Source organism: Watersipora subatra, chromosome 4, assembly GCF_963576615.1.
Source record: "Watersipora subatra chromosome 4, tzWatSuba1.1, whole genome shotgun sequence".
In the NCBI taxonomy this organism is placed as follows: domain Eukaryota; kingdom Metazoa; phylum Bryozoa; class Gymnolaemata; order Cheilostomatida; family Watersiporidae; genus Watersipora; species Watersipora subatra.
Genome location: NC_088711.1, coordinates 15215868 through 15360046, shown reverse-complemented (window position 1 = coordinate 15360046; position 144179 = coordinate 15215868). Strand labels below are relative to the sequence as shown.

Genomic DNA, 144179 nt, shown 5'->3' with positions numbered 1-144179 from the left:
CTTGCAAGAAGGACCATGACGGCTTGAGCGGTGCTAAGGAGAAAGAAGCAGCAAAGATCATCTGGCAGAGATCTACAACAGGGCCTTTACGATATACTGTTTTTCTTGGTGAAGGTGACAGTGCAGCGTATGATGCGGTGAGCAGTCTGAATGTGTATGGTGATGCCAGCATCAAAAAGGAAGAGTGTATAAATCATATTGTTAAACGTTTGACGACTCACTTAAAAAATCGCAGTCTCATATAGTAAGATGTCAACGCCTATTTCCGGTAAAGGCAAGCTTACAGAACCTTTGATGCAAAATTTGCAGTCCCATTATCGTAACGCCATCAAGCAGAATCAGGGCGACATTGATACAATAAAAAAAGCAATTTTGGCCGCGCCATATCACATCACGTCTGATGCCATGCACCCGCAGCATGATTATTGCCCTCGTGATAGCTGGGGCTGGTATAAGAATCCCAGCAAGTCGCCTTCGAAACCTGACTTACCGAATGCTATGTTGAGTATGATCTTGCCTGTGTACGAGAGATTGTCAGACCAGCGATTGTTGGAATGGGGTGCGAATGTGGGTACGCAGAATGCGAACGAATGCTTGAATGGGGAAATCTGGCGACGTTGCCCGAAGACCCAGTGGTATGGTAAGCGTGGAGTGAGTGCGACGATGGCTGTGATGGTCTTCAATAGTGGTAGGACTGAAGTATTTAGGGTACAAAAGTATTTTGGTTTGCTTGTAGACGAAAAGTCATTACTGCATGCAAAAGCCAAATATGAGCACAAATTGAAGAGAAAGATCATTGGTAGCAGCCAGAGGAAGTCGAAAGTATGTCGCAAAACTACTGAATAACAATGACAGCAACATAAAGAAAGGGTAGCCTATGCGGCCAGATGATTTGGTGCCCAATTCAGAGGTATGATGAAATGCAAGTTGGAACATTATACATAGTAGTATTCAATTGTAGTAAGATTGAAGTATTAAATTTTAGAGTGCAAACGTATTTTGGTTTGGTTGTAGGTAAGGAAAAATAGTTGCATGCAAGATGAGCAGAGGTTGAAGAGAAGGAGCATCAGTAAAGACAGAATAAGTCAACATCATGGTAAGGTTTACTTCCTCCTGTAGATCATTGGCTTTTTTCATTTGAAAGATTTGAGAAAAAGGCCAATTGTCTGTAGCAGTAAGTCAACAGCATGTCGCAGAACTACTGAGCAACAGAGACATAAAGAGCAGAAGTTGAAGAGGTAATCGGTAAGGTTTACTTTCTTCCGCAGTTGCTTGGTTTTATACTCTTGAAAAGATTGAATATAGAATTGACGGAACTGCTGAAGTAAGTCAACAGCATGTCGCACAACTACTGAGCAACAGAGACCGCGGCATAAAGAGCAGAAGTTGAAGAGAGAATCGGTAAGGTTTACTTTCTTTTGCAGTTGCTTGGTTTCATGCTCTTGAAAAGGTTGAGTAACAAATTGACCAACTGCTGAAGTATGTCAACAGCAATGACAAACAAGAGCAGCAGTTGAAGATAGGATTAGTAAGGTTGACTTTCTCTTGCAGTTGGTTGGGAACATTCTCTTGAAAAAGTTGAAAAACTTTCCAACCCTCTGCCGAAGTAGGTCAACAGCACGTCGCAGAATGACTGAGCAACGGAAATGGTAGCCAAAAAGAGCAGAAGTTGAAGAGAGAATCAGTAATGTTTTTTTTCGCAGTTGCTTGGTTGTATGCCTGATATCAGTACCTTTTTTGTTATTCTGTAATTCATTGGTCACAGTGTTGTCATACCGATCGGTATAATTTTTTTGCTCAAAAATTTGTTTTGTAATCGATATAAAATTCCGTTTCTACCACTTTTAGAAGCACATTCTGAGCTTCAATTTGACACCAAGAATATCAGGTATTTTAATTCAGTATCAGTTTAAACTATTTCAATTTTCAAAGATTTAAGTGGTAAAAGTTGAAAGATTATTGAAATTATCTATGGTGTGCATAATAAACTCAAATTTTTGATCCTCTATATGCTAAAGCAATAACATGGTTTATGTGTGGTTCATTCAAAATACAATTTCTCAGTTGAACAAAGAAACTACTAGATTATTGCTAGATGTCAGACGTATATGCTCTTTCTTTATATTAGATTTGTTATACATAGTCATTTTTATTTCAGATACTCAGTCGTTAGAGTGGGCAGCGAGATAGATAAGGCCTTCAGGTGGTCGGTTGACTACATAACAACAAACACTGAATAGTGGCCTATGAAGACGGAAGCTTGTCAGAAGTAGAGCGTAGATATAGCCAAACAGAACGTGAGACACTCGCTTTAGTATTTGCATGTGAGCACTTTTGACTTTACTTTCTGGGCCATGAATTTGAACTTGGAACAGACCACAAATCACTCGAAACAATTCTTAATAGATCAAACTCTAAAACTTTGCCTAGGCTAGAGAGGTGGACACTAAGATTGCAATAATTTAGGTTTAAGGTGTTGTACAAGTCTGGGAAGTGCAATATTGCTGACCCATTTTCTAGATTGTGTTCAAATTCTAAGAACTTGTTACCTGTAGACAGAGTTATGTCTGTAACGAAGGCCCATGTGGGATGTGTGGTTAAGGCAGCTGTGCCTGGAATTTTGCACATTTTTTTCGTAGTAAGTAAATAGCAATAAGGTAGTGAAACACTGTAAATTAACATTGGGCAGTTAATTAGGGTTTTTATGAAAACCAGTCAAGCTCCTACATTTTGGTCGTTCACTGGCTCGCTTAGCAGCACATAGATTGGTACCCGGTGATCGTTGTTGTTTTGTGGTATTTACTTTGGAACCTTTTTAAACTTGACATAGTGTTGTCACGCAGCGTTACTTAACAACCCACATCTACATGCCATCAAATTGGTAATAGATACCACAATGGGCAAGATCAAATGTAAACAAACTGAAAAGGCAATCAAGAATGCTACTGCAATTAGAAAACGGAATATCGAGTGCAATATTAGAAAGTTCAATAAACTCACTGGTGATCAACTCGTCACCTTAAACTCAGAAAAACAAGAATTGCCGACTAACATTTACTTGACCTAAAATACTTAAGCCTAACCCAACTTGGTGAACAAGTGAAACTTATGAACAATTATGCGAAATCTAACGAAGTTGAAAGTGAACATGTAAGCAACGACGAAAAATGTCTCACAGTCCAGCACCTTTGCAGAGTGAAGTACCTTTCATCAGCACGCGCTCTAAAAGCTCCGTTAAACTGGCTGCTGCCAAAATACAGGCTGCTGAAGTAAAAGCAGAAATAAAGGGCTTCATCGTTAATAAGAAGATGAATGCTCAAAGATCTCAAAAATAAACTACACGCTCAAAAGTTGCGCATAAAAAAGTGCTTGCAACAAAGAAACTAATCAAACAGAGAAGACAACTCCTCGAAGAACTTGACTTGAATGAGGGACAAGAGATGACCCATGCTCTCGAACACATTTCTATTGCTAGTAATACTCTTACATCTTTTCACTCAGCCATTACATGTGAACATAATGCACCAAAAAATGAAGCAAAAGTTTGCAATCATTTCAAATCCAACAGATTAATAGAACAAAAAAAAGTGATGTATCAGACGCACATACTTGCTGAATCAACTGCTAAAGCTATGCGCAGTAGCAGGTTACCAGTGCTGCACCCACCCATATTTAGAGGTGATTTATTACAATATGTAGACTGGGAAATCTCCTTTAGGACACTAAGCAATAGCTAAAAACCCGCTTCAAATCTGACTTTGCTGTAGCAGAAGCATTTTGCTCTAAACTGCAACATTGCTGAAACTTAGAGCCAAAGATCACATAGGCATCAAAAGTTTGCAGATTTTTTAGGTCAATGCCAAACAGCCATGCAACAAATAGAACTGGCAGTCTTAAATGACTCCCAGGAAAACATCATGATGATAATAAGCAAACTTCCAGACTGGCTAGCAAACAGGTGGAAGTGGCAAGTAGTGGTACACAAAAAAGAAGTCAACGGTAAATTTTCAAAGTTTGCAAAATTTGTGCAATTTCTTGGGGGTGAATCAGACATTGTAAATGACCCCAAGCTCATAAACTATCCTTTAAGAAAGCCAAAAAAACTAAAATAAAAGACCTGCTTATCAAGGAACAATATTGATGGTCAGCCATGCACATTTTGCAACATGTTTCTAACTACAGGGCTACAGAGTGTAAAAGGCTTACAAATAAAACACAGGATAAAAATAAAAGTTTTGTTCAAGAAAACAAGCTGTGCTAAACCTAAGCCACAGGTTGTCTCAATGTAGACACAAGGCTGAGTGTACACAATGTAGCGGGCCACATCCTACAGCACTTCACTTTGACAAACAAAGGGCAACTCAATCAGTCATATCTATAGAAAAAACAAGCAGTAAAACATAAGTGTAAACAACTCGGAACATAAACACAACTCATAATGCAACACAACCTCAAAATGTTTCATATTCTGTTCAACTGACTGGCAAAATATGCATCAGCCTCCAAAACTGCTGACACACTTGGAGTAGGCAAAAATGTGCCCGAAGAAAACAAGGAGAGTGGTAAACAAGGTCAAAAGCAACATGCAATAGAATAAAAGCCGCAACATGATTTAACTCAATGATAGTCTCAGTGTGGTCATCTAGTAGCAATCAACGTGATCATGAAGTACTGATATATGCCCTGCTAGATACAATGCCTGGTACAACATTTGTGACTAATCAAGTAGTAGCCAAGTTAAATACACTAGGTCAACAAATCACATTGAAATTAACAATGACATCTCAAAACAAATACAGTGAAACATGGATAACTCGCCCTCGGGTATAGCGAACACATGGTTAACTTGAATGGATTTGCTTGGTCCGTTCCCACGCAATGATAAATGGCTCTATATAACTCGAACTCAACACTGTTAATTCGAACTGTTTTTTTGCCCAACGGCTACCCAAACGGTTGCTATCGCTTTAGAAAATCACTTTATTCCAAGCCATAGAGGTAAACCTCAACTTTTCGTAATTCATAAGCGTCATTATTACCTCCATCGGCAAAATATTTTTGTCAACGACTTTTCTAAAGGTTTGGTGAAATTTGATTTATACTGCTATACGATGAATAGCACGGGCTAGCCGGGTCACGCGCGCAAGGATTTTCGCCACGCACATACAAAACGAAAACAGCATGTTGTTTTTGTTTTGTATTTGTGTGGCGAAAATCCTTGAGCCTTGATCCTTGACCCGGCTAACCCGTGATGAATAGTTTTTCGACGTTGATTCTGTGTTGAATCAATGTCGGAATGTTGAATGTTTAAAACGTCTTAAAAATTGTTGTAATTAAACGTATACGTTGTCTTAGCTAAAAAAACTATTCATCGTTTGACCTAAACACAAAATACGTGTGTACATTCAATAAGTATCCATTCAAAAAGCGTGAGTGATATACAATGTACCGTAAAACCTCGTAAAACTTTTAATTGAACTGCCTCGGAGTGTTGCTCTTAACGAATCCCAGGTAAAGTAAGGTAATCTTTGCATAAACTTCAAGAAAAATCTGCAAAATTGATCGTGGGTAAAACAAACGCTCAAAAGAAATAGATGTCTTTTCTTTTGAGCATTTCAGTAACGATCAAGTTTTGCCAATGTCAATCTAAAAAACGTCCTGGCAATAACATCACCTCAAACAACAAACCAATCTCAAGTGATAGAAAAATCTCTATACTTTTTGATAAAAACATTTTAAACTTTACATTAGAAGCATTTAATTTGAAACAAGCCATTTGTGCTTTTGATTTATATTATAGTTTGTATATGTACATGTATCTACTAATAATTAAATACATGGACTTGTGACAGTGCTCTGATAACTTGAACGCTCTGATAATTCAAACACTTTTGCTCGGTCCCTTGAAGTTTGAGTTATCCGAGTTTCACTGTACATGTAATGTTTGATGCACAACGACCTAACAAAACTGGTTCTAAAACTACTGACAAAATAAAAGTTCCATGTGCATACACAAGATTCTATGGGCCCATTTGAAAACGATAGTGTGTGAACTTGCACAGTTACACAATGTAGAGAGGTAGGCATGCTCATAGGCTATGATACATCTAGAGCTCTTATACTTCTGCAATCTATAACAGGTGACAACGTTTCTAATCCATATGCTGTGAAAACGCAATTAGAATGGAGTATAGTAGGCAAAACTGGAAAAGGTTAGGATAAATCGAGTTGTGTTAGTCATCTTGCAAGAACGCTTCAATATCCAGGTCATGTTGAACATGAGCCAATGTTTGTCTGTTTCGCATACAAAGTGAATCATAGATTTGCTGCAACAAGATTTCTCGGAGAACTCTGTTGCTCAATTTTTATGTCAAAGGAAGATCAGCAATTTGTCAGTACACTTACTAAACAGACAAAGCAAACTATGGAGGGCTTTTACTCAATACCCTTGAAATTCAAAGTTCGGCTAGAGATGCAAAACAACCTGTACATGACGAAAAAGCATGCTGAACTTTTACAAAACAACTAGCAAACAACACACAATATCGGAAAGATTACATTTCATTCATGAATTCTATCACAGAGTCTGGAGATGCTAAGTTGGTGCCCACAGAAAATAAGGCAAAACCAGGCAGGGTTTTGTATACCCTAGGACACTTATGTATTCGCGGCATCTAACTTTCGCGTTTTCGCGGTGTCATCCTCTCGCGAAAGTTTCATGTGCGAAACTAAACTATCATAACAAACGAGCGAAAAAGCGAAACTAAATAGCATTGAACATTGATACTGTAGAATGGAATTTTATAACGACATTTATTTTAACGTTTTTAACGACCACTATAGCATCGTTAAAATATAAACTAAAAAAAGTAATTTGACTGTCAAAATTTATTACGTTATTATTTTGCAATTAATTATGATTATTTTCCCATTAAGAATGATTTATAATGATAGGAATTTGATGTCAATGCACACGCGTTAGTAGCGTTTGCTGGGGACATCAATCAATGCAGTGAGCACCGTGTGTTGAAAGAAAATAAGACATGCACTGACACTAGCAGTACTACACAAGCAGCGTGGCTCTGGAAAGGTTTGGATTCACCACTGACACCTCTTCAATAACTTGTATTTTTTTGAGATTTGTTTTAAGTGATGTGACTCACGAGACGTTTTTAAATTAAAATAGGCAAAACATGATCGCAGTTAAAACGCTCAGAAAAAGACATCTTTTTCTTTTGAGGGTTTTAACAAAGATCAATTTTGCGGATTTTATTTTAAGTTCATTCGGAGGCTTTTACGCTTTCGATGGGACATGGCCAAGCGGGTGTTTGATAAAACCTTTATAAAAGTCGTTACCAAAAATATTTTGCCTCTGATGATGATAATAATGATGCCTAAGAACTACTAGAAGTTGATGTTCGTCTCTATGGCTTGGAATGAAGTGACATTCTACAGCGATAAAAACCGCGTCCATGGCCGTTGGGCAAATAACTTTTTGAATAAATGATGTTGAGGTCGAGTTATTTGAAGGAATTTATCATTGCGTTGGAACTGACAAAACAAATCCGTTTGAGTTGACCTTGTGTTTGAGATGAAATGTTACATTTTATCTGAGGGCGAGTTATCCGAGTTGGACTGTACTTACCGTAAAAAATTCCCAAAAAGTTGGGGCGGCTCAGCTGGCCAGCTGCCCCAGTGAAAACGGGCCTGTTGATAGTCCAAGAAACAAATGGCAGCAAGCGATCAAATTGCATTATCGACATTGCCCACACCATTCTACCTGCGGTTCACAATTACAAACTAGTCGCAAATTGAAATTTTTTTCATCGGTGAATTGAACCTGAGGAATCTAATTATGTTTGTTCCACTGCATTTATTTTCACATCACTATATTTTCGCACTCATCAGAGCTGCGAAATTAAATTGCTTCGAAATTTTACTCTGTGAGCTACTCACGAAACTAAATACTAGCGAAATATAAGTGTCCTACGGTATTCCTCATTTTGGAGTGTTCCATCCTAAAAAACTTGACAAGATTAGGGTGGTGTTTGACTGTAGTGCAAAGTTCTAAAATAAGTCTCTTAATTACCATTGGCTACAAGGCTCAGGACGTTTTGAACAGCCTCATAGGTGTGCTTCATAGTTTTAGAAAAGGCAAAACAGGTGTCATGTGTGACATAAAACAAACGTTTCACATGTTCAATGTCCATGAATCTGATTGAGACTATCTCATATTACTCCGGTTCAAAGATGGCAGCATGTCAGAGCTGGCAGTGTATAAGATGACTGTCCACGTTTTTGGAGCCACATCTTTTCAAGGATGTGCAACATTTGGCCTACGACGCTTATCTACCGACAAACATAATTCTAATGATCCATACAGTAATTCTAATGATCCATACGGTATACATGCAAAAGAGTTTTATGTTGCATGATTTCTATGTTGATGACGGACTCATTAGCTTGAACTCACAAGAACAAACAATAGCTGTAATAAATAGAGCTATTGACATATCGTGGACCGAGAGCAAAATTATTGCAACTTCCACATTTTCCAAAACGGTTATACCGAAGAAATATAGTTTAAAGAAGTGTATTTAATAGACAAAGCTTACAACTAACTGAATAGAATAATAGCTTTAGCCGTTTTTGAAATACATTTTGTCTTTCTTATTGTTAGAATGAGCGCAAATTTTTTGTAACTCTACATAAAACAATTTTGCGCTCATTGCAATGAGTATACAGTGCGTTTCGTTGGTCGGTCTTAATTTTGATTAAAAAAAGCGTGTCAAGTTTTAATGGCGATTTTAGGCCAAATTAATCTGTCTATTTATGTATAACCCGATCAGATGGGCTAGTTTTAAGATATTGTAGCAACTTTTCAAAGACTTGGTAACATATTTAAACAGGTTTATATGTATTTTGTATCATTATTATACTTAAACGACTCTACACAAAAATGATTAAATTTTTGATGGGATTTCGGTACAAGGGATTGGTAACGGCCATTGACGGATAATTTTTCGGGAGTTGTGTGCGCATATGCATTTATCATAAAGCTCCCAAACAATGCTTTGCTCGTGTTTGGTCATGAGATTAAAACAGTTGCGAGCAATGCATTGCAAGTAGAGAGAATTAAAAGTGCAAACTAAATGAAAATATTGCTAGTAGAACTGAATAAGTTTTTTCCAAATGCCTAAAATTAATATTTTGGTGCTTTTTATGTCATACTAAGTTGTTTGGTATATCCTGTTAAAATATTAAGATATTATAGAATTAGAGTTGTCAACGTTATACAAGTGTCCCGTAGAAAAGTTTAAATTTAGTAAAATACCAGTATTACGCCTCAAGTGCAAGTTTTATCAAGTATTTATATCCTACTGCAAGGGAAATCCAGGAAATTCATTAAAACTAAAGTGAAATGTACTTGTGTAAGTACTCAAGTTACTGGAGTACAATACCTACTAACTGAATACATATTTTTGGCACTGAAATTGTAGCTGCTAGTTACAATGAAGTAGATTGCTTAGACGAAGACTCAGATTTCTTAGATTCAGTAGTAGTGATTCAGCAGCAGTGATGAAGAAAGAACAGAAAAACATAAATCTGCACTGATAAGAAAGCCAGCAAAATGCTCAACCCCTACAGCAAACCCTGCTTGTACACTGACAGCTGACTCTATGCCTACAGGTCAACCGACTCGTTTACTTGTATCTGTCTCCACCAGTGCTAGTTCAATTACTAGAAACACCCATTTACCTACTGTTGCAACTTCCACGTCTGCACATTGAACTTCATGTTCCATTACACTTGCTGCAGCGTTTATAGCTGATGCTGAGCCTACTTCGTCTTTATCAGCAGTTGTTATTACCTCGCCTTTACCTGCTGCTTCTTCCATACCAATGCCTGTAGCTGCTAATGTTTTTGTATGCAGCACCTCTGAACCTTCAATTTCATCTACCGCAAGCAACAACGCTGTATAAAAATCAGAAAAAAGTTGAATGATGGAAAAGAGTAATAAAAGATAACCACAACTACAGCAAAAGAAATGTAAAGTGAAAGGGATTGACTTCAAAACGAGAGGTCGGAGACAGATGCAATCCGAGTGTAATACAGCCACTAACACGCAAATAAACACTATATTAGACGACTTGTGGAGTGACAAATCATCCAAACATGTTTGGCAAGGTTCTATCATAGCACATGCTGAACAAGTATCTAAAAAAGTCCGCAATAGCACCAAGTCGTCCACGAGGTGCCAATATAAAATATTTCATGACAGTAGAAAACAAGAGAATCAGCTACAGGTAAAATATATTTACCATCTTCCATTTTCTTCAACTAGTTCCTATTAAAATGGTTTATTTTATGTATTGCTTATTTTTTATGTGAACAGATGTTATCACCGATGCAATCAACACCATTGATAATATATCATGTATATCAGTAGAGCTGTCATCTTAAAACTTACTGTAGCAAATTCGCTCCCAGGTGATTAAAAGATATCGCAATCATTTAACTTTCGAATTGGATGTAGCACTGTGCAAAATCATCGAAAAGGTTTGACATGTTATATGAGAGGGTCTGCATTTGACATGCCTTTGCACTCTGTCACCAAAAATTTCAAAATTTTATAGCGAAACTATGCAATCCGTGAAGGCTGAAGTTAATCGTGATGTGGTTTTAAACAAAGCTCCCTACGAACTAACAACTAATTGTTGAACATCTGCTGTTGGCTCACCCGATTCCTACATAGGAGTAACTCTCGCCTACATTGTTGACTAGTGATTAAAAGCTAAAAAATTGCATTGCATGTACCTACTAGGCAAACATACCCATGATAATTTAGCAGATGCCATTCGACTTTGTTTACAAGAATGGGATTTGCCACATTCACAGCTTTCAGGTGTAGCGACAGATAATGGTGCCAACATTGTTAAAGCCTGTGCAACCATGGCATGTTTTTAATGACCTGCTTTGGACATTGCTTTAATGTAGCAGTAAAAAGAGGTCTAATGGATGACCGTATAGGGAGAGCTCTCAATAACTTGAGAAAAAATATGTGGACATTTCGCATGCAGTGCAATAAAAGGTCAACCGTTAAAAAGGGCTCAAATTCAATTGGAGGTGCCACAGAAGTGTCTGAAGAATGATTGCAAAACAAGGTAAGTTTATAGTAAATAATGTGTTGTCAGTCAGCTTTGTTAGCAAAAAGTATATCGTGTGGTGGGTATGAAAATAAACAAAGAAATATTTATTTATTCTAAATTATTCTAATAACCTGTATCTCACATATGATCATTGATTTATCCCTTTTGCTTGGTAGTTAATATTATTTCTAATTTTTAGATGGAATTCGACATTTTAAATGGTAGATCATGCTATTGAGCAAGAATGCTAATAATTTAGTTTTGCGAGATGATCGTAAAACCGAGCCATTAGCCATCAACTGGCAAACCGAAGATGTCCTAGCAGCAGTACTAAAAGCCTAGAAACCAGTTGCATCACTAACTGATGCTCTGTCAGGTAATTAATTAGTAGTAATGTGAGACAGTCACTGTTGCATTATTTACTTAGTTTGAGTTAGCCTTATTTCGTATCAATTATGCATAGACATCAATATTGTTTATGTGTATTGCCGCTTTTTATGCTGGAGATAACGTGAGAATTATGGGTAATAAAGCACTCTTCCGGTTTCTACTTGCTATTCTAAAACGTTAATATATTCAGTACTGATGACAGTCCGATAATAGCTTATGATTAAGGTCGCATCTAACGAATACAACAGTCACATGTAACGCAGTGACAAAGTTGTGTAGTTTTGGTAGACTCATGCATTAATTCAACTGTTTAGAGCTGTTATCAACGGCTATAATTAATAATTTAATAATTGCAATAAAAATTAACGCTCTATCCTTTTGTTGACAGGAGAAACCTGCGTGGACTGTGTGAAATATATTGCCCACTCTTGACTCGCTGTCGGAGCGCTTAAAAGAAGATGATGCTGATTCGGCCGTGACTAACAAACGGGCTTTCATTTTGTTAGTCACGGCCGAATCAGCATCATCTTCTTTTAAGCGCTCCGACAGCGAGTCAAAAGTGGGCAATATGCTTCACACAGTCACGCAGGTTTCTCCTGTCAACAAAAGGATAGAATGTTAATTTTTATTGCAAATATTAAATTATTAATAATAGCTGTTGATAACAGCTCTAAACAGTTGAATTTTAAATTACATGAGCTCTAAATTTGACACCAACAATCAGATTCAAGAGTCTGTACACTACAAACTACTTAGCAGTGTTTCTCAGGTTTTGATGCTGGCAACATTTCTTGATCCTCGTTACAAAGGCGCATATAGTGATGCTAATATGATGGAAGATTTGCTACATTTTTACCTTGTGAAACTTGCTGAATCATTCGAATGCTGTGATGAATCCAGCGGTGACCAACAAGTCATGCCATCAAAGAAATAAAAAAAAGCTCTGTAGGAGGTTTCATAATAGATAGAACTGATCTTACCAAATCAACTGCCAACCAGAGTCAAACTCTCAAACAGAAGTTAAATGCTGAAAAGAATATTTATGACTGTACCAGCTATCAAAGATGAAGATGAAAACTTTATACTACAATACTAGAAATCCAACTCCAATTCTCTACCACTATTCAGCAAGGTGGCAAGATACTGTTTTGTTATACCTGCAACAAGTGTTACAAGTGAGCGATTGTTTAACGTTAGTGGCTACATTGATAGCCAGCGCCGTGCATGCATGAAACCATCCACTCTTCAACGACTCTTCCTCACAACAAACTTGTCGTATTGGTAGAAAACTGCAGTTGGATTTCCAGTTTGTGGTAGTCATTTGTGTTTAGCTGTAGTTTGTTTTAGTGTAGAGCAGATTGTTTCTATTTTAAAATAGTTGTTTTCTAACATTTGATTTCATTATAATACATTCTTCATTTCACAGCGAAAACCTAACATCACTCATTAGTCTTTAGGATTGCAAATATCGTATCGAATATCGATGTCATAAATATTTACTGCATATCGTGCCAAAATGCAGAAAACCCACATCGCACAGCTATAAAAAGAGGTAAATGATAGCTGTGTCTACTGTGGCGGTTCTGGTTGATGCTGTTCAGCCATTTCACTCTGTATTAGCGACAAGCATCAAAATGTCCAGATGGTATTTAGACATCCAAAGTTATCTGCTATGTTCTTCTTCTGACTTGAGCCGGGCAACATATGCTTGATGATGTCGATGTTCCTGGACAGGAGTGCATCTCTATCAATATAGGAACAATTTTGATGCTGTTACAAATACACCTCATTAAAGTACCATGGGAGGCGTGTGGGAACCACACATTCACACAATTACATGTAGAAGTGTTCTAAATTTCATCCTCATGTATAGTTCCAACAGACTAAACACTAGCACACTCCGAACATTTATTTATGAAACTATGGCTATCGTCAACTGCAGACCTTTGACTGAGCATAATAGCGAAGATAAATTCACAACTGTGCTATTTTCTAACAAGTTACTCACAATGAAATCAAAATTTGTTTTGCCTTCACCCGATAAATTTGATGAAGCTGAAGCTTACTCCAGGAAACATTGGAGGTTTGTACAAAGCTTGTCCAACACATTTTGGTCACACTGACGCAAATAATACTTGCAAACACCTCAAGCAAAACAGAAATGGACAAAAGTTAGCCCAAACATTGAAGTTCATGACATGGTCGTCTTAAGACATGAATCTAAACACAAAAACCACTGGTCACCAGCCAGGATTTTTGCAACAATACAAAGACGGGTTAGACAAAATCAAACTAATGGCAGATAGCAACTTGAACAACAAAAGAAAACGTGTTTCATCACATTCTATCGTAAAGAGACCTATTCACAAATTAGTTTTTTTCTGCAAGCCTGTTAATTCATAAATGCATAAATTTAGTTTAGTATTCGCTGGTATCCGCTCGCTCTGACTTAATATATATTAATCATGTGTTATCTTATTGAGCTTCAAGTTTTTGAATTTGTTCCAATAGAAGATGGGCGAATTAAAGGGGGAGAGTAGCCGCGACCCTAGCGACGAGTACAGTACGTTGCTATTGTTTTACAGTGACCTACTGCTTTCAATCACATTCTACAGACAATTGACCATCGCATTCGGAGACAATATACTAACATGAGAAAAGCAATTGATCCTAGAGCAAGGTTGTATGTGACCCTTCATTACCTTGCCACAGGCACCAGTTATAATGGGATAGCCCCTCAATATGCACTGGGCAGATCAAGTCAGTGGAATTATCCAGGACACTTGCCCAGCTATCATCGATATAATGGGTCCCATTTATCTCAAACCACCTACATCTCATGTTGAAAGACGCAAAATCGCAGACAAGTGCAGTAGACTGTAAACAGAAGTTGTTGTTTCAAGTAGGTAACTTGGACCAATATAATATTGATCAAATCATTGTTTGGAAACTGGAACGATGAAGATTACAAGATTAAATATCTACAATTTCGCGCCCCTGTTGCATTACTGATATGGATTATCACAATTGTTATATCATCAGGAAACAAACACCAGAGGGGCACTGGAGCTGTTAATCTTGATTTGCTTTTATGTAATTCTAGGTTTTATGAATCATGGGATTTTCCCATCTGTGTTGGTGCCATCGATTGAAAGCATATTCAAATAAGATCACCTGATAAAAGTGGGTCTATGAATTTCAATTATAAAAATTTCTCAATAAATCTGATGGCAATAGCTGATGTTTCTTATAAGTGTCTGACTGTGGACATTGGACAACAGAAATCCGCTAGTGATGGAGGTTAGTCTAAAGTCTTATATTTTGTGCAAGCAAATGTCCTCTCCGCCTCATTTTAGAGAACTTATTAGACTATTGATGATAGTGTCGAAATATTCGGCACCATGGTGAAGAAACAGCACAGATTACTAGATGTTCATAATCATCAGCTTTTCCACATGAAAGGTCAAAAAGCTTACTTGAAGTAATGGAGTCAGCTTCCGCCTTACCTCAGATTATTTGATCTAACGAAAGTATTGACCAATACTCAGATGGCAGCACATTTAATCGTCTGTATTGCGAGTATTATTAAGTTTTGGTGCAATGGATATACTCACCATATTTAGTTAGGTTTGTTTTTGTACAAACTTTATTTTGTCTATACTGGTACACTGCACACCGAGTTCATGGTCAGTGGAACTTTACAAAGTTTATTAGTTCATTAAGTTTTACATCAAAAATTGTTGTCTTTTGGACACCGTTTAAGCAGTACTCACGATGTTTTGGTGAGAAAGTTATACTTGTCATAGATAAGTTCAGTAGTCGGTTATGATCAAATTTTATTTTGACAATTTTTGCCATATATTATTTTCAACCCAAAAAATAAATTTTATTTTCACAGAAAACGAAGTTGTTATGCTTTCAGTAGAAAACGTCAAAAACGTCTGTCAAATATCTAGTAACATCAGCCATATCAGTTTATTCTCAAAAGGAGTCGATCCTGCCACTCCCGAACACCTTGATTAGAAAACCATTCAACAAATCCTCAACCCGACACTCTCTTCATTCCTAGTCATGTTCATAGGGCGTACCCAATAATCTATTTGCCTGATGCTTATCTATGTCTAAAAAAAAGGTAGGTGTAAATTAGCAAGCAAGTAAATGCAAGAATAATATCTATATTTTCATCAATAAAATCCATTGTCAATTTCAGACATGGACAGGAAGTGAAGTGATTTCGGCTGCAGTGTGACATGTGAGCTGAGCCGAAACAGCCCGCGAACCGGAGTCGGTTCGGCACTTGTGTGACCACATCTTTATTGTGCAGTTGTAAACCCCTGTGGCAATAATTCCACCAAAAGATGTCATTTCTGCTATTGAACAATGCTTGTCTCTCATTTCAGGAACAACAGATGGAGACTGACAATGACGACATACCTTTAGTAAACTTTGCCACAACTTCAACATCAAGCAGCAACCAAAAATGATGAAAAAAAAAATTTACATCGCCCGATTCAGCTTTGCTAGGCGCTAGACAACAATCCCTACATATGCAAAAATCGACACCCTATGAATATTTTCGACGGTTTACTCCAGACAGTATGTTCAACAATATTAAGAGCAATACCAATCTATACAGCACACAAAAGTCTGGAAAACCAATCAACATTAGCAGCAAAGAACTTGAACAGGTAATTAGAATGTACTTTCATATGGGTCTAGTGAAGATGCATTCTGTTCGACAATATTGTCCGACGATTCAAAATTTAGGCACGAACTGATCCTAGCGGAATTTTGTATGACTTTGATGTATACCAAGGTGGCGCCGGAGTTAGGACAGAGCATGGTCAAGGCACCGATGTTGTTTTGAAGCTGACATCTTCACTTCCTGCCAATGCCAACTACAAGGTTTACGCAAATAATTTTTTTACCAGCATCTCACTACTGAAAAAGTTGAAGGAAATAGGTATGTTCTACGCTGGAATGGCTAGAAAAAAACTAGCTGGCTGCCAAATTCTTGAAGACAAAAAACTTGAAAGAAAGGTCGTGGTGCACTGGACTACAACGTCAAAGAAAACTCCTAAATTGCTGCAGTGAAATGGGAAAACAACAAATCAGTAACAATGCTGTCATCTCTCACAGGTGTCCACCCAGTTCTAGAAGTAGAGAGATGTGATAAACAAAAAAGTCATATGTCAAGATTCTCATGTCACTAGTAGTTGGATTATTTCAAGAAAATGGGTGGAGTAGACTTTTGGATTCATTTCTGGCACCATTCAGATTTAAAATGCGATCACACAGATAGTATCTCTACCTCTTCTGGCATTTCATGATGGCAGCCCTAATAAATAGTTGAAATGTCTACAGAAAAGATTTTCAGTGGTTGAAACTACCCAAAAAAGAGATGGTAAGTCACCGACGGTTTCAGGTAATGTACATGTAGAAGCTACATACACAATCAGCGCTGTTTAGCACTTTGTGCTACACAAAGTTTGTAATTTCTATACAAATTTATGTTTTTCAGCCAAATCTTGCCTTAACACTGATAAAAGTCAACGGTCAGCCAAAGAGAGGCGTCTCTCGAGTGCAAGTACCAGTTCAGCTTCACCTGCGCAACCGCAGAAAAAGAGACATGCTCCACCAGACGATGTACGAAAAGATCGTTTTGCTCATCGGCCATCCAAAATTGATAAGAGAGGCAGATGTCAACTTTGTGAGACAAGTTTCACAAACTCCATATACCCTAAATGTGGTGTGAGATTGTGCTTCAATGAAAGCCGAAAATACTTTATGGACCTTCATAAATAATTCCGGTGATATTCATAAAAAAACATTTTGTGAGTGCTTCTACATAATCATAAAACCATAAACATTTTAGTACTGTACCAGTCATTTATTATCTTTCTGTTTACTGCTATCATTTTTGTACTTGGAGCAATAAAAGTTTGGACAGATCTTATGCTCAATACATATACCGCGATGTGACCTAATGCCCAATGTTGCGTATATGCAAAATTATAAAAAATGAATCCAGGTTACTATGATGGCGAATTCTTATGTATAAGTGTTCAGTGCATGGTATAAAATGAAATGACGCAAAAAAAATACCACTGTAATTTACTCTTGTGGGTTTAAGAGGGTAAGTACGAACATTCAGACCAGATGAGGTCTAAATTACGCCCAAACTGCGTAAGTACATTATCTGGTTTAATATACTGTGACTGATGTTGAAATATGAATTGGAACTCCATCAAGACAACTTCAATTTACTTATCATATAGGAACTAAATGCAATATGTTTAGAGCGGTTTAGGGGTTCCAATGTTAAAATTTTGGCATATAGGCTTTGAAGAAATTAGTTTCTATTTTGCCGATTTTCACTTCCGGTAGAGGTGGCCAGTTTCTATTAACTATGAAAAGTGAGGGATTACTTGAGAGGGTCTATTAAAAGGTAGCAATCAGCGGTGTCTTTTTGTTGAAGTCAGTCAAAACTTACATAGCAGCTAAGCGAAAGCTAAAATGTTCCAAATCTGATTTTGCTGCAATGAAAACATTGTGCTCTAAGCTGCAATAACTCAAAAAAAAAAAACTGCAAAACTCAGGCCAATGATAACCCAGGCATTCAAAAGTTTACAGACTTCCTAGGTGAACATCATATAGCCATGCAAGTTATGCACACTAGGTCTACAAAACCACATTGAAACTAACAACAACGACTTCTAAAAATAAAGACAGCATGTATGAAGCATGATGACTTGACCATTCTCAGTTACAAAACTACCAGCTAAATAAAGGTTCTGCGTGCATATACAAAAGATTCTAAACCACTAGATAGAGATCACATACCCACAGCAGAGGTAGAAAACTCTTAGAGCCATTTGAAAATGATAGCATACAAAATTTCCGAGTTAAACTAAGTAGAAGTAGGCATGCTCATAAGATGTGATACATCTAGAGCTTTTACAATTCTGCACTCTATATCAGGTGACAATGATGCCGATCCATATTGTAGTGTTGTCGATAACACGAATACACACATGATGACACTGAATTACGCTAATTGCATACCTTCCCTATGGAAGTAAACCATTGGTTACTACAAGATGATATTACGTGCATGATGACGTATTCCTACTTATATATACTTCTTGTTACCATCAATATACGAGTGCTGCTCGGTGTTTGATCGAATATAATTACTTTTATCACCAGACAGACAAGCTATAATAGTAATTAATAATAGCTCTCTCAAGTTAAACAATTGGCAATGACGATAAGAATGGCAGCTCAGGATTAGAGTCAACCTCCAGTATTTGAAGGAAGGATAGTTATTACTGGATAGACTGGAGAGCTACTTATTGTTTAAAAAACAGCAGAAGATATGAAGGCTTATGTACTCAAAATTGGCTATGTGAACCAAAATGTGAGACGTTATTGGACCTCAGTTACCACGAGTATTGAACTGCCAACCATTAGTGGAAGTCTTGCAGCATCAGCACAAATAACAGAAGGGTAGAATGTGTAAAGATTAGAGAAATAATGTCTGGACAGGACTCCATGGAGAAGTTTAACAGTGGGACTAGAAGCTGCCAGTTTAGTGATCGCTTAGAAGAAAACTTGCTGGAAAAATTCAGACTTGGAGCGAATAGCAACCAAATTGAGACAGGATTGCTCAAATTCCAATTGAAGAGCAACAGAAGTTAAGGTCAGGGCTAGGGGCTGCTACACAAGTGAAGTTCAATGAGATATTGAAAGTTATCTCAGCAACAAGTAACCGGGTGCAGCACTACAAAAACTTCAAGCCCAATAATTGAGAAAAGCCTGTGACGAGTAAAAAACCACAGCAAAATGCCATATGCTACAGATGATCTCAGCCTGGTCATATTGCAAGTAGTCAGCAATGCCCAGCTAAAACGAAAGCATTTAACACTTGCCATAAAGTAAGACAACATGCCAAATCCAAGTTTATAAACAGGACCACAGGCTCAGCCCTGAACCAGCGATGATGAGTGAAATACGCCAACAATGATAACACAGCTAACAGCAACTCCGATGAAGATATATTTTGCACAGTAAACCAGATTAGCAAACAAAATGTGCCAAGATGTAAGGTGCTAATGGATAGTGAGACAGTTCCTTTTATCATTGACATTGGTGCTTGTCATAATATTATAGACACTGCTACCTACAATCAAATTACGGATAGAGTAAAGTGGACACAGGCTTATAAAGAACTGTTTACGTTTGGCAAAAGCTCTCCTCAATAAGATTTTCTAAACAAATTTGATGCCAGTATACACATACAAAGCATGAAGTAATGGCCCAAATTTTCGATGTCCCTGATCAACCTAAATGCCTTACGTGCTTTAACAATGCCATGTCGTTAGGTTTGTTATCTGTGAGTAATGATGTTTTGAATTTTGTTGTCACTGCATCAAACTTCATGTAGATATAAATGTAGAGCCAGTCTCCCACCCAGTGTGTTGATTACCATTTGGTTTCAGGGTGAAGTAAAAAGAAAGCTAGACGAGCTACTAGCGAACAATATCATTGAGCACTCGAAAGGGAGGGCACTTCCTGGGCGAGTCCTTTGGAAACTATTTTTACAGGATTCTGGACAGATTTGTCAAACATTTGATATGATACAGGCAAATACAGTCAGACTTCGCGAACTTCCCCAAATACCAACAATTAAAAAATGTTGGCAGGTTTAGAAGAGGGGCAAAGTTTTTGTAAGTTAGAATTACATTAAAACGGGGCATTTATCAAATTGTTCTAGATGAAAATTCAAGACATCAAAACTTTTGCGACAGCATACGGTTTGCACCGTTACAAGCAATTGAGCATGAAGGGTAAACTCTGCCCTTGAACAGTTTCAGTACGCTATCCAAAAAGTTTTGTCTGGGTTAGAAGAGGTACAAAACATTGCCGAAGACATACAGCAAGCACCAAATAGAGAAATTCATGACACTACGCTCAATTCTTCATTCAAATAGGTGGCAGCAAGTAGGATTGACATTAACCAAGAATGAATGCATTTACAATAAGTTCTGCTAAATTTCTAGGCTATCTAGTGTATGACAAGGGTATTTCTCGAGACCCAGAAAAAGTGAGGTCTATAGTTGAATTTAAGGCCGGAGTCTAAAATATATAGGAATTTTTTGTCAAATTTTCTATATTGCAGATTTATGAAGCACTGTAAGCAGTAGAATGTGCTCTTTCAACTGATATGCATTTTATTGACAGAAACTAAGGCAAAACTCTACAATAAGCTTGTTATTGACACCCTGTCATAATACAAACCGCAAAAATTCGACTCTTACGACCTCTTTATTTTCATAATAAATGGCACCTTATCGGCCGATATTAAATGTAATCCATATACCAAATGAGAGCTCAACACGCAGTCTCTCCAATGGTACTGTTTACATTCATGTTCAATCAACCAATAAAGAGATAGAGCCTTTTTGTTTCCGCCAAAAGGAATCACGTTGAAGCAAATCAAACCAGCTGGCTTGATTTGCATCGAGCTGCTTTTTTTATCAAATGAAATCGACGTATAATAAAGATTGGCCAATGAAATGCCGGTGACGTAGGTAGCGATTGTAAACATCTCGATGCCAGCGGTTAGTTCATTCCTTGTCTCTGACCGAGGTCCTAGCTACACACGTTTTACAAAGCTCTCACACACGTTCTACGTTTATATTTGGATTTACATTGAAGATATGGTGAAGTCATATTCAGCCATTGCGTTTGGGAAGAAGAAAAGAAAACGAGTCTTCCCGTCTAAAAAGACTGATGAAGAGGTTAGCATTATCGCTTTGCTATTTTTTATTAGTAATTTTTTTCGATTCAATTTTTAGTTACTACAACTAGTTTTAATTCGGTACTAGAAATCTTTTCAGCTACTATCCCATTTCATTAAGCTAACCAAACGATTCACATAGTATCCATAAATAAATATTGGTTATGTATCGATGATACCGAGTTGATGTTATGCTATTCGATACCAAACATACACGTTGAAGGTTTTCTATTAGGCCTTTCTATCAGTGGTAGAGTTAGCTGTGGTGCTTCAGTATGCTGTATACATCGCAGAATATGAACCCAAGATGAATATGACATCTCGGCAAAAAATAATTATCTGTAACTAATAATTTCTAAACATGTTTATTTGTAGAGAGTTGATGAGACCACAACACCGCCGAGCACATCTCTTCTCTCATCAGCACCATCCACATCTTGTGCTTCAGTTTGTGCTGATCCAGATTCTGCTGCTGCTTCAGATTCTGTCACTGCTTCAGATTCTTCTGCTGGCGCTCCAGTTTCTGCTGGCGCTCCAGTTTCTGCGTCCAAGCGCAAGCTGGAGACTTTCAGGAAGTATCCTGCTAGCTCTCCTATTTCTGCTGGTGCTGACACCGCTTCTGGTGATACCGCCGCAAGCAGTGTTAGGGCAAGCAGCTTTAGGGTGGTGAGTATGGAATTTTTATATAGCTTAGTTTCTCATATAATGTGTTCCGTCTGTTGTAGTACTAATGTAGGGTTAGTTGAGACTGATAGGGTATATGGTATGTCTAGTTTGTTTGAAGTAGTTTGTAATGATTGTAAGACCGTAGTTATGTCGCAGCACACATCCCCCAGCGTGGTAAATGGTAGGGCTTACGACATAAACGATAGGTTTGTTTATTCTTGTAAGAGTAACGGGGTAGGTTATGAGCAGGCAAGTAGCTTTGTTTCGGATTTAAATTTACCACTGCCTATCCAGCGTACTTCATACTTCGCTAAGTTAGGTAAGTTAGCTACTGCATGTTCTAGAGCTTTAGAGGATCATTTTAGAATCATTAGGAGTATATTGAAGGCAGCGTATCTAAAGCTTGAGGAACGGAGTACTGATGTAGATACTGTAGATATAGCTGTAAGTTACGACGGTACATGGCAGAAGCGTGGTCATACTTCACGCAATGGTGGGTTTGTCGCTATAGATGTTCTTACTGGATATGTTGTAGACTTTGAAGTGATGTCAAACTACTGCCGGGGATGTGAGAGAGGACCGAAGAAGGATGACAGTAATTACGACGAGTTTTGGACGAAAAACCAAGATGCTTGTACGAAGAACCATGACGGCTCGAGCGGTGCTATGGAGAGAGAAGCAGCAAAGATCATCTAGCAGAGATCTACAACAGGGCCTTTACGATATACTGTTTTTCTTGGTGATGGTGACCGTGCAGCGTATAATGCGGTTTGTAGTCTGAATGTGTATGGTAATGTCAGCGTCAAGAAGTAGGAGTGCATAAATCATGTTGCTAAACGTTTGACGACTCATTTGAAAAAACTCAGTTTCATATAGTAAATCGGCGACGCCTTTTTTCCGGGAAAGGCAAGCTTACAGAAACCTTGATAGCATCTTTGCAATCTTATTATCGCAACGCCATCAGTCGGAATCCGGGTGACATCGATGCAATGAAAAAAGAAATTTTGGCTGCGCCGTATCACATCACGTCTGATGCCTCGCACCCGCAGCATGATTATTGCCCTTCTGACAGCTGGTGTTGGTATAAGAATCCCAGCATGTCACCTAGGAGACCTGACTTACCGAATGCGATGTTGAGTATGATCCTGCCTGTGTATGAGAGATTGTCGGACGAGAGATTGTTGGAGCGGTGTGCGAATGTGGGTACGCAGAATATGAATGAGTGTTTGAATGGGGAGATCTGGCGACGTTGCCCGAAGACCCAGTGGCATGCTAAGCGTGCGGTGACAGTGAGTGCGACGATGGCTGTGATGGTCTTCAATAGTGGTAGGACGGAAGTATTTAGGGTACTAAAGTATTTTGGTTTGCTTGTAGGTGAGCAATCATTGCTGCATGCAAGAGCCAAAGATGATCACAGAATGAAGAGAAAGATGGTCAGTAGCAGCCAGAGGAAGTCCAAAGTACGTCGCAGAGTTACTGAGCAACAAAGACAGCGGCAAAAAGAAGGAGTAACCTATGCAGCCGGAAAATTTGGTGCCCAATTCAAAGGTATGGTGAAGTGCTAGTTAGAGTATTATACTTGGTAGTATTCACTAGTAGTTGACGGAAGTATTTAGAGTGCAAATGTATTTTAGTTTGGTTGTAGCTAAGAAGAAATAGTTGCATGCAAGATGAGCAGAGTTTGAAGAGAGGGAGCATCAGCAAAGACGGAATAAGTGAACATCATGGTAAATTTACTTCCTCCTGTAGGTCATTGGATTTTTTCTTTTGAAAGATTTGAGAAAAAGACCAATTGTCTGTAGCAGTAAGTCAACAGCACGTCGCAGAACTACTGAGCAACAGGGACAGCAGCATAAAGAGCAGAAGTTGAAGATAGCATCGGTAAGGTTTACTTTCTTTTGCAGTTGCTTAGTTTCATACTCCTGAAAAGGTTGAGTAGCGAGCTGGCCAACTGCTGAAGTAAGTCAACGGCACGTCGCACAACTACTGAGCAACAGAGACAACGGCATAAAAAAATTTTTCAAAGTCGTTTTTCTCAAATTTGTGCTTTTTCTGTGACTCCATCTGCTACGGGAGACTATAGAAAAGAGAAGACACGAGATATTGTCATGAGATTTTACTCGTATATTCAGATTTTTGTGTAGAGTCAGGTGATAGTAACAGATTTTGGCTAAAATCAGCACCTTCTTTGTTATTCAGTAAACTACAGGTCAGTCTTGTCATATCGATCGGCATAAATTTATTTGTTCAAAAAATTTTTTTGTAGTCGTTATTAAAATTCTGTTTCTATGGCTGCTAGGAGCACATTCTGAGCTTCAATTTGACACCAAGAACAAGCATTTTGGTGTAGCAGCTGATTCACAAAATCCGGCTGGATGACCGATTTTCAAAGTCGTTTTTCTCAAATGTGCTTTCTCTGTGACTCCATATGCAACCAGAGATTTTAGAAAGAAGATACGAGATATTGTCATGAGGTTTTACTTGTATATTCAGATTTTTGTGTAGAATCAGGTGATAGTAACAGATTTTGGCTAAAATCAACACCTTCTTTGTTATTCTGTAAATTATAGGTCACAGTCTTGTCATATCGATCAGCATAAATCTTTTGGCTTGAAATTTTTTTTTAAAGGTGCGTTTACACCAGGCGATTCGTCGTAGTTGTTTCTACTCCGACAAAATCGGCCTGGCGTAAAAGGCAAATCGGTTGTAAAAACTGCCTTGTCTCCGTCACCGACACACAATCGGTGAAATGCTACATACTATGTTGGTCCGATTTTGACGGCCGTCCTTGTCGGAGTGAAACAATAAATTTACCAATCATATCTCGTAATATTACAAAATTTTGCAATTGCGTGGGGAAATATAATCATCAAACATGGCTGTTTATTCCGTTGTACCTAAAGATCTGTTAAAATTAGCATTGAAATCACTGGGTTCTGAGCAGTTAATTGCAGAGTTACAACCACGGTTCTACATATGGAACCATACGCATCCGGAGAATTTTTCACGCGCTCAAGGACAGTATCTGGATTTAGCCAAGTCGCTGAACAGTACAGGTTAGTAGGTCTAGCAATATTGCGCAGTGCAGTGTTATTGTGTAAACAGCTGATCTAGCAAAGGTTGTAAACATTTAGTAACTAAACATGATTAATGGTTATGTTAATAGTTTGTTTATTACAACAAATTTAATAATAATCGCTTTTATTTGAACCCTCGACAAATTGCAACCTATTTTCATCAATGTTGATGGTTATATTAGAGCTCACTCACGTTTACCTACACAAGAATTCAATGTGTTAATTATTTATTTAGTTTTTCGTCTCATTTTAGTTCAAATTGTCAAAGCCAAATATCAAGGACTACGTACTTACTGGCTGAAAGAATATAAAAAAGTATTAAGTTCCCAGAGGTCAGGTGCAGGGGCTGGAGATGTGTAAGGTTCCCACAGACCATAATTCCCACGGATCCGAGTTCCCACGATCGAAACAGATTTCAACATGACATTCATCCTAACATCTATACAGCTTTACTCAACCAGAAGATACATCTTACACCAACAAACTGACATTTTAAAGACAATCTATTAACGATTCAAATGAACATAGAAATACTCCGCCTAGGATTGCATGACTATGTAAAATTTATCCAACCGAAGTAAATTAACTCTACCCATCTTGGCTCTCCGTTTTCCGAGTTTATGGTTGAAGCAACCATAAAGCTATTTCACATTGACCATCGTGATATATTTTTAATATTACTTATTTCTCAAACATTTTTAATCCTAACAAGGCGTGGCCTCACTCTTTCTATATATACGGCCCCTTCCTTGTTATCCACAGCTTGTTGAATTAACCTCTGGAGACACATATACTCTTATTTTATTCTACTTTTTGGACACTTGTATTATTCTACTACTCACGCTCTCTCGAAGCCAGGTAGTTACCTACTGTGTTTTAGTTTCATGTCTTATCAGCCATTGTCTCACTTTTTAATTAACTTTTAAACTTGCGCTTATTTCCTTGTGTAATTAATAAATTATTCTTGTTTTGGTTTCCTTATAAAATAACTTGCTGATTGATCCCTTTGCAAACTAATTATCAACCATCTCAAGAGAAGACAACCACCAAGAACCAGGTCCTACATAATAATACAAAGATTGCCTCTATTTTTGGGCAAATCTTCACAGATGCTTATCGACCATCTTGGCCATATTACACCAGCCTAATGTTCCTTTCATCGACGGTGCATGTCAATCAGACTGAGTCTAGTACTGAGATGCCTAGTGAAGGTACGTAGTTCATTTACAGAGTTTTACAAATTGTACATGGTACATTTAACAATACCCGCGCTCCTGTATGACAAATGGACAAACAACTCATACTCGTCATATTTTTCAGCAGACTCAGCCAGTTAAGCTGACATGGATAGATCAGATTCATTGGTGTTAGCTGTACCAATCGCCTCGCCTCCCAGTCTCGAGGAATTGAATGGTGAAAGTGCGCCCGAACCTGAAACTGCAGTTCAGGCGTCCCGGTCGCTGAAGCGCAAGAGGTCGGAGCCCGAAGAAACTAGAGCTAAAGCTTTAAAAGCTATAACAGACACTATGATGACAGTGCAAGAAAGTAGGAACACAAAATTAGATGTGTTTGACTATGCTGGCAAGATGATTGCTGAGCAGCTCAACCAAATTTCAAACAAACAAGTAACCTCGACCGCATTGTTGAAGATTCAACAAATTCTTCATGAGGCTTGGACTCAAGAGCAACCACCGGCACCTATATATGGTCAATCAACTGAAACAGACACTGATCCGAGCTATTTAATATTATAGTATCAGCAAGTTTTATATAATCATATTGTAAGCTTATATTTTCTGCATATATACCTCTTTTATGGGAATACTAAAATTTTCCTGTACAACATGGTTACCTACTGTGCATTTGGTCCATAACCATGTATTATATATTAAATGTATCTTTTTTTTTACCTTATTTCAAATATGCAAATATTTGAAATAAGGGCAAATTCGGGCTGAGGATGATGTGGTCTGGGAAAGATATTCCTATGCCAGCTATTGATGCTAATGCTACAGTTGACACATCACCGCCTGCTGTTTCTGCATCCTTTAATAGAGGTAGTCAACGTTCTACTCGTGGCAAGCTGCCACTGAGGTACAGGGACTATGACTTGTCAGCTTAAGCCTTTGAGTTGACAATTCTTGTATATAGTTAAATCATTACTCTCACTACTACTATCTTTGTACCCAAGTGGTACAAAGACTGACTTGGCTATTCAGACTTACACTACTTCCTCGGTGTCAGCAAAAAGGAAACAGCAACAATTATTGACAACTAGCAAGAAAAAGGCCAGTAATTTTTTTACTGTCGAACATACCTTTACCTGAATTAGTATTATATATGGATTGTTGTAAAGTCACTTAGAAGTAGAAGCTATTATATAGGATAAGGTAGCAACCTGGTCTTAGTTATTCAGTTACTGGTCATTAAGGCCAAGTACTAAATGAAGAATTGCTTTATCTGGTCATGGATACATCACAATACAAAAATTATTTCTTGGTTGTCACTATTATAGATTATAAACGTTTGCGAGTCATTCCTGAGGTGTATGGAATGAAAGTAGTTTTTTGCAAAGGAAGCAATAGTAATGCGCAAAAGGATCAACGATTTGGTCGATTTTCGCTGCATAGTAGCATATTTTTAGATTTTAGCAAATATCACTTTCTGTGCTGCAGAAAACCTAATAATTTATTAGTAATAAACAGTTGTGCACCTTCAAATATTTTGCCCATTTAGCCCACTTTGCATTCATGTCTTTGCAGAAATGTTGCGATTATGGAGCTTTGATAATGAATGAACAAGGGTTGGTGAAGTGGTCAGATTTTGAGTAAATATTGTTAAACTTGTAGTGGTTAGAGTTTTATATCTTCTAATTTACATAGAATAGTTAAACATTTTTGTGCAACAGAGATACGATGTGTTATCGCTAGAGATTTAAAGAAATACGGTAATGTATAGAGATACGAGCTTAATGCATTCCAAGACCGAGCCCATGTGTCAATTCACTCATAGCTCAAATTAACTTTTCCTATATAAGACAACTAATTACAAATTAATCCGTTCCCACCATCTAAAAACTCTATAATGAGCTATTACAATGGTAAATCATCATTTTAATAGTTGGAATTCACCATTTACGCTCACAATGTAACATTTTGTACACTACTGTATGGAGTTGTTACCTTTGAGAGAGACACCTGATGGCAACACTTGATACGCTAAACTTTTGTGACAGTACATAACATAAACTTTACAAGTGTCATCACGAAAGGCTAACATGTGACCCCTGAAAAAATCGTCCGGGTGCCTTTTTTCTGATATGATGAGAAGGAACTGTTAGAATCTGATGAGAATGTAAAGTTCCTAATGTGGCTGCATTAGGAACTGTCTCGCATCCTCGTATCTCCAATATGCCTGTGTCAGGGCGAAAATTTGCTCAGAATTTTCCACGCATCTCAGGTTATTCCCATATAGGAACTTTTATTAAGTCGCTTTGACATAGATGTATGTAACGCTTGATTGTTTTTTACATCGTTGACAATTTTCAAGTGGTTTGTTGCTTTCCCTAAGCACTTGTTCTGCTCTCCATACCGCGCTTCTTGCAATCACCTTCATTTTTCTTGTCTTCACCTCTCTTTTCAAACTCCTGTTATAAGTATACACCGTTAGAAGTTTTATGTAATTAAGCTGTTTAATCCTTTTGTAGTAACCTTACCTGGGAGCCAATAGGACATGTGAGGCACACGGATTTCTACAAATGTTTCTCCTTTGAAGATAATTAGTATTGTATTGAGATCTCATAGTATCTCAACGAGGCTTTTCTAATTTTTATGTAACCAGTTGTTTATTGATATATTTTTATAATGGCGAACTTTTGTACTAGTTGATACTAATGTCTGTACCAGAACGCATTCCTTTTACATGAATATTTACAGCATTTAATTATTGCTATCACTTATCTATTGGCCTTCCTTTTTACCTAAACAGCAACTGGAACAGTGTGGTTTATTTTATCATCTAATGGATTTTTGAACTGATCAATGTCACAATCAATACATTACATCTTACTCATTTGTCATTGCATTTGTTTTTGTTTAGTGTGTTTTCTGCATAACAGGTAGTTACTTAGTTTTAGTTACATTGGTTTCTTTCTTGTGGTCACATGATTGCTTAGTATCTAGTTGTCAATATGTGGCAATTTGCTGCTAAGATACACTGGTTTCTGCAGATCAGAGCTTATTTCAGCTCGTGTTCCACGCATTAGCTCTTTCTGTCCTACATAGAATTTTTTTTCTGTTTAGTTTATCCTAATTAGAGTAGGATAAACTAAACATGTTAGTTTAAATAGTGTTCATGTAAAACGTGGTAGTTTAAATATTTCTTAAAAGGGGGAGATGTCACATTATGGTCACGTAATTTTATGTAGTTTCCGGTTTAAGTTGAAACCGTGCTCAGACGACATCTTGGTAGCTCACGTGAAAGCTCACGTTTATCAGTCTCTTCGGGTAAATACTTTAACAAGATTTGTGTAGTAAGACCCCCAATTTTGTGATGAGTTGATTTATCCTCATGAATGGCTGTCGCATTTTTGTCTTGGTATAGCAACAGCGTGAAAAATTAATTAGTCGCAGCAGGACATTTGATGGATTAATAATATAATTAAAAAAAGGTTAATGCATATAAAAAATAATTAGTATAAATATTTATTGAGGTTAGCATGAGAATATAGAATTCTGTCGGCCTCACAGACTTTAGCGTATTTGACCGTATTTTTCTGTGGTAGATTCGACACATTTGGCTTTAAGGAGCTAGTCCTCTATAAATAATAGTCTGTAAAAATTATCACAGTTGTTTTTCTCAACTGTCAATTTATACCTTGTATTCGTATCTAAAATAATCTATTTATTTGAACATTAAAGCGAAAAAAGTATACCATTCACGAGAGCACCATCGGTTTGCAAAAAACTGCGCGGTAAAACGTAATCTCGCGCTTCTAGCCTTATTTTATACAGTGTCGTATAGGGACCTTACACGAGACTGATTTTACAGAACTCCAGCGCTCGCTGCTGTCCGGTCAAGGTCATAATAATATTGGGTAAACTCATAGAACTACATGTATAACTAATCCATAACTCTATGGATTAGTTCAACAATTCGATGTTATTAATAGTCAAAACTTAGGCTAGGAGTTAGCCGGCACATTTATTCTCCTTTCTTCATATAGTGTGGATTTCAGTAAACCTACCTAATATACATTACTATACGAAAGTTATAGTTGATTAAGTTTGTACAATATAATTATAGAAGTATAACTAACTATAACGGTTGCTTGAGCATTTAGCTATGTCACATGTTCTGTTTTGAGTATACATGGCTACTATATACGCTGTTAGGATGTGGAGAGAAAACAATTTTCAAGGGTTAATTAGGTAGTATAAATTTGCGTAACAGTGCTATTATTTCTTGTCCTTCTGGTTAATTGCATGTAGCATCGTTATCAGTACATCTGGTTATCTTTAAAACCTATTTCAACTCAAACATTTTTAGCATTAAAGTTGCTTCCCTAAAGCAATCAGGGACATGGGGAGAGTTGACAATTTTATGATGTTGTTTAGTTTTTTTATTTTTTTATTTTAATGGTTTTGCAGTTTAAACAATCTGCTTGTTGCCTGTTAGTATTTTGAAACTATTTTATTATCTTTTGTAGTATTATACAGCTGTATCTTATTCTGTCTTTGAGTATTACGTTTTACTCGAGAATGGCCCTTCTTTTCCATGGGACCGGGGCCTTAGGCTTCTCTCTAAGTCTATACCTAGTACGTAATATAATTTGACAAGTTGTTGCAATTTTTTGGAATAACTTGGAAACTGTGTTTTGGTGTCTAGTCGTTGCTGGCGAACGTAACATTTGTTGTAGCTTTTTTATGCGTTATAAATATGATACATTGGTTTGCAAATCTTATTGTTTTCTATCAAATCAGTACCTGTAGTATGTATCTTATAAGATTTAAATTTTTTTATTTATTAAACGTTACAACTTCAATTTGCCATGGAGTTTACTTGAAAAGTCGAAACTCAACCAATAATGTTTCTTTTTATTTTGCTACAAACACATCCATAGTCCAATACTTTGGAAATAATTATAGTAGTCATGGTTTCATGCCCCTTTATAGATCTCATTGTTTGCAGCTTTTGCTATCGTCATATCGAGTGCCCTTTTGTACATTGACTTGTCAGGACTTAACACTGTTTTATTCAAAGATTTTCGGAACTAATAAAATCATTTCTGTGGTATTGTTGGTAGGTGTTTCTGATAACGTAAGAGTTTAGTAATAGTAAGCGTGATGCGGTCCATGCGGTAGGTGACAGGAAACTGTTTATTGACAGGAAACACAAAGTGGGACAGACAAGGTATGCGAATATAATATTGATACAATAGTGGGAAAATAACTCTAAAGTACATAATACAACATCTCTCTTTCTCCGACAAACATGAACATTGAAAGCGTAGCATTTACCTAAAGACATATTGATTGAGAAATGATTGTCACATTAATATTAACAAAAGTGCAGTAACCTACAAAGGTTACAGAACCTTGAGTGCTAGAGTCTGAACCAGGGGGCTGACACCACGCTGTTGGATTCATAAGTCGAGCTTCACAGGCTGCCTAACCGTACGACCAAACCTCGATATATAGTGCCCCTTTGGACTGTTTGGTGGCGGTTTAACATTGTCAGCTATATTTTCGATCGGTCGTATGTCAATTCGGTTACGACGAATTGAAGTTCCACCTGAGTTTCGGAGAAGATAGGACCGAGGAGCATTTGGGACAGCTGCTGCTACTACAGCTTCACGGTTTAAATCTGGAACAAAGACCTGTTGTCCAGGGTCAAGCAGTGGCAGTTCTCTGGCGCGGTTTCGGTTGTCATAGGAGATCTTGCTTTTCTTTCTCTGGTCCTCCTCCTGAGCACGAATGCTTTGGAGGTTAGGGTTAGAGGTCTCCAGCGTGACGGGAAGTGCTGGGACAGTCGTTCGGAGTTGTCGGCCCATAAGCAACTCTGCAGGAGATAATCCATTCTCAATGGGTGATGAATGATATGCCAGCAATGCAAGATAAGGGTCGGTCTCTTTTTTCAGCATGGACTTTATGGTTTGAACGGCTCTCTCGGCTGCGCCGTTCGATTGCGGGTGCTTTGGCGAACTAGTGATGTGTTTAAAACCATAGCCGGTGACAAATTTTTGAAATTCTATCGAAGAGTACTGCGGCCCATTATCTGAAACCAGTAGCTCAGGAATTCCGTGACGTGCAAAGATGCTTTTCATGTGACCAATGGTCTCCAGGCTGTTGAGCTCTTTCAGCATAGCGACCTCGACATAACGAGAATAATAATCAACTAGCAATAGATACCAACAGTCTTTAAAATAAAATAAGTCACTACCAACACGCTCCCATGGGCGAGACGGGAACTCTGATCTCATCAGTGGCTCTGGAGGAACTCGGGCTAATTTTCGACACGATTCACATGAGCGTACCATTTCCGCAATTTGTTGCGACATCCCGGGCCACCAAATCGACTTCCTTGCTCGATCTCTGCACTTAGTAATGCCTAGGTGGCCTTGGTGAACTTTCTGTAGCACTTCGAGACGGTCAGCGAGCGGAATGATTATTCGATCGTCGAAAACGAGTACTCCATAAATTATGGTTATTCTAGAGCGATTCTCAAAGAAAGGACGTACTAATGAGTCATTAGACGTCATATACGCAGGCCACGACGTATTAACAAAGTGGTGAATTTTTGCCAATACCTCATCATTTTTCTGTGACTCTATGAGTTTGCTGAGTCTCTCATTGGAGGCGGAGTGAAGCAGAGTACTGCGAGCAGGATTTTCTACTTCCTCCAAGAATGCTATGTCCTCCACAGTAGGAACGGCCTTTGAACGGGAAAGTGCATCAGCAACAATATTTTGCTTCCCAGGAATGTGTTCCATCTGGTACCGGAAGCGTAACATGCGCATGCCAAATCGTTGAATGCGAGCAGGCATTTTGCTGAGTTCTGTGTCACTAAATAAAGAGACGAACGGTTTGTGATCGGTTTGAATACTAACAGTCATGCCTATAATGTAATTTCTGAACTTTTCGCATGCCCATACAATGGCGAGGGCTTCCTGTTCAATCGTGGCATATCGTTGCTCAGTGTCGGTGAGTGCTCGTGACGCAGCGTAAACTAAACGAAGCGTACCATCGGGTTGTACTTGTAGTAATGCAGCACCAATGCCATTCCTACATGCATCTGACTGGATGATAGTTTTGCGAGTTGGGTTGTACACCACCAACTCTACAGATTGGGACAGCTCATCTTTGATGTTGGTGAAGGCTTTAGCTTGCCGGTCTCCCCAGTACCACGGACAGTTTTTGCAGAGCAAGTCCCTGAGCGGTGTACTGAGATCACCTAGACGCATAGTGAACTTACTGAGTTGGTTGGCCATGCCAAGAAAACTTCGCACGTCACTCACATTTTTCGGTGTCCCAAAATCTCAGATGCCCTGGATGGCGTCGGGGTTAGGTTTAATGCCATTGGAGCTTATTACGTGGCCTAAAAATTTGATGCTCCGACAGGCAAACTGACATTTGGATTCATTTAGTGTCATACCGGCTCGTACCATTCGATCTAACACAGCACGGACTCTATTATCGTGTTCTTGTTGGTCGTTTCCCCATATACACACATCATCCATGTGGCAAATTACTCCCTCAAAGCCATACAGTACGCTTGAAATAATCTTTGAGTAAATCTCAGGGCTAAACGACAACCCAAACGGTAACCGGTTAAAAGCGAAACGGCCAAATGGAGTGAGGAATGTTGTCAGCATTCTGGCTTGAGGGGTCAATGGAATTTGGTAGAATCCTGAATTTGCATCTAGCTTGGTAAACAGTTTACCAGTGCCTAGCTTTGCCAGGCTCGATTCAACATGGGCCATTGGATAGATCTCCCTTTTGACATCTCTGTTTAGCTTAGTATAGTCAACACAAATACGGACACGGGAGTTTGGCTTCGGCACAACTACCATCGGAGAGCACCAGTCACTGGGTTTATCGACGGGGAAAATTACATTTTCCTTAACCATCGTATCGAGTTCTGACTTGACGTAGTCGAGCAACGGATAAGGTACAGTTCTTGGCGTGTTTATGGCGTACGGTTGACAACCTGCCCGCAGCGTGATATCAGCCTCCTGCTTCATACAGCCCAGACCCTGAAACAGCTTAGGAAATTCACATTTAAAATGGTTAATAGTATGCACATGATCGACATTACAACTGACTTTTACCAGACCTAACTCAATGCATGCATTTCTACTTAGCAACGCTTTTGTCTGGTTGACTACATATAGATGTTCATAGTGTTCAGCATTATTTACGCTCAATCTAGCTGAAAAATAACCTAGCACGGGTACTCTACTATTTCCAGGGCCTACTAAAATTTTGTCATTTGGTTTTAAACTTTGACCAGAACACAAGCTACTAGGTATAACAGAAACGTCAGCACCAGTGTCAAGTTTAAACTTCACGGACACAGGTTTCGACTCTGGCTCACCCATGTGCACATCAATACTTTTCATCCATGGGTTACTGTAATTTTGGTTATCCTGGACTTCACCTAGGAATACCCTCTCTATCTCTGCCTCTACCTCATCGACAGACGTACGGCTGTTGGAATCTGGCTTAGGCTTACCGGCTGACATCAAGCATACTTTCGAAAAATGTCCTATTTTCGAACATTTCCGGCAAACAGCACGCAAAGCAGGACAGCTTCCTCTCGAATGCTGGTAGTACCCACAGTTTTTACACGGTTGATGTTGCCCTTGGCGCTGATAGCCAGAGGCTGGGGGCAGGCGATGGCTATTGCGACTTGGCTCACGTCTCTGATGATTATCGCTATGGATAGCGTCGACAGAGGTGTTATCCTCACCGCGACTCAACAACTTCATCTGACGTTCAACTTGCTCAGCTTGCCTCGCCATGGCAACTGCCTTCTCCTCAGTAAGCTGGTCCAGCTCCATTTTTTGCATTTTCTGCTAACATCTTTGTCCGCAATTCCCACTACGATCCGATCTCTAATCTGCTCTGATCTACGATCTCCGAAGTCGCATCTATCCGCCATGTGGTTTATTGCACGAATAAATTCTTCAACAGACTCACCGGGAAGCTGGCCACGTCTGAAGAATGTTGCTCTTTCAAATATAACGTATTTCCTTGGAGAAAAGTATTTGTCGAAACCTTCTTTCACCTTTGTGTAAATTTGTTTGTCTTCTGTAGACAGTCCCAGGCAATTGAAAATTGTCTCACTTTTAGATCCCATTGTATACAGCAAACTATCGATCTGCAGCTGATTTTCTTGCTTATCTAGCTGTGACAGGCTACAAAATCTACCACACCTGGTGGACCACTCAGCCCACTTCTCCGGTACAAAGTCAAATTCTGCCGGTGGGTTAAACTTTGCCATATTTAGCATCGATTGAAAGAAGATCAGACCAAAAACTTTCTAGCAAAGAATTAACATAAATGTTCTCACGATGTAATATTAGTACTGGTCACCATGTGGTATTGTTGGTAGGTGTTTCTGATAACGTAAGAGTTTAGTAATAGTAAGCGTGATGCGGTCCATGCGGTAGGTGACAGGAAACTGTTTATTGACAGGAAACACAAAGTGGGACAGACAAGGTATGCGAATATAATATTGATACAATAGTGTGAAGATAACTCTAAAGTACATAATACAACAATTTCTAGCACAAATAATATTCTTTTGTAAATTGTAAAAAGGGAGATAACTCACAAATTATCACACTTGTTGCAGTACTATCAGTAAGTACAAAAGAATTGCCAAAACATTTATCATTGGTAGCCTCGAAAATGTTTTGTAGTATTTATGGTTCTCCCTACTCGAGTGATGTAAGCCTACTTATTGTTAGGTAATGAGCTAAGAACTATAACTGCCTTTTATCTCAAATGTACTGTTCTCAGTTGACTTTAATATTTATTGCCCTGCTACAGTCATTAGTTGGATTTGTTACAATGCCCTTTATTTTAATGTCTTTTCTGTAGACTATACATGAAGTTCATTGCTCAACTGGATTGGATTATTATTCTTGTTCATTTTTTCATTATTTTTTAAAAGCAAAAATATTAACCTTAAACCTTTCATGATCAGGCAAGTTGGGTAACAGATTGTCTGGGTAGGTAACAACAGTAGTTCAAAGTTTTCATTTCATCTGGAGTTCTGCAGGAGAGTTCTTGTATGGGATTGGAGCAGATCTATATAATAACATTGCAAAATAGGGATCAAGTTCATTTTTGAGCATTATCTTTATTTTTTGCACTGCCCTCTTAGCTGCTCTATTTTTTTGTGAATATAGGGGCTGCTGGTTAGGTGAGTGAAGCCATTTTTTTTTGATAACACCTTAAAGGTAGACATGCAACACAATTCACATTGTAGCTATTTGGTTTCAAAAGGTTTACCATGTCTTACTCTGCTGTGTTGCAGGTGTCAAATATGTGGAAATGTGATTACAAGCTCTTAAAATCTACCCAACTTGACTCATCATTCACGTTAGGTAGACTGACATTACAATGTAATAGACCATCTTCTAAGATATTGTTCTTTCCATTGATGTGCTTTATTATGTAGTCAAACGTTTTTATCATCAGCTTGAACCATTGGGTTCTCTATGAAAGTCTATCAAACAAAATCTTAAAAAAGCGTTGCTTATAGTGTGCTGTCTGTTTCAATAACATCACAATAATAACATAACTGTCTGCTTCATCTCTGACATACATCATGAGATTTTTTCCAAGCCCCCTACATACACCTAGAGCTTTTTTCTTCTATTGCCGCGTACCTTTGTTCAGTCTCATTGAGTGACTGTTAGCCGCAGCTACTAATCTTCTAGATCCGTCAGGCTGAATCTGGCTTAGTGTTGCACCCGGTCCTGTGTTACTCGCATCAGTTGAAATATTAGTTTCCTCGTTAAGGTTATAGACAATAGACAGTCAAAACGGCGGCTTGTTGAAAATGCTCTTTAAAGGCACTCCACTCCACTAAACTCCACTTTAAAGGCAATTTCCTGTCATTCCAAATCCATGACACCAAGTTCTTCAGCAAATCTCTCAGTGGTTTTGAAATTTCGGTTAACTGACTCGACAGTTTGGCAAATTGGTTCGGTAAGCCCGGAAAACTATGTGTTGCTGAAACAGAAGTTTAGTATAGGAAGTCAATACATTCTTGTTCTCTGTGTCCAGCAGGTACTCTGTCCTCATAAATTATTAGACGTTTATGATCTATTATATTACAATTATTACATGACAATTCGATCAATTATGATTATCCAAATGTCACTTTAACCTAGTCCATTTGACTTTTTTTTTGTTTAACGCAGTCCGAGCACTGCACAGTCTATCTAAAGCAGCAACCGGTTGTCTGTCATGTGTTTCTTGTCTCTATGTAGGTGATAACATTCTTCATAATCCCGATCATAATAATTCACTCTAATCCATTGACTTCCTATTTATGTCGGCCCGAAATATTTTGGATGCGCTATTTAACCCTTGTGGTAACCTCAAGAATCAAAACTGATTTATGTCTGTGGGAAATGTAGTTAGCTTGTTTGATTTTTCTGATGGGGAATATGCCAGAATCTGTTGGCCTTTATTTTGGAAAATTCTCTGTTCCCAAAAGAAGCCAAGCTATTTTCAACTGCAGCCCAGGATGCATCTCTCTGAGAACATATTTATTCAGCTCGGTATAATAAGTGCAGATTCCCACAGTATAGTGATTTGGTTTGGGGACTACTACCATATGTGCCACCCATGATGTGGGCTCTGTAATTGATGTTCCTACATTATCTTCAACCCTTTGAGCTGTAGCCTGATCAGTTCTGTCCCTAAAGTCCGGTGCTCATATATGCCGTAAGCATCGGCGACAGCACTGTAGGACTATCAGCGATGAAATGTAAACTTACACCCCGAGGACTGCTGGTAAGGCTCGGCAATCAACGCAAGAGTTCAACGCTGTTTAACTGTCGCGAAGAGCCGCAGGCAAAACTTTCCTGAAATACACTGTACAGGTAAAAGTCAGCATTTTTGAAATGGCATAGCAAGTGAATATTTTTTATGGGATTATTAGCGATGCAGTTTTATGTGAACAGAAGCCGCCAAGCCTAGCGTCGCAAATGTTTTATCTGTGCAAGATTACTGCCGGGGTCTCGCAGCCTATATAGGAACTAGACTTTACGACAGACGAAATCAGCCTCGGAACATAGATAACCAAAGGCTTACTAGATTCAGTCAGTTTGGTTGTGCGTGCTCATGTCAGCTTTTCTAGACCTTGAAACAGCTTGTCATCAGCATTTATCAAATTAATTTCACACCTTTATCTGTCTACTGTAATCTACTTTATCTCTCCACATGTTTTTCTGCTAACCAGTGGTGTGCACTGGTATTTAATGATGTAGATATCCTCCTTCATAGTCCGATTACCTGAGCTCACTTTGGATTTAATAAAAACAAGACAATTTAGCTTTGTTTGATCTGGACCATAGTTTCTTGCAAGTGGTGTAAAGACTATTTGTAAAATTTTGTGGTTCACAAACACCTATAGCTGCTCCTGTATCAAGCTAAAAGTGTATAGTCTGAATTATATTACTACTAGATGAGTGTCAATACAAAAAATCAACATTTATTTACCATCTAAATTTTGAATGAAAATGTTTGTTCATATCTGTGTGCTTTAAGTTTAATTAAGTTTATGCTATATCTATACATACGTATATTTATAGCATTTAGGGAAGTCTGGACACGTATTTTTCTTCCAGTAAATTATTTTTAGTAAATCTGTTCAAGCGTGAAATATGAGTAATTTTAACTATCGGCATTAAAAATTGACAGGTGCATAACTATGGGCACAATTATTCTATAGTATTGCCAGTTTGACGCGTAGTTTAATGGGTAGCATGCCTGTCTGCAAAACTGGCGGTTGAGAGATTAAATCCAGTACAACGTGAATTTTTTGTTTCTCAAACTTTATCGCTCCAACTGAACACACAAATCACAGACCGGCAAATGACAAACATTAAGATTTACCTATAGATTGTTGGTAACTTTCAAGTTTGCGGATCAAGACTTGATTTCCACTGTGTCCACTGGTGTATTTACCCAAAATATTCTTCATCCAACTGATCTTCCTTTAATTTATCGTGAGGTTGTAATTTATTTACATTTCATGTCAAGATTTTGGTGCAAACTCACACCCAGTGGTTTCTTCCTTTGCATTTATTGCACCTACTGCTTAGAGCTCTGCCAATAAGCTATGATGTGGTAGACTCACTCTACCGCATCTAGAGCATTTAATTATCTGTGCCTTTGAATCTTGGCGCCAACTACTATAGCAAATGCATGTAGCACCAACTTATAAAAAACTTAATATCAATAAAAGCTTAGACTGACTTTGTAGCCTTTTTTTACTCAAAGTGACTATGACATAGTCTAGTTTTAATTTGATATCAGCCTCACCCATTCATTTATCTCGTGTTTTCAAATAATTTATATCGAAGAAAGCAGATGTGTGAGTAGATTGTTTATAGTAAAATAAACTAAGAACATGAAAACACTATACTTGTATGAAACCATTTGCCGTTGCTCCATAACATTTCGTCAATGACGTAATGTGATTGGAGCATCAAAATCTCTGGTAACATATTTTCTACATTATTTGTAAACATCTGTTAAAAAAAATAACGTAACCAGCAAGTTCTTATTTTTTCTCACTTCATCTGTTTACCTATTCATAAAGTTTATCTCAAATCGAAGAGCCTCTCTGATATTCAAATTCGCGACCCACAGCCAGTCTTCTTAATTTCATCAAGTATTTTTCTCTAGGTTCTCCATTTTTATCAGATCATCAAATCATTTATCATCAAATCAGCTCACTATGATACCAGATCAGGGATTGCAGTAGTCATGGAACTTATTTAAAACATCCTCCAGGTTTCTTCCATCTTTGCCTTCAACAATCTCCATTGAGTCATCATCAATAAGTTCAATTTAGCTATAAACCTTTTAAACGCCTCACCTCCAACATGCCTAAACATAGCTAATTTACGATTCTCAACTGCAGTAGTGCTAATGGTCAAATCGATAGCCAGCAATTAATCATTGAATGCTCTAACCCATCTTCGCCATTCACTTGAGAAATCATTTGCTCTGAGATTTAATTGTTTGTTAGTAATATGCCCTCATACTTAATTTTACCCCTGCCAACATGTTACATTGACTTGACAGAGGTGAACAATGTTTCATTCAAATATTTTTTGGAACCAATAGAATCATACCTAGTACAAATAACATTGTTTTGTCAATATCAAAGAAGGGAGATAACTCACAAATTATTTCAAATACAGCAAACACCCTTACTATGTGTCTCTGTGAAATTAGCATTAGCTTAAAGTACATCTATCAATCTTGACAGAGAATTTACAAATTTTGATCTCACTACCGGCTGTACCAGAGTAACACTCCAGTTTAACACTTGGTAGATCACAAGGCTTTTTAGTTTATATTGCTGAAATTTAACGAAATGACATTTTTCTCTCACTCCAAAGGGGGAAATGGTTTTGCTTTTATGGTTGTATCGATATATGCAAACAATATTGTTCAGACAAGCTCTCTGCCTTTAGAAGAAGGAGATAAAATTGATCAGCAGATTTTGTAACGAAAATTCATACTGATCATTATTTTTTTGTCTGCACAGCTAACGTGCTAAAACAGCTCAAAACAAAATAAGGCAGTAGTATTCGCAGAATCACAATGAAGTTCACCAAATCATATAGGCTCTATATGATTGATCTGATTGATTTCTCGTTGATCTAAAACTGCAATCTGTACAATATAAATAAATATATCAAGGACAACTTTTATATTTAAGCAATAGATGACAGTTCCCTTAAGCTGATGTGTCGATTAATAAAAACACTGATTACTACAAACAGATTGATCATGTGTTATATCAGTTCAGGATAATGGTTTCTCCTTGACTTATAAATCTTTGCTTTTTCTTTTGTTTTAATGTTTGTTTCAACAATATTCTCATCGTTTTTAGTTCTGAGTCTTTGTTCAAATTATAGCTTATACATACCAGAAAATATTTTTTGTTTCTCCGTATTAAGGTTTATCTAGCGAACTCTTCTTTTTTTATTCTATTTCATTATACTCCATTGCAGATTCTTGGTTTAAATGGATATTCTGTTTGTTCATGACTGAATGTGGCCTATAAAGTAATTTATTTTTTTCAGAGGATCTGGTAAAGGTTACAGATCTGTCAGAACTGTTTTCAGAGTTCATTGTTTTCAAACTGCGTGTTGCTTAGCTTTCCTTTTCTGCCCGCTTTTTGTGTCTGCTGCCTTCTGGAGCTGTGATAAATTTTCTAATTTTTATCTTATGCAGTTATTCTTGTTCAACTACAAAAAATGAAATTTGCGTAATTACTTAGTTATCAAAATTATTTTAATATATATTCTTACTAGCGGAATGCCCGACGTTGCACTGGAATTAAAAATCAGCTTATGAGTAGTGATAGCGATGCCACACTTATAAACTCAGCTTATAAACATTGTCACTTGCTATTAGCCTGGCACATTGCCAATGACTAATTTAAGTAAACTAGGTATCTACCTACGGCTTTTACTAAAGCATAGAATGATATTGTGCCATAACGGAAAGCAGTGACGTATTTTTACCCACATATCGACATATGTCGACCATTGAATCCATCAATCTCGTGTGGCTCAGTGGTTTAGCATAGTGGCTGAGGGATGGGAGTGTCCGAGATCAAATCTTCTGCGATACGGATTTTTCATCCAAAGTTTTGATAGCTGTGACTAGGCAAATCTAACTACATAGTTAGAGATTTATGTAGCGTATATAGATGAGTAGCATTATTCAGGAGGGGTTTGGTATGCCAATTCTTTATACCAAATACTCTTTTTAGTTATGGAGAACATCAAGGAAGCTTCATACCAGCCCTAAAAGGTTTTATATACGGTTTAATATACTTTATATTTGGGAAATATATGGCCAAATGATGACACATAGCTCAGGTTCTAATAATGAACCAATATTTCCATTGGAATCAGATCAACTCGCTTTCAAAGGTGAGAATTATGTATCATCATATCACCACATAAAATGTGGCGGTAGTCACTGACTAATTATTTGCTTTGTAGAGTTGTTTGAATTATGTTACTAAGGCTACTTAACGGTTGCAATGTCACTTTATTCTCTGCTAGTTTTTGACCCATTTAGATACACGAGTTATTGCTCAGGTTAAAGTTATATTTAATTTCTGTGTCAACAGAACATGTTTGCCTCGTGTTGCAAGTTGGTGTATATAGATGTATTGTTTTGTTTATACCAACGGCAAATCCTTAAAAACAGCTCAGCTACTAACTGCCAAACCTTAATAAACCATCGAATTGTTAAAGTGATTGTATAACAATAGGTGTGAATGAAACACTTGTCAGTCTTATATCATCGGAAGAGAGAGAGAGGGAGAGAGAGAGCAGAGTTGTCTGTCCATGCACAAGTTTAATCTGATAAAATTAACACCAAAGGAACATAACCCTTATTTAGTAACAGTGATTCCAATTATTTAAAATCAAATATTTAATTTAATTCAATTCTAATCAGTAAGTGTCTGTCTCTTCTGTGAACATTGCTGCTCACCTTCCTTCTCCTTTTCTGAGTATTTTTATGACTATTGGCAGTTTAGTAAACGTCGAGAAACCTAATGTATCCATCTACTCTCAGAGGAGTGATTATTTTAGAAATCTGTCGATAATTGACTGATATAAAAACGAACCAATATTTACAACCAAATTAAATTGCCTCATTCCTTTCCAATGTAATGAGAAATGCCTCACTTTCTTGCTTTCATGACTTCTACCTCAAATCAATTCACTCTAATGTACATCATTGTTAATTAGCCTAAACTTTTCCCTTGCCAGGTTTGCAATTTTATTGACGTGTTAGCCTTATAATTGTTGTGAGTTCTATTTCATGTATTATCAGTAAGATAGCTTTGCAGTAATTATTTCAGTAATTATTTCTGTTGCTTACCTATAAAGAGTGTAATGAACTTCACTATTCCTTCAGTAGTTAGCTCATTTCAAAGTATTCATACATACCAACCGGCCAGTTGTAACATTTTGTAGGAAGGAATATGTATTTATGTAAAGTTTCCAAATTCTGACTTGATAAGTTGATATGATGTACCGTTACTATACAAGATACATATCTGGCATTTTTTCACTAATCGTTTTAGGTAATGAGGATTATCAACAGGTGCTTTCTTGTTTGGCCAAATTTGAAGCAATACGTAATCAATCTTTGCGTGATCTCGATAAGCTAATTGAGTTGAAAGAACAAGCGGCAAGAAATCCAGGAGAGTTTGTTCATAAACTGAAAAGTGATCCAAAGGTAACCTAAGTCTTCATGCAAAATTTTAAACACTTTAGTTAGTAGCTGTAGACGTTTAGTACACCTGGTGAATAAATGTTTTGTAGTCTTTAGGGATCCCAACCAGACCGTTTATACCCGAGGTGCCTACTATTGATTGGACAAAGTATTCGTATACAGGTGCTGATGAAGTTGGTGGAGGTCGGAGCTACCATGGCACTAGAGGCAAAAGAATTCATGTACCAGAGTGTAAGGCTTTATCTTGACTTAATTCTTACTGAATCCTATATCACACTCTTGACAGGTCTTTGAGCATAGCTATGGTTCGACATGGCTGGTATGATTATTAAGGCTGGTTCACACTATGTCGCAATATGGCTTTTTCCCTTCAGCGGTCATCGTCGATAATGTGAACCATAAATAGTTGGCATCGACAAAGCAACACGAATATTTGGGAAATTTTGTAGTTGTCAAACTTTCCCGATATTTCGCCAAGTATCGATGACTGCCTGTACAATGTGAGCCATATCGCTGACATTAATTTGCGGTCGCTGATAGCGTGATCTATTTATTTTCGTTTATGACAGTCACTGCGGGACGAGTATTTGATTTAAGCACACGAAAACAAAGAGATTTTGTGGCGTAAAATGAAAAAAATGAGAACACTACTTCACGGAGTATTCGCTGATGCAACTGCGGATGGGTTTGTGATACTGTGAACGTTGTTATTATAAACGATCACCGAAGTATTGTTTGTTTTAACACTGAGATGTAACGATGTAGTGTGAATAAGCCTTAATCTGGTATGATTTCCTCTTCATCTCCGGTGTGATTTACAGCGCTTATACAAAAGAAAGTTGGGAAACCATTGGATATGCAGGAAGAAGTGACAATCATCAGAGGTAGAGTGAAATCTGAGCAGAAACCCGAGACCTTTAATCAGCTCTGGACGTCAGAGGAGCAGCGTAAACTTGAGGAACTGCTTATCAAGTACCCACCTGAGCGTGTCGAAGCTCGAAGATACAGAAAAATCGCAGATGAGCTCAGCACTAAAACACTACAGCAGGTTTGTCCCATTTTACAGATTTACAAAATGCAGTTCAACTTTTTTTTTAAATTCTTAGCTCATAATCTAATATAGTTTCTACTTTAGTTTGCTGAATTTATAGTTGCCCTATCATGGAACTATGCTTTTAAGGAACTGCATAGCATGTTGAAACGTGAAATAGTTGAATTGCTAGTAGAAGAAGTTTCTTTGATCAGAAGGTAAGTATGCTATTACAGGTAGCAAGCCGTATACAGAAGTACTTCATCCGATTGGCCCAAAGTGGGCTGCCTGTTCCAGGGAGAGTTCCTAATCGCGCTAACATAAAAAGGAAATCCAGACATAAACACTACAAAAGCAGAGTGAGTGCTATTATATTATATATTGTATTATTATCCCACGGCCAAACGAGGGGAGCGAAGTGCGGGAGTTTTTATGATAAGTGCATGTGCACACAACTTACGAAAATTATTCATCAACATTGAGACGAACCCTTGTATAAAAATTTCATCAACAAATTTAACCATCGTTTTGTAGATTAGTTAAAGTATAATAACGATACAAAACACATATAGGCCCATTTAAATATGTTACCAAGTCTTTGTAAATTATTGAAATTTTCTAAAAACTTACCCATCTGATCGGATTATACACAAATAGGCAGATTAATTTGGACGAAAATTGCCACAAAACGCTTGAAAAGTTTGGTTTAATAAAAGTTAAGACCGGAAATTGAAACGGCGGTCGAAAAAGAATATAACGATCAAGTCGTGCGCGTTTCGTGAAAAAATAACGTGCACATTTCACCAGTCTATGGCATTGCTTACTTGTAATCGAATTTATTCGAAGGTTTCTGTAATAAACTTAGACCGTTTGAGGCGTTGACCGATTTATAGGTACAAAATTGTGGTACACAGTTTATCAGCTTATGTTTTTGTTTAATCACCGAAGGCTTCATTATTTAAAACGTTAGCCGAAATTCTTTACAACTTATGTGCAAGTTAGGGCTAAACTACAACGCCCCTTTATGACGAGAGCCTTTTTTATTTTGCTCCAGTTTGCAGAAAACTTTCAGACGCGTGAACGCTCATACTTGCTTTCTGTTAAAGATCGATGCAAAATTGTGCATTGGTTTTCTATTATTACTGTATTACTATTACTAAGTTTGGATATTCTTTTTGATACTTCTTGATATTGTTAGCTATGACGTTTTTAAATGTAAACAAAATTGTTCATTGGTTTTCTATTATTACTGTATTACTATATTAATAATATTGGTTATCCTAATAATATCAGTGCATTTTACTTCTAATATTGCATTTCTCCTATTGCAGCGGGAGAGATATAAACATATAATCTTTTCCTTTCATTATTGCAGTTTGTCATGACCAAACACTTTTTTAAATAGATTTTCTAAAAATCTATATAAATATCACTTCTTGATATTGTTAGCTATGACGTTTTGAAATGTAAACAAAATTGTGCATTGGGTTTATACTATTACTATATTAATAATATTGGTTATTCTAATAATGTCAGTGCATTTTACTTCTAATATTGGCTTACTAATATTGGCTGGCTAATACTTGCTTTCTGTTAAGAATCGCTATCAAAACCATTCTACATTCAACGCAACCAACTTTCAAACAGTGTATAGTACCCAGTAGCTTGCCATTTTTCTTCTACTTTTGCATTTTTGAGTTATAATAAACATATTTCCTTATCGTTGTTGGTAAAATACATACATTACAGTAGGTTAGGCCTACAGCTTAAATTAATTTTTTTTTTATCGTTGTAAAACAGGCTTGAGATAGTAGTAGATCAGGTGTAATTGTTTGTGTGATTAGGCGTGATTTATTATTGTATTAAACCAAGCTTTTCAAGCTATTTCTAGAACATTTATATTTCAAAAAGTCTCATTTACACTATACTCTGTCAATTCTTGCTGACAACTACTTTTTCAACAACCAACAGTACCCTTTCTTTTTTCCATTATCACTTTGGTCGTGGGCTGTATGACAGTGGAATTTCTAGTATATAGTTGATAATGTTTTCATGTAGCTCTGGTGATGTTTCCTTTTACAATATGAAGTGTGTAGAGGCACTGCAATTATCCTGTTATGTTAATCCTACTTGTTACCTAGAAATATTGGTACTGTCAGCATATGAAGAGCAGCTAGTTGTATCACTAAGATTAACTTAAGATTAAGTGGATTGTTTTAGTGCTAACAAACACTCCTTTTAAAAAAGAAACATATTTATAATCGGTCTACTTGTGATTTGTTTAATATTTGGGTACACTGCACTATGTTGTGTGTACATGAAGTCTCACACCCAGGTCTCCTCTCATTAAATCACTCACCTCACTCACAATCACTTCACACACTCCTCTCACAATCACTCGCAGTGGATTTGGAGAGGTCTGTATTAAAGGATATGCAACATGAAACTTTTGCCAACCCTGAGAGTAATGATTTGTCATATTTGGATTTTTGTAAGAAGTGTGAATAAAGTAGAGATGCCCCGAATCTAATTTCACCAGCCGATTCAGATACCGATTCGATATACCGATTCTTATTGAAAAATAATCCGATTCAGATACCGATTCAGATTCTTTTGTGTTGCATAGATTATTGGTAATTGTATTATGCAAATATAAATATAATGCGAACAATATAAATATTTATGTATTTATTTGTTTGTATTTATGAAAAAAGATATACATGTATATATATTCACATACTGACATACCGTGCATCTAATACCGTAACAAAACGGTCCATGTTTCTTGAAATATGTCATTAATAATGGTAATTACTGTTGGTAGTACAGCTTGCTCTGTGATAATGAAATCTCTCTTCTACTGCTGAACGAAATGCTGCGCCTGTACAAGTCTAGAGCAAATAAATGCGTCTTTTAATTACTGTTAGTGATTCAATTTTCTCAGTGAGACGCATTTATCTTCTATCACTATCGATGTAGCCAGTCGTACTGAAGAAGGACTCGCTTGCCATAGACTATGGAGGACAGGCTAAACACCGATAAGCCACTGAGGTTATTTTATGCGATACAAACGATACATTATATCGTCATGATCAAGAGGGAGAGATAACTTTATGCATCAATTGCTCAAATTACTTTCGCAATGCTAGTAAATAGAAACATTACACCGCATTCTTGTTTTTGATTATGGTTGTATTGTTCGTGATTGGCTGCAATAAATCACATCGCAGTAATTGGGAAATGCCGCACTTTGTGATTACGTCCTGACTAAAGCCAAAATATTGCGCAGCTGTTTTGATGTTTATTAGGCTATAGACATAAAATAGATTGTGTGACAGGTCCGGAATTCATTAGGTAAAAGCAAAGAACTTGCAGCTGATGGTTTTTTATTAAAGTAGCAGACTAAAATACAGGTTTCTGCTAAATAGCTGATATGTAAAAAGTATCTGAAGTTTCCGATTTTATAAGAAAAGATCGGCCGATACCGATTCAGATACTTAACACCCATATCGGCACCGATACCAATTCCGATATCAAAATCGGGGCAACTCTAGAATAAAGTTACTTCGTGCGGGCAGCTCTTGATATGATGGTGTGTTATCGACTACCCATTTATGCTGCTGCCAGCTGCTCAGCAAATGGGTGAAAAAAATATGTTGTATGTATATGTTTAGTTAAGTTAAAAATGAAAATGTAGAATCGCTATTTTTGTATTATTTGAACACATTTCATATAATTTTAAATCAAGTAGTAATGTGCTGATTCTCGCAATGTTACAGTTGCTTGTAATGATAGGCAGCAGCAAAAAACACTTTTATTCTTACCATTGCACACCTGATAAGTGAGGTTTGAATACGACTCACTCATAATTCTGTTAAATGAACAAGTTGTTGGGTTAAATATTTAGTTGTCATAAACAAGGTTCTCTGTGAGCTTCAGATTTTAAAATAGAGTCATAATATTGTGTTGCTTATAATATAACTATAATATAATGCTTCGCCGTTTGGTGGGTATATAGCCGGCCATGTAGCTGTTAGTTTATTGCTGACCTCCTTCACTCGTGCATACTGAATGGTTATAGACTTAGATGGTTAATGGTTATAACTCCCAATGAAATTAATTTGTTTGCCACGTAAAAAGTTTTGCAAAGCGTGTAGACATTGTCTTTGTTACATAACCTTTAATGACACCTAGATGTACTGATATTAATTGTGATCTTCATTGGTAGATAAACATTTTATGAGCTTTTCATGCAGTGATTTTTGTAGTGAATAGCTTTATAAACTGGTGAGAGTTTTAGAGAAATCATTAGGTCAAAGATACCTAAAGGAGGTATGACAGCCGAAATGCACATTCTGCATAAATTATTTTTAAGCAGAACTTTATTCTACTCAGAAATAATGTTCTTGTAGCACTTGTTATAATTGTCTCACATACTTCCTATAGTATGCCACGAATAATTTTATAATTGAATCTCTATGCTGCAACAGCCGCCCATACCTTCCACCTTCCTGCAAGCCTATGTCCCACCTATATTCATGGCTGAAGATGATGAAGTGAAAAGTTTTCAGTCGGTTCAAGGCAGCATCAGCAGCTCTTCAGACGACAGCGATAGTGACCTTGACATTCCTGACGAGCTTAAGGCTACAGATGAATATAAAGAGCTGATGTCGCTGAAGAAGCTGCGAACCTTAAAGCTGTCTACAGGGGATGTGAGGCACGAGGGCTATCAGGTGAGCACTGCTAACATGAGCTACAAGCTTGTCTCATTTTGAGTATAGGAGGCCCCCCTCCCCCCCCCCCCTATTACATGGCTGCTCGGAGAAGACACTCTGGCACTAGTTACTGAAAAAAATATTTTCAAGAGTACTTCTGAGGGAAGCCACCATTTGGTTTTGCCCCAACCACTAAATAGGTGCTCCGTGTAAAAAGGTCGTGTGTTGCGGCTCTTTAGTTTATAAGGCAGCATTGTCGATGGCCATATACCCTTTGTCTCGAAATCATGATCACAAATGGGTTTACTTTTAGCCAAAAGAAATAACAAAAATATCAATTCTATGGCGTTACAATAGGATAGAAGGAAAAGGGTAACAACATCAAGCATCAAAATACCGTTGTCTTTCCAATGACTCACTGAAAATAACTCTGTCTTCCCAATGGTTCACTGAAAATAACTCTATGTCCTCCCTATGGTTCACTGAAAATAACTCTATGTCCTTCCTATAGTTCACTAAAAATGACTCTATGTCCTCCCTATGGTTCACTGAAAATAACTCTATGTCCTCCCTATGGTTCACTGAAAATAACTCTATGTCCTCCCTATGGTTCACTAAAAATGATTCTATGTCCTCCCTATGGTTCACTGAAAATAACGCTATGTCCTCCCTATGGTTTACTGAAAATAACTCTATGTCCTCCCTATGGTTCAATGAAAATAACTCTGTCCTCCCTATGGTTCACTGAAAATAACTCTATGTCTTCCCTATGGTTCACTGAAAATAACTCTGTCTTCCCTATGGCTCACTGAAAATAACTCTATGTCCTCCCTATGGTTCACTGAAAATAACTCTATGTCCTCCCTGTGGTTCACTGAAATTGTATTAACAGCCGACAACTGAGGAGATTTTCTTGGGTAATATATCAGCCAGGTATCTCCTAGTTGGGGCAGCTCAGTATATTCTTTGTAAAAGATGGAATAATACTTTGGAGCCACTGATCTCTCTATCAACCATGTTTTATCATTTACCAATATAGCTAATACACTGTGCTGCAAGTCAAATATTAAACTTGTGAAAAAAAGAACTTGGCTTATCATTAATAAATAGTTGCTAAAAGTTTATAACAGATGTAAAACAAATATGAGTGGACAGAATGTGTAAATTGTGCTGCAATAACAAGTTTGAACAACCCTCTGGTATTAATATACGCTTGCAGCTCTGTTGCTATAGTTATAGTAGTTGTGTCCTCTGACACACATCTGTGGTCAGAGGACACAACTACTACACAAGTCACTGTATAATCACCAAATCTATTGGCATCGAGTTGCCACTCAGAAACTTGTTAAGCTTGTCATTTGGCTAAGTAAGATGATGTTTCTTCATGTCCATACTTTGCTCCTTTAGTGCGATGGATGTGGCCAAGAGCCTATCATGGGTGTCAGATATCACTGCCAAGATTGCCCTTCTCAACACAGCATAGACTTCTGCTCTCTGTGCAATGAGTATGGTTATTCATTACTCTTTGTTCTCTAACAACCTCTATATTATTCTGTTTGAATGCAGGAATAGAGACCGAGTTCTTACGTGAGAACTTGGTCTGCAAGTCTTGACATTGTGCTAGATTTTTGCAAGTCGAGTCTAAACTGACACATATCCAGACCTGTAGACCGCATATGTAGCGAGGTACCACAAGTATCAGTATAGCTCCAACTTAGTTTTATCTGATATATGAAAGCACACACTCGGGATATGAGAGGGAGATAAGGTCCAGGATATAATATGGCTTGGAGATAACAACTGGGATATGATAGGGTGATGAGACAAGACGGTTGTGATTATGCATGCAAAGCGCATGCTTCATTTTAACGTAGTATAATTGGTCTTTTGCGGCATCTTTCATAGTATACGACTGCTTTGAGTATGATGTCTGCTATAATGCTTTAGAAAGCATATTTTAGATGTCAATAGTTATCCATGAGCTGAATTACAATGTGTCACCATCTCTCCTACAATTCTGTTTGTGTTTCTAGACGGAGAATCACACTTGGCAGTCATCATCCTACACACTCTATGCAGGCTTTAAGTTGCCCTCAAACTGCTAAGCTGGAAGGCAGTCCATCACGAAGCAGCACTCACGATCTAGTCAATGACAAAGACTACATGCCTAGCAAGTTTAATATTCCTGGCAGTTACAACTACCTTGACCCCAATTATATGCCAAGTTCTGTACCATAATTGAGATTGGGGGTGAAGTTTTAGGAATGGATCCTCATGGATGGTTTATATGTATTCTTTTGTATAGGATGTCTATAGTAATCATTACTTCGTTTGACCTCATTGTTATCTTTTTTAGAGCGTTGAGCTATTTTGTATTAGTCATTACAAGTTTATTGATCTAATGGCATGGAAGATGCCTGGACTGCGCTCTTTTTACCGAGGATGTGAAATGTTTTATTTTGCCTACATATCTAGACTGTTCAGGTGTGAGTGTCTCGTGTTGCAATACATTTGAATGCTTTGATATTTTGTCATATGCAAACAACGATTTTATACTATTAACACGCGTAGACCTTTTTAAGAAAGGGTTGTTAGATCAAGTTTGAGCTTACACATGTACAGCTAGCACAAGTTGTTAGTCGTCTACTAAATAGTGTCTAGTCACAAGGTGTTATTCAGTTAACACATCTTACACTTTTTAGAAAACAGTCGTGGATTAGCGGTTTAGATACTTTGACTTGCAAGCAACAAATTAGTGTTCTATTTCCAGAAAAGTGGTGGTAACAAGAAGAGCATCGGACCTCAAAATCGGTCCTTCTGCCAAACCAACAATACCAATTAATTTGTGCTCTGACAGGTATAGACCTAACTGGGGCTAAGTAAGAAATATCTAGTTATATTAAACATTAGTCTCAATTGCAAAACACTTCTGCAAATATAACCTTTAATAATGTACTCAGCAATTCACAATTTGTATGGGATATTTGGGTACAGCGTTCATTTTTATTTCACAAACAACTTTATTTGATATGCTGCAACTTGCTCATCTATACCTACTAAAACTTTGGTAAATGTTTAACACCGACAGAATTGTAAAAAACTTACGAATATATAAAAACACACCAAATGCAATGGTTATTCGAGAATATAACAATCAACAGCAGGCTCATCATGTCAGAATCTGGTGAATTTGAGGTGGATTGGTCACATCACCATAATGTGAGTGCTCGGTGTAATTATATTATGGTGTATTACAGCTTCATAAAACGGTGTGACATATCGTGTACCAGAAACCGGGGCTTGGCTGCACATCTCTCACACAAGTCATAATCATCACAAACGCTACAATGTAATAAAACGGCTAAAAATAATATGTAAGGCAACATTGCAGGTGCAACTTTTCAAAACTGAAACATGGTCTTTGTACAAATTGATAATATTACTTGATAAATGTTTGTTTATTTTCTTGAACCACAAAGATTATTCTCTCACATCTGCTTTCATCATCAATGTGTTGATCAAAATGTTTTGAGTAGGTATGTAATACTGTAGTTTATAATTTAAGAAACATACCAACATTTGTAGCGAATTCCTTCAATGTCTCTTTCTGAGCACTCATCACACTGCACTCCACGATGAAATCTGCCGCTCGATTCAGAGGCTGCCAATAAAACTAGAAAGTTAGAAACTAGAATTTCTATGTTCATATTTAGTACTTATGCTTTTATCACTCCTAATTTAGTAGATTCAAGGTAGAAATGTTCATGCACTATCGCTACTTTAAACCTTCAACTCCACACCATAAAATCAGGGATAAGCGAACAATAGTTGATCTTACAACCTGACAGAAGCAAGCCTGCTAGCGCCTTCGCTGCCATCCCTGCTACTGCCTCTACAACCATCGCTGTTGCACTTGGCTCTTGTTCTTGCTCCCTTTCACTCATCCTTTGGAAACCTTAAATTAGTTCACAGACCACAACCTAAGAATAAACACCACTGGCAATTGCACATACCATTAAAACAAGTGTAATATAAGAACTATTTGGGAAGCTAAATCTAAAACAATAAATTTTTTTAAGTAAAAATGATTTAATATGTCGATTATTACCACTATGTTAAATAATTTTATTTAAAATCTTGTGAAAAGAGGCTTTCATTAATACATTACCATAAGGGTATAAAACCAGTTTGGAGGTAGAGGTAGTGATGGAGGCAAGTGGTGTGACTTACTCTAACTTTGTCAATGGGCTTTTATTGTTGATATTTATTTTTGACATTCAAGTTTTTTATTTTTTTGAGCCACATCCTATTTGCTTCTCAACTGCAATGTTTTAAAAAACTTTGAATGTCTCATGTGCGACATTAGCTTATTTTACATGTTATGTGCTGTGTTCAGACAAAAGGGATCAGTTGTGGTTCAGTTGTAAGAATACCGGCCCATGATAGGTAGGTCAGTGGCTCGCATCCTACAAATACTATTGGTAGTTGTAAGAATACCGGCGCATGATAGGTAGGTCAGTGGCTCGCATCCTACAAATACTATTGGTAGTTGTAAGAATACCGGCGCATGATAGGTCAGTGGCTCGCATCCTACAAATACTATTGGTAGTGCTAGGAAGGGCATCTAACCACAATTGTTCTTAATGTCCAACTATCATATTACTATTAACACCAGATCTGACCGGCATTAGTGACCTCACATGAAGTGGGAAAAGCTAGCAGAAGCAAAAAAAACCATTTGTCCTGAAAATCATAAGCAGAGGGTTGACTGTAATCGTAAACAGAAGTTTAACTGTAATCATAAGTAGAAGATGGACTAATCATATGCAGAGGTTTCACTGTAATCATAGGTAGATGTTAGACTTTAGTCATTAGTGACTATACTCATAAGTGGAGATTTGACTGTAATTATATGTAGAGGTTCAACTGTAACCGTAAGAAGAAGTTTGACTGTAAACATAGGTACGTAGATGCTTGACTGTGATCAAATACAGGATTTGCTGTAAAACAACTTATGTATTGAGTTTGGTTGTTCTTCTGGTGTCAGGACACCTTCGGCTGGCATAGAATTGTTTGAAGGTTGTGGGGCCCTAGCTGTTGAAATAATATTCATTTTACCACACATTTGACAAATAGAAGCCACAAGAACAGAAGGTTAGGAGTCAGCAAGAACTACATCCATACTTGATCAGCATTGCTTATATTTGTCAGCAGATTTTAATGATGATTGCTAATGTTTGTTCACTCGATCGTGAGCTATTTTAAAAAACCAACCCGGGTAGATCAGTTCACCTAAATCTGTCGCTACTCCCTGCAATAGAAAATTTATTAATGGCATTTTTGTTATAATACTTTACTGGCTCTGTCCATCGATTTAGTCTTTTGACAAGTGTAAGACAAAATCTAGCCATCTCATCACAATAACTGAGCTAATAGAAATACGATCATTGATCTTAGCTACACCAAGATGGCCACCGAGAATAGATGAATAAGCCTGTTTACCATTCGCTTTCTCAATGGCTCAGGCAAAACCAACTTTTTGAAAGTTCCACCTTATGGTTTGCAAAGGAAGTAATAAAACACATCATGCTTAAGTTGAAACCAGCCTTATGAGTCTACCCCAATCACACCTACTTTTTCAATGACTGCAGTGAGTTGTCTTCCCTTTGTGATCTGACACTATCCTCCCTATCTACATTTAGATCGGAGATTTTTTTTTTAAATAGAGACATAGACCTTTTATTAAAAACAACTTGGGCTTGTGTCATCAAAACCTCTACACTATTAGCTTGATAAACATATTTATTAAAGCGCTGGATTTCTCCTCTACTTCCATTTATCAACATTACCTTAGATTAATTACCTAAAAACTCTAAATTTTACAAGTTTTTCACTGACCGCTATTTTTCTACAGCATGTATCTATCAGAACTCTAACTTTCTGATCACTGACGTAGCTCTTGACAACTTCCAAATCTTCATCATCTACATTTAGATTCGAAAATGAGCTACCATATTTACCCTAATCTTACTCCTGCTTCGCTGATAGATCTCTTACTTGGCTCAGACTTGATAGCATATGATAGACAGAACTTGAATATATGACCTAGTTTTCACACTTGAGGCATTTTCATTTTAGAACGTTACAATTAGGAGACTTGTGTCCGAACTCTGAGCAGTTATGACATTGAATAAAAGGAGTTAAGGAGTTGGCCTTGAGTAATAAACTTTTTTTGTTGGGCATTACTTTTTAATTTTCAAAATGTTTTCTATTATGAACGCCTAAATATCTGTCGCAATTCTAGCTAATTTTTTAATTGAGTCAGGTTGTTGTTCTTTCAAATGAGCAAATAAATTTTAGAGATTTTATGGGTGGGAAACCTATGGCACCTGTTACATTCACCCACTTTTTTAAAGCAATTTGTTCAATCTGCCCACTAAAACCTGCTTTAAGGATTCAGTGCTATCAGGTCTCTTTTTTCTAAACCTTTTCCTATAACCTTCAGCGTCTAGATCATACCTATTAAGTAGCACTACCCTTAGGGCATAGTAATCACCTGCTTCAATATCAGATAATCAAGACTACACCTCAATTGCCTTGCCAGTTAACAAAGCACACAGAAAGGTAGCCCAAACATTTTATACCACTTATCAGTGGTTGCAAAATGCTCTAATCTCTGTAGATCACAATCGAAATCATTTTCACTATCAGAAAAGTGAGCAAACTATGGTAATTTTGGTATTTTGACCAATGGGCAACTACTGCCATGAACCTCTGACCTACCCATTCGAGCTTCTTCAAGTTCGAGTTTTTTCATTTCCAGTTCATGTTTTCTCTCCTCCTCTGCACGCCTCTCTTCTCTCTCCTTCATTGCACGCTTCTCTGCTCTTTCCTCTGCTGCACGTTTCTCTCTCTCCTCCGCAGCTCGTCTCTCCTCTTTCTCTTTATCCTTTGCTGCCACTGCCAGTTTGGCCTGCTCAATTTCCAGCTGTCTTTCCCGTTGGCGCTCTTCTCTCTCTTTTTCTTGCTGATCGTGAACAAACTTCTGTAAATTCTCACCCTCATAACCCATTTCTTTGCCAAGCTCTATAAGTTGCTTTAAATCAGACATTTTGTATAGTCACTATGTAATGGATGGTGATCAGTTATTTCAGCTGAACAGCAACAATCGGTTGTTGGAATATATGTAAGTACTTTGCTGGAAGACTATACATAAATATATTTAGTAACCTGATTGGATAGTTTCTCAACTAAGGTTGCTTTTTAGTGCATTGCGCTGCCTGAATAGACACGCCCATTTTACTTCAATTGCGCCATCATGACAAAAAAGTACCATGCATGAGTCACGTATAGAGCATATTTAAATAAACTACACAGTAATCGCAGCAAACCATCCTATATATCAACAACCAACACATCGTGCTAGTCACCTACAATAAGATTATCAAAAACCAAAGCAAAGTTGAGCAGTAATAAAACTAAATATTATGTACATGTACAGAATAAGTGACAGCAGACTACTAGGAACCTAAACTATATGAAACTAAACTGTATGACACATCTACATGTTTATATCCAATGTGCTTTTCATTCTAACTCATAACTATAGATAAAATACTGTCTTGCACAGGTTTTTTCTTTTAGACTTTGTCTCTATGTCTGCCATTTTCATGATAATTGCCATGTAAATGACAAGGTTTTACTAAAAAGTGATTTATCACAGAGAAATAACCCGCATGAAAATGTAAATTTATTATTAATGTAAATCTCTCAGGTTCAGTGTATCTTTACATTTGACAAAAACTCCAAACATGTCATTGATAGCACAAATGTAAACTATAACTATGCCCACATCAATACATAATTTCTATGGGATATTTAGACACGGTGCTCATTTCACAAACATCTTTATTTAGTATGCTGCAAGTTACTCATTAGTACCTAATAAACCTAAAGTAAATCATATTTCAAATTGACAAAGTTGTAGAAAAACTTTTATACAACGAGAAGAATAAAGATTACAACAGCAAATGATATTGCGTTGGAATCTGAAAAATTTGAAGTTGTTTGGTTACATCGCAGACAAGCTTCATGAATAAATATTTTACAAATGTGAGTGCTAGGTGTAATTATCATGAGCTGCATTATATTATTAGGGCATCACGTATCTCATGCTGTGAGCTTGTCGATCAGGTAGTAATCAGGTCTCATACCAGTAAGTTAGAAGTACTAGAAGTGAATCATGATATTATGGCGTGTCCGTAGCCTGCCATCAGCAAATTCTCAATGAGCATTGGTGTATAGGCAAAGAAATGTTTTAATGGCTTATACAGTCAAGGCTAGCAGAATAGGCACACTTACACAATAGACAATTATTTTGAATCACAAGTTTTGTACAAAAGAGATCGGCATCGTTTAGTTCTATTTACTGCAATGAAACTATATGTCATTCTTTGCAACAAATTTCATCTGTGAGTTAAATTGGAGTCATACATACTAAATACAGTTTGTTGATAATAGTTCATCTTTGCCGAATTTTTTTCTATCAACAACATTAGATATACTTAAAATTGTATCAAGTTAGACTCAACTTCATGTGAAAAAATGTGCTATCCAATTTATGTATGGATTTACTGCATTACAAGGTTTTTGTGTTTCTGCGGAAGGTCATTTATGTGAACTACAGTCAGTAGAAGGTCATTTGTGTGAACTGCAGTCAGCGGAAGGCCATTTGTGTGAACTACAGCCAGCAAAAGGTCATTTATGTAAACTACAGCCAGCGAAAGGTCATTTGTGTGAACTACAGTCAATGGAACGTCATTTGTGTGAACTGCAGTCAGCGGAAGGTCATTAGCTATGTTTTATTTAGTAAATTTCCTAGAAGAGGAAAATAACTAAAATGCATAGTTATCTGATTATATATAGTTAAGGGTCAGAATTTCACTGATGCTACCTCCGCCAGTTTCTGGCAGCTTGTATCATGAAAAAACAACTCCTTTGCTGATAAATTGTTTCCTAATTCTGTAGCTACTCTTGGCACTAGCCTCTTGAGATTATGCTCACCGTTTAATTGTTATTAAACAACATGACTAGCAAATTGGTAGTATACCATTACAATTTGCTTGCAGACACCTCAGCATTGAGGGTTTAAGAAAGCTTATAATTGTAATATGTTAGGCGATACAGACTATAGGGTTAGTCAGGAGTATCTGAATTGGTCAAAAACATTTTATCAGGTAATTTATGTAAATGTCTGCCAAGAGACATGTTTGAATTCAAAACTGGTACATAGGCACTTACTCGAGTATCTGCACTTACTCGAATGCTAGTGAATGGGTTAGAAGAGTCACTAGGTCAAAAGTACCTAAAGGCGGTATCATAAAGCATGAGTACTAAAAACAGTCTACGTATTGCGTGTAAATTATTTTTAGACAGAACTCCATTCTACCCGAAAATAGCTTTTTTACAGAACAATTTTTAATTGCTTGGCATGCCGGGTATTATCTACTTGGCTAGCTCAAAAACTTATTACTATAAGTGATGCATCATTATTGTACTGCCTTCCTTGGTCTGAGACTTAAGGAAAAGTTTGTTGAAGAAAAATAATATTTGCCAATATGTATATACTACAAATATGATGATGGGTACATTGGTCTAAAACCTATACACCATCTACAACCTATGCGTCGTCTAAAACCTATACACCGTCTAAAACCTATACACCTTCCTATACACCTTCCTATACACCTTCTTAAACCTATACACCCTCTAAAATCTATGCACTGTTTTCTAAAACCTGTATGGTGTCTAAAACTCTTATGGCATCTAAAACTTATACACCATCAACAACCTATATGCCATCTAGCATCTATGCGTCGTTTAAGACCTGTCTCTTTTGCAGTCAGTTGTTTCGACAATGATTGTCTTATGTTTTAGGCTCTATCACTGATTTCCATGCTGCTCTGTTTTTTGTCTTCTCTTGCCATCTGTTTGGGTCTAGTTCTCTCAACTACATGTAACGCTTAGCTACATCTTTGTATCTCAGTCTGAATCTGCCTGATTCCTCTTTTCTTTGTAGAGCTGTCACAGCTCAGTCGTCTTGGGATTCGCTCATTACCCATCATGTACTTGTGTCTCAGCTGTTTTAGGCCTTTTTGCTATCAGAATTTCTGCCGTGGGTGGAAGACCAGTCTATTTTAGGATTTCGGTGTTTTTAATCTTATCTTTTCAGGTGAGAATCTTTATGCTGCAATGAAATTTCATAATGACTGTGTGCATTCTCTTCACTCGTGTTTGATACACCTTACACTCAGCTTGAATAGTTACATGCTTTTTCATCAGCAAACGATTCTGATACTTTCCAAAGGAAATGCTGGCAGTTCCTATTCTGTGATCAAGTTCTTGCTCAATTTTGGCATTACTGGATGTGGTCGTACCAGGTATCTGAAATCTGTACCAAAAGTTAGCGGCTTGCTGTCTATCAGGATATCTATAGGATCTGGTGGTGGATGCAGAAGCTTTACAGGTTGATACAGGCATCATGTCTTTCTTATGCTTATCTTTAGTCTAAATTTCAATGGTGCTTTTACAAATCAATCTAACAGTTGTATGTTCTCAGCTGAATGGGCAACCAGAGCGGATGTTTGTCATTCGCAAACAACATCATCCTGCCAAAAACATGGTTGTGCATGATTTAGATTTGAACTGAGAGACTACGAAGAGATTGGTATTGTGTCTTGTTTGGATGTAGACTTCTTCACTGTTGTATTTAAAAGCAATTTCAAGCTTCGCACGAGATCATCATAGTGAGAAAAGAGCTGGTGCCTTGCCACAGCACTGTTTGACATCATGTTCTACAAAAAACGTTTTTGAAGCATGATGCCCCTAGAGTACTTGAGTTTGCATTCCATCAAGCAAGGATTTCATGAGGTTTATTATTTCGTAAGTGCAGCCTAACTCTTTCAAAACTATTCAGAGACCTTATCTTGAAATCGTATCAAAGGCCTTTTGTTCTAGACATTTGTCTTGTGTTTGACGCAAGTAGAACAACATATCTATTGTACTGTGTTCCCACATATCACTTCTTTAATCTGTTTGAATAGTGTCTTTTGTAGCCACTGGTGTATGATGGATTCGACATCAACAAGGTGTTCTATTTTCCTTGATTAAAGTGACTGTAGCGATGACTTCCATTTCGTCAGGTGGTTCAGTCTGACAGCTCATGATAGGTCTTTGCATAAGCCAATCTAAAGCACACTGTTCACGCAAGTGGAATGACTTTATTCAAGATAGAATAGTGAATATAAAGGCACAATATGGCTGGTTTGAATTTGCTGAAAAGGTTTTATTAGTTATGTAACCACACATATATTTGTATGAGGCAAACAACGTGCATACATCAAGTATGGATTGCATAGGTGTAAATTGATATAAGGCTGTGACGGACAAACAAGCAAGTGTCAATTGCATAAGTGCAAATCGACATCAGGTCAAAATTGATAGTACATATTTGCAAAATCATTCACTTTTCATAACTTCAAACTAGTTTGAAATACTTAGAAGTAAAGACTTGAAATCAAACTGTGGTTCGCTACAAGTCTCATTATATTTTGGTAGTTCTTTGTGCTTTCCGATATAGCATATACCAGTTCTTTTATTATTTGTATGTATTTGTCTGTTCAAGCTATAGTAAGTCACACACAGGATCTTTGAAGTTGTTCCAAAAGCAGAGGGGGATAAAATGGGTACTCTAAATTTATTTGCAGTACCCTTTGAAATGGATGGAAATGGATGAATAAAATTCATTTTATTTATCTTTTTAACAGCTAGTAGTTTTGCTTTGGACTAACCAAAATTATCATTTTGGCTTGGTTCAGGTGTATTTTATTTTTTTCTATAAACATGTTGTAACATCATATATACATCTACTATGTAACACACTGCTTATCAGGCTACACGAATGTGTAGTGGCTGTAGCACACAGGCATTATCAGCTACATTTTAAAACTTACACTTTACTCTAGTGATCTTTGGCAGTAGTAGTTGTCATGTATGCATATCTATATTTAGCTACTTATTATATCATTTTCTTTGTGTTATGAATAATGTCTTACCACAAATTATATAATTGATCGTGCTATCTTATGTAAAACTTGTTTGTTGTCGTAGGCCAACCATATAAAAGATTGGAACTTTTTTGAGATGGCACAGTTGCCCTTGGCTGCGATTGTGCCAGTTATATGCAAATATATACTAAAGCACTCTATTATCATGCATTATTATTTTCGAGCCTGAAAAAGTGGGATTAACTAGAGTGCCGTGGAAGACCGAGTAGGGTCTTTTACATTGGTGACAACGATAGGATCAAGTCGGATCCGAAAGCTACACTAGCAGTGATTCGGTTTGGCTTCGATGAATATTCTTTGCTTGCCTTTCAAAGTGGTGGTTGAGAGAAGATCGAAGTAAACGAAAAAAGACTAAAGCCTCGAACCAAGCTTCATGCTGGTTAGACATTCATGCAGTTTTTGAGAACCAATCAGTACCTAGTTGTTATACTGTGTTCTTCTTATGAAGGTTGAAAGCCAAGCAATTTCGCAGCTGCACCCTGAATTCATTGAGATCCTGTTAGATTAGAGACCGGCAAAGGTTGGTACCCAAGCTGGTAGTACCCTGCATTCACACATAGCCCCGCAATTTGAAGCAAGATGTACAGCGGGGCATGCAGAGCTGACCGTGGGACAGACCCGCTAGGAGACACCTTAAAAAAATTGTCGGCAGCACCACAGACACTTGCACCACAGTTCCGGGCTCTCTAGTACTCGGTACAAGAGACCCAGAGTATTTTATTGCTAGATTTCAGAAAGTTGCCATTGAACGCACAGAGGCCGCGGCTTCCTTACACCTGCGTGAAGCCTTGGAAGAGGAAACTGAAAGTTGCAAACAAGCGCAAAGAGTAGAGGACATCCTCGGTGCCATCTGAGCCCAGTTCTGGCTGTCTGCTTGACAAGCACAGGTCGAACTCAGCACTCTGAAGAAGGCTAGGTAAACGTTGTTGCAAGAGCATGCAGCAAAAGTTGAAAGACTGGAATGCATCGTATAATGGAGCTGCTAGAGCCATTTAGGAAAAACCTGGCTAAGGAGCACTTTACAAACTTCTTGAATGATGCAGCTCTCCAATGAAACGTACTGGCTGTGCCAACACTGACACTAGCCAATGCAGTGAGAGCCGGAAGAGAGTTTCTGCTAATAAAACCAGACAGGATCCCTGCAGCGCGACTACTTAAAGTGCTGCAGAAGCTAGAGGAAGAGGTGGTGGAGGTCAAGTCAGTCCAGATTCCAAAGTTAGGACAGCTGATGCTAGTCATGAAACAGCTAGCAGAGCAGGTCAAGGAGTTGGCTGGCTCCCAACAAATCTCTCTTGGTTTGTTGGGAGTGTGGAGGAAAGGGACACATTCGAAAACAGTGCCCCAGCGTTGAGAGACTCGTGCCAGAAAATAATCAAGGACTGCAGCAGCAAAATTTGCTACTGACCGCACTAATGCCTTGAATATGAATCGGTCAGAAGAAAGTCAGAAGTACCCTCTCTCGCAGAAAATCATCCAGAAGGAGATGATAGGAAACAAAGATAGGAACTTTGAAAGAAGCAAAGCGCTGCCCCAGATCTCCAGCACCACACGTAAAATGGTCGGCTCTCTGAGACCCTGTCCTGCCTTAAAAGTGGCAGACACAGTTGACTCAAGGCTGGATAGGGTCCCACTAGGATCCCGGCATTGAGCAGGTGATGAATCGAGGTATGCCAAGCTAGACTCCTCTTCCACGATGAAACTAAGCTGGGACCACCAGGACCACACAGGAAACGGTCAGCTCTCTGATACTTGGTTCTGCTTTAAAAGTGACAGACACGGTCAACTCGAGGCTGACCAAAGCCCCTCTGAAACCCCATTGACATTGAACAGGTGGCAGTCTAAAGTATGCCTGACCCAATTCCCCATATGCAAGGAAACTGGGCTGAAGTCGCCATACCACGCACAAGTCGGTCTGCCCTTTGATAGATGGTCCTGCTTTAGAAACAGCAGATACTGCCGACTTAAGGCCGGCCGAGGCCACCTTGAGACATAACTTATAGGAGTAGTCAGAAAGCCGAGCAATTTGGCACCATTGCAGACAGAAGCCACACTGAGTTCTCTTGGCATTAAGCAGGTGATGACCTAGAGTATGCTGGGCCAGGCTTCTCATCCGCAAGGAAACTGGGCTGAGGCTACCAGGACCATGCGCAAGACAGTCCGCTCTCTGAAACCAGGTCCAGCTTTAGAAATAGCGGAAACGGTCAACTCGAGGCCGGCTTAGGCCACCCAGAAATGTGAAGGGAAAGTCTAAAAGCCAAGCAACTAGACACGGCTGCAAGCTGAAGGATGAGGAGTGGTGGTTGTCTGTACCAGGTCACCCAGAATAGCTCACCAGCACCATATAAACAGAAAGTAGTGCAGGAAGCCTGGAGGAAGCTACATACAAATTAAGCTAATATACAAATTTGTGAAAGAACTCAAGAAGCTAAAATCCGTGATTGTATGATTTTACAAGGGCCATAGTGGTGAGACTTTATTACATAGTTTCCAATGTTTTAGTTTATCACTTTTTCATGTATATAACTCAACATAAACTGCCAATGGGACAGCAGCGTCACAAACTGCCTTAAAAATGGCAGCTCTACAAACAGCTAAGCACAGTAGAAACCTGCTTTAAAAATGCGGACACCTTACTTGCAATCTCCTCACAGATAAAATGGCCAACAGTTAGACCAGGAGCAGCAACCCAAGCACAGTCCAATTGGTGGAAGCCTTAGAACAAGTGTTATTGATGCGCAAACCTCAAAAGTCAGCATGAGACTTCAAAACTCCCCATTACATGAAGGCTGGAAATGTCGAGTACTTTATTACGCGTTTTCAGGAATTAGCTGACACCAATCGCTGAACAAAATGCATAACCCTGGTGCATTTAAGGGAAGTATTGAGCGTCCAGGCTAAGGATTGTGGGCGAGTCGGAGACCTTAACGCCTAGTACAATGACGCCAATTTATGACCTCAGTGCCTGATTTAGGCTATTTCCCTAGCAGGCCTAAAGTAAGCTCAGTACCATGTGACAATGAATGAACAACTTTTCAGGGACGTGCTATGGGGGTGATGAGACTGGTTAATATTGCCTACAGAGACCTGTCTAACCCACATCGCAAAAGCATGTCTATGGAGGCGTTTCGCAACTCACTTAGCAACCCTTCTCCGCAACTACATTTTTTGGCAGTGCCCACACCCATTCTGGATACCTACTATGCAGGCTGGTAACGACTATTTCCAGATAGGGGAGGAAGCGTGCCAGTCTGCCAGCCTTTCTTTCTGGTCTGAAAAAGAAGGGATTCTCGGCCAGGTGAAGTCTGCAAAAACTGAGGTCATTGATCGACTAGCCCAAATATTCCAAGCGCTCACCAAGAAACTGGAGTGACTCCAGAAGTGAGCCCACACCCAGAAGGAAGAGCTCTCCGGCCACATTGTGCTGGGAGTGTGGTAGAACAGGGCACATTTGCAAGGACTGTCCAAGCCAGAAAAAGCCGGCTTCAGGAAATGATTGAGGGCAACAGCAGTTGCACAGGCTACTGATTGTACCAAAGCCTTCAATCTTTGAAAAACAAACAAGACTGTTTGGGGCTCATGAGTGATTGACAGTTGGTTTCACTTGGCGAGGACCAGACAAAAGAAGTTCTGTGCACAAAACGCTTCTGTGGAAACACAAAAATAGTACCAGTCTTTGAATGAAGCTAGCCCCGACCCAGCCCTAGACACACACTCAACCTACACCCGCACATGTGAGCGAGATATCAGAGCGAGATTCTAGAGCAATATTCTGGCTACAGGATAAAGCCGAACATTTCTTGCATTATCAGCTACGCCCCATAGCCAAAAATGCAGAGGAGAGACTATCAAATCCTCTCCACCAAAGACTGTAAAACATACCACGGCAGCTCTCAGTGTACAGAACTTTCAGAAGCCTGCCTTAAAAGCTACAGGGCCGGCACATGTACCATTCCAAGAGACTCTCTCAACAACCCCACAGGCCAGCCCCGGATGCCAGGCAACCTCACAAACATACATTGCTACCTTGCAAAGTTGAATCTCAACAGACCCTCTAGACCAGTGGTTCTTAACCTTTTTTGCCCCATTCCCCCTTTTCCAAACCTAAAGACAGAAATTCCCCACTCTCAACTCTTTCAAATAATGCACTGCAACTAGATAGTGAACTTTATTTACATATATAACTTATATACATGTACACATGTATATATGCATTTATTACAGTCATATTTACATGGAATGTTAAAAATGAATGTATATTGAAACTCAATATATCTATCATTGTAAGACAGTCAGCAGACTAGTGCGATTTCTGTGTTTGTTTGGAGCTGACCAGAATTTTGATGTTAGGAGTTGTTGTAGATAGGGCACACCGTAGGCCAGCTTCTACTTCCAGACGGTTTCTAGATTTGCTATTTATGGTTAGCATTGCTGAAAATGCTGACTCGCAAAAATATGTGGAAGCAAATGGTATGAGCATCTTGAAAGCGGCCAGGCTTACGTTGGGATACAATATTTGGGCCTGATCCCAAAAGTGCTCTATTGACAGCTCCTTGAAGTCATCTTTTAATGCTGAGTTGTTTGTTAGCTCCAAAAACTCCTCCTGAGGCTGTTCTGGAATCTCATGGACATTGCGCCAGAAAGGGTCTCAGGTCAGGCTCATCAATTGCTCTGTCCTAGGATCTAACTTAGGAAAATATCTCTCAAACTCTGCTATCAAGCTGTTTAAGTGATGCTTTATGTCAGTTAGCAAAGAAGCGGAAGGAGCTTTTTTGTCAATCAATGAATTCAGAACTGGAAATTAAACTCTTACATTCCCAGTAGCCAGTCTTTCCACCCAGAGTTTGAGCTTGTCCTTGAATGCATTGATACTATCAGTTACATTCAACATATTTTTGTCTCTACCTTGCATCTTTGTGTTCACTTCATCGATTGAACCAAATATGTCAACTAGGTAAGCAAGACACTGATGGAAGCCTTCCACCTGCATTGAAGCCAGTAGTTTGGGTTTGTTATGAGTTTTCAAGAACTCATTGACCTCTGCTCATAGATTGAAGGAACGCAAAAGCATGTTACCCTTTGATAACCATCAAACTTTGGTGTGGAACAATAGAGATGAGTGCACAGCAACCATATCTTTGCATAACTTGTGGAAGAGATGTGTTTGCAAGGCAGAGCCTTTGATAAAGTTTACTACTTTAATCACTGAAGAAAGGTGTTCCAGCAATCCTTTGGGAAGAGTTTTTGCTGCTAGCGCAGTCTGTGAATGAAGCAATGGGGACTTACCACTGAAGGATTCTTTTTTCTTACCAACTGTGCAAATCCAGTACGACAGCCAAGCATGGCTGGAGCACCATCAGTGCAAACTCCAATTAGTTTGCCCCAGTCCAGATGTTCTTTGCTGAAAAAGTCGGAAACCAGGTTCATAACATCAGCAGCTGTGGTGGTCTCTGTTAGAGGACTGCAGAACAGAAATTCTTCTTTAATTGTCTTTCTGTGTACATAGCGTGCAAACATCATCAGCTGTGAAATGCTAGCAACATCAGTGGACTCATCAAGTTGAATGACGATCATGGGAGATGACCTGATCTTTTCAGTTACTTGCCTCTTTATGTCTGCAGACATATCATCGATCCTCGATTTCACTGTGCTGTCTGAGAGGGATAAATCAGCTATCTTTTGAGCGGCTGTGTTTCCGAGAATAATCTTAGTACACTCCAGCACACAAGGTTTAACTAATGTTTGACCAATGGTGTGTGGCTTCTTATCTCTGGCGATACGGTAAGACAGAGCATAGGATGCATCGGTAATGGCCTGTGCCTGGATATGAAAGCTGCCAGTGGACTCCAGTTTTGCCCGCTTGAGTTCTCTCTCTTTGGCTTCAAAGAATGGCTTTCATTTATTCATGTGTTCTGCATGTTTATTTTTTAAGTGTTGCTTAAATTGAGGTTTCATGGAGTCGCTAGTGAGCTCTTTCATGCACAAAACACATTGTGGTACTTTGATGCCGCTTTTAATCATACAAGTGAATCCATAGCTAAGGTAAGAATCATCATATGTTCGTCTTTTTGTCTTTGACATTTCTAACACCCATAATATGGGGTATGCAATCAAAATATTTGAATACGTTCAATGTCTACATGAGCAAAAAATTATACATATGTTAGGCTACAGAGCAAATTGTCAAATTGTTATACATTTATGCAAACCAAATCGGTAACTGAGCAATTAATATTGCAAGTATGTATATGCATGTAGTGTAGCTATCCTTACCTTTTCCGCAGTTTTGAATCTTGGCTTTGTGGAAACTGCTGAAATTCATTCACTCCTCGCTGCCCTTTATATAAGAAAAATTGGTGCTACCAAAATCCTCTTTGGCAAACTGCCAAATTCTCCCCCTAAAGTCCCAAAATTCCCCCTGGGGGAATTCTCCCCTGATTAAGAACCACTACTCTAGACTCTAGAGCAGGGGTTCTTAACCAGTGGGAAATTTCCCACCAGTTGAAAATTTGAAGATTTGCGGTGGGAAACTCTCAATCTTCAGATTGAGATTATTGATTACGTGCATTGCAAGGATATAGCTGTTATACTGTATTTCTACCACATACATGTTGCAGATACATGGTTTTACTGTGGGTACAATTGTATCAATACGTAAACCAAGCCTGGTGATGTATCAAGCAGCTTATTGGATAATTAGTCTACATTGCATCAGCTATGCATCACTACCATACTACTGAGGCATCACACAAGCATACACCAAACATACCAGAGCTAGTAAAAAAAACAGCAGCAGAGGGCCCACAAAGCGATCATGACTGCTAACTTTGTACTGTGCTGTTTTTATTATAATTAAGTTACTCTATTGTTGTGTTTATCTTGAACTTCATTTTTTTCATAAATGAAAAGTATATCATGACAAACTATCCATAAAATATGATTTCTATAACAGATCAATTAATAATTGATTCCTTTTGACTGTATTGCAAAATGCTATCTGAAAAGCCTTCTTCTGCAATCTGAGCGTGGCAAAAATACCACAATTTTTGGCTGCTAGAGAGGGGGAAATCTCGAAGTGTGGTTTGTCAAGGTGGGAAATACACTGAAAAAGGTTAAGAACCACTGCTTTAGAGGGTTCCAAAAAACCCACACATGGAGCAGGCTTTGAGTCAGCCCTACTCCACCAATTCTTTCTTTCTTGGAATGTTTGAGGGCTGGCCCGTAAAGTTCCTGCTGAACACAGGTTGGACAATCAACTTGTTGAGTAAACAAGTGTTTGATCGGTTGCACGGAACTGTTCAAGACAAGCTTGAAAAAGTGACAGCTATGGACTATTATCAGATAGAATGAGATTGGCGTTTGACGGAATCATTTTGCTGTCTATCCGGTTAAAGGACTTAAAGAGTAGAGAGGTTTTTGCGGTTAGCCACCAGAGCAAAGGTGCTCTATTGTCATGCCATTCTTGGTGGCTTACCAATGCTCCGTGAAAATCAAACAGCCACTGGTTTGAGTGAATGGCGAGCCACTAGTCTGAATGAACTGGCACGGATGGCTACTGCAAAAAAAGAGCAAGTACTAAGGAATGTAGTTGTACGGGCCTAGACGGAGATGGCGTTGCATTGCTGCATCACTAATAGGAAATATTGCCTAATAGAACTGATTAAAAAATTCCGTGATGAACCTCCTGTAACGAGTAGCCAAAGCTAACCTGTGTCCAAGGCCATGTGTCTCAACTCGATAGAAAAGCCTTTAAACCCTGAAGTTTTGTGCCACCATTGGCGCATACACAGGTTTGGAAACTCTCCAGGTTGATGAGGAAAACTCCCTGCTGTGGACGCCTATCAAAACACCCACCGATAGAGTGCCAGCCCACCTCAAAGACCTGTTTTAACTAGCCCAACTTAAATGGCCAAAACCAGGCCAGTAAGTTTGCGCACTAAACTGATTGCACTGCCATGTTCGGCCTGGGTGACGAGAATGTAACGAAGACCTCAGAAATAAAATATTCTTTCCCAGTCAAGAAAGAGATATAGCTCATTCGGCAAACTCTCACAGGCTTTGGCTATAAAAAGATGTAAAGCAAAGAGGCAAGTTCAAGACTTGTTCAAGAATGAACTCATTGAGCCGGTCAGAGGAGCCTGGAGCTCTCCTGTGGTACTGGTAAAAAAGAACGACGAGAAGTGGTTACGCGTACCCGCTTTCTTGTATAGACGATAGCTTGAATGCCTTATCTGGCAGTCAATACTTCATTACATTTGCATTTGGTCCCCTTGTACAGGCAGGTACCCCTTGATGCAGATGCCCAAAAAAGTCGGCCATGTCCACTCAGTTTGGCCTGTACAAAATAGAAGGTGTTGCCCGTCGGTCTGACCTCAGCCTCGGCCACCTTTCAGAAACTCATGGAGTGGGTCCTACACCGCTTCATTTTGAGAACGTTGCTGTTATATCTCAATGACGTTGAGACACAACTGCACCATCTCTAGGAAGTCTTTCAGAGACTCCAGAAAGCCGGACTGAAGCTGAAGCCCTTGAAGTGTAAGTTGCTCCAACCACAGGTACGTTACCTTAGGCACCTTTTCACCAAAGAAAGAATGACCATCAATCTAGCAAAAGTAGAGGCAATCTAGGAGTGGCTAACTCTTCAGAGAATAAGAGAGCTCCAAAGATTTTTGGGAGCTTTCGGGTACTGCCGGCAACACATTTCGAATTCACCACAGTAGCCTACCCTTTTTGCAAGCTTACGGCTAAAGGCGAGAAATGGAGATGGACAGACAAGGCACAAACAGCCTTCGACCGCTTGAAAAGCAGCATCATCTCCGCCTTAGACTCAGGATATCCCGACCCTCGGCAATGGTAAATCTTGAGTAGTAACGCTGTCAAACACAGGGGAGGAGCTGCACTCTTTCAGGTGCAACAAGGCAGAGATAGCAAGACTATACCAAGACTCTAACACCATTGGAACAGAACAACTGTGTCACACGGAGAGAGTTGCTGGTCATGATCAAGGCCGTAAAGTACTTCAGGTCTTACTTGTATGACCAGGAGTTTCTCTTACGAACCGACCATGCCTTCCTTTGGTGGCTATGGGAAGGGGGAAACCCAACAACCAAGTGGTTTGATGGCTGCAGATACTTGCAGATTTCCAGTACACTTTTGAGCACCAATCTGGCCCAAAACATGGCAACCCAAATGGCTTGAGTAGGCACACCTGTGAGGACTGTCATCAGTACAAAAGCATCAAATAAAGGGATGATGCCCAACTCAAAATAAACTGGCTGAGAAAGAGCTGAAACAATCAATCACGCATATACCGACTGGTTGCCGAGATTAAACCTGGGCAGCATCGCATATTCAGAATCACTGAACGTAGCTCAAACAAAACTCCGACTAGAAAAATGGCAAGATCGAACATGGCCTTTGTTGGCAGTTCCATGAGAGTGGCCTTCCCAACAGCCGACTCAAAGACACAAGAAAGCCCAGCACTCATGAAGCACAGATGACTGCCAAGGAAGCTAACCAAAGAAGCAAACTGACAAAGCTACAGGCCACAGGCCAAGGACCCGCGGCCATCATGCATCCAACCATTGCCACCAGAGGTGAAGTATAGGCAGAAGAGCTGGAGTTTGGAGACAGAAAGCTGGACATTGTGAGTTGCATGAAAAGATCTTTCCGAATCTGTCGAGATGAAGTACTGAAAGCTTGGGTGACCCCACAAAACCATCCAAAATTGTGCACCGTCGACTCTTTAACCCTGCGGAAACCCATCAGGTAGTAGATGGGCCCCCGGCTCACTATGAGAGTGGGAAGGACCTCAAGTTGCCTCCAGTTTACCTGGTACTGACCGAACCTGACAGTTATAGTCAAGAAGCTAGTGAAAACTGTGGGGTGTGCCAGGCTGCAAAGCACTGTCTTGGAACTAAGATAGTAATTAAAAACATAATATATATGAGCAGACCTTGGCAGGAGATAGTCGTTGGTTTTGTTGGACCACTCCCCACTATCCCAAGAAGCAGTAAATGGGTTTTGATAGCTAAGAACCATTTTACCAAGTAGAAGGATGTCCATGCTTTGTCTGCCAGATGCCACAGAACCAGTGTTGACCGGTACAATTGACAAAAAGTTGTTCCGCTACCAGGAATTGCCAGAACAAATTCCCATAAAATAGAGAGCGCAGTTTGAAAGCCAGCTGAGCCAGACCTCAGTCAGCTCTAAAACTTAAGAAAGACATACACCACCCTGTATATAATAACAATATCTGCCTGATTTTGTTATTCCTAGATGCATGAAGCCTGTGGCCTTCGAAAAAATTGAAAAAAAACAGAGCTTCATCACATCGCAGGTGCTTCTACAAAGAGATATTGCACCATGTCCTATGATCAGCTGATAAATAATGCAAATCAAATCAGCTGCAGGATGCTGATGGCAAAGTCAAAAGTAGCGCCAGCAAAGATGCAGACGATAATCCGCTGAGAATCGCAAGCTGCCACTTTGTCTACAGAAATTTACAAACTACTGAAAAGGAACTTGATATCAGAGCTGAAGAGTATTTCTGGATTGATTCGATTATTGTTTCAAAGTACATTGGTAATGAAGCAAGGTTCAATACATATGTGGCAAACAGAGTTCAGAAAATAAGTGACAACTCAGACATAAGCTTGTGGCAGCATTTTGAGACCATCAAGGATCCTGCAGATACTGACTTCAAAGGCTTGTTTACAAAAGGGCTTATGAACTAGCCTTGGTTTGTTAGTCCAGAGTTTTCTTATCAAAGGAAACCCTACTCATCCCCAATTGCAGTGACTACAATTTTAGATGCCAATTACCTTGAAAAGCGTAAAACTACAAACACTGTGATCACCGAATCATCTCAAGAAATAGATTTCCTGGACAGATTGAAAAAGTTCTCAGACTGGAATAAGATGCTTGTGGCAGTATCTTTTTTGTTGACGACAATTCGGAAGGAAGCTAAGCAACCATCATTGTCGCCTTCTTAAACAGGAAAACTCGTCAATAAGAAGATACTCAAATTGTTGCAAAGTAAGCACTACAGTAACATTCTTGCATGACCTGATTAGAAGAGTCATCAACTGAGCTCTTTATGCCCATTGGTGGCTGATGATGATCTGCTGAGAGTTGGCAAATTATTATTAAATGTTGCTACAATTAACTATGGAGTTAAGCACCCTATTTTTCAGCACCAGTATTCTCACGTCACAAAATTGATCATTCGTCACTTTCATTATTCAATTCACTACCAAAAAAGAAGCATGTTACTGAATACTTTACAAATCAAATAGATACAGGGTTGTGGGCTGTTCAAGTGCAGTGTTCTCATTCATTCGCAAGCATGCGACTCGTAGAAAAGAATGAATAGTGGATCCTATGCAGAAGATGGCTGATCAGCTTGAGTGTAGAATGTAACCTGCTCCATGCTTCTTTTTTTGAGAACTAAATTGTTTTGGTTCCTCTTATGCCAAAGATGGCAAAAAAGAATCAAAAAGGGATAAATTGATGATAACTTGCATGGTCTCACACGATGTACACCTGGAACTATTAGAGGACATCGGGACATACAGCCTGATTAATGGTATTAAAAAATACACTGCCTAATCACTCACTGCATTTAAGCATCCAGGGTGTGTCTCTTTGCTTTCGTAATGAATTAAAAGTATAAATTTGTAAATTTGTTAGTGCATTTAAAAAGTATTTACAAAAGCCGGTCAATTGTAACATTTTGTAGGAAGAAATAAGTATAATTATGTAAAATCACCCCCTTATGACTTGATAAGTTGATATGATGTACAGCTACTACACCTGATACATGTCTGATTTTCGTTTACTCACTTTTTTAGGTAATGATGATTATAAGCAGGTACTTTCTTGTTTGACCAAAAATTGAAGCAATATGCAATCAATCTTTGCGTGACTCCGATAAGCTGATTGAATTGCAGGAACAAGCGGCCAAGAAATCCAGGAGAGTTTGTTCCTGAACTGAAAAATGATCCAAAGGTAACCTAAGCCTTCAGGTTTACTTGTAAACATTTTAGTTAGTAGTTGCGGACGTTTGTTACACCTATTGAATAAATGTTTTGCAGTTTTTAGGGATCCCCCCCAGACCGTTTATACCTGAGGTGCCTACTATTGATTAGACAAAGTATTCGTATACTGGTGCTGATGAAGCTGGTGGAGGTCGGAGCTGCCGTGGCACTAAAGGCAAAATAGTTCTTGTACCAGAATGTAAGGCTTTATCTTGACTTAATTTTTACTGAATCCTATTTAACACTTTTGATAGGTCTTTGAGCACAGTTATGGTTCGACATGGCTGGTATGATTCTTGAGGCTGGTTCACACTATGTTGCAGTATGTCGTCTTTTTCCTTTCGGCGTTCATCGTCGATAATGTTAACTGTAAATAGATGGGATTGACAAAGCAATGCGGATACATTGGGAAGGTTTGTGGCTCTCAAACTTTCCCGATTATTTGCCAAGTATTGACGACCGCCTGTACAATGGGAACTATTTCGGCGATAGTAATTTGCGGTCGCTGTTAGCGTGAGTCATTTATTTTTGTTTATGGTAGTCGCTGCATGAATAGTATTTGATTCAAGCTTGGGAAAACAAAAAGGTTTCTTCATGAAAAATGAAAAAAATGAGAACACTGAGTTATGGAGTATTTGCTGATGCAAATGCGAATAGGTTTGTGATAGTGTGAACATTATTATCATTGACGATCACCGAAGTATTGTGGCATCAACATTGTGATGTGGCGATGTAATATTTCCTCTCCATCTTCTGTTGTGATTGTTTACAGCTCTTATACAAAAGAAAGTTGGGAAACCATTGGATATGCAGGAAGAAGTGACAATCATCAGAGGTAGAGTGAAATCTGAGAAGAAGCCTGAGATCTTTAATCAGCTCTGAACGTCAGAGGAACAGCGTAAACTTGAAAAACTGCTTATCAAGTTTCCACCTGAGCGTGGCGAAGCTCGACGATACAGAAAAAATTGCAGATGAGCTCAGCACTAAAACATTGTAGCAAGTTTGCCCCATTTCATATATTTACAAAATGCAGTTCAATTTTTTTATTTTCAGCTCATGGTATCATAGCTGTTCTACTTTAGTTTGCTGAAGTTATAGTTGCCCTACCATGGAACTATGCTTTTAAGGAACTGCATAGCATGTTGAAAGTAGAAGAAAGTAGTAGTAGAAGAAATTTCTTTGAGCAGAAGGTGAATATGCTATTACAGGTAGCAAGCCGTATACAGAAGTACTTCATCCGATTGGCCCAGAGTGGGCTGCATGTTCCAGGGAGAGTTCCTAATCGCACTAACATAAAACCCAGACATACACACTACAAAAGCAAGAGTGAGTGCTAGTTGATACTGTTTTCATGTAGCTGTGGTGATGTTTCCTTTTACAATATGAAGTGTGTAGAGGCACTGCAATTATCCTGCTAGGTTAACCCTACTTGTTACCTAGAAATATTGGTACTGTGAGCATATGAAGAACAGCTAGTTATATCACTAAAATTAACTTAAGATTAAATGGATTGTTTTAGTGCTAACAAACACTGCTTTGAAAAGAAACATTTTTATAATCGGTCTACTTGTGATTGGTTTAATATTTGGTTACACTGCATTATGTTGTGTGTACATGAAGCCTCACACCGTCTCCTCTCATTAAATCACTCACCTCACTCACAATCATTTCACACACTCCTCTCACAATCACTCACAGTGGATTTGGAGAGGTCTCTATTAAAGGATGTGCAATGTGAATCTTTTGCCAACCCTGACAGTAATGATTTTTAATATTTGAATTTTTTAAGAAGCGTGAATAAAGTTACTTCCTGCAATCAGCTCTTGATATGATGATGTGCTATTGACTACCCATTTATACTGCTGTCAGCTGCTCAGAAAATGGGTGAAAAATATGATGTATGGATATTTTTAGCTCAGTTACAAATGAAAATGTGGAATCGTTACTTTTGTATTATTTAAACACATTTGATATCAATTAGGACCAAGCAGTAATGTGCTGATTCCCGCAACGTTGCAATTGCTTGTAATGATAGGTGGCAGCAGCACAAAACCCTTCAATTCCTTACCATTGCATACCTGATAAGCGAGGCTTGAATATGACTCACTCATGATTCTGTTAAATGAACAAGTTGTTGGGTGAAATATTTAGTTGTCATAAACAAAGTTCTCTGAAAGTTTCAAGTTTAAAAATAGTGTTACAATATTGTGTTGCTTATAATATGTTGAAATGTCTTCACTGTTGGGTGAGTAGATACTCGACCATGTAGCTGTTAGTTTATTGCTGACCTCCTCTGCCTATGCATGCTAAATGATCACAAATTACTCCACGAAAAAATTACTCCAAATAAAAATTACTGTAATTTGTTTGCCACGTAAAAAGTTTTGCAAAGCATGTAGACGTTGCCATTGTTACATAACTTTTAGTGACACCTAGATGTACTGATACTAATTGTGATCTTTATTGGTAGATAATACTAATAAGCAGGTTTAATGAGCATTTCATAAAGTGATCTTTGTCGTAAACAGCTTGATAAACTGGTAACAGTTTTAGAGAAATCATTTGGTCAAAATTACCTAAAGGAGATATAACAGCTGAAGTGCACGTTCTGTATAAATTGTTTTTAAGCAGAACTTTATTCTACTCAGAAATAATGTTCTTGTAGCACTTGTTATAATTGTTTCGCATACTTCCGATAGTATGCCACGAATAATTTTATAATTGAATCTCTAAGCTGCAACAGCCGCCCATACCTTCCACCTTCCTGCAAGCCTATGTCCCACCTATATTCATGCCTGAAGATGATGAAGTAAAAGGTTTTCAGTCGGTTCAAGGCAGCATCAGCAGCTTTTCAGACGACAGCGATAGCGACCTTGACATTATTGACAAGCTCAAGGCTACGGATGAATATAAAGAGCTGATGTCGCTGAAGAAGCTGCGAACCTTAAAGCTGTCTACAGGAGATGAGAGGCACGACGGCTATCAGGTGGGCACTACTAACATGAGCTACAAGCTTGTCTCATTTTGAGTATAATAGGAGGGCCCTCTTGTTACAATGCTGCTCGGAGAAGACCGTCTGGCACTAGCCACTGTCCATGACATAGAAAAAATGATCAGTTGTGCTCCTGAGGTAAGCCATCATTTGGCTTTGCCCCAACCACTAAGTAGGTGCTCCATGTGAAAAGGTCATGTGCGTTGCGGCTCTTTAGTTTATAAGGCAGCATTGTCAATGACCATATACCTTTTGTCTCGTAATTATGATCACAAATGGGTCCGCCTTTAGCCAAAAAGAAATAACAAAAATATCAATACTGTGGCATTACAATAGGAAAAAAGCAAAAGGGTAACAACATCAAGCATCAAAATACCTCTATGTTTTCCTAATGACTCATTGAAAATAACTCTATTTCCTCTCTATGGCTCACTGAAAATGTATTAACAGGTGACGACTGAGGAGATTTTGTTGAGTAATACCTCAGCCAGGTATCTCCTAGTTGGGGCAGCTCAGTGTATTCCTTGTAAAAGATGGAATAATACTTAGAGCCACTGATTTCTCTATCAACCAGGTTTCATCATTTACTGATATAGCTAATACACTGTGCTGCAAGTCAAATATTAAACTTGCGAAAAAAATAACTTTTCTTATCATTAACGAAAAGTTGTTAAAAGTTCATAACAGATGCAAAATAAACATGAGAGGACAGAATGTGTAAATTGTGCTGCAATAACAAGTTAGAACAACCCTCAGGTATTAATGTAAACTTGCAGCTCTGTTTCTATAGCTATAGTAGTTGTGTCCTCTGACACACATCTGTGGTCAGAGGACACAACTACTACACAAGTCATTGTATAATCACCAAATCTATTGGCATCGAGTTGCCACTCAAGAACCTGTTAAGCTTGTCATTTGGCTAAGTAAGATGATGTTTCTTCATGTCCATACTTTGCTCCTTTAGTGTGACGGATGTGGCCAAGAGCCTATCATGGGTGTCAGATATCACTGCCAAGATTGCCCTCTCAACACAGCATAGTCTTCTGCTCTCTGTGCAATGAGTATGTTTATTCATTACTCTAATAACCACAGAGTTCTTACATGAGAACTTACACTGCTAGTCTTGACATTGTGCTAGACTTTGGCAAGTCGAGTCTAAACTGACACATATCCAGACCTTTAGACCGCATATGTAGCAAGGTACCACAACTATCAGTATATCTCCAGCTTAGTTTTATCTGACTTATTAAAGCACGCACCCGGGATATGATAGGGAGATAAGGTCCAGGATATAATATGGCTGGGAGATAACAACCGGGATATGATAGGGAGATAAGATCCAGAATATAATATGGCTGGGAGATAACAACTGGAATATGATAAGGAGATAAGACAAGACGGTTGTGATTCTTAGGCATTCAAAGCGCACGCTGCATTTTAACATTGTATAATTGGTCTTTTGCGGCATCTTTCATAGTATACGACTGCTTTGAGTATGATATCTGCTGTAACGCTTTAGAAAGCATATTTTAGCTGTCACTACATATCCATTAACTGAATTACAATGCATCACATTCTCTCCTACAATTCTGTGTGTGTTTGTAGACGGAGAATCACACTTGGCAACCATCATTCCACACACTATATGCAGGCTTTAAGTTGTCTTCAAACTGATAAGCTAGAAGGCAGCCCAACACGAAGCAGCACTCACGATCTAGTCAATGACAAGGACTACATGCCTAGCAAGTTTAACATTCCTGGCAGTTACAACTACTTTGACCCCAATTATGTGCCAAGTTCTGTACCATAATTGAGATTGGGGTGAGGTTTTAGGAATGGATCCTCATGAATGTTTTATATGTATTCTTATGTATAAGATGTCTAGAATAGCAGTCATTACTTTGTGTGACCTCATTGTTATCTTCTTTGGAGCGTTGAGTTATTTTGTATCAGTTCATAAAAGTGCATTGATCTAATGGCATGGAAAACGCATGGACTGCGCTCTTTTTACCGAGGATGTGAAATGTTATATTTGGTCTACACATCTAGAATGTTCATGTGTGAGTGTCTCATGTTTCAATACATCTGAATGCTTTGATATGTTGTTGTATGCAAACAATGAATTTATAATATTAACACTCGTAAGCCTTTTTAAGAAAGGGTTCTTGGATCAAGTTTGAACTTACACATGCACAGTTAGCACAAATTGTTAGTCGTCTACTAAATAATGTCCAATCGCAAAGTGTTATTCAGTTATAACACATTTTACATCTTTTAGAAAACAGTCGTGGAAAAGTGGTTTCGATGCTTTGACTTGCAAGCAACAAGTTAGTGTTCCATTTCCAGAAAAGTTGTGGTAACAGGAAGAGCATCAGACCTCAAAATCGTTCCTTCTGCCAAACCAACAATGTCAATTAATTTGTGCTTTGACAGGTATAGACCTAACTGAGGTTAAGTATGAAATATCTAGTTATATTAAACATTAGTCTCAATTGCAAAGCACTTCTGCAAATGTAACCTTTAATAATGTACTCAGCAATTCACAATTTGTGTGGGATATTTGGGTACAGGGCTTATTTTTATTTCACAAACAACTTTATTAGATATGCTGCAAATTGCTCATCTATATACCTACTAAAACTTTGGTAAATTTTTCACACTGACAGAATTGTAAAAAAAACTTACCAATATGTAGCAATTCAAACAAATTGCGACACATCGGTTGTTCTATGTTTAGATTACAACAACCAATAATGGGCTCAACTTGTCCGAGTCTGATAAATTTGAAGTTGATTGATCTCTCACCTATCACCATAATGTGAGTGCTCGGTGTAATTATATCATGTTGTATTACAGCCTCATAAAACGGTGTGACATATCGTGTACCAGAAACCGGGGCTTAGCTTCACATCTCTCACACAAGTCATAATCATCACAAACGCTACAATGTAATAAAACAGCTAAAAGTGGTAGGTAAGGCAACATTGCAGTGGCCACTTTTCAAAACTTAAACGTGGCTTTTATACAAAATTATAATATCACTTGATAAATGTTTGTTTATTTACTTGCATTGTCAAGATTGTTCCCTCACATCTGCTTGTATAGTGTACGTGTTGATTGAAATGTTCGGAGTGGGTATGTACTAGTTTATAAATTAAGAAACATACCTACATTTGTAGCGGATCCCTTCAATGTCTGTTTCATAGCACTCATCACACTGCACGCCATGGTGAACGCTGTCGCTTGATCCGAAGGTTGCCAATAAAGCTAGAAACTAGAATTTATATGTTCATCGTTGGTACTGGTTCTTTTATCAGTCCTAATTTAGTGCATTCAAGATAGAAATGTTCATACACATGTGCTATTTTAAACCTTCAACTCCATACCATGACAACCTAAAAATCAAGGTAGCAATGCGCCAACTATGGCGGATTAAAGTGCCCCGAGTTTGCAACCCGAGTTGATAAACCGAGTTATATTTACAAACTCGAGTTCGTAAAAATAAGGTGCAATATACTGGTTTTACAGTAGAATAACCATAGATCTGGTTATATTAACAATGGTACACCGACAGACACCCATTAGCTATTAGAAATTAAACTATGTATGTATGTGCTGTAAAACTAGAACTTATGGCAAATTGGAGTGTCCTGAGTTTGCAACCGCAGTTGGTAAACTGAGTTATATTTACAAACTCGTGTTTGCAAATAAAACTCGCTGTATCAAGTCGGGTTGCAAACTCGGGGCACTATAAGGCTCCATAGGAAACAATAGTTGATCTTACATCCTGACAGAAGCCAGCCTGCTAGCGCCTCCGCTGCCACCCCTGCTACTGCCTCTACAACCATCGCTGTTGTACTTTGCTGTTGTTCTTGCTCTTTTTCTGTCATTTGAAAACCTTAAATTAGTTCAAACACTACAAGCTAAGAATAAACACCACAGTTAATTGCACATACTATTAAAACAAATGTGTTATGGAAACCATGTAGAAAACTAAATTTCAAACAATAAATTTTAAGTAAAAATGGTTTCGTATATTGGTTATTACTACTGCATTAAATCATTTTTATTTAAAATTTATTGTAAAAAGGAGCCTTTATTACCATAAAGATATGAAACCAGTTTGGAGGTAGAGGTGGTATGGAGGCGAGTGGTTTGATTTACTTTAACTTCATCAATGTGCTTTAATTGCTTTTACTTATTTCTGGCATTCAAGTTATTATTTTTTTTAGCTTCATCACCTTTACTTACACAGCTTCAATGTTTTGAGTAACTTTGAATGTCATATGTTGGAATAGCTTCGAGTATAAAGCCGAACATTAGCTTGTTTTACATGTTATATATTGTGTGTTCAGACAATAAGGGATCAGTTGTGATTCAGTGGTGAAAATTCCGGCTTGCAATCAGGTCATATATCAGTTGCGCGTATTCCGCAAATGCGATTGGTAGTGCTAAGAAAGACATCTAACCCCAATTGTTCCCATGGTCCAACTATCATACCAACATCAGCAATAGATCTGACCAGCAGTAGTGACCATTTATCTAGTAAATCAGTATCAAGTAAATCATTTATCTAGAAAATCATACGCAGAGGGTTGACCGTAATCAAAAGCAGAGCTCTGGTTGTAATCATAGGTGGATGTTAGACTGTAATCATAAGCAAAGATTTGACTGCAATCACAAGCAGAGGTTTGACTGTAATCATAAGTAAAGGTTTGACTGTAACTATAAGTAGAGATGAGCAAAAGTTTGACTATAAACATACGGTAAGTAGATGCTTGACTGTGATCAAATACAGGATTTGCGGTAAAACAACTTACGTATTGAGTTTTTACGTACTTACGTAACGACTTTCTTTGTCAGCCACTGCCAGTCTTGCCTGCTCAATTTCCAACTGTCTTTCGTGCTGGCGCTCTTCTCTCTCTTTTTCTTGCTGATCGTGAACAAACTTCTGTAAATTCTCACCATCATAACCCATTTCTTTGCCAAGCTCTATAAGTTGCTTTAGATCGGACATTTTGTATAGTCGCTATGTAATGGATGGCAGATAAGTTAATTCACAGCCTATTGTCTGCGCCACTTAGTAATCCAGAGCAAATTTGTAGACTAAACCTCAGATCAATTTATAATCCGCAGTAACAAAGTAGAATGTCCGCAAAAACAGCTGGAACCCACTCTTGATGGTTCAACTACAGGAGGTGATCAATAGAGTTGTTGTCTTATTCCCAAGGTCAATTAGCTAGCAGAAATGACCTACTTATGCAATTTATGTTTTGCTTAGAGCGACTCATTCTCCTAATATGGCATGGCTTGCTATTTTATTGCATGCTAGACAGTTGATTAAATAAATTGTAAGAAACAAGTCAGCTTCTTGTTTCTACACAAATTAAGGACTTATCAAGAGTAGTAAATTAGATTATTCACAGCACAATGTTTGAACACAGCACAAAAATTGAATAACTATAGTCTGCTCTTCCAACAGCTTGCAAATATAACGTGATCATGGCGCTAATATCACCAAGTCGATAAGATGAACAATGTTGATATGTCATTAAAATATATATGTTGTAAGTATTTTGCTGATACATACGTAAATAAATTAAATAATCTAATTGGATAACTTCTCAAATGCGACTGCTTCTTACTGCATTCCTATGTTTGCTTACGAACAAAAGCAAAACATCTACCAAAATTCCTCATGACAAATATAGTACCATGTAGGGATAATGTTGAATAGAGCATATTCATATAAACTACGCAGTAATCATAGCAAACCATGCTATATATCAACAAACTCTCAAACTATTAGCTACACACAATAAAATTATCAGGAAGAAGCCAAGGTGAGCAATAATAAATCTACATACACATATATTAACAAGCACAGAATATGTGAGTGGACTACCAGGAATCTACAGAAAAGCCCATATAAAACTAAACTGCATGGCACATTTACAAATTTATGTCCTATGTGCTCTTCATTCTAACTCGTAATTATACAAACTACTGCCTTACACAAGTTTTCTTTTTGCATTTTGCCTCCACTTTGTGGTTACGATTTTTATAATAGCTGCCACATAGATTACAAGGCTTCACTCTAAAGTGATTCATCACATGAAAATGTATATTTATTATAAATTTACATCTCTCAGGTTCAGTGCACCTTTCTGCTTGACCAAACCCTCAAACATGTCATTGATAGCACAAATGTAAACTTAAATTATGCACACATCAATACATAATGTGAGTGGAATATTTAGACACAGGGCTTATTTCACAAACAATTTTATTTAATATGCTGCAAGTTGCTGATTTGCATCTATTAAAACTAAAGTAATATTTCAAATTGACAAAGGTGCAAAAAATTTTACCAATACATATAAAATATACATTTTATATGTATTTTATACGTATAAATTATAATCAAATTTGCAGGACATTGGTTATTCTGTATTTAAAATACAACAACCAATAGTGGGGTCATCGTGTTGGAGTTCGATAATTTTGAAGTTGTTTGGTCAAATCATCGAAATGGGCTTGATGAATAGATATTTTTTAGAAGTGTTAGGTGTACCTAATTATAATACAGTATGCTGTATTAGGGTATAACATATCTCACGCTGTGAGCATATCGATCAGGTTATAAACATGGCCGTTGTATCACATCAACAAACCAGATGTATTAGAAGTTCTCCATGCTATGGCGTGTTTGTAGCCTGCCGTTCTTAGCATATTATCAGTTGACATTGGTGAACAAGTAAGGGAGTGTTATAATGCGATTATACAGTTAAGACTGGCAGCATAGGCACCCTTACACAATAGATAATTATTTTGATTCGAAAAATTTCAATGAAAGAAATTGAGATTATTTAGTTTTGCGTTGCTATGAGACTTTACGCTGCTCGCTGCCATAGATTTCATTTGTTGATTTAAATTAGATGAAACTTAAATCTAAGTCTAATCATCATTTTGTTGATGATTACTGAAGCCAATAAAGACTTATACGTACATCAGGGTAACACATGTACGTTATACGTACTAAATCCTGTTTGTTTAATTAAATAATCTTTTTAGGGCTTTCTGTATCGATATTATTAGAGATATTTAAAATTATACCAAGTTAGAGTCAACTCTGTGTGTGTATGTGCGTGCGTGCGTTTGTGTGTTTTATTTCATCAGTTAGTAGAAATATAGCATTAAGCCAAAATAAAGATATAGTTATAATATTGATTAAGTTGAACAAAAAATAAAGCTTAGTTCCTGTTGATAAGGTCCACATGTGCAGTAGCACTGCAGCTAGTCGAGGCGCTGGGCCCATAAGAATTGGCAAACTTAAATGGCAGGTCTTCCCTCTAGGAATCTAGGTTTAATAAATGGCTTTTCGTATTAACTCTAAAACTAGTAAAAACTAAGGTTTTGTGTAAGTCTATTGGAAGACTGTTCCATTGTGATGGTACTCTGTATTTAATTGTTTTTTGACCTGAAGCAGTATAAAATAATGGTAAAGGTAGATTGGTTTCTAAAAATCTGGTGTTATAGTGTGAATCCTTCTTGGTTACGTCATCACTTGAATAAAATTTTGAATGAGCTATCAAGAGAATATTATACTGATAAAGTTTGTCAACAGGCAACATAGAGACCGGAACATGTGAAATGGTGTGCTATTCAATTTAAGCATATGTTTACTACATGACGAGGTTTTTTGTAAAAGTTGTATAAACATAAAAGCATGCATAGACTTTGGGCCACGACATGGATTGGTATGGTATTCAACTATGAACAAAAATTACAGTTCATCAACAGATCGCAGGGTTATCACAACCACACAGCAGTTTCTGGTATCAGTAGAAGTTGACACGTATGAGCCTCTTTGACGTTTGAACAACCTCAGAGAAAATAATATAATATATCTTTAATTGTCTATTAAGTAATATCCAGTCACGAGGTGTTATTCAGTTATAACACATCTTAAACATTCTAGAAAACAGTCGTGGATTAGTTGTTTAGATGCTTTGACCTGGAAGCAACAAATTTCTGTTTCATTTTCAGAAAAGTGGTGGTAACAAGAAGAGCATCAGACCTCAAAATCGTTCATTCTGCCAAACCAACAATGTCAATTAATTTGTGCTTTGACAGGCATTTACCTAGCTGGGGCTAAGGAAGAAATATCTAGTTATATTAAACATTAGTCTCAATTGCAAACACTTCTGCAAATGTAACCTTTAACAATGTACTCAGCAATATACAATTTGTGTGGGATATTTGGGCAGTGTTCATTTTTATTTCACAAACAACTTTATTAGATATGCTGCAACTCACCCATCTTTATCTATTAAAACTTTGGTAAATGTTTCACACTGACAGAATTGTAAAAAACTTACGAATATATAAAAACACATCAAGCGCATTGGTTATTCGAGATTATAACAATTAACAGCGGGCTCATCATGTCAGAATCTGGTCAATTCGAGGTGGATTGGTCACATCATCATAATGTGAGTGTTTGGTGTATTTAAATTATGCTGTATTATAGCCTCCTAAAATGGTGTGCTGTATTGTGTACCTTCCACCGGGGCTTGGCTTCACACGTCTCACACAGATCATAATCAGGACAATCGCTACAGTATAATAAAACATAAAAATTATATGTAATGTAACTTTACAACTGCTATTTCTTAAAACTTACACATGGCCTTTGTACAAAATTATAAAATTACTTTATAAATGTTTGTTTATTTACTTGTACCAAGATTGCTCCCTCACATCTGCTTGTATCATGTGAGGGATTGAAATGTAATTGAAATGTTGATTAAAATGTTCGGAGTGGGTATGTACTAGTTTGTAATTTAAAAAACATACCTAAATTTGTAGCGGATCCCTGCAATGTCTCTTTGTTTGCACTCATCACACTGCACTCCACGATGAAACTTGCCACTCGATCCAGAGGCTGCAAATAAAACTAGAAGGCTAGAAACTAGAATTTGTATGTTCATATTTAGTACTTGTTCTTTTCTCAGTCTTAGTTTAGTGCATTCAAAACAGAAATGTTCATACACTATCGCTACTTTAAACCTTCAACTCCACACCATAAAAACCTCAAAAGTAAATCAGGGATAAGCAAACAATAGTTAAACTTACAACCTGACAGAAGCAAGCTTGCTAGCATCTCTGCCACCATCGCTGTTGCACTTTGCTCTAGTTCTTGCTCTCTTTCTCTCATCATTTGGAAACCTTATATTAGTTCACAGACTACAACATAAGAATAAACACCCCTAATAATTGCACATACCATTAAAACAAATGCATTATAAAAGCAATGTGGAAAGGTAAATCTAAAACAATAAAGTTTTAGTAAAAATGATTTAATATGTCGGTTATTATCATTATATTAAGTCATTTTTTATTTAAATTTTCTTGTAAAAAGAGGCTTTCATTACTATGTTACTATAAGGATATGGAACGAGTTTGGAGGTAGAGGTAGTAATGGCGGCTTACCCTAACTTCGTCTATGTGCATATATTATTTTTCCTTATTTTTGACATCCGAGTTTTTATTTTCCCGAGCCTCATCACATTCACTTACACAACTTCAATATGTTGACGAACTTCCAATGTCATATGTTGGAACTGCTTCGAGTATAAAGTCAAGCATTAGCTTATCTAACATTATACGTTGTGTGTTCAGACAATAAGGGACCATGCAGCTATGATTCAGTGGTTCATTGGTTCAGCCGTTCCTACCGTCCAACTATCATATTACTATTAACACCACATCTGGTTGGCAGTAGTGACCCTCATGAAGTGGGTAAAGCTAACAGAAGCCAAAATAATCATTTGTCTAGAAAATCATAAGCAGAGGTTTGACTGTAATCATAAGTGGAGCCTTGACTGCAATCATAAGTAGAAACTTGACTGCAGTCCTAAGCCTAAGTGTGGCTGTAAACCTAAGTAGATGCTTGACTGTGATCAAATATAGGATTTGCCATAAGACAACTTACATATTGAGTTTGGTTGTTCTGCAGGAGTCGAGACACTTGCAGCTGGGGTAGGCTTGTTTGGAGATTTCGGGGCACTAGCTGTTGAAATAATATTCATTCTATCATAAACTTGACAAATAGAAGACACAAAAAAGACGGTTAAGAGTCAGTAAGAACTACATCCATACTTGACCACCATTGCTTTTATTTGTCAGCAGAAATTAATGATGATTGAAAATGTTTGTTTCTTCGACCATACGCTGTTGTAAAAAACCAAGAAATACCATTTGTATATTTAAATTAGTTTAGGTTAGTCACTAAGTCGATGTCAACAGGTCGATAAGAAGAGCAAAGTTGATATTTTTTGATGGGAACGCCTCAAAGTAACAAGTCACATAATCGACTAATTTCAGGATATAACAATTGTAAAGGAAACTGCCGTGTCCCCTTTACTGCTCTATAAAAATTAAGATGACAGAGTGCAAGGCAATAAGATAAATATGTATTTCAACAATATATATATCACAAAACCTCTAATTGAACGCCACCTCTAATTGAATGCCACCTCTCTTTGACCATCACTATGAGAGAAGGGTTGAAAAATAGAGCGCCACCCTCTATTTGAATGCCGTCTCTAATTGACAGCCACTTTGACTATCTTTGATCTTTATGAAGCCATAATAGCTAGTGACCAATAGAAAAGTGTCCACAAAATTTTAATCATAATGAATCATTTACACTAATAACAATCAAATCTCTCGTTGTCCAATTTTAATGCTTTCGCTTTTATCGTTTAAACTATGAAAGCAACATCATAGAAATAATCAATTGCGATCTCAGGCTAATAGTGGTTCCTTGTTTAATGAGATCTTGGTACTTTGAAGTACATGTGTAAAAAGTGATTTAAATTTACGTTGGTAGATGAACTGTGAAAGATGCACCATAGAAATAATCAATAACTGTCTCAGGCTAATAGTAGTGCCTTGGTCTTGGTGCCTTGCGGTCTTTCTAATTCGAAGTAGCCTACATATATAGAAACGATTCAAGTTTCTGATTATAGATGATCTTTGAAAGCAACGCCATAGAAATAATTAGTTTTGTCTCAAGCTAATAGTAGTTCCTTGTTTGACAGGGTCTTAATACTTCGAAGAACATGCATATAAAAACAGTTTGCAATTTTTGGGCCAAAGGTTGCGTTTAGCGAGCAAACTTTTACACGTTGTATTTGTGCTAAAAGCAGTGCATAAAAGTTTTGCTTGGCCAAAAGTTGTTTGTACATTTGTACGCTAATATCGACTAGTTCAGCAGTGCAGAATAATTGAGACCAGAAAACATTGCCGAAGGTATAAAACAACTAGAAGATGTTTGTTCCATTGAAAGCACCAATCAGAACTCAGCTATCCAAACAAACGATGGAAAAATCTTTATTTTAAAAACATTGAGTTTTGTTTCTGCATGTAATATAAGTATTGTTCATTTACATGTATGTCACTTGTTCATGATTATATATTAGTAGCTTTTGGTAGATTATTATTATATAACTTATAAATTTGCTAATTTATAGCATATTATTTGATAGCATCATTGCGGTAATCTGATCTTACCATTGATTGACGCTCGTAACTCATCCTCTATTGCACATAAAAAGCTAGTTTACGCTGCAAACTGTAGCAAACATAGCAATGAGTGCAATTAGCTTTTATGCAACTTTGATAAACATAAATACAAAATAAGAATATGTTTTCAAATTTAGAATTAAATGAAAAATAAAAGTACCAACAAATTGCAAAGAAGGACACCGACTACAAATATCATCACAGGTTAATTGCAAGCAGTAGATATCAACTGGTAGACATATTTCTCGGTTTCTCAATGCATATTTACTAAAAGATCTTTGACAAGTTGGAAGTAAGTTAGCAGATTTATTGCATCCAAAAAGGTTAATATCGCTCCACCGGAAAAAAGAGGGCAAAATATAGGTGACATTCGCTGCGCCCATAATATTGGTAAACCTATCTTCTAAAAATTCTGATAAGCCATTTGAAAAATACACCGCCAGCCTCAACATGAACGCTACCTCCACTTGACTGCCACTGTAAAGGAAGGATTGAAAAATAGAGCGTCATGGCGTTCAATTAGAGGTTTTACGGTAAATACATGTAATTCAGTGTATGCGCATACAAAGTATAGCATGTAAGAGACTGTCAGTAATCTCTGCTCTCTTGTCTCATCTAGCCTTCTTATATAACATCTCGTCTCTTGCTGGCTCCGCCCATCGGTCTCTCAGTTTGCGTCGACTTTAGCAACTGTTTCTTACTCGACCGGGTCCTCATTAGCTGCTGTGTCTCCTGCCGAGCCAGGGCTTAGCCCAGTCGTGTCATCGGAGCTGAGATCGGCTAGGCAGCCAGCCCTGTTCTTGACAATTTTCCATCACACAATGTCTTACCTTACTAGAGAGGGGGTAGATCAGTTCAACTAATTCTGTCGCTACTCTCTAGAATGGAACATTTATTAGGCGCTTTTTTGCAGCAGTACTTTACTCGCTCTGTCCATCAGTATGGTCTTTTGACAGGTGTCACACGGCTTACAATATCTAGCCATTTCATCACGATAACTGAACCAATAGAAATACGACAAAATACAATCACTGATCTAAGCTACACCAAGATGGCCACCAAAAATAGATGAATGAGCCTGTTCACCATACGCTTTCTTAATGACTCAGGCAAAACAAACTCATTGGGCATTTAACCCTATGGTTCACAAGAGAAGCAATAAAACACATCATGATTAGGTTGAAACCAGCCTTCAGAGTCTACCGCAATTACATCTACTTTTTATAATGACTATGTGAGTTGTCTTCCTTTTGTGATCTGATAATATCCTCTCTATCTACTTTTAGATCAGCGGTTTTTTAAATTTTAAATAGAGACATAGGCATTTTGTTATACACAACTTGGGCTCATGTCATCACAACTCCTACACTATTGGCCTGATAAACATAGTTATTTATGAAAGCGTGAGATTTCTCTTTTACTTCCATTCATCAACACTACCTTAGATTGATTACCTAAAAATCCTCAAAGTTTCGCTAGTTTTTCACTGACCTCTATTATTCTACAGCTTGTATCTATTATAACTATAACTTTCTGATTTTCAACGTAGTCCTTGACAACTTCCAAATCTCCATCACCTACATGTATTTTCAAAGACACGCTACCATATTTACTCTAATCTTCCTCCTTCTTTGTTGATGCTCTGATAGATCCCTTACTTGGTTCAGACTTGATAGCACTTGATGGACAGAATTTGGATATCTGTCATAGTTTTCACAATTGAGACATTTTTGTTTTGGAACATTACAATCAAAAGACTTGTGTCCAAACTGTGAGCAGCTATGACATTGAATAAAAGGAGTTAAAGGGTTGGCCTTGAGTAAAAAAAATTCTTTTTTTCTGCCATTTCTTTTGAACCTTCGACATTTTTTCTATTGTGACCCCTTAAATATTTAAAATCGAATCAAATCTAGTTAATTTTTCTATTGAATCAGGTTGCTATTTTTTCAAATGAGCAAATAAATTTTTAAAGATTTTACAGAAGGAAAATCTATGGCACCTGTTGAATTAACCCATTTAAGTAATGTGTTCAATATCTACACTGAAAACTGCTTTAGGGATTCAATGCTATCAGGTTTCTTATTTCTAAACTTCTTCCTATAACCTTCAGGTTATAGGAAGGTTTAGCATTGCGACCATACTGGTACCTATTAAGTAGCGCTTCCCTCAAGGAATAGTAATCACCTGCTTCAATGTCAGATAAGCGACAGTACACTTCCATTGTCCTACCAGTTGAATAAGTACAGAGGAAGGTAGTTCACACATTTTAATACTACTTATTAGTGGTTGTAAAATGTTCAAATCTCTGTAGATAACCATTGAAATCATTTTTACTATCAGCCATATGTGATAATTTTGGTATTTTGACCAATGGGCAACTACTGCCATGAACCTTTGACCTACCAATTCGAGCTGCTTCAAGTTCGAGTTTTTTCATTTCAAGTTCATGCTTTCTCTCCTCTGCTGCACGCCTCTCTTCTCTTTCTTCTGCTGAACGTTTCTCTCTCTCCTCCGCAGCTCGTCTCTCTTTTCTCTCCTCTGCTGCACATTTCGCTCTCTCCTCTGCAGCTCGTTTCTCTTCTTTCTCTTCTGCTGCCCATCTATCTTTTCTCTCTCTCTTCTGCTGCACGTCTCTCTTCTCTCTCCTCCGCAGCTCGTCTCTCCTCTCTTTCTTTATCCTTGGCTGCCGCTGCCAGTCTGATCTGATTAATTTCCAACTGTCTTTCGCGCTGGCGCTCTTCTCTGTCTTTCTCTTGCTGATAGTGAACAAACTTCTGTAAATTCTCCCCCTCATACCCCATTTCTTTGCCAAGCTCAATAAGTTGCTTTAGATCGGACATTTTGTATAGTCACTACATGTATGGCGATCAGTTACTTCACAGTCTATTGTCTTAGACACTTAGTGATCTACAGCAACTTTGTAGACTAAATCTCAGATCAATTTATATTCCACAGTACCAAAGTAGAATATCCGCAAAAACAGCGAGAACCCACTCTTAATGGTTCAACTACACGGAGTGAGATTCACAAAAAAAAACAATGATCATTAGAGTTATAGATTATCCATAGAACACAACACAAAGATCTATCAACAATAGTCTGTTTTTCTAAAAGCTTAGATATCGATCGTGATCATGGGGCTTATATCACCAGGTCGATAAGATGAACAACGTTGATCTGTCATTTGTGCATACATGTAACTAAGTATTATGCTGAGACACTACATGTATACGTAAATTAATTTAGTAACCTTATTAGATAACTTCTCAAGTAAGACTGTTTTTTTCTGCATTGCACTGCTTGTCTCTGAACAAAATATTTCACCAAAATTCTTCAACAGGCATGTGTAGTCCACATAAATTGCACAATCATAAGAAATGAGTAATGTCATGCAAGAGTCACATATAGAGCATATATTCAAATAAACTACATAGTAGTAGCAACAAACCTATAAGTTGCTTTAGATCGGACATTTTGTATAGTGACTATATGTATCAGTTATTCTAGCTAATCAGTTATTTTAGCTGAACAGTGTCTATCTGTTGTTAGAATATATATGAAAGTATTTTGCTGAGACACTATACATGAATAAATTTAGTAACCTGATCGGATAATGTATCAACTAAGGCTGTTTTTTGCTGTATTGCGCTGCCTGCTTCCGAACAAAAGCAAAATTAAAAAAAATTCCTGATTAAACACGCCCATTCTAGTTCAATTGCGCAATCATGAAAAATACAGAACCATGCAGGAGTCATGTATAAAGCATAATTAAATAAACTACACAGTAATCGCAGCAAGCCATCCTATATATCAATAACCAACACAGGGTGCTAGTCGCACACGATAAAATTATAAGAAACCAAAACAAAATTGAGCAATAATAAAACTAAATATAATGTACATGTACAGAATATGGGACAGCAGACTAGGAACCTACAAAAAAGCACATATGAAACTAAATTGTATGACACATCTACATATTTATATCCTAGGTGCTCTTCATTCTAGCTCGTAACTATAGCTAAAATACTGCCTTACACAAGTTTTTCTTTCTAGACTTTGTCTCTACTTTACGGCTGCCATTTTCATGATAGTTGCCACATAAATGACAAGGTTTCACGAGAAAATGATTTATCACTGAAAAATAACCCGCATGAAAATGTAAAACTTTTATTAATGTATATCTCTCAGGTTCAGTGTATCTTTTCGCTTGACTAAAATTTCAAACAGGTCATTAATAGCACAAATGTAAACTTTAATTATGCACACATCAATACATAATTTCTATGGGATATTTAGACACGGTGCTCATTTCACAAACATCTTTATTTAGCATGCTGCAAGTTGCTCATTGGTACCTAATAAAACTAAGGTAAGTCATATTTCAAATGAATAAATTTGTAAAAAAACTTACTAATACATAAAAATAAGTCAAAATTGTAGCATATTGGTTATTTTATATTTAAAATACAACAACCAACGACGAGCTCATCGTGTCGGAATCTGATAAATTTGAGGTTGTTTGGTCACATCATCACAACGGGCTTGGTGAACAGATATTTTAGGAATATGGGTGTTAGGTGTACCTAATTATATTACAGTATGCTGTATTAGGGCAACACATATCTCACGCTGAGAGCATATCGATCAGGCTGTAAACATGGCCGTTGTATCACATCAGCAAGATAGAAGTTCTCCATGCTATGGCGTGTTTGTAGCCTGCCGTTCTCAGCATATTATCAGTTGACAATGGTGAACAAGTAAGGGAGTGTTATAATGCGATTATACAGTCAAGACTGGCAATATAGGCACCCTTACACAATAGATAATTATTTTGATACGCAAAATTTCAATGAAAAAAATTATGATTATTTAGTTTTGTGTTACCATGAAACTATACGCTGCTCGCTGCCATAGATTTATCTGTTGATTTAAATCAGATAAAACTTAAATCTAAGTCTAATCATCATTTTTGTTGATAAATACTAAAGCAAATAACAATTCATACGTATATCAGGGTAACACATGTACGTTATACGTACTAAATGCTGTTTTTTTAATAACTAACTTTTTAGGGCTTTCTGTATCAATACGATTAGAGATATTTAAAATTATATCAAGTTAGAGTCAACTCTATGTGAAATGGTGTGTTATTCAATTTATGCATAGGTTTACTACATGACGATGTTTTTGTAAAAGTTGTATAAACATAAAAGAGCGCATAGACTTTGGGCCACAACACGGACTGGTACGGTATCCGACTATAAACAAGATTTCCAGTTCATCAACAGATCGCACTGTTATCACAACCGTATAGCAGTTTCTGGTATTAGTAGAAGTTGACTCGTATGAGTCTCTTCGATGTTTGAACAGCCTCAGAAGTATATCGCACAACCAAAAACACATGGTCTTTCGGGTGGAAGGATGGGCTCTGTTTTTCACAGTCTCCACACAAGTCATAATCTGAGCATATCCTGTAAAATCACAATTATACATAACAGTCCATCGATCAACATAACAGTCCATCAAGCATGTACCTACTTTGGGATGTACTGTTGAGGTCACTTGGGTGAAAGGTCATATGTATGAATTACAATCAGCCAAAGGTCATCTAGGTGAATTTTGTTCGTGAAATTTGTTTCACAAATACAGCACGGGCAAAATCTTTGCAAAAACAATAAAAAACTGGCCATTTCTTTTCATTTTTGCTATACGCACTCCCATGAAGCATTGGATGAGCAGCAGTAAAAGTGAGAGAAACAAGTCCGAAACTGTTTGTATCTTAAAATATGAAAAATTTGTTAGTGGATTAAGCCTGTAAAACTTTTACTTTCTGATTTTGTAAAATATTTCCCATAGTAAAATAATTTCTATCGTTTTATTTGTTGTTTCCTTGTTATGGAAAAATATATTTTTGTTGATGATTACCAGTGGCAATAAAGAAGTTATGCATGCTTCACACCATGAAATATAAGTATTTTAGCTACATAATTTTTAGCAAAAACTAAAATAATAGAAACAAGAAGAAATGACTGAAAGACGAGAAAATATTTTATTAGAGTTTGAACTAAAACTGTCTTTTGCTAGAGCGACCAGCAGGTAAACGTTGTTCTACTATCCTACATTGTACCTATACCCTGCCTAAAGCCAGCTCACTATCTAAAATCTATAACTGCCTAAAGCCTATACACTGTCTAAAACCTATTCACTGCCTGAAGCCTATACACTATCTAAAATCTATCTGTCTAAAGCCTATACACTGTCTAAAACCTATACACTGTCTAAAACCTATTCACTGCCTAAAACTTATACACTATCTAAAATCTATACACTGTCTAAAACCTATACACTGTCTAAAACCTATGCACTGTCTAAAACCTATACACTGTATAAAACATTTTTGCTGTCGAACATCTATACACTGACTAAAACCTATACACTGTATAAAACCTATACACTGTCTAAAACCTATGCACTGTCTAAAACCTATAGACTGTCTAAGACCTATTCGCTGTATAAAATCTATCACAACGCTCAGCAATAACAGCCGCTATTTTAGGACCCCTCAAACAAACCTGAGTTTGTTCTGTCAACGAGGTGTCATAATGCAAAATAGTTCCTCATTCAAAAAATCCATCAAAGCTATCGCAGTGCAATGACTTTATTCAAGATAGAATAGTGAATTTAACGACACAATATGGCTATTCTCAATTTGCTGAAAAAGTTTTATTAGCTATGTAAGCAGGCATCTGGTTGCCTACGACAAACAACATACATGTACATGTAGGTGCAAATTGATGTAAGGCCAAAATCAACAAGTAGCTTAAGAATAGTACATGTAGTCATCTACTTTTATGAATTTCAAACTATTTTGACATTCTTAAAAGTGAAATATTTACAACTAGAAATTCCACTGTCATACAGCCCACGACCAAAGAGATGGCCAGAGATATTGGCAAAAAAATAAAGGGTACTAATGGTTGAGAAATGCAATATTAGCAATCAAATGGCTCTGCAGTGCAATAGGATAACTTCAATGGTAGCTGTAATGTACTGGGTGTGGGTGTTATTATATACAACAATAAGCAATAATGAATGGAAAAGATGTTTATATTTTCCCCCTGCAATAGGAGAAATGCAATATTGGCCAATATTAGAAGTAAAATGCACTGATATTCTTAGAATAATCAATTTTATTAATATAGTAATAATAGAAAACCAATACACAATTTTGTTTACATTTCAAAACGTCATAGGTAGCAATATCAAGAAGTTGTGGTATTTATATAGGTTTTTAGAAAATTTATTTAAAAAGTGTTTGGTCATGACAAACAACAACAATGAAAGGAAAATATTACGTTTATATCTCTCTCTTGCAATAGGAGAAATGCAATGTTGGCCAATATTATAAGTAAAATGCACTGATATTATTAAAATAACCAATATTGTTAATATAGTAATACAGCAATAATAGAAAACCTATGAGCGTTAATGCGTCTCGAAGATTTCTGCAAACTGCAGCAAAATAAAAGCTGTTATAAAAGTGTTATAAAGCTGTAGGCCTAATTTACTGTAATGTATGTAATTCAACAACGATAAAGAAATATGTTTATTATAACTCTGAAATGCAAAATTAGAAGTAAAATGGCAAGCTACTGTGTACTATACACAGTTTGAAAATTGGTTGCGTTGAATGGTTTTGATAAAGCGATCTTTAACAGAGAGCGGGTAGGAGCATTCGCTCGTATAAAAATGTAGCAAAATAAAAAATGTTCTCGTGATGAAGGGGCGTTGTAGTTTGGCCCTAGCTTGTACGTAAGTTGTAAAGAATTTCGGCTAACATTTTAAATAATGAAACCTTCGGTGATTGGACAAAAAACATAGGCTGATAAACGGTGTACCACAATTTCGTACCCGTAAATCGGTCTACGCCACAAACGGTCTACGTTTATTACAAAAACCTTCGAATAAATTCGATTACAAGTAAACAGTACCATAGACTGGTAAAATGAACACGGTTTTCTAGTGAAATACGAACTACTAAATAGTTCTACAATCGGTCGCACGGCTTTATTGGCGTTTCAATTTTCGGTCTTAACTTTTATTAAACCGAGCTTTTCAAGCTTTTTGTGGCGATTTTCGTTCAAATAAATCTGTCTATTTGTGTATAATCCGATCAGATGGATAAGTTTAAAAATAATACCGACAATTTACAAAGACTTGGTAACATATTTAAATAGGTTTAAATGTGTTTTGTATCGTTATTATACTTTTACGACTTTACATTCCGATGCTTAAATTTCTTGATGAAATTTCTAGCCAAGGGTTCGTCTCATTGTTGATGAATAATTTTCGTAAGTTGTGTGCACATGCATTTATCATAAAAACTCGCACACATCGCTCCGCTTGTTTGCTCGTGGGATCAAACTGTAGTTAGATAGAACGCTTACTTTTTTATAGTTCTTTGCACTTCTCAATACAGAAAATATGAGTCATTTTATCACAGTACATGTATGTATAAACTAGTACAAGTTGCACACAGGGTCTTTAGAGTTGCGACAAAAGTAGAGGATGATAAAATAAGTACTCTAAATTCACTTGCTGCCTACATAAAGCAAGCCCTGGCAGAAACAACGGTAGATAACAACGTTAGCGTTATGTTCATTCATTTTTGCTCTCATTGTTTTTTCTCTTAGAATATTGTTGTTTGTTTTTCTCTTAGAATATGAGTTATTTTCAGTTTTCTAAGTTGTATCTCTCTGTCAATTTTTCGTTTGTCTACATTTATCTCCTTGACAGCTAGTAGTTTTACTTTTGACTAACCAAAATTATCGTTTTAGTTGGATTCAGAGGTATTTTAATTTTTCCTATATACTGTACATGTTTCAATATTATATGTACAGTAGAACCTCGATTCTCAAACGCTTCGGTTCTCGGCCAATTCCGTTTTGGACCAAAAAAAATTGAGATTTGTTCGTCTTGGATCTTGAAAATAAATTCAGTTCTCACCAGCTTCGAACAGCTTCGGAAACAGCATGGAAACATTCGTTAACAAAGGGAGAAGCAAGTTACGCTTCATAAATTCTTTACAAAAAGAAAGAACCATCTGGGACGATGTCCCTTTACCGAAGAGATTTGCTAGAGAGACAACTCCTCCTGTTGAGTTACCCTAAATTGTTTTAGAGGAGGGTTCTCCTTCAAAGATGTGAAGTAAATGAGCCATCGCTGTTTATATTTTCTTTTTCACACGATTTTTGATACAACTGATCTGTTGTATTTTTCACTGTTTCGTTATCAATTTCTGCAATTTTTTGTATTATATCTTAACGTAGAATGTTTTCGATGTTTTAAGAGCAAAACATTTGAAATGTTAACTTTTTGTTTTATATTTTCATCATCATAGATAGAAAATCTTTTATTAAAAATAAACACGATCTATATCTACCCGCTTTTATTTATAGTATGTAGTATACAGTACAGTTTATAGTGTAAAATATTAAAAAATATTTCACTGAAGTTGTTATCTCGGCTTGGAACGGATTAAAATTTACATACATTAATTCTAATGGGATAATTGTTTCAGATCTTAAACAGCTCAGTTTTCGAACAACCCTCTGGAATGGAACCTTCTGGAATGGATTATGTTCGAGAACCGGGGTTTGTTGTACATCCATTATAAGTATTAAGTAATGCACTACTTAGCAGGTTACGCAAATGCTACAGATTAGCTTGATGGTCAGCTGGATGATGAGCTTCATAAAAAAAGTTCAATATAATTATATGGAATTTTCTTGACATGTTTACTATATACACAGCTCAGTGTAATTATGAAGAGTCAGTTCATATTGTCAGTTTGTTCTGTAGAACCTTAAGTGGAGCCCTTTACAGAAGTGAGGTACAAATATACACCGCTGAGCTACATATTCATTGTTACTATGCCTACCAAGTTTACACATACAAAGATATAGCACCTATAGTCCTTATCAAGGATACGTGAAGCTCATGATTCAACCAACAATTTTAAAATCTAAAACTTTTAAGCAGATCATCATGATTACCCTAATTAATCAATATTGATTATTATGGATGCTCAATCAGATTGAATAATACTTTTCTCACTTTTGATTGGTCGATCGTATTAATACCCGGTAATGGTTGGCTGGCAACCAAATTGTACTACTACACTATTGTACACTAAATGATTATTCTGTATCAGCTAACAGCAAAGACTCTATACTATTGTATATCTTACCCGCATTTGAAACGAGTTCCTTCTATCGGCTTTTCACCACATTTATCACAAGTTATGGGAATTTTGGTCTGTATTGTGATTCCTCCAAGGTTTGCTCTTATCACAGCAAAATGAGTCCGGTTAGTAAATATCATCTTCTGCCCAAGCCAATAGCCCATCTACAAATATTTTACCCTGTAAAATGTTTGTTTCATTCATGAAGCCATTTAGCCAGTGCAAGACTGAGTTGTGACTATGACAGACTCAAAGTTAGATCGTGTTTTCAAGATGTTTTCAAGTAAGCTGTGGCTGTTCAATGAAGGGTTGTACCTGTTTTATTGCCTGATGCAGCAGAACCATTACCCAACTAGTCTAAAATGCCATTGTTCAGTTACAAGAGGTTGTCTAACTTCGCATGAGCCAAAAAATTTGTTCCTTAAATATAAGTATCAGATTTTCATATTTATAGATCTCTGGCCATGTTGTAGCTCATTGGTCAGCTGGCCAAGCTAAGCTCACTAACACACAATTCACTACTGATTTTGGTCAAGTCTAAATCCAATAATTTCTCTAGAATAGATTTGTTCTAATTTCTTTTGCTTGGACAACCATGTTTTCTTAATAACGGTCTCATCTGTTAACTCAGGCTCTGTGCCTCGAATAGCCATGCTACTGCGGATATGGACCCTCATTGCACCTTACTTTTTTATCATCTTGTTATGTTATGATTTAATGTAAAATAAAACGAACAAACAATAATGTCAGCCATTTGAACTATAATCTTGATATCCGAAAATGTGCATTTTAATAGATAATTGAATTTTAGTGTTAAGATATGCTGTCTGTTGTGACCTAAAAGTGAGAGCGCAAGTCTGCAACAAAAAGCTCTTGAGTTTGACGCTCACAAGACATTTTTGTTAATGTTCAGAGTATTTTGCTTGCTTCTATGCTACTTTATAAGAGCACCTTCATTCCTCTCCAGAATGACCAGTAGAAAATGAAAATTGTGTAAATATTCCATGGTTTTATCAGCAACATAAATGATATACTGCTCAGCATCTTGTACTATCGCAGAGAAGTGTGAACCAACCAGGGACAGACAACCCTTTATGTTTCCCTTCATCTGAGCTCTTCAAGCTACCTGATAACACAAGCTAACTTCTGCATGCAAAACTTTTTTTATCTCTTTGTACTATCTGATAACAAAAGGTTAACAAGATCTAACTGCTGCACATTGAAACCTACCGGGTCCAAAACTTGACCATGAGGCACAGCTCTAGTTCGAGGTTGCCGCAGCTTTAGAAAGATGTGTTTCATATCATGCACCATCAAACGGGGCTTGGCTTCACACCTCTCGCACAGGTCATAGTCATCACAAACTCTACAGTGTAATCAAACAGCTACTTTTTAAAACTTTAAAACACCTTACTGGCATAAAATTATAGTATTACGTTACGAATGTTTGTTTATTTACTTGTACTGCAAAGATTGTTCCTTTCCATCTGCTTGCATCATGTCCCGGTTGATTGAAATGTTCTGAGTGGGTATGTCCTAGTTAATAAATTAAGAAACATACCCACATTTGTAGCGGATCCCTTTAATATTTGTTTGGTGGCACTCATCACACTGCACTCCACGATGAACGCTGCTGCTCGAGCCAGAGGCTGCCAATTAAATTAGAAAACTAGAATTTCCATGCTCATTTAGTAGATTTAAAATAGAAATGTTCATTAACAATGAGCAAACATTATTTGATCTTACATCCTGCCAGAAACATCTCTGTAAAAGTCTCGGCTAGCGCCTCGGCTGCAGCTTCTGCTGCCGCCTCCGCTACTGCCGCTTTTGCCCTTCGCTCTCGTTCGCGCTGTTGTTCTCTCATCATGTGGAGACCAAATAAATCTCCCAATGATATTCCGATCGGCGAACTTGGACGCTGAGCTGGAAAACCAAAGAAACTAATGATGTATTCTGGCTGTTATTTGTAGCTAGCAATACACAAAATCACCATCAAACCTCTACATATGAAGGGAACTCAATGCGATATGTTTCACTGTAATCATAGGTAGAGGTTTGACTGTAATCATAAGTAGGCCTAAAGGTTTTACTGTAATCATAAGTAAGGTTAGACTGTAATCATAAGTAGAGGTTTGACTGTAATCATAAGTAGAGGTTTGACTGTAATCATCAGTAGAGATTTGATTGCAATCATAATTAGAGGTTTGATTGTAATCATAAGGAGAGGTTTGACTATAATCATAAGTAGAGGTTTGATTGCAATCATAATTAGAGGTTTGACTGTAATCATAAGTAGAGGTTTGACTGTAATCATAAGTAGGCCTAGAGGTTTTACTGTAATCATAAGTAAGGTTGGACTGTAATCATAAGTAGAGGTTTGACTGTAATCATAAGTAGAGGTTTGACTGTAATCATCAGTAGAGATTTGATTGCAATCATAATTAGAGGTTTGATTGTAATCATAAGGAGAGGTTTGACTATAATCATAAGTAGAGGTTTGATTGCAATCATAATTAGAGGTTTGACTGTAATCATAAGTAGAGGTTTGACTGTAATCATAAGTAGAGGGTTGATTGCAATCATAAGTAGAGGTTTGATTGCAATCATAAGTAGAGGTTTGAGTGTAACCATAAGTAGAGGTTTGATTGCAATCAAAAGCAGAGGTTTGACTGTAATCATAAGTAGAGGTTTGATTGCAATCTTAAGCAGAGGCTTCGCTACAGTCAAATACAGGACTCGCTGTAATACAAATAACTTACGAGTTGGTTTTGGTTTTTCTGCAGGAGTCGGGACATTTCGGGCTGGTGTAGGCTTGTTTTGAGCTTTTGGAGGTGTGACAGCTCTTGGCGTGGGTTGTGAAGCAGGTTTAGGAGTACCAACTGTTCAAATAGTAAGGTACTATATGCATTCTACCGCACATTTGAGAAATAGAAACTACAAGCGAAGGAGGTTGTGAGTCAAAGAGAATACATGTCTGATTGCTATTACCTTGGTCTATCAGCAGAATTCAATGGTGACTGCGAATGCTTGTGTGCCTGATCATAAATGTATTGCAGAAAACCAACCGATACCATTATATATTGGAATTAGTTTAGGTTACTAAGTCGACTGCTCGAAATCTACAGGGAAGCCTATATGAAACTAAATTGAATGGCACATCTAAAGATTTTATCTTGTAAAATATGTGCTCTTCATTTTAACTCAAACTATACATAAAACTTTCCATTCCACTGATTTTTCCTTTTTAGAGATTTTGCCCTAGTTTGTGGTTGCCATTTTTATAATAGTTGCCACATAGATGACGAGGCTTCACTCTAAAATTATTTATCATATAAAAACGTAAATTTATTATTAATGTATATCTTAGGTTCAGTGTACCTCTCCGCTTCATCAAAACTCCAACCATGTCATTGATAGCACGATTGGGAGGCAATCTATTGAGCTCTCGAGCCGGAGGTACACTTTCCTCTCTGCATATTGGACAGGCTTTGATAAACGGAGTTGTTTGAAAATCTTTTAGACACGCCAAGCAGAAGCAGTGCTGACAAGTAAGATTTCTTGCGTCTGTGAATAGCTCGCAACATATGCTACAGGTGATAACATCTTCCATCTCTTTGATTTGATTTGCACTTGCCATCTTGAGCATCCACAAAATAACCTGCAAAATAACTAAAAAGTTAAAACACAAGTTTTGTATTTTGGGCATAATCACTGTTTTACTACATTGAAATTCTTGTAAACCTACTAGCTACCGCCCAGTCTTTTGAACTACTGCATAGACATTTGAAATATGAGAAGCTAAAAGTGCATTCAAGGTTTCATGCAAAAACAAAACTGAGGAAAATCCTGTTACTTCAATACTGTATAAAATTATTTTTTTCTTTGTTGTTTTTTCCGGTACTTGATGTGTTCTTACCTTCTAACTTACTTCTATTGCTAACGTGTTCTCACCTTCTAACTTACATCTATTCCTAATGTGTTCTCACCTTCTAACTTACTTCTATTCCTAATGTGTTCTTACCTTCTAACTTACTTCTATTGCTAATGTGTTCTTACCTTCTAACATACTTCTATTGCTAATGTGTTCTTATCTTCTAACTTACTTCTATTCCTAATGTGTTCTTACCTTCTAACATGCTTCTATTCCTAATGTGTTCTTACCTTCTAACTTACTTCTATTGCTAATGTGTTCTTACCTTCTAACTTACTTCTATTCCTAATGTGTTCTTACCTTCTAACATACTTCTATTGCTAATGTGTTCTTACCTTCTAACTTGCTTCTATTCCTAATGTGTTCTTACCTTCTAACTTACTTCTATTCCTAATGTGTTCTTACCTTCTAACTTACTTCTATTCCTAATGTGTTCTTACCTTCTAACTTACTTCTATTCCTAATGTGTTCTTACCTTCTAACTTACTTCTATTCCTAATGTGTTCTTACCTTCTAACATACTTCTATTCCTAATGTGTTCTTACCTTCTAACTTACTTCTATTCCTAATGTGTTCCTACCTTCTAACTTACTTCTATTCCTAATGTGTTCTGACCTTCTAACTTACTTCTATTCCTAATGTGTTCTTAACTTCTTACTTACTTCTATTCCTAATGTGTTCTTACCTTCTAACATACTTCTATTCCTAATGTGTTCTTACTTTCTAACATACTTCTATTCCTAATGTGTTCTTACCTTCTAACTTGCTTCTATTCCTAATGTGTTCTTACCTTCTAACTTACTTCTATTCCTAATGTGTTCTTACCTTCTAACTTTTATCTTCTGAGTGGTGTGTCTTTGAATGGCCCTGATGCTTAGATAGTCAACTGGTGATTAATGTAGTCCGCCATCTACTTAGAAGCTCGTTTCGGCTCCCACTTGTCATTACATTCACGCTTGTTCCGTATCACGTGTGATAATAAATCAATATGTCAATTCCAAGTGGGAAATCCCAATTAGTCACGAATAGTCAGTTTCATTTTGTACTTCCTTTTGTATTTCAACAGCTTATAGCAGCTGGCAGCTCTTGGAATATACATGCATTAATAGTTGTCATGGCACCAAAACAGCGAAGTATCACCTGTCCACTCTCAATTCAATGCCACTTTTTAACACCACCACGGACTATCCTCTTTTTAGACTCATATTTTTTTAGGCTTTAACTAAAATTAAACAATAACTTCCAAGTTGGAAAATAATGTCATAAGTGTCTGAGCCATTTGTCAAAGATCGAGTATACTGTCTGCACAGAGGTTGTGCATGTTTTTAAAAGTATTGTTGTACAAACAATGTCTGTTTGATCTTGGCTGGACATGTCTGAACCTAGTGGCAAGAGAACCTCAACGATTGGAGGCATGCCCAGTTGCAGAATGCAATTTAAGATTGATGTCATTTCTGTCACCACCAGTGGCATTTTTAGGAGTTGAACCCCCAACCTGTTGTTTGCGGTGGAACCCAACCAACCGTCCTAGAACACTAAGCCCAAAGAGTCTCTACTAAATCAGAAAAATAGGCTTTACCAAGAGAAGGTAAAATCATTATGGTATACTTATATCTGGTTCTATTGCACCACATCTGTTCACTTTGTATGCACGCAAATCTATAATTTACCATAAAAATTGTATCAGCTATTTTACCATGTAAGGATGAATGTGAAAGGTTAATTTTCTGGGCATACTTACACAGTTTGCCAAATGCTTGTTTATAAAATAATACAGTATTTTACTCCTGATAAGAAGTAAAGCCTTGCACAAACAGGGAAACACTAACATCATGTAATGACTACCAAGCAATATCAACTTTCTAACTCAATGTAATCACAAACAATAGAATTAAAATTAATTTATCAGTATCATAGAATCTAAACTGTTTTTGGTGTCGGATCTGTATGACCAGACATTTGCTTGCTGGTAATATAATCAACCACATTTTACATACTGAAAAATTAAAGAAACATTTCATCAGATTGTATTCATGATACCTACAAGGTGACTGTTCCCAACCTGTCAGTATCTATGCATATAAGAAAATGGAGATTAAAAGACCCACAGCGGTTCTGAACCCAATGAATATGGCTGACATTTCAGGTTTTGCAAATCCTTAGATGAGCTGAAGAGTTCCTCAACAACTACAATAGTAGCAACTAGCATTGTATTAAAAATAATAATTGTGGAAATGTACAAAAATAGCAAAACTAAAATGTGCAATTTAGTTGCACAATAAAAAATCACAATTGATTTGATGAAATTTTACCATAACTTTGAATGTCAGGATAAGACATCGACATACCTGAGAATATCAGGTTGCGGGTTAAGGACATTAATTTGGGAGACAATGATAGCTGATAGACACTAACTGATCAGTAGCAACAGAGCGCTGCAACTTCTGTCAACTCATAATATGAGAATTATAGAATCACATAAAATGGCTCTGTACTAAAATACAGGAAAAGGGATTGAAGAATCAGCCTACGGAATTCACAGCGTTTAGGTTAGCAGATGATGGCCTAGAAAAACAGTAAAAGCACTCGGACCATCATGTTAAATTAGAGAGTATATATAAACTGTCAAATATAATTAATTTAATTATATAAATAGTTTTTTTAACTTTTCCTCCGCTCACATACCGGCTTTGGATAAAAAGGATATGATTATGCTAGTAGAACTGGTGTTTGAGCTGTGAAGTGGTGGTGTGGTAGTTGACAGGATGCTTGAAGACGAGGAATGGATGTTTCTCACTGTGGAATTGGTCACTGTAGACCTCACAGGCCTCGCACAAATCATAGTCTGCGCAAACACTACAATTATGATAAGTCATCAATAGCCGCCAGGCATTACATGCGTGTTATAAATGTAATGCGATACATGTATTGCTAAGCATGTACAGGGGTCCTTGACTTATGACATAAGTCGTGTAACTCAAACATGCTGAATAAATTACTCTGCAGTCTTGTTAATATCTAGTTTCACCTCGATGGTGATGGCCTTTCTTTCTCTTTGACGCATTACCATTGGAACAATCTGCCTTGCGCCTTGGAGCCATAATGAAGGGCAAATGATTGACAAAAAATCAACCAGACAGGGGAGTGAGAACCAGCGGGCACAAAATGGTGTATCACCAAAAATATACTCTATATATATACTATAAGTATATATATTATAAATATATACATACATTTATAGTATATATATATATATATATGTATACATGTAGTATATATATACTATAAATATACTATATGTATACTATATATATATTATATATATGGTGTATAACAATATAATATACACTATAATATACAGTATAATACAATATACAGCATAATATAATATACAATATAATATACAACATAAGATATAATATACAGCATAACATAATATACAATATAATATACAACATAATATATAATATAATATACAGCATAACATAATATTCAATATAATATACAACATAATAAAATATACAATATAATATACAGCATAACATAATATTCAATATAATATACAACATAATATAATATTCAATATAATATCCAGCATAATATAATATACAATATAATACACAACATAATATAATATTCGTACTGGTGATGCATATTATATTATGTTGCATATTATGTTGAGTACCGCACTGGTGCTGTCTTTCTCCCCCACGAGCACAACAAAACATGCTCATCATGTGCACTCAATACTAGTTCGTATCTGTTGGTGTCACTTATTTCGTAAGTGACGCAAAAACCAAACTATGTTAAATATTGATTTACATATTTTCTTGGAAAGCACTCATGACCTTGAACCAGTGTAGGTTGAGATCACCATAAGCCGAAGACTCCTGTTTTGTCATACTTTCAGAAAAGAACCATATGAGTCTTCCAGTCAATGACATCGAGTTACCAATGATACGTATTAAATTATAAAGTAACCTTCACATGTGTGATTATATAAAAATTTACTGTACGCTTGTTTAGTCTGTCAATTCATTTCGTAGTGAAAACTTTTTCTGTTGCTACTTTCCAGAAGGGTACACAGTCCTTCGGTAACAACCGATTGAACCAGTTTGACCCAGACAGGGTGATGAAATAGTTAAACTTCTATAATAATAAATCCTTATAATCAATAAATCATAAATAAATAATTTGCTTCACAAAAGCTCTTTACCTTCAAGTACGAATGTTCTTATGAGCGAGGTGGGCAATAGTACAAAATAATCTAATTTTTGCAGAAAAAACTGATGAAGCTAAGAAGCCAGCTAGGAGATTTTTGTCAGACTTACTAAAGCTCACAAACACAGCTCATCAATTGAGAGCCATGTGCTCTGACAACTGCGCCAACCTGTAGGTCTAGTTCAGAATTAAAGGTCTGATAACATAATCTAGTGCATGATCTGTTGCGGTTGTTTTAGCATAGAAGAAGGCCAGAAGGTCAGAAGGTCAGGACATAGGTCAGAAGGTCAGGACATAGGTCAGAAGGTCAGGACATAGGTCAGAAGGTCAGGACATAGGTCAGAAGGTCAGGACATAGGTCAGAAGGTCAGGACATAGGTCAGAAGGTCAGGACATAGGTCAGAAGGTCAGGACATAGGTCAGAAGAAATGTAAAGTAATGTTTAAAGAACAGAGGAAAGACCCACCCGCATTTGAATCTTGTGCCTTTTATAGGAGAGACATTACACTTTTTGCACTCAATCTGTTGAACTTTGTCGTCTGGTAGGTTCAAACGATGCTCTTGTTTTGTAATATCCATAGTCATTCCCATCACGCACGCCTCCTGAGCAAGTAGTTCCGTGATTAACAATAAGCACTATTAAAAGGTGTGAAGAAAGAAAACAATACAAACCACTTTGGGTGGCAGCTTACCTCAAGCAAGACTGACCCGCCAGGGTAGGGTGTTGTAGATGGCTTCTTCAACTTTACAAATACGTGAGGATAGTCAGTAGGATGGACTTGATTTCTTGGCTTTTTCTCGCAATCCTCGCACAGGTCAAAATCGGGGCATACACTGAAATTGAAAGAGATACGCTAAAACAGCAGGACATTTGCAAAAACAGCACAAAAACATGTTGACACAACAGAAAATATGCTCGCTTTTCTCGGCAACTTTTCTTAGTGACATCAAACACGTGATGAGCGGCCTAAAAGCGTTTATGGCTTAATGAAAGACACAAGCAATCGACACTCCTATAGCCATTGAAAGTGATTTGAAGAAAAATACTCAACAGGTCTTACACCACAGAACTACCTCTTTAAATTCTTTGATAATAATCAGTATCATACGCACTGACTGTCTTACAAACGCATCTATCACATTTCTTATAAAACTGCCAAAATAAAACTTATAGCATAATGTAAGTCAAAATTTGACGAGTGGCAACAAACAATGCCATTAATGCTAAAAACTAGAAAGTTGACCGTGTAGTCACTTACCCACATTTAAATCGAGCCCCATTGAACCACCTCTTGCGACAGCCATCACATACTACTCCAATATGTCTTCCTTGAGCTTCGCCGCTTTCGTCATCACTATCACTAACCATGTGTTGCAGCAGTTCACGAAGGTCGTCCAAGCCACTTGTGAGGTCAATCAGTCCTTGCAGTTCCGACCCGAGTTCAGGCTGAGAGCCATCACTAGAGGAGTCAGAACCGGAGTCAGATGCCTCACTTTTTGCAGTTTGCTGTTGCCATGTAGGTGCTTCTTCTGAAGGAGAAAAATTATTGCAAAAATTAAAACCATTAAGTTAAAAAATAAGCATTGAATAAATAACAGCAACAATTGCATCTCCAGAATCTATGCTTCAGACAACAGTAGAAAAACCTACAAGCCAACAATTGACATGCATCGGCATAAATACTGCTATGTATATATGCCACATTTACGGCTTTACTGAACCAGTGAAACATATTGCAGTGAGATGGTTTGTCTAAAACTCTGCTTAATATGACAAAAGAATATCTGTTTTACTAGAGTAACAAATCTTTGCTGATAGAGTTATCTACATAACTCTGAATATTACAGCTATTTACAGCCATTTACAGCTATCATAAAATACGCAAGCAGTTATTGAAGTTAATCAACGGCTAACATTTTTGTTGAAGTTACTATTGTGGTATCTTTTACATCTCAACTCACTTGAGTTTGAGGGTTGAACTTCACTTTAGTAGCATGTACTCACCAACAGAAGAGGGTTCATGTTTTTGAACTAACTTCACTAGATTACTTGCTAAAATGTCTACATGCAAGTCATCCAACTCGTGCTTTCCTGGTATGCTCAGTGCACGACAAACTGGACACTCTTTCTTTGAACAATGATATACAGCCCAAAAGGATAGCCGACGGCTATCATATGGGCGGGGTTTAATTATGGAGCTCTATTAGGATTGTGCTAGCCTGGGTTTCAAAGCAAACACAACTCTCGCGGGGCGGTCGCGTTGCCTTGTTAAGTTTTAGAAAACACGAATCGCTGTTATCGTTTCATTAGCTTATTCAGCCATTAGACCCCGCGGGTCACAATAGCAAACATTGAATTTCTGCAATGTAGGGGTAATACCTAACCAAAATAATGTATCTAATCAAAATAAAACATTTCAAATTACCTACTTTTAGTAATTTTAAAATTAGTAAAGATCGTAGTATATGCCTAAAGTTGAATATAATTACCCGAACAATGGCATTTTTTTTCTAGTTTTTGATTAATATTTTGCCACTCGTAATATAAAATGACAAAGTCTTTCATCGGTTTCACATTGTTTTACCTTGCCAATAAGATGGGACAGCAGGCAAAGCTGTGCAGTGTAGTTTTCATACTCAAAATCTAATGCAAAACCGAATTTGAGCTATTTTACGATTGTGACTATTAATATCACGAATGCTTGTGAATGGCAACTGACTGATCATAACGGTGACAATATTGGGATACTATATTTATTTGACAAAAAAATGAATTCAACAGATAAGTAAAACAACCGCTATAGTTCATAATATTCGTAAATTTACGAGGTGCTTTATTCAGCATATTTGTTTGTTCGGGTGCCGTGTTCGGGTTAATCCCAACAGAGCTTCATCATTAAACCCCGCCCATATGAGCGCCGTCGGCTATCCTTTGGGGCTGTATATCATTGCTTTGAAGAAGATTTTTGGAACCCTTTAAGACAGAGCAAGCAGTAGATGTGGCTGCATGTTAATCTACGTGGGTCTGTGAATAGCTGCAGGCATATTCCGCAGGTCACTGTTTCTCGCACAATACCCAACTGTTGCTCATTTTCGGGTTTGGCTGTACCTTCTGCCATTACGCCTATAAAAAGCCATAATCATCTAACATTCGAAAATAATGAACTTATATTTTTTCTCAAATTTTGAAATACACCAGTTTTAGAACTAATTATGATACAAAGACTTGTATCACAATGCACACAAAATTGGTATATAGGAAATAAAGGGGATACTTACAAAATAGCTGTCACTATTAACGTAGTTTACATATGACTACAGCTACTAAAATAGTTCCATGCTGAATTATCTAACCTAAAGGTGCCGTTAATGGAATAATGGATGTTGTTGATAATTTGACTATGTACCGTTAAAGTATAGTAATGCAAACCAGCACAAAATATTTACAAAAGGAAATTCATAACAAAAAATAAATACATTGTTTCAAATAAAAATAGTTTCATGTAATATGCATGTTAAAAGAAAAATGCTATTTCTATTCGATTAACCACAAGCTCCGATACTACAAAACAGTTTTCAGCGATAATAGTAGCAATGCTCTGACCTTTGCTCTTAATCAAGTTTGACAATTATATGAAAACAATAATTCCATGAAACGAGATCATTGCATAACTGCTAGAAACTGGATTTTCCACGAGATTGATTGCTTGTCAGAAATGAAGTCGAGCGCCCGGAAGACGACAAATTGTCAGGCGAAAGTTGGTTTGTGAGGCGACAAATCTGACCAACAGATCGACAGCGTTGAACTAATGGGCAACAACGAGATAAAACAACTCCGAATCGAAATGTTACAACTACCGTTGTAGTGTGTTCAGTATCACAAGTCCAATTAATTTTGTGATGGTGTTGTGTTGGTGGTTTAGTTAACAGGATTATCCTACCGATTACTCTACAATGCATTGGGAATGGCTCAGTTTATTATTGAATACAGGTGGGCTGCTTTAAGTAGTTATTGCAAATGGCTCCTAGGTACGATCTGATTTTGATTATTGGCTGTTTTAAATTCAATTTAGCTATCTTGTTTATTAATGTAACCAAGATCTTACAGTTGACCTTTCCAGATGCTGCAATTTAGAACAACAGTTTCAAAGACAATTTAATTTCTAAGCTAAAGAATATCAAAAGATTTTCCCATAACCCTTTGTTTATTTTAAGAACAAGAAACAGATATAACCTAATAGTTATAACTTTAGACTAAACTACAAGAATAAAAAAGGAAATGTCGGAGACTTCAAAATATAGTCACTCTGTTGTTCTTTTAGTAATAGATTTTTGGCTTGCTTTGCTGAAAAGTCTGGCCAAGTCTGTCTGCCATGTATTAAAAGAGTGAAGAATATGAGTAAATATTTCTCTTTTTATACTGACTAAGTATTAGCCTCAGTGTTCAGAAGTGAAAAAGTTCTTAATGTTCTAGTCTTGGAATGGGTAGGTTAAATCTGTGGGTTAGCTTATAATCCTGATTATTCCATCTGGTGATGTCACTCATTATTTCCCTTTATGTCACTATTTGATGTCCACTATTTGTCAATGGCTGATATTAGATATAACAATAGAAAGCTTTCGTTTTCTTGCATTAGAAATCTATTTTGACTAATCTAATACCCGACTAACTACACTGTCAGATCCGGTTTACCTATTATCTGTCTACCCTTGTTCACCATTGTACACTATTGACTTGCCACTGTTGTAGAAATAGAATCAAAAACTTTTCAAACGCAGAATGTTTTGCGTGCTGCTCACTCATTTTGCAAGTAAAATGAAAAAAACTAGTGGTACAATTATTTGGTCTGTCTGGCATATAGTTCAACTTTACACTTGAAAAGAACATGAGTAAAGTCTTTTGCAAAATTATTGATATACAACAGGCCTGTACTCACTGGTTGCAAGTTGGGGCGGCTAATGTTAGGCGACTAGTTATGAACACTTGAAGATGTGGAGGGGCGGTGTAAGCCCCCAAAAGGTTTCTCTCATTTAGGTCCTCAGCCGGGCCTCTCATGTGAAGTTTTAAAATTTTTTATCAGAAAGTATAAACATTTTTCTATTTTTTGAGATTTGTTTTGTTTTAAGTGATGTGACTGCCGGGACGCTTTTAGATTAAAATAAGCAAAACTTGACTGCAGTTAAAACGCTCAGAAAATAAACATCTTTTTCTTTTAAGCGTTTTAACAAAGATCAATTTTGCCGATTTTATTTTGAGTTCATCCGAAGGTTTCCACCACGGGCTAGCCGGGTCACGCACTCAAGGATTTCCGCCATGCACACGCAAAACACAAACAACGCTGTTTGTGTTTTGCGTGTGCGTGGCAAAAATCCTTGAGTGCGTGACCCGGCTAGCCCGTGGTTTCCACGCGTTTGATGGGACATGGCCCAGCGGATGTTTTGGTAAAACTTGACATTTTGTAAACCGTTATAAAAGTCGTTAACAAGAATATTTTGCCGCTGATGATGATACTAATGACGCCTAAGAACTACTAAAAATTGATGTTTGTATCTATGGCTTGAAATAAAGTGATTTTCTACAGCAATAAAAACCGTCTCCATAGCCGTTGGGAAAATAACTGTTCGAGTAAATGATGTTGAAGTCGAGTTATCTGAAGCAATTTATCATTGCGTGGGAACGGACCAAAGAAATCCGTTCAAGTTAACTTTGTGTTCGAAATGAAATGTTACATTTTATCCGAAGGCGAGCTATCCGAGTTTGAGTGCACTTAGCCGCAGAAAATTCCTAAAAAGTTGTGACGGCTCAGCCGGCCAGCCGCCCCAGAGAATACGGGCTTGAATTATACAATTATTTTCATTTTTATGTTGCTGAAACAAAAATGAATTGACTGAATGTTTAAACACTGAATCAGTTACTCTCTTTGTTTGGTATTACGCATGTGTCTTTGTATCACTAAGTCCGTGTGCTAAGTCGTACGTGTTATTGTTGTTTTTTCTGTTATTGTTGATTGTGGAAATAGACAAGGACCAGTCTCTTCCAGTTGATGTTCTGTGACACGCACGCATGTAATCAAATTGTAGCAGCACTTTACATGGTGCCCCAAGTGAGGCAGTGACCTTAAAACTCACAGAGACCAATACACTACACTCTGGAGCAACTGTTAGCACTAAAACCGCTGGCGGATGGCCCTAACCTACCCAAAGAATGGCAGATATTTAAACGAGATTTTGAACTCTTTCTCACGGCAACATCAAAAGATGACGCTGAGAACAAAATCAAGACGGCTTACCTATTAAAAACTATAGGTCGTAAGGCAATCAAATATACAATTCTTTTAATTGGACCAATGCTACTGATAAATTAATTTACAGCAAAGTCATAAAGAAATTTGATGATTACTGCAAACTGAGAATCAATCTCGTAGCCAAGACACACTCATTGCTGACATGCAAACAGGGAAATAAAACAATAGACGAATTTCTCACTGAACTACACGCTATTGCAAGACTGTGTGACTTGAAGGAGCTATATGACAGACTGGTGCTGCAAGCACTCATATTAGGTATCAACAATGACAAGATTGACAAGACAATGACAAAGAAACTTTTTGATTTAAATGACACTGACTTGGACAAAGCTGTCGAATTATGTAGACATGAGGAGATGGTCGATATTGACTACAAACTTATGACTTCGAAGTTAGAACCATCAACAGAACAGGTTAACCTGGCCAAACATAGACCACTCTACCGCAACACCGCTGAGAGTAAGTCTGACAAGCACAGACTTCTCGCTTCAGTAAATCAAACACCACAAGACCGTCAAAAAACTCAAACTGTAGAAATTGTGGGGACACTCAACCGCCGCGGTCATGCTCAGCGTATGGCAAAACGTGTAATTATTGTAAGAAATTCAAACACTTGGCTGCTTACTGTAGATCCCGGAGACGTTGATCCAATCACATTGACAACCATGCAGAGACCGCCAATCATGTGACTTGGAATTACTCATTAGACGATGACGTCGAATTACACAATGTAAGTGCTATATTTATATCAGTATGAGACCGTAAACTACTAGCCACTTTTACGACCAAACCGACTGAAACTGATACTGATTGCAGACTGGAATTTCAACTGAACACAGCAGCTACTTGCAATACCCTAAACTCAAGTGACTATGATAAACTAGGCAGACCAAAAATAGAGCCCACTAAGACAATTCTGACTTTGTATGACCAAAGCACTTGTACTCCTTTAGGCTGGACACATATCCCAGTACAAAACAAACAGGGACAGTACATGACTCTAAAGTTTCTAATTGTTAAAACAAGGCAGCACAGTGTTCTATCGTGGAAGACGTGCCAAGAACTCAACCTACTTCAATTGGTACCAAATGACAATCAAGAGAACGTTAACTCAACAACTACTGATGAACGCATTGACACATTACTGATGAACTATGATGACATTTTTACTGGACTTGGAAGACTCAAACAAGAGTATAAAATAGAACTCACACCTGACTCTCGACCCATACAAGTACGACCTCGTAAGGTGCCATTGTTTATGAAAGATGACCTCATAAATGCCATTAATGAACTGAAGCAGCGTGGAGTCATTGCTAAGGTGGATAAACCAACCGAATGGATCAACCATTTACAGCCCATACGCAAACCAAATGGCAAGATCAGGATATGTTTAGATCCACAAAACCTCAACCAATGTATCAAATGCAATCATTCTGTTATGCCAATGCTAGACGACATCTTACCACACCTGAACAACGCCAAATATTTCTCAGTATGCGATGCTAAAGACGGGTTTTACCAAATTCCATAGATATAGTAAACCCTAGATTGGCGTATAGCTATCAATACAATGGAGCAAAAGTGAGGCCTATAATTGGCTGTTGTTTTCACGACGTTACGTCGTAGTGATGTGCATCACAGCATCAAAGCCTTCAATTGAGCAATAAGTTTAGTAGTGGAAGCACGCTTGGTATGCTAGTTTTTAAGTCATAAACATAACAATAAGACCAAATTCTTAGTGAAATGTCATCAGAAGAGACCACAACACCCCAGGTATATCCTGAATTGCCCATAACATAACAGAACTTCAACTCAAAACAAGAAGTTCTCAACAATATCATAAGCTATCTATGCCGATTAAGGACACCAAGCTGAAAGCTGCTAGTGGAAAATAATAGGAAAATCATCATCATTTCGTCATTGGTTTTGAGTCAGCAGCCAAATCTGTACATGACATTACTCAATATCTTTTCAGCAACTACCCTTACATCAACTACTTCCTAACCTTTAAGATCAACCAGGATCACATTGAGATTCTGTTTTCCACAATACGATCTAAGGGTGGCTATAACAATAACCCGAATGTGCAGTGCTTTAAATCTGCACTTCGAGCACCGTTCATAAAAGCAGATATCACACAAAGTTCCAATGTTAACTGTATTGATCTGGATGTGAGCAGGGCTGATAAAACTGGCGAACTCCTGCTACATTCTCTGGCTAAAAAGAAAAAGAAAGAAGAGACAAAAGCTGAGGAAGGTGAAGATGAGGAGTTCGGTGATGAGGATTTTTTTCTAACTCAAATGTGATGAGCGTATCAAGTTCTTGACCGATGTCGAAGTAGTGAGAAGTAGAAATAGTGATGACATAACCCTAGTCTCAGTTAAAAACAGAGGAGGATTGGTGACCAGATTGATAGGCCGCATATGAATTGCTGCAGAAAAGTGCCTACGTTCACACATGGAGAGCTGTGGTATCACACAGAAAGCTTTTAAACAAGTAACATTACAGACAGTAACATATATGTCTTATTACATAACCTCCATCAAGGTTTTACATGTACAGTGCATGCCAACAGTCTATTCAAAACTATAGTAAATCGCTATACTAAAATCAGAAAACACTATGCCACTTCAAAGCAGGAATCTAGTTCAACCAACCTTAGACAAAAACTATCTCGTCTAGTTATTTTCAGTCAAGTCTAATGGGTGTTTAATACAGTGGTCCAGCGTAACTGCTTCTAAACCTCATTTGATTCATTAGTTTGTTATTAGTTTAATTTCTATTTGGTCACTCTTTGTATTATCAATAATATAGAAGCTTCTAAATCATTGGTATTATTCATTACCATGTGTGTAAGATTCTTGCCTTTCTCATCCAAAGTCATTACAGTCATACTTCGACTTATGAGCTTAATGCGTTCAGAGACTGAGCTCGTAGGTCAATTTACTCGCATGTTGGTGCAATTTATTTATATATAGAACAATTAAATATATATTGATAGGTTTTCATACTCTGAAAATGCAAATAAAACACTCAAAACAATATATTGTAACAGAAAGAACATGTTGGTTATTGTCCTAACTTACCACATGCTTTCAAAAAGCAACAAATAAAAATAATGCAAGGAGATGTGATTAATTAAAATGTAAAATTAAATACATACAATAGCGGTTAACGCTAGCATTTGCCAGAGAGGGAGAGATAAGTTATCCTCCATTACAACAGTTGACTTTGATAAATTTAGATTTTATCCAAGTCTTAAAAGACAAAATTAAAAGCAAACCTAAAAGCAAACTTTAATGTTTAACTTAACGTAATTAAAGTTTCTTCGGCGTTCATAGTTTTAAGTTTCTCGCTGGTTAGCTAATTTTTTTTTTGTTTTGTTCTCACGACCAGCCGACCGTTTTAAGAGAAACCTATCTAAGGACGTTTGCCTTTGTCGCCCTTTCAACGTGTTGCGATCAGGACAAACACAGTTGTTGTCACCAAGGGTTAATGCACGACCGCTAGCCAACTTGTTCGAATGTCTATTTTTTATAGTCTTGATAGATAGCACCGGCCATTTTACGTAGCATCGTTTCAGTTACGCAGTCACCGGCCAATTGTTTGTCTTTTATCCAAAACCTGAGCAGTCTCTCCATCAGTGGTCGTGAAGATCGCTGCATCGTTTAGAAACTATGGTTAGTCCTTTTGCAGACTAAATGCCCTGAGTATAATCCTTGTGTTTGATAATTGTGGATGTATTTCTGTCATATTGTTGAGCAAGCTCAATCACGCATACATCTTTTGCATATTTTTCAATAATTTTCCATTTAATATCAATTGTTATCATTTGCTTTTTCTTTGCATTATCTATCCTTTTACTGGCAAACTTTCGGTCTACGCATGGTACTTTTAATTCACATAATTCTGCACTGAACATCGCGCACAAAAAACATGGTACAAAAGTATAATCTGAGCAGTTGAAAAATACAGACTGATGCTGTTCTCATAAAACACCTCCGACATACTTGGCAACTGTCTCATGTGCTCGTATTTCAAACATGGCTCGTATTTTAGTGCTAAAACTTGCTTAAAAGCTGGCTCGTACCTCAAGTTTCTCGTACGTTAGGGCACTCGTAAGTTGAAGTATTACCGCATATAAGTTTTACATATTTTCAATAAAATATGCAGTCTCAGATGCACAAACTATGGAAAAATTGAGCAGTTTTTAGTGCCAAGTCAATAGGAGTTAATAGATCAGCTGATTCGGTTTGCACATCACCATGACGTTGCGTCATGCTAATTATAGGCCTCACTTGTTTTGATTATTCGCATATCTAGGGTTTACTATATCTATGCCAAATTCCCTTGGCTGATGAATCTACGGATCTGACCACTTTCTGGACTCCAAAAGGAAAATATAAGTACTTGAGGATGTGGTTCAGAATTGCCTCAGCGCCAGAGGAATTTCAAAGACGACTGACGGAGGCCCTTGCAGGACTAGATGGCATAGCGGTAGTGGCTGACAACATTCTTATTTATGGAACCACCAGAAAACAGCACGACCACAATTTACAAGCCCTATTTGAATGTGCTCAGCTGACTGGACTCAAACTCAACAAATCCAAATTAAAGTTACTTCAAGATGAACTACCATACATTGGATACTTACTCACAACAGCCGGGCTTCAACCTGATCCTAACAAAATAGCTGCTATCAGTGGAATGAAACCACCTACAACCCAGCAAAGCATGAAACGTTTTCTAGGGCATGTGACATATATGTCTAAATTCATTAACAACTTGGCTGCAGAATCTGAACCTCTGCGGCGTTTACTCAAACATGACAACGGACATGACTTTCAATGGACTGAAGACCAAACAAATGCTTTCAACCGACTAAAGACTTTGCTAACGGACTCCAAAACTTTACAGTACTTTGACTGCAACAAACCTATTATTGTACAAACGGATGCTTCGACGGTCGGAATAAGGGCAGCACTTATGCAAGAAGACAAACCTGTAGCATATGTGTCGCACAGTTTGACTGATTTAGAACAGAATTATGTACCCCTTGAGCTTGAATGCCTGGCTATAGTGTTTAGCACCGAACATTTTGACCAGTATATCTTTGGACACCATAATGTAACTATCCACACTGATCATAAACCTTTAGTCCCTGTTTAAAAAAATGCATACTTAAGGCTTCAAGGAGACTACAGGCAATGCTACTGTACCTGCAACAATACCCTAACATAAAAGCGATTTGGCAAAAAGGGACTGAACAGGTGACTGCTGACTTACTATCACATGACTCATACTTTTACTCGCTAAACCACCAGAGACTACCCGAACACATTTTTCAGATTGACCCACAAACGACTGACTCCACTGTTGGTGATGACTTGACTCATGAAATCCGAACAGCTACTTCGCAGGACAACGAACTCAAAACACTCAAACAACTTATCAACTGTGGTTGGAATGCTCGTAAATGCACTACATATGATAAATATAATCACCTTAGAGAGGAATTAACCATTGAGAACAACATTGTACTCAAGGGACAACAGATAATTATACTGAAGGTGCTGCGACGACGATTCCTTAAACTCTTGCACGCTGGGCATAGAGGTATAAATTCAACACTTAGATGTGCTCGGCACACCGTCTTTTGGCTAAGTATCACTAATGACATTAGGAACTATATTGCAAATTACCCTCAATGTCAGAGGGACGCTCCTTAACAGCAAAGGGAGACCATACTCAATCACCGAATTCCCATTAAACCATGTACTAAGGTGGCAATCGACTAATTTGAAAACGACAATACACACTACCTGGCCACTGTTGACTATACCACTGACTATATAGAGTATGAGCTACTGTATCACAAAACTGCTGAGACTATAATTCGAAGCGTCAAAAGCTGCTTTGGACGACTAGGCATTCCTGAAAAGCTTGTGACTGATAATGGACCTCAGTTTAAATCTAATCAATTTGCTATTTTTAGCAAAACCTGGAACTTTAAACACACTACCAGCTCACCCTATTACCCACAATCAAATGGCAAAATGAAATCAGCCGTGAAGATCATCAAAAGGATACTGCGCAGATGTGCTGAGCCCAAATTAGCGCTATTAGAATACAGAAACACAACAAAAGAGCATATTACCACAAGCCCAATTCAGCAACTAATCAGCCGACCAACCAGGTCAGTGCTGCTACAATGTAGTGTGTCCGTAGTGAGCAATGGGTTTTGGGAGAAACAAACCCGAAATCAAAAGCGTCAAGAGAGTTACAACGCTAAAGCCAGAGATTTTACACCATTAGCGGAAGGCCAGCCAGTCTTGGTTAGAGACTGGCGACACCACAAACAACAATGGCGAAAGGCACAGATCAACAAACAACTGACTAGCTGATCGTATGTCGTACAACTCGACAATGACCTTACACGCAGGAATAGTCGAGACATTAGACCACTACTAGCAGAACATAGTGCACCACTACCTGGAGAACCTGAATTAGCAACTCCACAAACCAGTCCTGAGAACACTAGTCACGACACGGAAACTTCCATTGGCAACTACATTGATACTGAACATTCCAACCGTAACGCCAAGGCACAGGCCAACCTAAGACGTTCAACTAGAGCCCGCAAATCGCCCACCTGGATGAAAGACTATACTTCAGCATAACCACACACACTTTCCAACCACAGATATGTTTGGTATTACGCATGTGTCTTTGTAACACTGAATCCGTGCGCTAAGTCGTACGTGTTATTGTTGTTTTTTCTGTTATCGTTGATTGCGGAAATAAACGAGGACCAGTCTCTTCCGGTTGACGCTCTGTGACACGCACGCATGTAATCAAATTGTAGCAGCACTTTACACTCTTCATATTAAGTAAATCTTATTTTGACTAAAATCTTTCGTTGTAGATAGTTTCCAATCATTTCACTAAACTTATCACATACATGTACATGCATGTATATGTGAGCTGAGTTGACAGGCATGTATGGGTACTAGACCAGCTTAAATGGAAGAATAAGATTACTGATCCTCAGATCAACGCAAACTTTAATCCACATTTCTGTGAAAATCAATTGTCAACAGTATTAAACTGTCTCCGTTAATAAACTTTTCAGCTCATACCAAAATTTTTGTTGATACTACTGTTGAGCTGATATCATTTGCAGGCCTCTTAAACAGTTATCTTGGAATGATGAATGTGCAGCACCTTGATAAAGATCAAATTTTGGTTGCCATGTGCTATACTTTATCACTAGTCTCTTTTTCTGTCATTTCATGATTTGAATTTAAAAAAAAATTTTGAATTTACATCCAAAGTCATTTTCAGCATTTAAAGTTTTTTGAAACATTACAGTTCTATTAGTGAAAGATAAAACACTAGTGACAATCAAAAAGAGACCTAACAAAAAACCTAAAAATACTTAAATTAAAATAGGCAAAAGTATAATTACGTTGGAGTAAACTTAAAGCGAGCTAAACATTATATTTCTATCACTTATTGCGTTACCAAACACACACGCTTTGCCACTCCTACACTTTTATTCTTGTATCTCTAAAGTGATGTAACAATTAAAAACCCATTTTCATTCGTTAGTTCTTTATTCAAGAAAAAACTATTCTAAAATATTCTTCCTTCTTTTATTGTCTTCATCACTTTATCATTTTGGTTTTAATAAGCACCAGCATGATCACCCGTTATATGTCTGAAACATATCATGTTCAAAGCCAAATAAATATTTTTTGGAATTTCACATTTTATGTTGAAGAGTTTGCACCTTACAGCAATCGCAAATAAAGCATGGACTGCATATACAATAGTTCTTGAACTAAAACTAACACCTAACCTTCAGACCGGTCAACACTTTTCATGTCAAGTATGATTGAAGCTATTTTTACCATCTAAGTAAAAATTAAAGTTGCTTATCATTCAACGCTGCTGCCATCTACCACAGGAATTTAATCAAACGAAGATGAACTATTAGATCTTCGATTAGACGATTAAATGTCGTCTTCAGATAACTAAAGTCTGAAAAGCTCCACAAAAGATTGTAACAAATCTAGCTACTTGTAAATCTTTTAGCTACACTTGTTGATTTTTACAAATTCTTCAGCTATATAAAATGGATACATAAAGATTTAACTCAGGAGTGTGAATGATCTGTTTTATAGCAATGGCTGTGGAAGCAATTTATGAAGGCCCAAGTGTTAGTAGCATTTATAAATACAGTAGCTTCATCTAATGCTTTTTTCAAGTATACAAATCCATTTGAAGTGACTCAAGTACTTTTTACCATGTTTAGTATAAATGTATAACAAATGGTTTTTAATACATTATAAAAAACTACAAACCTACAGCTCATAGATTTTTAAGATAGTAAAAATAAGCTGGGCATGATGTCTGTATGGTTCTGAGCGTTATGCGATGTGCTATTCTAAGTAAAATTTTGTTGACACTAGATCTCGAGCTCTTTTTTCATTACAACATTGAGTTCTAGTAAAATATAACAAGTTCCATTAGAATATTTCAAGTGTGGAGTGATGAACACAAAAAGTAAAAATAATGAGTAGCAAAATTGAGCCATCTTCTATATACATTATATATTATTCTCAAGGTATGTCCGTATGTATACACTCCAGCTATAGCTATTAAAATCTTCGAATGAAGAATCCGTACCAAAGAAGATCTGATCTCAGACCAACCACTCACTAGTTCGACACCCTACCCATTAGGCCACAGAGAATGAGTCAGTAGCATGCTGATATAAGTCGCTATATTGGAGCACATACCTAACGGCTTTGCATACCACGCAGGGTGATTGCATAAGTAAGTGATTGTCATTAATTGGCTTACTAAAATTTATCATTGGCAATCTGTCAGGCTAATAGCAAGTGGCAGACAACTCTCATTACTTCTCATTGTTTATTAGCTGATTTTTAATACTCAGGCAACGCTGGGTAGCACAGCTAGTCTATTTGTAAATCTTGATGTTCGTCTGTCTGTACTTCCATCTGTTCACCTATAACAATAAAGTTTTAAGAATGAGATATCTGCTGCAACCTAGATTTGAGCTCACAACCTCCAGTTCTGAGGAAATCCTTTATCCAATACACTACACTATGCAACTAGCTATACCATGCAATAAATATGGCACATACGTGAATACATGCCACTCTTTCATGGTTTCACGTTAAACACTGCAGCTAGCGTTATGCATAAAGCCATACAAAAAAAAATGCATGTCCGTAAGTGAAAAAAAAAGTGTAAACTCATATAGCCAGTAAGACCATTGCAATAAGTATAGATCTGTAGCAGGTACTGCAGCCAGTACGGTATGAATTACACGGAAGTAAACATAGTAAACATAAATAGCTCAGTACACAGAAATAAACAAACATCTTGATTTAAAAGTTAGAACGGGAAATGTTGGTGTTGAATATGTTGATTAAAAGTGAATTTTTTGTACAGAAACTGTTTTATTACTCGTCCAATGCGAAGCATCCAGCTAGTTATATCAAAACTTCATGATATATTTTATTATATATATTCAGATCATTTATACTTCATGATATCAAAAGTGAAAGTAAAAGTAACATGATTCGGCAGGAGCAGCTAAACAGTATGTTCGAAATTATGGCGCCTCTCAAATGTTCTCTTGGTGTTTAGCTCCTCCCACCTATTTGGTCCTTATCTCTATGGTGACATGGACAGCATCATGTTCCTACATTATTTGATTATTGATTATTGGTTTTGATTATTGTTTTTACTTTAAATGTTGGTAAGAATTAAATACTTTAATCCTTACCAAGAGATTAACACCGTTGAAAGACCTCAACTCTCAGCTATTTAGACTCAAGTGAGCTAAAGATACAGCTCTTACAGGTCAGCAAACAAAAACCTACTGAACTTAGATTCGATGAAAAACTTTTTTATAGCTTTATATTGTGACTGCACAAAATTCAAACCCTTTTATAAATTCTTATAATTATATCTTCCTGAGACAAAATTAATCCCATCAAAATTTGTCAAATCTTACTAATAGTGACCCATTCTCTGCACCATATTTCATACTGACCAATTTCTCAAATTCATCTCATATCACCCCAACGATCATTTTTACGGTTGCGCACTTTATCAAGGTGTAACCTTAAAAGTCTGCGATGTATGCAATTCAGAAGCAAAGCTAGTGGAGGATGCCGCCACACAAGTTAATGACAATATGTAACTGATAATTGTATGACTGATAAAAAATATGTAAGAATGAATGATTGTAAGGTATCTAGGTAAAGTGGAGTGAGTCTTAAAAACAATACATATTTCAGAAAGGAGCATGAGCAATTTTTTCAGCAACAACCTTCTCCATAAAGCGCATTTATTTAGAAAAGCTTCAACATATACACTGTACCTATGCTCTTCTATACTGCCAAAATAATCCATAACCTCCCACAATAATGGCTATTTAGTAAAAATATTTGTTTTTGGATAGGCTGCAAGATACAATGATTCTAAATGAATATAAATAACATAACTGCAGGTAAAGACAACGTGTCAAAATAGTTGGGATAATGGTCAGGTTGAGATGATCAACCCTGCTGCTGACACTTGTCTGAAAATGTTCAATAAGCAAAATGACACATCCTGTTTAACAGTGCCAAAGCAGATAGTTTGATGCAGATATAAATTAGTGCAGACAGTTGAGTGCAATGATGCTTTTTTTGTTCTTAAGTAAGATAGAAAAATGAAAAGTTGAAAAATATTTCAAGATCTATCTTTCGCAGACAGCTATGATCATTTTATAGGTAGGTTGCAAATGCAGTGATTAGCCAAAGCTGCATGTATATGCAATAGTTAGAATATTGCACCACTAACCCTATTGATGAATCCTCAATTTGTGTGTACCTTCAACTTCCATTCACTTTGTTACATCTGGTGGTTTGCTCTGGAGTCCTTGAGTCACAGAGATGATCTTAGTCATACATAATTTTTCTATTTGCGGTTTTCTCTATTGCAGCATTACTGCATACTACCTGGAGGTTTGAACGATGATAAACACATTAGGGTCTATTTTATGCAGTCTGTCCAAAATTTTTGAATAACTCGTTGATTGGTGGGTTTGAGAGGGGAATCTGGAACTTGCTCTTGACTTGCAACGAAATTCACATTACAGTTATTTGGTATTAAACCATTCACCATGTCTTACTCTGCTGTATTGTAGGGGCAAACTATGTGGAAATGTGATTACAAGCTCTTAAAAGCTCAAAAACGGACAGTTAATCACAACCATCATGAAAACGCCTTAGTTTGGAATCCCTCCCAAAACGACTAAAATGTGGCGTAGTTGAACACGATGTGCTTCTGTTTACTCTTTCGTGTAACTTCAATCGCTGAAATATTTTCACACATAAATTTCATGCATTCAATCAAACCATCTCTATTGTCCTTACGCATCTATTTCATCATCCTTGTAATGGTGTCACTTTGAGCACTGATATCGCATACCTAGCCCAAAAATTAGTTTACTTTTTTAACCTTAGCTTGAGGGGGTGCATATCATCCTCTGATAAACATGAGGAGCCTGTTGGTCACCTGTGATGGTCGAAAAAGGCTGCAGAAATTGCTCGCGCTATTTGGCAGGAAATATGGGTCGCATGATCATATTATCACTAGTTGATTAGACCAAGCTGAAATGAAACTGTAGAAGTACGGCCACACGTAATGATTTTATTGTTGGTTCTGACCAAAATCGCAAAATGAATGAAAAACACAGAATTATTCCGCCGAAATTCACCTAATTGTCAGAGCTGTGCAATCAAGTCAGTTGCATCGTATTTACTATAGCAAATCGAGTTAGTATTTTTTTGCATGTTGCGTTATGTATCTTGGACTATATAAATATTAAAAGCTGCTAGAATCGTGCTCATTAATAATTTGTTTAGCCTATTAAAAGCATTTGGTCAATGATTTCGGTGTGCATGGCCAGCTCTAACAGTTCTGTAAATTTCGGCCTGGTAACTCTGTTTTTCGTTCCTTTCGTGATTTCGGTCAGAACCAACGATAAAATCGTTATGTGTGGCAGTGCCTTAAAGTAACAAGCACTAATATTTGATAAAGGCTTTCCGGTAGAACCAGAGTGTTTGTCATAAACTAGTGCTATGAGACATTTTATATTGAGCCTTTTATTGGCCTTTCATTTCACGTGATAACATTTCGTGTCAACCAATAACCACGTCGAATTGAGTACGTCATCAAAATAAAGGGGTTCCAACTTATGGCCGTTTTTCAACTGTTCGTTTTTGAGCTTGCAAGTGCTTGCAATCACATTTCCACATATTTTGAACCTACAACACACCAGAGTAAGACATGGTAAACTTTTTGACACCAAATAACAGTAATGTAAATTTTGCTGCAAGTCAACCTATAAGAGAGGCTTCTACAACACACTTTGGGAGAACAACTGCATGTTGCAAAATCTGACTGAAAGATGGAAGGCACTTGGCAAGTGTTGAGACTGCGACAGGTGTCACACAGGCTTCAACGGGCACTTACAGTTGCAGAAAAATAGATCATATGGGCATAGCAACAGTACCTAAACAAATCAGATGGTAGTTTGTTGCATAGTTTATTACATAGATGTAAGATATAGAGTAGAGCAATTGACAATTACTTATTGTAATTTACAACTATCACTCATTGATCCAGTTGACTACATTACACATCAACAAACAGTACTCGAACATTGTTTTAGAAGATAGGGAGATTGGATGAAGGAATGCATGATTTTCAGTGAAGCAATGAATTTACTAATTGGTTAATTAACAATTTGATTATTTATTGAAGGATGAAGTAAATGAGTTTGCTGTCTATTCATTTTATTACCATCATTGGTTTCAGATTCCTTGCAGATTGAGAAAATTTGAGATATTTTGACTCACTAGCAAGCCTCTACCAGTATTCATCTAGATATTTGGATGAGCCATGTCGTACTATTTTTTCAGATTACATTAATTGGTTTACAATGGATCGCTCAAGCGCTTCGTAAATAGTACTCCACAATCCCAAAATGCTTGATTGTTGTCTTTGTGTCCATTAGTCACCCCTAGTAAAATGTAAATAACTTTATCAAAGAACAGATAAGCTTTACCAAACTGGAAGAAGATACCGTTATTGAGTCTCTGAAAAAGAGGGCTGAGCAGCGAACACATAGATTTGTTGTTAGGTGTGCGGCTGAAGGTATTGACCCGCCATTTGAGTGTGATGGCACAAGTTTGTAATGGATGGAATGGACTAGGACCATTGCCGAAGGCCTACTGCATGATCAGCCGGTTGACCGGCTGACATGCAGTAATGTCAGCTGATTTGATTCTTGCTAACATGCCAGCTGGCATCAAGCTAGCCAACTGACTGACAAGATAATAGTTTGACACAACCAAACAAATAAGGACTCCGACCAGCCTTACCGGACCGAGTCAGCTGATAGAGTACATCAGGTTGGCTGCCAAATAGTAGGGGATGAACTGGACAGCCATCAAGCTGGCATCAAAGAGACTGACTAGCTACTAGATCAAGGAAACTTCAGCTGCCAGCAAAAACCGGCAATCTGGCTTTAAAAAAAGGAGGCAGAGCCTAGCCAATCCAGAGCAGTATATATGAGACATGACAGCCAATGAGGAGCAAAGAATGGGAAAGCCTCATCCTATGCAGTTGATTGTATGTGCAAACTCTTGACTGTATTTAACATAACTATTCTATAAACATATATACCTTTACACTCAAACAAAGCAGTTGGCTTTGAGTGAAGCAGCAATGGATTTGCAGCGAATCCTTTACACTCGTGGCAGCAGTAGGATCTTCTGGATCCTGATTTTACACGAGCCATTCAACATTTGAAGAACTTCCCACAACTGCCTTAAAGGTGGTAATAAGGAAAAGATTCTAGAAAGACTAAGTAACCTGAGGCAAGATATTCTGCACACTGGTGGAGGCTCAGCTGCCTTAGAAGTCGCAGCCCACCTCTGAACTTCTAAAAAGTCACTCACGAAGGAAAAAAGGTGCAGGTATGGTTACCCTGCGTGCTTGAAGCACAAAAAAGACATGGACCCTCTGACCAATGTATTAGAAAGGCTGATGATGGTGCCTCAGACCCTGGTTCTGCCCCACCAATTCAAAGCGCTTTAGTATGAAGGTACTGAAGATTTTGAGTATCTTTACAAGCAGTTTCTGAGATGTAGCCCAAGCCAGCTGGTAGGCAGAGGCAGCCATGCTGCTGCACTTAGGGAGGGCATCAAAAAGGAAAGTGGAGAACTGCATTCAAGCTAACCAAGTTGAATCCGTCTTTGAAGTGCTCAGGATTTGGTTTTTCTTCGCCACTCAGCAAACTCAAGTAGCACTGAGTACCTTGAGGAAAGCTACACACATCTCTTTCCTGGAGTTTGCTGTTCGAGAGAAGCAGCTGGTTCGGGTGGTCTACCGTGATCTGCCGGACCCCCACCATGCCAATATAGCAAAGGAAGTGTTCTGTAGCATGCTGAGCAACCCATTATGTAAAAACACTTATCGGTCATGCATTCTCCTATGTTGGCTGATGCCGTACAAGCTTGCACAGAGTTTTTCAAATTCAAAAGTGAGAATGCTAGCAGCTGGACGTCAGGTTTTTGGAGGAAGAGCCAGCCAGACAGGTAGTGATGGTTTAAGATCAAATCATTAGCCAGCTTTTTTTCACCTTTTGTACAGCAGCTAACAAAGCCGGTTTGTCAGCTGCAAATTGAACGATACAGCCCCAAGGAGGCCACTTTAGCCAAGCCCTTCCTGCGTTGGGGTTGTGGAGAGGTCTGGAAGACATGTCTGGAGGACAAGGGCATGTCTGGAAAGACTGACTCAGCAAGGAATTCCCTAGCCAAAGAAACAACTACAGGCTGCAACAGTAGTGCCAACTGCTTGTTGCACTTAAACCTCACCAGTTGTGATTTTAACAAAAAGCATCCTGGCCAGCTAGTTTAATCCCACAGAGCCAGGATGGCCCTGTAAGAGCAACAGAAAGATGATGTAAACACCCTCTACCAGAGCCATATAAAACTATTATGAGACCCTAAAAATCTGGAGTCCAGAGACCCTGCTTTGAGTGAGGAGGAGCAGTCGGAAGCCTCAAAAGGGGAACCAAGCCAGGGCTGGAAACCAAGCTCGCGGCCAACCAAAAGCCTGCTTTCAAAGTGGTAGTATCAACTTTAGCCTTCGCCCTCCGGATCAGCGGCGGCGGCAGCACTTTATAGAGCATTCAAGCTGAACCCCATGGTCCTTAGGACAACAGTGGTGCCAAGCTGATCAGGGGACAGGCTCTAAATCGGCTCCATTTAACTAGCTATTTTTGTCAGGGAAGCTAGAGGGGCAATTTATCCAGCTCTTTGTTGACACCGGATGCACCTCAAACTTGCTGACTAAGAAAATTTTTGACTGGCTCTCTGTGCGCATGAGGCTTGCTTAAAAAGTGACAGCCATGATTTAATGGTCGATAGGACATGGCTGTCATTCTACAAAATTGTACAGTTACCAATATGACTCCAAGATGTAAAGACCAAGGTTTTTGTGGTGAGCCACAGCAATGAGAATGCCACCTAGGGATGCCAATCCTAAGAGCCCACGAGCGTGCTAGAGTTCCAGCAGCCCATGGTATAGCCTACAAGATACCTATGACATGTGCTGATAGACAAAAATGGTTGTTACTGAGCAAAGTGCATGTGGGGACAGATATGGTAGTGTCAAGGGAGAAAATTGAAATATTTAATTTATTATTAAATTAAATATTTATTATTTAATATGTAATTTAATTTGATATTCAAGAGAAAAATAATAATAATAATTTTAAAAATTTTGAAAATAAGAATGAAAAATGTATTGTTTTTGTGTATTTGCTCTGAGTGTAATAATATTATGGTTCTATGGTAATGGTTAGCCTCTGGACCTTGAGTTCAATTTCTCCCAAGAAAAATTTTGACCGCAGACAAAGGGGCACTTCTGCCCCTCAAAAATCAGACTGCTGCTATAAAGGCCAAATTGAAATAACAACTCAATCAATGGAGATGGGCACTCCTATAGTTCTCCTTGCAACTTGTTTTGACAGTAGCCCGCTATTGCAATGATGAGCCCAAGTAGCAAAGTTTACAACAAGGAATATTGATATTGCAAGACCTACTACTACTTGTAGGCAATTATTGTAAAAGACAACAAGAATGCGCCAGTGGTTTGTTCTCAAGTGTCTGCAAACTCTATTTTCTTTAGATCAAACATAACAGTAATTCTGTCAATACTAACTAGCCAAAGCAAAAATAACAATACGCTTGTATAATTATCCCTACTAGTTATGGCTTTTCTAGGTTTAATAGTTACGTGTCTGCGTGGAGGCGTGTAGTGATGCGGCGCGTAGTGATGGCTCCTTCTGCTGGCAAGGGGGCTGAATGAATTCTATTCTCTCAGGGCTTAGTAGTTTTCCTGGCTTCCCAACTCCTGGGGTAAATTGTATCTGCTGTATGTTTTCCTCCTCAATGGGGTGATCCTCTGCAGGCTATTTGCTGCAGGCTCCTATGGCTTATATTAGCCTCTCTCTATGCGCTCGTTTTGCCGCTTGGCTCACTGCCAAATTGCTGTCTCTGGCTCGCTGCCAGTTGCCCTGCCTTTCTCTGACTCGCTGCCAGTTGCGCGCTGTCTTTCTCTGGCTCACTGCCAGTTGTGCTCTCCTTTGGCCTGCTGCCAGCTCCTCTTTTTATACTTATTCTCAGATCGTTGACAAGTGTCATTGGCTGCCTGAGTTCATTCTTGCGTATCTCACAACATTCCTGTAATGTCTATTTTTAGTAACTTCGATGTCAACCAGCATTCCTTTCTGACAGCTGATATCTGACGACATCTTTTTGGGATTCCATGACGATGTTGGGAATCCCAATAAACTAACAAGTCAATAAGCTAAGAGACTAAGTCGATAATTTCTACAAGAATGGCCATAACTTGAAAACCATCAATAGCTGATCGTACAAAATGAATTTTGCTATAATACTCAGCCTAAGGCAGCTACATGTATTATAGTTGTTTATCTAGCATAAGGCAAAAGAGATATTCATATTTCATGTGATGCATTCTATAGTCATTACATAACTTTTTTTGATTTTCATAACATTAAAATTCATGCGCAATTATATTATGATTTCACAAAGTCATTTTATCTATAATAAATGATGTTATAAACTATATATAAAAGTGTTGTAAATACTCGATCGGTTGACGGTTTGATGTATATATGTCCCTGCTTGTGCTTGTTGTCACTCTGCAAAATAGTATTGGGAAGTTCTTGTGAGGTATTGTTTTTCTTTGTATGTAGTGGTAGCAATTATAATTGATTTGTAGATCTCCACATCTCCTTCATGCGTAATGGTGACAATCATAATTGGGAGTACATCTATCATGCTTGTTAATGTCTCTCATCAGCTGTAATGATTAAATGGCTCATATGCTTGATATTTTCATCAGTACATCATTTAGTACGCTGTTTGTGGCAGCGGGGTGGCAATGCTTCAAAGCTAATATTATGCTGTTCTCGTAATGCTCCAATGCCTCTAACGCTGATGCATTCCTAGCCCCGTTGTTTCTCACGCTGACCTGTCAGTGCTTCAATCAATAATGCATTCCTAGCTGTCATATCAAATGCTTCTTCCTCCTATTTCTGTAGTTTCTCACGCTGACCTACATTCCGATCTTCATTGATTCTCACGTTGACCCTTGAGCTGGCTTGTCAGTGCTTCCAACACTGAGGCATTCATAGCTTCGTAGTTTTTTCACGCTCTTATTTTAGCGTTGCAATTCTTTTGATGCCAATCTTAGCATGATTGCTATTTTTTCTTGCGCTGTTTGCTGCAAATTCTACCTTTCATTGTTTCAAACCCTGACAGTAGCAACAGCTTATGCAGAAATGACTGTTCTATACCAGGTCGCCACTAGGAGCTACTGCTCATTTAGACTGATAGAAGGCTGTTCAAGAGGTGTCTCGCTGGCTACAAGCTTGAACCAGCCTGGGCCAAAAGAAAGCATAGTCACACAGCCCCTGCACCTCATTGACCAACCTCTGACACTCTGATTACTACAGTCGGCACCTAAATAGGAGTACAGAACCACCAGGTAGATGAAAAACTGTCCCTCTTCTGCTCAGGCCCTACAGTCCAAGATGTGAAAGAACAGGTGGTAGGAGTGCCAACCCACCTACAGGTTCCAAGCATTAAAGAAAAACTTTAAGAAGCTGGGACAAACTGAACGACTGGCCAGACTCTTGACGCGTTCAGTGCAGTAGGAAGCCACATTCAGTACAAAAGGATACATGAGCCAGACTTTCGAAGTAAAACACTCCAATCCATTAAAGGAAGAAACTCGATCCATATGTCAACCCTAACCATCGGCTGAAGAAGGATGGCAATGCAGAGTGCCAGGTACCAAATCTCTTTAATGTGGGCTTGCCAAGCCCACTGAAAGAGCCTTGAGGTTCTGCTGTGGTGTTGTCCAAAACAAAAAATTATAGAGAGTGGTGATTGTGTCAACTAGCTGCGACTCAATAGGGTCAATGAACAAAAAGTCCTGTCTAACTCCTTCTTGAATCGATAACAGCCTCGACGCCTTATCCAACAGCAAGTCTTTCAGTAGGCAGGATCTGGTTAGTGCCTACTAGTAAGTGCCGTTAGATGTCAATGCTCATTATAAGTCAGCCTTTTCTACCGGCTCTGGCTTGTGAATATGGAAGGTCTTACCATTAGAGCTGACTTCAGTCTTGGCTACCCTCTAAAGGCTGATTGAATGAGTGCTGCATGGCCTCCATTGAAGGATGCTGTTGCTCTACTTGGACAACATAATATGCCATTGCTTCAGATGACAACACACACCTGCATCGGCTGGAGAAAGTTTTTCAGCAGCTGAAGGGAGTGAAATTTACAATGAAGACAGCCTAATGCAAACCTCTCCCGTCACAAGTGTGCCTGAAAAACATGGGTGGTCTGGGAATCGCCTACATTGAAAGGGCTCCTGGAGCTGCAAGGCTTCCTGTGTGCAGTAAGGTAAATACCAAACATAGCCACTATGGCACGACCCCTTCACTAGCTGATGAGAAAGGAAGAGAGATGGATGCAGAGGGAGGAAGAGCAGGCAGCCTTTGATGATCTGAAAAAAAAACGCATCTTCTCTGCACCCAACCTGGAATACCCTGAGCTGGAACAGTGATATCCTAGATACAGATGCAAGGTATGGGCCTGTATGCAAATGCATGGCAAATGCATGCCTTGACCTACTCAAGGGTAGGCAGGACATCCAGTTGCCTCCATCAGATGTGGTACTGGCTGAGCCTGACAGCAAATGTAAGACTAGTCAGGAGTTGCGACGTGTGCCAAGCCATAAAGCATGGTGGAACAAGAACAGCTTGAAGAAGACAGACTACACCCCAGTCAGCTCTGGCAAAATAGAGACTTGGTGTCGATAGTTTCGGTTGGCCCCTGCAAATTAAACTCAAGGGTAATAAGTAGATTCTGGTGCTAACTGACCACTTCACCTGATGGCGGGATGCTTTGAGGCTTCTAGAAACCATGGCCCCAGTAGTGGCCAGCGCCCTTAACAAGCAAGTCTTCTGCCACACGGGTTTACGGGATCATATCTACACAGACCAGTGAGCACAGTTCAATAGCCTCAACATAAAAAGGGCTAAGCCAACAAGGAAGGAACCAGAATTTTGGTCAAATAAACAACAGAGCTTCCTAATCTAAAGATGGATGTTCAAAGACTGTAGGAGTCAGCACCCAGATTAGAAGCCTTTCATGGGAAGCCAGCAAAAAATCATGATGAAAAAAGACTTCGGCATTCCGGCACAACCAGTCTGATCACGTGGCTAAGGAGGGAGGGCTCCAGTACCCACTTGGCACAACTCTCGGCACAAAAGCCAGAAAGCTGGAGCGACTTGGTGAGTGGCTGTGCCTTAAAATTGCATGAATAATCCCAAATGATTCCGGTGAAAAAATATCGAAACAAAAAAAGGTTGTTAGGCTTAATAGCTATTTTTGAACATTTACTTTCATTACAGACCCCTACAGAGCAAGTTGCACAGAAAGTCTTTTACAGACTTTCTACCCTGTTGTTATAAGCACCCAGCTGCAAGGTATGCTCAATGATTCACTAAAGGAGATGCTTTGCTAGCTGGAACCCTTAGATGCAAAAGAGGAAGCTTTGGAGGGCCTCTTAAAATTGGAAAAGGAGTCTGCGACCATGTGACAGAGCGCAATTACGGCAAACTCAGATGAGGCAGTAAAGTCCTCCAACAAGTCAAAAACCGGGAGTGTTGAGCGCCTTGGCCAAGCTGACTTCAGGAGTCTCCCTCCTTTTTTCTCTGAAGCTGAAAGTGCTTGCAATGAGTCACACCTGGTCGCTACTCAAACACCCATAACGAGTCGGTCCAGACCAGTTTCCATTGTACCCTACAAGGGGTAGTCGCCACGAGAAGCCATTTGCCAAGCTAGTTCAAATGAATTAGCACCGCTCAAGATTCATGAGAACTATGATTGGCAGAAAAAAGTGGACAAGGCTGACTGCGTTACCCCTGTTTGAGTCAGCCAAGTTAGCATTCAAGAGCGAGCCAGAAAAGCCAGCCACCACCGGACCAGTGGCTACCAAAACACCACAAATTCCACACATTGCAAGTTAAAGCCCGCCACGACCTCTAATGGGGAGAGTGTAATGAATAGAGTCGACCTAGCCAAATGCCCACTGTATGGTCAGCTAGCTGACCAACCTAGCTGTCGGTTGGTCAGCTAGCTGACCAACCGAAAGGGGAACTACTCAGCTCAACCTAGCTGAGGACTCATACCAACCTTATTAAGCCGAGACAAAGCCAGGCAAGAGTATAAGCTGGCTACCAGACGGTAAGAAACAGACTGGCCATTCACCGAGCCGGCACCAAGAAGACTGACCAGCTGACGTGCCAGCCGATAACGAGTTCAGGCTTAAAGGAAAGGAGGCAGAGCCTAAAAAATCTGAGCAGTATGTAAGAGACATGATAACGACTGAATCGTCAAGCACGACAAAGCCTCATCCTACACAGCTGATTGTATGTACAAATGTTTGACTGTAGGTTATACATTTACTCCACAAATACATACAGTAAGCACCCTTACAACGTAAATAATTTGTTCCCGGAATGTTTACGCTACAGAGGTTTTACGTTATACGAACAGTAAAATATATGCAAACTGCCTTCCTTTAGGCAAATTCTGTTCCAAGATTTTTTAAATCTCACCCCTTTGGCCGTACAAAAAAGGAAAAACTAGACTTGACTTTTTATTTGTTGGCTATTCAGTAGCTGCAGTATTTTTAGTTTGCATCGACAACTTTTCTCTTTTTTTCTGATTGATTTTATTGGTTTTATAGACGCAGATTGCAGTAATTTTATAATAAGTCAATAGGAAATGCACATCTTCAACACCTATTTACAACAATTCGTTTACTTTTTCTAGGCAGCTAAGTTTATTTTGCAAAGTAGAACTAATAACAAATGTTTTATCCCTTTACAATTAAGCAAAACGAAAATATAATTTTCTATGAAAAGAGCGCTGTATATCTGTTCATTGTCATCTGTATCCAGGAGTCAAGGTTAGGATAAAAGATAACTTTCAGCGATACTTCAACTTATGACATTCAGATTGGTAGAACGACGCTGTAACATTTGCGACAATCGCCTTCATGGGTTCATGAACATTTCCACAGTTATAATTATAATCATTAGTTTGTCAACACATGTGACGATCGGTCACAATGAGCTAAAATGTCATAGAAGTTCTATGTAAAATAAATACAATGCTATTGTTACATTATTTTTTCTCCCACAAGTGCCGCGAGATATGTTATCGTTCAACTCGAATTCGGTAACATGGACCGACTTGACACCTTATATTATATGGAGTTTTTTATGTAATGCAAAACAATAACTGCATAAAATTTTTTAAACTATCTAAAAATTATGTTGAAGGAGGTATATGTTGTAGGAGCATCTACTGTATATCTTTATAATCAAATAAGTTCTAGGCGGAGTGGTAAGTTCTGGTTCTAAGGGTAGCAAGCAGTAAAGGCTTCGTGGAGAATTTTTTATAGGTTATAACCTTCGTTAAAGAGCGCACATACATACGCCATATATAAGAACTAATGTTTTTAATCAGTCTTTCTGTTCTTATACAATAAGCGAGTTGAGATCTTGAAAAAATATTTAACACAAACTGATAAAGTTAGAGAGCACGAAAAAACATGAGCCCATCTAAAAAAGGTTCTTTTTGGAACCGCTTTTTTTCATTACAAAGATATTGCATTCCTACACTTTTTACACACTGGCTAAGTGCGATCTTAGTGGGAAAATCTAATAATAATTGATTGTGATGAATTTATTATTGTTGAATGATGACATAAAGGTAACATTTTTCAATGTTGAATGGTGCTTTTCAATGATTGAATTCAAAATAATATTGTCAAACACAGTGCTGCAAGGTTGTTCAACTTAAATGTTGACTTGCAGCAAAATTCACATTACAGTTATTTGGTATCAAAAGATTTGCCATGTTTTACTCTGTTGTGTGGTAGGTGCCAAATATGTGGAAATGTGATTAAAAGCTTTTAAAAGCTCAAAAACAAAAAGCCGCCGTAGATTGGAATCTCTTGATTTCGATGACATATCCGCGCCATTTGGTTATTGTCTTGTCACGTGATGTTCTCGCGTGAATTGAAAGGCCAATAAAAAGCTCAATATAAAACTTATCGTAGCGATAGTTTATGAGAAACACTTGGGGTTGTACCTAAGACCCCGTATCAAATATAGATGCTCGCTATTTTACAGTTTCAGCTTTGGCATTCCGTCCAACGATTCAACGTACAAATACATGTCTCAGTTGCGATCATAAAAAAATGTCATATTCTGAATAGTTAAGACCCTGGCGTTTCGAGCCTAACGCTCTATCTGAAGAAGATTCTCAACAGAATCAAACCTCCCAGCAAGTAAGCACCGCCACTAGCCAGCTCTTATGTGCCAAGCTAGCTAGTAGTAATAGTTTTAGCTAGAGAGTGATAGAACGAATATTATTATATATATGATTTTAGTAATGATAATTATCGTTTCATACTGCGAAAAAATAATTACAGATTTTTCTCGAATGACAACATTAACAATTTTAATCTAGTGCTGCACTGATATACTGTTGGATAACATCGACCCGATGTATTAGCTATGGTTGCATAGACATATCTGTTCATTTCTCTAGGAGCTAATACTACCGGCTACAGAGTGGTGTGTCTGCAAGCGCTGACAAGACATGCCATCTCTTCCTGAATGTTTGTGCTGCCATGATGCTGAGTTTGTGCATCGTCTCCATGACCGCGGGGAGCATGAATGCCTGTGTATGCATCCTGGTGTAGACGAACTTGTAGTGCCTGCACCCCTTGAGTTGGGGTGGAATAATTACCTGCGATATCATAGTGAGTTGGATTTTCATTTAATGCCAACAACACCAAAGCTATGCTAATGTGTCAAGCATTATCTACTATTCTTGTGTTACACATTTAATGCATCGGTTGAACACACATATTCTGAACTTGTGGAACACAAGGAGAACTGTTATATTTGGCTTGTACACTTACTACAGTAGAGAGTGTATTAGTTTTATGATTTTATTATATAAAGATCGAGATTATTTTGATGATCAGCAATTATTGTTTTTCAATAATTGTTTGGTAGATAATCTATTCCCATTTGGAGAGCCATCACAAAATGCTCGGAAAAGGTTGTGTGCATATCGCAATCTTGTGTTTTGGTTTATGCCGCAAATCTTGTTTGCAAGTCTGCAAACACTTCTTCATCATCGGTTGGTGGGAAAAGAGCCCGAATCTTAGACACCAAGCAGGCAGGTAGAGGCCGTCGCTCACCGCGACGAATTTGCGGTTTAAGCCAAAACACAAGCTTGCGGTATGCACACAACCTTTGTAACAACATCCGTTGTAATGGACCTCACTCTCAGGCCGGGGGAAATTAGATCGGACTGGCATCGCTTGAAGCCTTCCAGCTCCATGGTCTTAGAGCTGGTGGTCTCTGTTGACTGCAAAGTAAAGAAAGTTACGACCAACAATCACTTTCACATTATTTGAATGAATTATTTAGCTAGATCAGCAACTTCATGTTTATGTATTGATAACTACTAAAACATTTGGGTTTTTGTCAGGCTGTGAAGTAAAAACTGTCAAAGTTTTACCTTGACAAGATGGCTGCTGACTATTAAACCGCAGCTCTGATCCATCATAGTGTAGGCTCTGTATAGTGCGCAGTGCCCCGGACTATCACATCTACCGTCACCTGCCAAATCAAGCTCCCAATCGATTGCTGCCATCAATCCCTCGTTATGCGGGGTGTACTGCTCAGCAATACACTGTAAAATATTGTAAAACTTCATTATACAAAATTAATTTGTATCATTATCATTAGTCTAAGAATGTAGAATCCTCTTCCCCCTTTTTGTGCTATATTATGATGAAGAATCAGAATTTTAAATTATAATATATTTCGCATGAAGGATGACATATTTTCATTTCAAGAAAAAAATTGTTTCTAAATGTCGTTATTCAATTAGTGTGCCAAGCTTTTACTCACATTTTCCAAGTTTATGAGTAAATATTAACACTCACACCATGTAAGTATTCTCTTTGTTGGTAGAGGCAAACGCTGTGGCTTGGTATCGCGATGTTCAGGAGTGACAGAAAACGGAGGTTCTGCGTAAGGCATCCGCCAGAAAAGAGCGATGCAGCTGCCAGCAGGGGGTTGATGACGTGAGCTCTGTTCACCCTGGCAGTTGTTTCCCAAGTGTACGATCGGTGACAGGAGGCACATGTAACCTTGAACTCTACTCATCCGCCTTCTCGCACCATCGTGAATGAGCAGGGGAGGGCGCAGGCGTGACAGTGAAATAGTCGCTGGAGTGCTGTCACACTTACTATTATTTTCTCCTCTTTGAAGGAGGATTCGGGTCTGAAATCACAACACAATAGTTGACTTGCAATAAGATTTGTACAACATCATTTCCTGTTATTATATCATATTTGCTTGATTAGAAAAAGAATAAATATATTGCCATGCAATCATGACACAGATTTTATAAAACCTTATCAGAATTCATGATATTGTAAACATAAAAATGTGAGTAATAACTCTATGGATATTCTTTATATTTTGTCAAGTTTGGTTTAGTTCAGCTCTATCTTACATGTAATTGGAGAGCGTTTGACGCTGGCCAACATAGCGCTGGCCAACATAGCGCTCAAACTCTTCCCAGGCTTCAGTGGTTGGCACAAACTCTTCATCTAATACTAATAATAATCATCTAGTTATATTAATATGCTATTAACGATGATACCAGAAAATGACAATAACTATTTTATATAACATATCTATAAGTGAGTGGGGTTAAGAAATTTGGCAAAATTAATCGTGAAACAACATTATTTTATCAATTATATATTAATATATTACGTTTTACATATAGATATGCAGTATGAATTAGTTTTGTTATTATAATAAGAATAATGCACGTAATTAAAAAGATAAAATACTAATAATATCATATTACAATTAAATGACATTAATATCGTTATATTAAATATAGATTAGTACAGTACTATTAGGAGAATACTAGAAAATAACCCGAGTTACAACTACTAATACAAGTAGTTCATAAAATAAATTACTCACGTGCTTTGGTGATATGTGGAGTATGCAAACATATTAGAAAACATGTCGTCTTTGAACTGGCGAAAACAAAGGTAAGAGTAAGCAGGCGAATAAATAGTTTGTCACATCCAGCTTCACCCAGTTGCTCCACGCCCGGTGAAGGTCTGGTCTTTTCTCAGCTCTTGGCCAAAAAAACGGTGCTTCTCAGCTTGGCAGCTGCACAAACACTATGTGGCGCGTTAGACATTATGACGAATTGAAATTAACAAGTTTAATATGAGAAAGCGTGTTTGCTATTTGCGATAGATCAAACTTGAACTGAAACTAACATTATCTGATCATGTGACTTACAATTCCCGCCATATGGCGCGAACAATTTCTACAGCATTTTTCAACCATCATAGCGGACCAAAAGGCTCATCATTTTTATCAGAGGATGATATGCAATCGTTCAAGCTAAGTTTCAAAAATCAAACATATTTTTATGCTATGTTTTGAGATATCAGTGCTCAAAGTTGCAGCATTACGATGCCGAAAAAATAGACGCGTAAGAACAATAGACATGGTTTTTATCGCAAGCGTGAAGTATATTTGTGAAAATAGTTCGACGAATAAGGATGCATGAAAGTGTAAACATAAACTATCTCGCACACATTTTAGCCGTTTTAGCACACATACGTCACATTTTAGCCGTTTTGGAAAACGAATCCAAACTAGGGCGGTCTCGTGTGGCTGCGATTTTCTGTTCGTTTTTGAGCTTTAACGAGCTTTTAATCACATTTCCACCAATTTGGCACCTACAACACAATAGAGTAAGACATGGCGAATCTTTTGATACCAAATAACTGTAATGTGAATTTTGTTGCAAGTCAACCTTTAAAGTAGATATATCTAAAAAAAACTCAGAAACCTCAAACAGCACGCAGAACAGTGACAGCTGCCACAGCAAGTGCTTATGAATATCTCTGCAGCTTAGAAGATGTTGACCTGAATTTCTCGAGTTATACATCTGTGGCAATGGTTAGTACATCTTTGCAGTATTTCTGCAATTTGTTTGTTGTCAGTTCTATTGAAATAATCTCATGGATGCAAACCCTTTGAGTGATGCTTGATTAAGAAATTTCCATTAAGCCTTATGCCTAAGATGTGTGTGAATGACTTCTAGTGAAAAATCGCCACATTTTCATTTTACATAGCAATATGGTAGCATTTTGACCTGTTTTATTCTCGCTTATTTTATTTGTTGTATTGTTGTATCTTAAGGGTACTATGTTTATGTGAATAAAACATTCATCTTTGCTAATTTTATGTAATTGTTATAATTGATGCCTGTTGTATTCTTGTAAAGAATTGAAGCCTGAAGTAGTGTAGATTGTAATGTAGTTTATTCACTGACGGAAACACACAACTTGAACTGAAAATGTTGTGGGTATTTATATGGAACCAAAAGTAGCTTTATAAATATTAGCTTAGTATATGGTAAAAATACAATAGAGCGCTATATGGCTATCTTGCTTCAGATGTAAACAGAATTGTTATAAGCAAAAGGATTATTATAATAGCCATAAACTATTATCTCATAATTGTCACAATCCAATCTTATAGCTCAATAGCCATAACAATGCCTTTGGTTTAGGTGGTTGGAACAATAATCCTACTGTTACTCAGTTTAAGGCTATCTTTCGCAAACCTATCAGCAAATGTGGTGCAAAATCAGATGCTTGTAAGACAGGTAATGTTACTGCTCAAAACGAGATCCTCATTATACAGGCTACTCCAGAAGTTGATCAGTTTGTGGGGCTCACAATGATTTCAGATGTCAAATTTCTGTTATAGGTAACAGTATAGTCTATATAGCTGGCTACATTGTGTAAAAGCTAACTAAAGTGCTGTCGTGACATTGGCCGTCAGTTGCTGGTTACCACTAAGTTAAGTATCCAGTACCAACATCTCTATACTTTACTCGAGCTACAAACAATGGAGGATTGATGCGTCCATCAGACGGTGTCATCAGCATCCTGCTAGTTGCAGATCTATACTTTCGTATTAATACAAAGCTAGATTCACTTCATTGTGTGGTGTATGTTATCAGTAGTGTAGGATCTAGTGATGTGCTATGTCTCGGGAAACACCTTACAGACACGGCAGATGGCATATCCAACCACTGCATCATTGATGAAAAACCTTATTGAGTCGTTTTATGATCTCCGACAGCATCATTATGCTAAAATCCTGCACTCAAACTGCAAGGTGCATCTTTGTGGAATAAAATGCTAAAGTAGTATTTTTTAAAGGCCAGTAACAATGTAATCACTGTAATATTCATCTGCAGCTGTTGTTGTACCGTTCTTTCTAATCTGATTTAGTTCTAAGAAACTCTGATGCACTTTGGCTCAATATTCAGTGGTATACAAATCTCCTTTTACACATTTTCTGTAACATATATGTATAAGTTTAATCATTTGATTACACCAATGATATACAGCCCTCCATGGGGGCTGTATATCATTGGTGTAATCAATCTCCATTGTTCGTAGCTCCATCAATCCTCCATTGTTTGTAGCTCAAGTAAAGTATAGAGATGTTGGTACTGGATACTTAACTTAGTAGTAATCAGCAACTGACGGCCAATGTCACGACAGCACTTTAGTTAGCTTTTACACAATGTAGCCAGCTATATAGACTATACTGTTACCTATAACAGAAATTTGACATCTGAAATCATTGTGAGCCCCACAAACTGATCAACTTCTGGAGTAGCCTGTATAATGAGGATCTCGTTTTGAGCAGTAACATTACCTGTCTTACAAGCATCTGATTTTAGAGCGACTGCCAAAATTACTCTCATTGGCAGTCGCTCTAAAATTGAGTGTTGTATTATACACCATTTGAAAAAAAGACAAAATTCCCTACAAGAAACTACAAATGATTTTTTTGTAATTAAGTAGAGTAAATGCAAAAGAGTGAGATGTTGAGAGCGAGGTAAGAATATTCCATTAGAGATCAGGATGTCAATTGGGTTTGTTTGGAATCAAGCGTTTTGTTTCCGGTTTTTGGTCACGGGACTCTGTGAAACTATACGGCTCTGGTCTCAGTAATACATTATTAATTGGAGACGTGGCATTTCCGCTGCTACAGCTAGCTAGGTATGACTTCATTGTCTCAACTTTAACAATCGTAGACTCAAGTCGATACCAGAAACCGACAAGTACCGAATTGCTAACGCTGGGCCCAAACAGCCGCCGTATAATGAAATCTAGATTTTTGTCTGTAGAGCTGATAGGTTTATTTGGTTAATTACGCGTTGTGTAAGAAAATAAACTGTTATGTATTTCTACTCATCCTTTTAATCACTAATTATTGCTGCTTAGCATTAGTGTCAATGGTAGATGTGATTAAAAAGGTAATTGATGCTCTGAACTATATGTTAAACCTAAAACCCGTAATACTAAAAAATTATGCCTCCTTTATCATCAAGGTGACCAGAAAATGTCCTTCGGCAACCAATCTGGTCTTTCGGCAACCAATCTGGTCTTTCGGAACATAGAACTGCTGTTATCGGCTTTTTACTACACTTTTTCGGAAAGGGGCGGTTCTAGGTTAGGCTTACGTATTGTAATGGATTTCCGGAGTTAGCGAGTCAGTGAGATTCGATTTTGTGGCTTGCTGGCTGTGAACCCACAACTACTGATTAGCTGCCCTGTAACCGCAGTAGTCTGCTTTTGCTCTAAGGCTAGCTTTCTTAAGAAGTCTCGAAAAAGCTAGGACGGATTTGTTGTGTTAGAATGTAGAGACACTCTTGAATTGGCAGAGCTAGGAAACGTTTCTGTTTTGTTTGTGTCAAGACATATATTTATTCACTCTTTTATTATATACTGTGTTTCGGAGATTTAATTGCTTTACGATATTTTGCTTGACTTTCATTCACGATATTTTGTAGTAACGATAACCCTGGTAAGCTAACGTTTATATGATATCTCTATATGGTGCTTAATAATAATTTGACTTGTATTGATCTTGATCGTGGTGTTGTTCTTTGGTTATTGCTACTGAACCTTAAACGTAGGCTCGTAAGACAACCAGATTAAATAATCACTGGGAAAAGGACCCCAATTACCGAAGTGAGAATTGTCTGCTCCTAAGCAGGGCAAATTCCATTTCAATACATTGAAAAAATACCAAAAAGGTTTACTGCTCTTAATAAAATGTTACGCTGCTAAAAATAGATCCTAAACAGATGTTTTATAAGCAACTACGTTCTTGATGACAGTTTGTGTTGCAACAGTGTCTTTTAGTGCAGTCTGTTAAATTTCTAATTGTAATTTTCCTTCGAAATATTGAACTAAGTTTTAGATTTTCTTTTACTTATTTTAGGTGGTAGATGTTGGCATAAAACTGGCAATTTCCAAGTCGAAATCAACAATCAAGGTATGTCTTTTTGAGGTTGTGATCTAAAGTAGATGTGACGTGATGCTGTCAAAATATCTCTATTTCATTTAATCAGTGGTAAGAGTTCATCATGGGATTAATTTTATTATATTTTTTGTTACATCAACAAAATATATATTTTATAAACTTACAGTATTATGCAACGCTTAACGCAGTAGAAAAGATCTTGCCATATTGTATTATTCGTTAACTTTTTTTATCTTTATCAAATGTTTATTTTCAGTTTCATGGTAAATTCCCCTATTAATTTTATAATTTGTAGAATGATATGTTCAAATAAGTTACTGAAACAAGTTTTATCAAAATATAGAATGGATTTTAAAGGCATTAACTGGTAATTATAATATATTTCAGTTTCAATAGTCTTAGCCTCAGTAAATATGTATACAATTATATGCTACATGATATTAAAAAAACATGTGAGCTACATTCTAATAGATTCAACGGCAAAAATGTAATGAATGTGCGACTATCAGGTATGCAAATACTTTTAATCCTTATGACAGAGAAGTTTAGAAAATGCAGACTCAAACTTGAAGGCATTTAAACATATCTGTATAAGTAATAATTTAAACCTACACTACCACCATTACGCTATATAAACATAACCTCACACACACACATGCACACACGCTCTGTTCTGTATTACCTAACTCTGTGTTAAGGATTGAGTGATAATTATAATACAATTCATAACTAATAGCTCTGGCTACAATTAGGAGTTATCTAGCTCTGCGTTAATAATTAGGAGCTAACTAACTCTGTGTTAAGGTCTGGGTGATGATAATAATACAAGTCATAACTAATAGCTCTGGCTACAACTAGTAATATAGTTATGTGGGTAGGTAGGATAGAGGATTAGGAGTTATCTAACTCTCCGTTAATGATTCAGGGTTATCTAACTCAATGGGGAATATTGATTTACTCAACATACTCTTACAATTTGAATTAATGTTTTTCAACTTACTCGTTTTAACTCCTTCTGTTTCCTAATAAGGAGAGTTTGAGTTCTTGAGATCATGTTAGGCTGAAGGTTGGCCAGCTGGTGTTCCATCAGTTCTATAAAAATATCTTCATCAACGTCTTGGTCTAAAATTGATATAAAAAATTAAATGATATATTATGATTGAATATGTGAGCAATTTC

General features: G+C 37.6%; 6 protein-coding genes across 8 annotated transcripts; 2 read left to right on the top strand and 4 right to left on the bottom strand.

Moving 5' to 3' along the window:
• Window positions 1-29529: 29529 nt before the first annotated feature.
• LOC137393184 (ZZ-type zinc finger-containing protein 3-like) lies at window positions 29530-51909 on the top strand. The gene is made up of 9 exons (XM_068079625.1): window positions 29530-29590; window positions 42126-42288; window positions 43458-43612; window positions 43699-43840; window positions 44431-44657; window positions 44876-44998; window positions 49130-49372; window positions 50762-50859; window positions 51388-51909. The coding sequence occupies exons 2-9, from the start codon at window positions 42216-42218 to the stop codon at window positions 51590-51592; spliced, it is 1266 nt and encodes a 421-aa protein (XP_067935726.1). The 5' UTR covers window positions 29530-29590; window positions 42126-42215; the 3' UTR covers window positions 51593-51909.
• LOC137393186 (ZZ-type zinc finger-containing protein 3-like) lies at window positions 48829-77567 on the top strand. Of its 2 annotated transcripts, XM_068079628.1 has the most exons (6): window positions 73412-73485; window positions 73572-73713; window positions 74287-74514; window positions 74723-74840; window positions 76249-76500; window positions 77471-77567. In XM_068079628.1, the coding sequence occupies exons 5-6, from the start codon at window positions 76306-76308 to the stop codon at window positions 77543-77545; spliced, it is 270 nt and encodes an 89-aa protein (XP_067935729.1). In that variant the 5' UTR covers window positions 73412-73485; window positions 73572-73713; window positions 74287-74514; window positions 74723-74840; window positions 76249-76305; the 3' UTR covers window positions 77546-77567. The 2 variants fall into 2 exon arrangements, with proteins under 2 accessions (XP_067935730.1, XP_067935729.1); XM_068079629.1 differs by lacking the exons at window positions 73412-73485; window positions 73572-73713; window positions 74287-74514; window positions 74723-74840 and adding an exon at window positions 48829-48850 and having other exon boundaries at window positions 75985-76500.
• On the bottom strand, window positions 65236-69200 carry LOC137393967 (protein FAM200C-like). The gene is made up of 5 exons (XM_068080684.1): window positions 69185-69200; window positions 66763-67355; window positions 66290-66460; window positions 65427-65580; window positions 65236-65345 (listed from the first exon to the last, which is right to left on the bottom strand). Exons 1-5 carry the CDS (start codon window positions 69198-69200, stop codon window positions 65236-65238), a joined length of 1044 nt encoding a protein of 347 aa, XP_067936785.1.
• A 2661-nt stretch (window positions 77568-80228) lies between the features above and the next one.
• LOC137393966 (uncharacterized) lies at window positions 80229-90892 on the bottom strand. Its single transcript, XM_068080683.1, has 5 exons — window positions 90502-90892; window positions 85366-85453; window positions 85070-85124; window positions 81346-81535; window positions 80229-80404 (listed from the first exon to the last, which is right to left on the bottom strand). Exons 1-5 carry the CDS (start codon window positions 90890-90892, stop codon window positions 80229-80231), a joined length of 900 nt encoding a protein of 299 aa, XP_067936784.1.
• Window positions 90893-92604: 1712 nt separating this feature from the next.
• On the bottom strand, window positions 92605-101990 carry LOC137393185 (uncharacterized). Of its 2 annotated transcripts, XM_068079626.1 has the most exons (7): window positions 101723-101990; window positions 101104-101223; window positions 100091-100267; window positions 99906-99993; window positions 99575-99710; window positions 98351-98508; window positions 92605-93572 (listed from the first exon to the last, which is right to left on the bottom strand). In XM_068079626.1, the coding sequence occupies exons 1-7, from the start codon at window positions 101988-101990 to the stop codon at window positions 93428-93430; spliced, it is 1092 nt and encodes a 363-aa protein (XP_067935727.1). In that variant the 3' UTR covers window positions 92605-93427. The 2 variants fall into 2 exon arrangements, with proteins under 2 accessions (XP_067935727.1, XP_067935728.1); XM_068079627.1 differs by lacking the exon at window positions 92605-93572 and having other exon boundaries at window positions 98347-98508.
• Window positions 101991-104471: 2481 nt separating this feature from the next.
• LOC137393715 (uncharacterized) lies at window positions 104472-110205 on the bottom strand. Its single transcript, XM_068080387.1, has 7 exons — window positions 110101-110205; window positions 109455-109620; window positions 108502-108632; window positions 107756-108026; window positions 107189-107330; window positions 106963-107099; window positions 104472-105131 (listed from the first exon to the last, which is right to left on the bottom strand). The coding sequence occupies exons 2-7, from the start codon at window positions 109613-109615 to the stop codon at window positions 104990-104992; spliced, it is 984 nt and encodes a 327-aa protein (XP_067936488.1). The 5' UTR covers window positions 109616-109620; window positions 110101-110205; the 3' UTR covers window positions 104472-104989.
• Window positions 110206-144179: the final 33974 nt, after the last annotated feature.

Bases quoted from the DNA above. Each gene is read 5' to 3' on its own strand.
- LOC137393184 (XM_068079625.1), top strand. From the start codon at position 42,216: ATGATGACACATAGCTCAGGTTCTAATAATGAACCAATATTTCCATTG. The intron at 43,841-44,430 runs GTAAGGCTTTAT...TGTGATTTACAG, and splicing joins AAGAATTCATGTACCAGAGT to CGCTTATACAAAAGAAAGTT. The intron at 44,658-44,875 runs GTTTGTCCCATT...ATGCTATTACAG, and splicing joins GCACTAAAACACTACAGCAG to GTAGCAAGCCGTATACAGAA.
- LOC137393185 (XM_068079626.1), bottom strand. From the start codon at position 101,990: ATGCTCAAGATGGCAAGTGCAAATCAAATCAAAGAGATGGAAGATGTT. The intron at 99,994-100,090 runs GTAAGATCAAAT...TTTAATTGGCAG, and splicing joins AGAGATGTTTCTGGCAGGAT to CCTCTGGCTCGAGCAGCAGC. The intron at 93,573-98,350 runs GTAAGATATACA...GTGATTTTACAG, and splicing joins GGAACTCGTTTCAAATGCGG to GATATGCTCAGATTATGACT.
- LOC137393715 (XM_068080387.1), bottom strand. From the start codon at position 109,615: ATGGCAGAAGGTACAGCCAAACCCGAAAATGAGCAACAGTTGGGTATT. The intron at 108,633-109,454 runs TTCAAAGCAATG...TGTATATCATTG, and splicing joins AAAGGGTTCCAAAAATCTTC to TTCAAAGAAAGAGTGTCCAG. The intron at 107,331-107,755 runs GTAAGTGACTAC...TTTCAATTTCAG, and splicing joins GGGGCTCGATTTAAATGTGG to TGTATGCCCCGATTTTGACC.
- LOC137393186 (XM_068079629.1), top strand. From the start codon at position 76,306: ATGCCTGAAGATGATGAAGTAAAAGGTTTTCAGTCGGTTCAAGGCAGC. The intron at 76,501-77,470 runs GTGGGCACTACT...TTGCTCCTTTAG, and splicing joins AGAGGCACGACGGCTATCAG to TGTGACGGATGTGGCCAAGA.
- LOC137393966 (XM_068080683.1), bottom strand. From the start codon at position 90,892: ATGAGGGGGAGAATTTACAGAAGTTTGTTCACTATCAGCAAGAGAAAG. The intron at 85,125-85,365 runs GTATGTTTTTTA...ATTATACTGTAG, and splicing joins GGGATCCGCTACAAATTTAG to CGATTGTCCTGATTATGATC. The intron at 81,536-85,069 runs GTACACAATACA...TCCATTACATAG, and splicing joins AAGCCAAGCCCCGGTGGAAG to CGACTATACAAAATGTCCGA.
- LOC137393967 (XM_068080684.1), bottom strand. The intron at 65,581-66,289 runs GTAAGAGTTTAA...TTCTGTCTTTAG, and splicing joins AAAGACTGGCTACTGGGAAT to GTTTGGAAAAGGGGGAATGG. The intron at 65,346-65,426 runs GTACATGTGCCG...TATGTTTTACAG, and splicing joins TGAGAGAGTCTCTTGGAATG to TCTTTGGTGGAGAGGATTTG.